We start from the raw sequence: 144,179 nt of genomic DNA, 5'->3' as shown, positions 1-144,179 counted from the left end.
ATATAGTAGAAGTGCAAAGACCACATTATTATATGGAAACACAGAACGACACCAGCGCTACTTGTGGCCTGGCTGTGAACTTCAATACGAAAAAATATGGCGCGAAAATCTCTTATGTTTATTTCTAAATACGCAAATTAGAGGACAATATTTTTCATTTAATCTTTGAATGTGGGCCGCATAGTGCAGTAATAAAGGTTTTTGAGATCTTGCAAAGTAATATATAAAAGAAATCTCAATCAAAAATAAACATTAACTACTCGTAGCTGCAGTTTACATTGTGAAAATTTTCGTAAATTACGACGTCACCTTTTGACTGTGAAATTTTTTTGTAAAACTCAATATTGCGATTTTGGCCGTGTGGCCATTATCATGTGGAAATAAACGAGCTTTAGCACATGGCAGACAAAAATCATCTGACATTGCATGCATATATATATGATTTTTACGTTTCCACATATCCTAAAGCACATTATGTCCACTCGCATGATCGAAAGTGGAATAGTAGGTTACACAAATAAATAACTACACAGCTAATGGATAACCAAGAGGTCATTTACAAAAAAATCTGTGCTACAAACCAAGGATGTACTGTAAAGTCTAAAAAATCCGATTTATTATTTTTTCTGTTGATTGTTATTTATGGATATTCAGTCATCTGAAATTGAACTTCTGCACAGTTCAAATAAATTTAAAAAAAAACACACAAAATACTACTTTACAAAACTGAAAAACAAATTGGGAGCAGAGCAGGTAGACACTCCATGAATGTAGCCAAAATGTTTTTGCCAATGAGACATACAAAGAAAATGAACTGCAACACAACATTTTTTTTCTTTTTTCCCCAACTTGGCTGTTATTTTGGCAACACCCATCATGTTTAAACAATGAAAGAAGACACTGGTACAACATTTATTTTTAACATTTTTATTTATTTACTTCTTCTTAGAAAACACTGTTTGGTACACTACTGAAAATTAACACAAATTCCTTCGAGAGCAATTGTTACGTCCATTTCACATACAGTGTCCACAAGCGGGAACCAGTTGATTATCCACCCAGAGGGCAGTTTTCGCAGTGGTACCTGGAACAGTGTGAAATGCATCCTACATTTCCATCCTCTGTGTTGTTTACCGATGAAGCAACGTTCAGGCGTGATGGAGTCTTCAACATGCACAATTCTCATGTTTGGAGTGAGGATAACCCACATGCCACAGTTACTAGCGCTCATCAACTGCGGTTCTTCGTTAATGTGTGGGTCGGTGTTGTTGGGGACTGTTTAGTTGGGCGTATCTGCTACCTAGGCCATTAAATGGCAGGCAGTATTACAATTTTCTCTCCAGAGCATTGCCAGAATTGCTGGAAGACGTCCCGCTCCCTACAAGACAACGCATGTGGCTCCAACATGACGGGGCGCCGGCACATTTCAGACATCGTGTGCGTCGATTCCTGCACCGACGGTTCCCAGAAACGTGGACTGGCAGAGGTGGTTCTGTACCATGGCCTGCTCGATCCCCAGATATGTCTCCTCTGGACTTTTTTGTATGGGGAGAGATGCGCAACCTTGCTTACGCAACTCCTGTCGCATCAGAAGAGGATCTGGTTGCCCGGATAGTAGCAGCAGCAGGAACAATTCAGGATACTCCTGGGGTTTTTGTCCGTGTCAGACAGAACATGGTCCGACGGTGTAACCTTTGTTTACGTGTTACTGGAGGCATTTTTGAAAATCTACTGTAACTGAAATTGGATTGTGTTAATATGTTGCCTCTTGGTCATAAAAAATGGAAAAGTGTTTGTTGGTTTAATTAATTTGCCACCAGAGAAATCTTTCTCTACTGGTTTAAATACTACTCATAGGAAAAAATGACAGGGAAAAATATTTGTTTTGATGTCCCCTACAACCTCCCAGAGTTTGTCGGTTTAAATACTTTTCACCCTGTATAAGTAAATTTCATCAATGTTACATATGTCGTTCTTTTCGAATAGGTAGTGTCAGTGTGAAGGTCAAATGAAGGACGGGATACAAATTTTAGTTGTGTCGGACGTTTCGCCTTTAATATTGCAAGTACAGATTCGAAAAAAAATCGTACTGATAGTAGTGCAGGGAAACGAAAGAAGAACGACAGCTGCGAAATTTGTGTTACATACTGGAGTACCACGAAAACATACATAATGAACATTTAAACGAGCAATATGTTTGGGGAATACTACGCCTCCATGAATATTCGTCTAAGTGACTTTGAAGTGTGGAAACCCAGCGTTTCCTCTTCCCTACAAGAGATTTCACACCTGACCAATAACCCTCTATGCTATTTGTGCAAGCCCCTGTGGCTAATGATCTGAACTCAGTATTGTGATTAACTACAAGATGTTGATAACCCCTTTCCCCTAAATCCCTATATGAAGAAAACCATCTGAAATTACAATGAAACCCTCTGCAACGTGATCTTCAATTAAGCTGACCAAAACTTCCTTCCTTCCTTCGATTGAGTGCTACTTTAAACATTACATCGTCACACTCTTGTCATGAAACTACAGCCCCTCCCCCCCCCCCCCCCCCCCAAAATCCATAAACCCATCGGAGGTTCCCCCCTGTTGTACTTCCTTTTGCCAAAATGCGACTCGTCAATTTCGACCATTACACCCGCCCCCCCCCCCCCCCCCCCGGCCCCAACGGACCCCTATGTCTCATGTATTCCCCTACAAAAGGGGTACCAATCCACAACTGTACGCTTACTCACACGATATTCATGGACACACAGCCACACAGGATATCTCAAACACCAACAGTACGTGATTTTCATAATGTCTCTCAAGGCGAGCTTAGATTTTTCAAACCACGTCCCTCGTTTAAGGATTGCCACAACCGATCTTTGCTGCTGCGCCATATGAATAAGTAGTGAGTACGGCGACGAGATACACTTGTGAGGCGCATATGTTCGCCGCACTCGCGACATCGAACATACTCGGCAATGAGACCACACATTTGTAAAAAACAAATCTTGGGCGACATGTCTATGCCCATAGCCTCTCTCAAATCATCCAGGTTCATCGGAACAGATAAATCCATAAAACTAATAGTCCAAATTACCTCAATATCACTAAGAATGAAATTAAGTACCGAATGAATTGCAAACAACCAATTATTTAAATAAATGCACACAAAGAATATTTTGAACAATATGTAGCGATCTCTTTTAAAATCAGACTCAATCATTTTAATGTACAATGACAGCGCTTATCCGGAACACAGAACTGTTTTATTATCTATGGCTGAAAGTGAAGATATTATTATCTATGAGTAATGTATGACGTCATTGGTCAAAGCTGACAGGTTGTATCCCCTGCTTCACTAGACCCAATGGAGGTTTCATGGAAATCCGTTTACCAACAAAAAAGAGGGAGCAGCTCGAAATGAAGAACATAAGCTCTCAGCTTCAGCATCGAAAGTTTGGACAGAAGAATTGTACAGGTGGGTGAATGATGTTGATATGGATTCCACTGGATTCAGACTTATTGATTTATAGCTTCTCTGCCAGGCTGTAAAGTTTTCATGTTCATGTGTCAGCTGTAAAAATACGGAATGCATGATTGTTGTTGAAGAAAGAAGAGTGTGAATAGCTTGTGATTTTGAATTAATTTTTAATTCGTGTGGCAATGATTTTTCATTTTCCTCCTCTAAAAAAATTGACACTGGCACCAATGAAAGCAATTTTAGATTAGCATATGCTCTGAGATGCCTTGGACAGGGCAGGAAAGGAGGTAATTTACTGTGTGCTTTTCTGAACGTGCCTTCACCTTGAGCAATATTTGAAAAAATAAATAAAGAAATGTCTGATGCTGTATGTAATACTGCCAAAGATTCTATGAAGAAAGCAGAGGAGAAATTGGTGAAAACAAACCACAAAGAAATAGATCCTGGGGTAGACATTCGTGACAGTGAATCTCCTACAAATGTTACTGAACTGTGTGTGTCTGTAGATGGGACCTGGATGAAAAGGGATCACACATCTCTGTATATAGTTGCATCTGTTATTGGTATTGACTCAAGTAAAGTTTTAGAAGTAGAAATTATGTCTAAAACTGCCACCAGCGTGCAACAAGGAAAACGTCCAACAATGAAGACAGTGAGAAACTGTGGCAAGAAAAGCATGCTCTAAAAATTGTAGTGGCTGAAGTGGGGGCATGGAGGCTGCTACAGTTATGAGGATGTTCTCCACATCTGAGGACCAGTATGGTTTTAGGTACACTAAATACCTTGATGATGCGGAATCCTCTTCGTACAAAGCTGTAACAGATAAAAATCTATACAATACAACAATAGAAAAGTTGTAATGTGTTGGCCACATCCAAAAGAGGCTTCGCGGTAGGTTTTGTCGCTTGCTGAAAGAGAAGAAAGATGAAGTTCTTGAGGATGGAAAACCACTAGGAGGAAAAGACAGGCATACTCTGAAAGAAACTGATTCAGTGGACTTGAAGTACTCAAAATAGGTGTCTATGATGCACCTTCATGTTACAATAACGGAAATAATGGTAGAATTGAAGTGCTGGAGAGAGTTGGTATAAATCCTGGTGTGTTTACAACAAAAGCATTTTACTCCATCAACGAGAACAGGGTCAAGAATGCTAAGAGATCAGTGTCTTGTCTACAAATACAGGCCAGGCAGATTCGAAGAGGAGAATCCTGGAGGATGAAGGGTATCAGTATGGAGGATTTTAAAATTGAGGTAAGCTTATTACATATAGAAGTATGAGAAGAAAATCTTGGAACCTCATTTTCTCTTTTTACATTTTATACGTTATTAGAAGTCTTTTATCAATAAGTAAATGCGCTAACGCTATGAAAGTTTCAGCAACTGGAACTAAAAAATACGAGATGCTGCAATTACACTCGAGATTTTAGATGTTTGTTTGTAGTAAAAAAGTTAATTTTGGCTGTGCAAAATTAAAAACACTGTTAATGATACAATTTGTGCCATAAATTAATAACTGTAGTTCAGTGGTCTTCTAACCTTCTCAGAATACTACAATAAAATTATCAGATTAATTGCATGATTAGAATTTGAGCTATGGCTTTTTATAAAAAAGAAGAGAATAACCAAAACTAAAAATTCAAATTTCTGGCAAAATATTAATCTTGCATATTTTAGTGTATTTTTCCGTTAAAACATAGATTTTTTGCTTTACACATCCAAAATTTTAGATTTGTGCATTAATAAATATGGCTGTAATGATTTTTTTTAAAAAAACTTTACATTTTCTGTTACTTCCCCCCTTAATGAAGTAGTCAATTAATTTAATATCAAAAGTGCGCTTATATTTGTATGGGGGAGGAGTGAGGGTTGAAATTTCCCAGAGGTATGGCTGGAGGAGAGGAATGGGGAAGGGTGAAAGGTTTCTCAGAAGGATGGATTGTCACCAGGGGGCTATAAATCAACCCTCAGGGGATCGTAAATCAATTAACGGAATAAAGGGTTGCCCTGAATGCTTGCTTGCCCCTTACGTATGCAGAAAATAGAAACAAACCTTCCTAGAATCCACATTGCCGTACTAATAACGTTTTTGTGAATGCTTGCGTGAGACTGTGGTCTTTCTACAGGGAAAGGCACACATCACAAAATCCAAATTTTCAGCTTCTTGGACACAAAATTCATTTCTGAACGTCTACGAGGAGGCAGAACCTACTACTTGCCATCGTCAGTTAGCACCAGAAGACACCAAAAAGACTGTATCACCAAGAAGACAAACCAGTAGTGAATGATAAAAAGAAAAAACGAAACAATAATTGGACGAAGAGCTGCAGTCCTGAAACTCCACAAAACAGGGAAGAGGACATCTTCCTTGTTTCATTAGCAATGGCGCGTGTAGAGAACGATTGTCGGTAAGCTTTAATTTCTCGAATTTTCTCATTGTGGTCATTTCTTGAGACGTGTGTGGGGGAATTAATACTTTGTCACTCTCTTCCTGGAAAGTACTCCCTCTAAATCTCAATAGTAAACTTCTAAACAACGCCTCTTCTACCGTCTACCACTTGAGTTTGTTGAGCATCTCTGTAATGCTCTCACGTGGATTAAACAGTTCGGTGATGAAAACACTCTTTTCTTCGTTCGATCTTCTCTATCTCTTCTATCAGTCCTACGTGGTAAGGGTCCCAGATTGATGAGAAATGGTCAAGAATCATGTGAACATGCGCCTTGTAAACCACTGCTTTCGTGGAGGAGTTAGATTCCTTAAGGTTCTTCCTATGAATCTTAGTCTGGCATCTGCTTTTCCTACTATTTGTATTATGTGGTCATTCAGTGGTCTTGCGGTAACGTTCTCGCTTCCCGCGCACGGGGTCCCGGGTTCGATTCCCTGCGGGGTCGGGGATTTTCTCTGTCTCGTGATGACTGGGTGTTGTGTGTCTTTCATCATCATTGACACGCAAGTCGCCTAAGTGGCGTCAACTAAAAAGGACTTGCAATACGGCGGCCGAACTTCCCCGCATGGGGCCTCCCGGCCAACAATGCCATACGATCATTTCACATTCCAATGAAAGATAGACGCTCCTAGGTGTTTTACGATGGTTACTATTTCTAGCAATTTCTTACTAAGAGTGTTGTCGTTCAGAAGTGGATTTCTTTTCCTGTCTATGCGCAACTTGTTACATTTATTTACATTTAGAATGAATTGCCAAGACTGCACCACTCATCAGTCCTGTAGGCCCTCCTGCAAATTGTTAGTGTCTTCTGTCGTTGCTACTTTTCTAAGGGCAAGCACATCTTCTGAGACCAATACTGAAGAGCTTCTGACACATTCTACTAGATCACTTATACACATTGTAAACAATTACAGTCCTATTACACTTCCTTGGGATACGCCCACAATTGCCTTTACATCTGTATAATCTGTCGTCATCATCTGTAAGCCAGTTGCTGCTGACCTATGAAAGTGATAGTCATGTATCTAAGATTAATGGTATACTGGCCCTGCTTTACCATGGACTTTTCTGGAAGAGTGATTCAGAGATATGTGTTTATAGCTCATGATGACTTTTGGTGTTCAAATGGCTTTCATTTCACAATGGAGCACACTTCCTGAACATCGTCACTCATGAATTCAGTGTTGCATATCACTGCAGATGGGCTGCATCGACCACATAAACAAACATTAGAATTTGGGTATCAGGGCATGACACTAAACAGTACCATTTGTTAGATAAAAAGTTCTCAGTGAACTTACCACGTCGAATTCAGAAAATATCCTGAGCTGTCAGTGATTTCTTCCATCATTGTTGTCAGGGACTAAGTCTGACTATCTTGAAAATGGCGAGGCCTCCTCTTTTATGCCCAGAGGATGGCGTCTGATAGGCTAAATCAATGTCCCAGAGATGATGCATGCTGAAGTGGAGCCCTCCACATTCACAAATTACGTTTGCGCTCGCTGTCCAAATTGTCTCTTGCAGCCCCACTGCCATGAGAAGTCTTCCTTTGTCCTCTTTCGTATTTAAACGCACGCTTCCACGTGTTGTTAAGAGCCTAGCCGATATGTCTATTGAAGTTTTTATCAGAGAGTCTAATTTGCACTGCTTTTCTTGTCACAGACTCCCAATAGTTCGATGTGTAGTCCAGATTTCTTGTATACTGTACCATAATTATTTAATAAGTTGTGTTCAAGTCATCGCATACATAACATTTTCCGGGGGTTGGAACCCCTCTTCCCCTCTGGAATAACAACTGTCTGGAGTGCTTTCAGAGTTGGAATTTCTATAGGGAAAAGCTTTCAGCAGTCGCTGCCTGTGCAATCACTATTTCTGCCAGGCTTCACTGCCTGTCATCCTGATCGATTCCAATGCCAGTCGTCGCCTTTACTACCACTACTCGCTGCCATTCATTGTCATTGCTGCCAGTCATCGCCTTTGCTAGGACTCCTTGCTGCCAGTGATCACATTCGCCACCAGTCCTTTCCTCGTCGCCGGACATCACCAGTGATCACCAGTCCACGTCTTCACTGCCAGATTTTGTCTCTATCAGTTAGTCAACACCATTCCATAGCCTGTTTGTCACCACTATCGCTGCCATTATTCAGTGCTGCATCAACCTGCCATTACAACACACTCTCACCGGTACTCCACTCCAAGCTCCATTTACTCCTTTACCCCCTATTCATTGTCCCCTCTTGCTCTTCCCTCCTCTCCCGCCTTCCCCATTACTCAGGTGACTCTATCTCTCTTACCACTCTCACACACTGCAGCCTACGAGTAAGTCTTAATTAACTCTCCATTTACAGATATTCAACTCTGTTGCCAATGCTGCTGCTGCCGCCACCACTGCCATCCCTGCCACCACTATCAGAACTGCACCAGCCAACAGTGCTTTCAGTCCCTACCAATGCTCCACTGGCACTGCCATCATCACTACATTTGGGTCCAGATGCAAAAGCACCAGCCACACGTACACCACCAAGTACCAAACCCACACCAACAACATATGCCGCAGCTGTGACTGCATCATTCACATCTGCATCAGCTTCAAGCCTCCCAGCTCCAAGTAATAAAAATAAGAAAAGCCCACAGTCAATATCCTCCAGCATCCTATCCTCAAACAGTCTTTGCAGTCCACCTAGTACAAATACCCCTAGTATCTCTGATATCCAACTGCTGTCCCACCAGTCCCACATATCAGAAACTATGGAATACGCTCCCAGCCCATCCCACACATCTCCTCCAACACATTCCTTCCTCCTATCACATCCCGATGTGAGATTCCTCAATCCTGAAACATTTTCCCTCGAAATAAAACAGTACCTTCTAAACCTTAACATATCACTACCCTTGTCCTGCAAAGACTCTGTAGTCATCAATCCTCTGATCCTAATTTTCAAACACATCTACTGCAACAAGTACCTCCCATTGCCTTTGGTCCACAAGCCGTCCTGGTCCCACTTAGATTAGATTAGATTAGATTAGATTAATACTAGTTCCATGGATCATGAATACGATATTTCGTAATGATGTGGAACGAGTCAAATTTTCCAATACATGACACAATTAGGTTAATTTAACAACATACTTAAGTTAATATAACAACTTTATTTTATTGTGTTTTTTGTTTTTCTTTATTTTTTATTTTTTAATTTTTTTAATATTTTTTTTGTTCTTAATTTATATCTAAAAATTCCTCTATGGAGTAGAAGGAGTTGTCATTCAGAAATTTCATAAGAGAGTATATATACTGAGAAGCTACTGTGAATATCCCTAGATCCTTAAATAAATGTCTGCAGGATGATCTTGGGTGGACTCCAGCTATTATTCTGATTACACGCTTTTGTGCAATAAATACTTTATTCCTCAGTGATGAATTACCCCAAAATATGATGCCATATGAAAGCAATGAGTGAAAATAGGCGTAGTAAGCTAATTTACTAAGATGTTTATCACCAAAATTTGCAATGACCCTTATTGCATAAGTAGCTGAACTCAAACGTTTCAGCAGATCATCAATGTGTTTCTTCCAATTTAATCTCTCATCAATGGACACGCCTAAAAATTTGCAATATTCTACCTTAGCTATATGCTTCTGATTAAGATCTATATTTATTAATGGCGTCATACCATTCACTGTACGGAACTGTATGTACTGTGTCTTATCAAAATTCAGTGAGAGTCCGTTTACAAGGAACCACTTAGTAATTTTCTGAAAGACAGTATTGACAATTTCATCAGTTAATTCTTGTTTGTCAGGTGTGATTACTATACTTGTATCATCAGCAAAGAGAACTAACTTTGCCTCTTCATGAACATAGAATGGCAAGTCATTAATATATAATAAGAACAACAAAGGACCCAAGACTGACCCTTGTGGAACCCCATTCTTGATAGTTCCCCAGTTTGAGGAATGTGCTGATCTTTGCATGTTACGAGAACTACTTATTTCTACTTTCTGCACTCTTCCAGTTAGGTACGAATTAAACCATTTGTGCACTGCCCCACTCATGCCACAATACTTGAGCTTGTCTAGCAGAATTTCATGATTTACACAATCAAAAGCCTTTGAGAGATCACAAAAAATTCCAATGGGTGGTATTCGGTTATTCAGATCATTCAAAATTTGACTGGTGAAAGCATATATGGCATTTACTGTTGAAAAACCTTTCTGGAAACCAAACTGACATTTTGTTAGTACTTCATTTTTACAGATATGTGAAGCTACTCTTGAATACATTACTTTCTCAAAAATTTTGGATAAAGCTGTTAGAAGGGAGATTGGACGGTAATTGTTGACATCAGATCTATCCCCCTTTTTATGCAAAGGTATAACAATAGCATATTTCAGCCTATCAGGGAAAATGCCCTGTTCCAGAGAGCTATTACACAGGTGGCTGAGAATCTTACTTATCTGTTGAGAACAAGCTTTTAGTATTTTGCTGGAAATGCCATCAATTCCATGTGAGCTTTTACTTTTAAGCAAGTTTATTATTTTCCTAATTTCAGAGGGAGAAGTGGGTGAGATTTCAATTGTATCAAATTGCATAGGTATGGCCTCTTCCATTAACAGCCTAGCATCTTCTAATGAACACCTGGATCCTACTATATCCACAACATTTAGAAAATGATTATTAAAAATATTTTCCACTTCTGACTTTTTGTTCGTAAAGTTTTCATTCAATTTGATGGTAATACTGTCTTCCTCTGCTCTTGGTTGACCTGTTTCTCTTTTAATAATATTCCAAATTGTTTTAATTTTATTATCAGAGTTGCTGATTTCAGACATGATACACATACTCCTGGATTTTTTAATAACTTTTCTTAATATAACACAGTAGTTTTTATAATTTTTGATAGTTTCTGGGTCACTACTCTTTCTTGCTGTCAGATACATTTCCCTTTTCCGGTTACAAGATATTTTTATACCCTTAGTAAGCCATGGCTTGTTACAAGGTTTCTTACGAGTATATTTAACTATTTTCTTGGGGAAGCAGTTTTCAAATGCATTTACAAAAATGTAATGAAATAAATTATATTTTAAATTGGCATCAGGTTCACGGTACACCTCATCCCAGTCTAACTGCTGCAGGCTTTCCCTGAAATTTGCAATTGTTAAATCGTTGACTGGACGTACTACTTTGGAGGACTGTTTAGTATTGCTGAATGGAGCTATGTCATATATTGTAACTAGCTGTGCACCATGATCAGAAAGACCATTCTCAACAGGCTGAGCATTTATCTGGTTAAACTTATCTTGGTCTATAAAGAAGTTATCTATCAGTGAGCTGCTATCCTTTACCACCTGAGTAGGAAAATCAATAACGGGTGTCAAATTGAAAGAACCGAGTAATACTTCAAGGTCATTTTTCCTATTACCCTCTTTCAGAGAATCTACATTGAAGTCCCCACAAATAATAATTTGCTTCCCCCTGTCTGACAGATATCACAACAAGGAGTCAAATTTTTCAGAAATAGATGAAAATTTCCTGATGGGGACCTATATACAGTTACAATTATAAATGTGCCTTTATTTAATTTAAGCTCACAGGCACATGCTTCTATATGTTTCTCTACACAAAACTTTTTTGTTTCTATACTTTTTGCACAATGATAACTTTTGACATATATGGCAACTCCTCCTTTCTCCATATTTTCTCTCATTACATGTGCAGAGAGCTTATATCCACTTACATTTACCTTATCCATATCAGTAACAATGTGATGCTCAGACAGGCATAGTATATCTATTTCATTCTCAGCTTCTAAATCTTCTAAACAAACTAGAAGCTCATCTACTTTATTCTTTAAACTCCCAATATTTTGATGAAATATACTTACATTATTTTTAATTATACTTTTATGAGAACCTTTCCTTATTCTAACATTTGCAGTACTCTCCTGTCTGAGTTTCTCATTATGCTTAGGCCTAGTTCCTATACCAGTGGTCACACGGTGTTCAGAGAGGCAGATTATGTCAACTGGGTTGGGTGACTTTAATTCATCAATGCAATTACCTAGGACTGAGATACAACTTGGTGGAGATAAAATTTCTGGTGATTGGTGAAAATTTATAATTGATAGCTGTGATTGGTGATCCAATGTGCTAGAATTGTGCTGTTTAATTTCTTTCCTAAACTGAAGATTTGTTTCAATCCTGACCTCTCGTAGAACTTGACATCTTTCTGTCTTACCTATCCTAAAAAAGGTGCTGCTCCAACACCTGTAACCACTGGTATTTTACCATTCATGGCAGTGCCTCCCCCCTTAAATTTCCTGCTATTACCCCAGCCAGTTTCCCCTTCCCTTTCCTGTTGAGATGTAGGCCGTGCCTGGTATAGTCCCACCTACTGAGATAATCAACAGGAACCACACCAATATGAGCCCCCGCACCCGACCCAAGCAGCCGTTCCAACTCCAAATTAACTCTCCCAACAGAAGAGTTCAAATGAGGCTGGTCATGGCGTCTCAGGACAGATACAAATTCAACATTGGTGTGTCTCGATGCCGACGCAATCTTTACCAGGTCACACTCTATACTGTACCCAGGATCTCTGTCAATGCTGTTCCCTGGCCCTCCCACAATAACCACGGTGTCTTCCCTGGTAAATCCTTTACAGAGTGAACCTAAATCCTCTGTCACCTGATCCAGACTAGCACTTGGTTTGAAAAAATTTGTGACCTGGTATTCTGGTCCTAATTCCTCCTGCAGAAGTTGGCCTACACCTCTGGCATGAGAACTGCCTAACAACAAAACTTTCTTCCTTTTCGATGACTTTCCTACATTCTTTTTCAATTTCCTATTGAAAGTTTGTTGTGTCCTGTCTACACCTACCTCTGCTTGAGGCTCATCAGTTTCTAACTGAAGCAACAGGTCAAACTGATTTTTGACATTCACCACAAAACTGTCAGACTTAGTTCTAGGCCTGTTCCTTCTGATACCTGTTGCCACTTCCCACCTCTCTTTGCCCTTCTCGCTCCTTAACCTGTCCAGATCTTCCCTAGCCTGATCTAGCTCAGCCTGAAGGGCAGCAATTTTCCCCTCCTGTTCCACTATCTTCCTATCTCTGCTGCAAATCCTACATAACCACTGATGAGCCTGATCCACTTTCCCAACACCCACGCCACTGCAATCCCCCCAGTGAAAAAAACTACTACATCCATCACACCAAACCCCGGAACTAACAATTCTACGGCAAGTCAGGCACTTCTCACTCATGGCAAAAATAATACTTTAGCTAGAATAAATCAATTAAATTACCGAAAATCAAAAAAGACGTTACAAGAATTAAGCCTATTCACAAATGTATATAAGCAAGTTTCTGATTTAAAATTCCGCTGTTTTTCTGAGATCTGTATTAAAACAATGAAGGTATACGCTATTTATTATATATTTCACTCGACTGAATGAAAAAAAGGACAATTAAACGAGGTACTTTAACTTTGATTCTCCAAAAACGTTACGAGAATTAGGCCTATAAACAAATGTATATAGGCAAGTTTCTGATATAAAGTTACGCTGTTTTTCTGAAATCTGTATTAAAACAATGAAGTTACACGCTATTTACGGTAGTTTACTTATTTGTTATCGAGAAACTAGTTAAATTACCGTGAAACAATAAACAAACACGTTTACAAAATTTAAGCCTAAGCGCGACTTCGCGAAGTTACGATCTTTTCGCGTTTTCTGAAAAAATACGCAAAGAAAAGTCAAACCTTTAATGGCAAGACTAAACGATACACTAATTCACGTATTTAATTTGTTGTCGGCGTTAAACTAAATTATATTCCTGTCTAAATCACTTAACTTTCTGGAAATGGTTTCTGGCGTCACTTACTCGGCGGCCCACCATAACCCAGAAAACCACAACCCGCCCCCACCACACACTGACCCTTACTGCTGTGATCAAAGGGATGGACCCAGACATCATAGTGGGGACAGTTGAGTGGAAGCTAAATTTCGGTCCTGACTCCCAAATCTGAAAAGCCCTTCGTATTCACCACCATTCCGGTCATATACATCCCTCATTCACATCTTTCAGAAGATCTCTCAACCATAAATCACTTCTTTCAGAATGGAGCCTTCATCTATTACAATAAACATGAAGTTGAGCCTTCCCATTCCCAAGCCCAAGTCTACTGTTCCCACAAATGTCTCATTTACAATGATCATTTATCTCCTGACTGCAAAAACCCTCCTACCCGTCTCTACTGCAACGCCAACCGCCTGTACTAACACTGCCCCAACATCAAGTCACCACCCACCTGTAACACTTGCAACCAGTCCCATCCCAGTTATTCCTACAAGTATACTCTCAAACCCCCTCCTATCATACCTTAACTGACTGTCCCAATTCGCCCAACTGACATACCACTCTAGCCAAATAATTCCCTACATTTTACTCCTACCACTGAGGACAACATTAACTTCATAACAACGTCCCTTCAAAACATCCACCCATTTGAGCATTCACGCCGGCCGGGGTGGTCTAGCGGTTCTAGGCGCTCAGTCCGGAACCGCGCGACTGCTACGGTCGCAGGTTGGAATCCTGCCTCGGGCATGGATGTGTGTGATGTCCTTAGGTTAGTTAGGTTTAAGTAGTTCTAAGTTCTAGGGGACTGATGACCATAGATGTTAAGTCCCATAGTGCTCAGAGCCATTTGAACCATTTTTTTGAGCATTCACATATCCTTCAAGCCACCCTGGCAGCCCGTCCTGTACTTCATTTAATTGTCACTGTTGCATATTCCAAAAACCACTCCCACTTCCTCTTTTCCCCAATAGACACCCTCATCTAATACATTAACCCAACCTTGGGCAGCCCCTTCAACTCCACAGCACCCTAGGTGCCTTTCATCACCATCCTTCTCACACCCACGTCAACAATCTTTTCTCCTCCTTCACAACTTCAGTGTCAGCTCTCTATCCTCATCTTTTGTTTCGCACTCCACCATGCTACCCATGATCTCTTCCATTTACCCCTTACCTGAAGCTGGTCATGAAGCAGACGCCGCATCAGCATCATCTTCTGCAACTTGTCGTCTCTGACAGCTCGCTACAAAATGCCAATCTCAACACATCAGCAGCGCCTGGACACTTTCAGTACTCCTATTTTGTTCATTTTTCTACGTTTTAATGCAGCTATTATAATAAAAAATGTAGGCTGAAGAGCGGCAACATCACTGCTGGCATTCCGCCTCCACATGGGGAATTAAATGACAGTAAAGGAAAAAACCCCATCGCTGATTTTTTGGATATGCATGTATTTAAGGTGGTGATGATACTTAACACAGCGATCAGCATACTCCTGAGAATTAATGGTGGAGGGAGTGAGAGGAAAGGAAAGGAAAGGGAAGGATATCATCTGCATCAGAACATTATCCAGGATCAGTGGCGACAAGTGAAAACGTGCGACGGACCGGGACTTGAACCCGGGATCTCCTGCGTACTAGACAGTTGCGTTAGCCACAGTGACATCCGGATGCCTTGTTTGTCGCAAATGCACGAGCTATCTTGGCACCCTCCCCAGCTGACCTGCACTCCCACCTACCGACACGTATCTGCAGTCTCGTCCACGTCACACATGGTCACTAATTTTAGATTACCATTGGCGTTTACACACTGATGTGCAACCGGACTGAAGGTTGGGGATTCATTGCCCATCGAGGCGAGTCACTTCGTGTATAATCAGCACTAGCACTAGTCTGTACAGCTGCTATGTGTAATTGTTGTCACTCTCGCACGGTATATTACACTCTAAGGAGGGAAAAAAAAACGACGATCCACGACGTAGTTATGCAAATTGGTCACAAATTGATGCCATACAGGTATGGACGAAAATTGCAAAACTGTAAACTTTGGCGGCTGAGGGAGAAATGTGTGACACTGCAGTGAAATTTCGCTGCGCAGCTGGTAAGGATAGTAAACAAAGAACTCGTCGATACCAGGGTAAAGTCTTTGCAAATTTCATTCTAACTACTCTGTCAGACAATAACTACGCCTTGCAGACAGACGCATTAACTATATATACAGATGTCACCATTTGAGAGAGGGCGTGCAGTTGGGCTGAAAGAAGCTGCTTAGAAAGGAGCAATGCCACTATTCAACGATGTTGGCAGAAATGGGTGAACCGTAACTGAACACAGCGTAAGAAGGAAGAGGTCGACCTACAGAGACAACAGAACTTGGAGGACTGAGCAATTTTCAGAAAGGCACTCAGGGTCATGGAGTCGTCATTATCATCGATCCAACGTGCAACTGGTGCTTCAGATGACCACAAGGGCCATTAATACGTATCTCACAGAAATGGGGCTGAGCTCACTGCACCTCATGCGCCAATTACCATTGACCTCCGCACACGAACAAGCCTGTTTGCAGTGGTATGAGATACCAACTTGACTGTCGCCCACCGTATGGCCTGACAAGCAGGAGTGATGGTATGGGGTGCCATTTAATTTCATAGCAGGATCCCTTTGGTTGTCATCTGCAGCAGTCTTACCGCAGAACGGTATGTCAACGATATTCCGCAACCCATTTTGTTGCTCTTCATGGCAAGCCAGATGGGCTTACATATCAATAAGATAATGCCCACCCGTACATGGTGGAAGTTTGTACTGCTGCTCTTCATGCTTGCCAAACTCTACCTTGGCGAGCAAGGTCACGGGATCTCTCCCCAATTTAGAACGTTTGGGGAGTTATGGGCAGGACCGCCCAGCCAGCTCTGGGATTTTTACGTCTAACACACCAGTTGGACAGAATTTGACACGATATCCCTCAGGAGGGCATCCAACAACTCTATCAATCAATGCTAAGCCGAATGACTGCTTGTATAAAAGCCAGATGTGCACCAACGCGTTATTAAACTGCTCAATTTGTGGACCTCTTTCTCTGGAATAAATTACCCAATTTTTCTGAAATTGTAGTCATTTGTTTTTCCGTACATGTGCATTGCATTTACCGATTTCCGTAATATTGTGGTAATTCGTTCGTGGTGGTCGGTATTTTGTCTTAGAGTATATAAATCCCTGGCACTCTCAGTCAAGGTTACCGTATCTTTAATGGTTGTAACGTTTCTTCAGTTTTCCAGAGTGACTGGAAGGCGAAACTGATTCCTCGTCTGTTTAGGACTCTGCCTATCTTACTACTTCTTGTACCGCAGAAGGACGGAAAAGTCTGAACAATAGGAAACATGATTCAAGGCCATTAAGTACTGCATTAATGGGCGGCAGAAAGAGATTGCAACTTTAAAGTCAAGAGTGATGGACAACTGTAATGCATTAAGTAAGTGAAGAAGTAAGGAACATAAAATGAAAACTAAATTAGTGATTTACAATGCTAAAGATTTTGCACATTATGGTTCAGACTCGAACAACTTTAAGTAAAGGAAAACAAAACAAGATAGAGTTCTATAACATAGACGTGACTAGGGAAAAGATTCCAAACTTTGGGTACTCAGCTTTAGTGATGTTCTGTGATTTTTTACTTATGTTAAATGATGTTTTGATTTGTGTACTTATAAATAAGACATTCAGTGGATGACCTGTTTCCAGATGATCAGAAAAACTTGTTAGCAGTCATTTAATGTTGCGTGCAGGTATAATATTCCGCCAAAATTGTGACTGTATGGGAAAGACGAGTTTTGTTATTCTTCATATCTGTGTATATCGAATTAGATAATAAAGGGACCTAATATTTACATACACCAAGTGTATTTATTTCGATGTGCGGAAATGGAGAAGACACTCAAACATATTCCAATGTTTTAAAAATATGACTAGGACAGTAAGACCAGTGCTACGAAGTGTCAAAGTAAAAGTCTTGACACCATACATTACATAAAAATTATGCTCAAAAATATTCAAAGGATTATGGGACCTCTAATAAAAGGCGAGATCTCATATTCCAAGACTTTATCATTGAAGGACCCTATTACTGAAATCATTAGAGAACAAAAATATGGACAAAAACATGGAAAAACCAAAAACACAACATATTATTATGCCTAATATGGTGTCGGAAAACTGTTGGCATTCCAAACAGCTTCTACTTGTCTCTGAATGGATACATACAGGTACTGCACAGTTTTCAAGGGAATTGTATACCATTCTTCCTGCAAAATAGTGTCAAGTTCAAGTAATGGTGATGGAGATGGATAGTGATCACGATCCCTTCTCTACGAAGTAGACCACAAATATTCAATACCATTGAGATCTGGTGATTGTGGTGGATAGGGGAGATGCAACAATTTATCTTCGTGCGCACAAAACCTGCTTTGGACGATGCGAGCTGTGGTAGCAGGATCATGCTATCTTGGAGCACAGCATCATCGTTGGGAAACAAACATTGCGCCATGGGATGGACATGATCAGCCGAAGTAGTCACATAAACCTTAGCAGTAATGCTACCTTGTAGATTATCCATGCAGCTCATGGAGTACCACGATATGACTGCTCAAATCATCACCGAATCCGCGCCGTGTTTCTCTCTTGGGACGTAAACTCGGTCAGAAGTTGTAAACAGTGTGACCAAGACCCATCAGACCAAATAATATTTTTCTATCGCTTCATCGTTCAGGCTTTATGGCTTCGCCACCATGTTTTCCCATTACAGGCATTTGCGTCAATGAGTGGTTTCGGGATACCAGCTCATCCTGCAATTCCCTGCTTTATGGAGCTCCCTTTGAGCTGTTTTGGTACTGACAGAATTTCCATGTGACATTTGCAGCTGTCGTCCTCTTATTTTTCGTCACAATCTTCTTCAGTGATCGTCTGTCACGAGAACTCAACTTACACTTTCGTCTGCGTAGTGACCTCGTGGATGATGTTTTTCCGCTTTCCCTGTATGCTGTTTAAATCTTCGACATGGTGCTTCTTGAGATACCAAACACTTTGACTGCCCTGGTTACAGAAACACCCACCATACGATAGCACGTTCGAATTCACTTAATTCCTGCATAATGCACTCACAACTTCACAGAACACTCTTCTGGCCATGACTGACACTTCCAACATGTTGAAGGTATTGCACAGGTGCCGCTCGTGGTCAAATACAACAGCGCAACCTACAAGCTTGGCGAGCATCTATGTTTATGTTCAAGCATGCATTTCTCGCTGTGTTTCAATATTTTTGTCCAATCCCTGCATACAGGGTGTCCCAGAAATGTTGCGACAAATTGCGAGGGATTGTAGAGGGTGTCGTGAGGAACAAATCGAGGATAGGAACCTGTGTCTGGAAACGTCATCCAACGACGCTACAGAGCGTCAAATTTATAGGCGCTGGCGCCTGCCACTAGGGCACTCCTTCTGCAGCAATCGTAACTCTCTAAAATCTCCAATATTTTTCGGTATATAGGAGAAAAATACATTGCAGATAGAAACCCATGTCGAAAACCGTCATCCACCGCAACAAGGCCTGTGTGCGCAGCATTTAGGTCGTTCACCACTGGCGATCATGGCAATCAGTCGCGATGACTGAATAACAGACAGACAGACAACATAGCGAGACGTTCCGTCTCCGGACGGCGAGCGTAAAAAGTCCGTTTCCAGCCGGCGCCTATAACTTCGACGCCCAGTAGCGTCGTTGGATGACGTTTCCGGATACATGCTATTATTCTCGACTTGTTGCTCAGGACACCCTCCACAATTTCCCGAAATTTGTCGCGACATTTCTGGGACACCCTGTATAGCGTTCAACATGTGGAACAGTTTTGTACGTAACCGAAATAAATATGTAGGAAATCCCTGCGATTGGTTTATCCAGAATAACACTCATGGATGAATGAACAAATCTGTAGTATTTTATTAACATAGCATCTAAATAACTGCATATAGCATCTAAATAGCTGTCTACAATTTGATGTCACTATCTGAACGTTAATTTAGATTAAATACCTATGTGCACTTCAGATATGAACCACAATCAGAGGTAACTGCATATAGCATCTAAATAGCTGTCTACAATTTGATGTCACTATCTGAACGTTAATTTAGATTAAATACCTATGTGCACTTCAGATATGAACCACAATCAGAGGTAACACGGTCACTAGGAATAGGTATCTTGTGTATTATAACATCACCTCGATATTTGTTATGGTAGCCTTGAAAGATAACATCAAAAATAGAACGGTCACAATTCGGCCTGATAATAAGTCAATTCAGACCGCTCGTCGTTACTTACATACACTGAATACATAACTTTCGTAAGATAGTTCTTTGGTCCCTATCAATTCACTATTAATGATAGACACATGATTTCTTGTGACGTTCTGTACCTGATTTTATATTGACATGCTATTTAATTAATGAAATCTTCCCACTATTAACCGTCAGAGTTATTACTTTCACTCCCAATCAATCGTAAGGCGTGATTAGATTTATTGTCGTTGAACTTCCGTTTAGCTCCTTTCAAACTTTATATGGGCTGTGAGAAGTGCCATTAAAGTTGCTTACAGAATCTTTCCGGAACTACAAGCACTCAAAATTAAATATCCTCGCATTTCGCATCAGCAACAGACACATACCTGGCAATAAGTAACAAACGCATACCTGGTGATGCATAACTTTTTAATATTGACAGTTATACATCAGACACAACAATGATTACAATTTTATCGTTTCATGTACTCAGCAAGACATTTTAATGTTCAAATTGAGTCTTCACAATGCCTTCCAGGTCGCCTGTCACCCGCTAGCCGTCGGCTGGTATTCAATAGCGCCCTGTATACCCGTTGCCGCGTCGTCGAAACAATGGAGCACCTTGCCTGGTGTCGACCGTAGAACATGAAATACAGACCAAACGTAGCATTTTTCTACAAAAATTCATATAATATCTACAGCAGAAAATTATCATACCTGTTTACACCTGCCCAGCGTCGCTCAGCGGAACATATCAGTGTTTACCACTATTTATCGTAAACACTACAATCAGCGAGGGACACAACTAAGACATGTTAGCGGAGGCTGGATACAAAGAACAGACAAACACTTCATTATGTATCAAAGATGAAACAAAACACGACAGAAACTCGTGAGGTTGCTGTATGTGTAATCGATATTTTTTTGGTACAAAATCCCTACAGAGCCCCCCCCCCCGCTCCTCCTCCCCCCCCCCCCCTCGCCACTCCTCCTCCAGTGCAGGCTTGGCTCTAACAGTGGCGTTCCCCAATGAGCGGTTGCGTCACGACCAACTGTGCTGTTGCAGGTCTCCAAGTAGAGCATGGTTGGACCGTTTCTGCAGTGTCCACTTCCTACCAGTTGTTGCAGTGGTATGCGTTCCTGTAGCACAACAATAGGACCGTTTCTCGCATAGTAAACTCTTTGGTGGTACCCTTACTCCCACAGGCACTCATTCAGATAGGGCAGTGACCTAAGGACACAGCTGTAGCTACAGCTGTCACGGTCGGCGTCACCGTGTTGTGAGAGTGGCGTAGGTATGTCAACGATCTCTGTGGGAGGGGAATGGTGTTGAAACTCAACTAGAGGCGGGTCTGCTTGGGAAACTTGATCTTATAGTGGAGCGGTGTGTCCATTATCCACTTCTTAGTTCTGTAGCGCCCAGGTTGGTTTCAGACGCTGGACAGAAACAGTGGAAGGTTTTCCATTTAGTAGTATCTTGAAAATTTGCTCTTCGTGCTCTAGGATCTACATCTACATACATACTCCGCAATCCACCATACGGTACGTGGCGGAGGGTACCCCATACCACAACTAGCATCTTCTCTCCCTGTTCCACTCCCAAACAGAACGAGGGAAAAATGACTGCCTATATGCCTCTCTGTACGAGCCCTAATCTCTCATATCTTATCTTTGTGGTCTTTCCGCGAAATGTAAGTTGGCGGCAGTAAAATTGTACTGCAGTCAGCCTCAAATGATGGTTCTCTAAATTTCCTCAGTAGCGATTCACGAAAAGAACGCCTCCTTTCCTCTAGAGACTCCCACCCGAGTTCCTGAAGCATTTCCGTAACACTCGTATGATGATCAAACCTACCAGTAACAAATCTAGCAGCTCGCCTCTGAATTGCTTCTATGTCCTCCCTCAATCCGACCTGATAGGGATCCCAAACGCTCGAGCAGTACTCAAGAATAGGTCGTATTAGTGTTTTATAAGCGGTTTCCTTTACAGATGAACCACATCTTCCCAAAATTCTACCAATGAACCGAAGACGACTATCCGCCTTCCCCACAACTGCCATTACATGATTGTCCCACTTCATATCGCTCAGCAATGTTATGCCCAAATATTTAGTCGATGTGACTGTGTCAAGCACTATACTACTAATGGAGTATTCAAACATTACAGGATTCTTTTTCCTATTCATCTGCATTAATTTACATTTATCTATATTTAGAGTTAGCTGCCATTCTTTACACCAATCACAAATCCTGTCCAAGTCATCTTGTATCCTCCTACAGTCACTCAATGACGACACCTTCCCGTACACCACAGCACCATCAGCAAACAGTCGCACATTGCTTTCCACCCTATCCAAAAGATCATTTATGTAGATATAAAACAACAGCGGACCTGGGGCACTTCAGATGATACCCTCACATCCGATGAACACTCACCACCGAGGACAATGTACTGGGTTCTATTACTTAAGAAGTCTTCGAACCACTCACATACTTGGGAACCAATCCCATATGCTCGTACCTTAGTTAGGTGGGGCACCGAGTCAAACGCTTTCCGGAAGTCAAGGAATATGGCATCCATCTGATACCCTTCATCCATGGTTCGCAAGATATCATGTGAAATAAGGGTTAGTTGCGTTTCGCAGGAGCGATGCTTTCTAAAGCCGTGCTGATGCATGGACAGCAACTTCTCTGTCTCAAGGAAATTCATTATATTCGAACTGAGAATATGTTCGAGAATCCTGCAACAAACCGATGTTAAGGATCCAGAATGAGATTTTCACTCTGCAGCGGAGTGTGCGCTGATATGAAACTTCCTGGCAGATTAAAACTGTGTGCCGGACCGAGACTCGAACTTGGGACCTTTGCCTTTTGCGGGCAAGTGCTCTACCAACTGAGCTACCCAAGCACGACTCACGCCCCGTTAAGGATATTGGTCTGTGTGGTCCAGTATAAGGCTGTTGTAGTCCTTTATAGACAGTGTCGCTTCGAGTCATTACATGTCCACAATTGGTCAACACCTTGTGAACGAACATGTACTGCTCACTGTGAGGTGGTGGAGGTGGTGTATGGACACTGGCAACATGCTGTTTTACCTGTTTGCCCAAATCCGTTAATTCAGACTCGGCAAGTGGTGGAGCTAGGGCCATGACGTCTGTTGCCAGAATGAGACATTCACCATATAAAATTTCCTCCAAGGATGCTTGTAAATCGTCCTTGTAGGCCTATTGCACCCTAAGGAGCACCCAAAGCGTCACTTCTGTCTTGTTTGAAAGCATTCGATACTACACAGTTCAGAGAAGAAGTGTTACTCGAACTGGCATCCTTAGCTTGTAATAATGTGCATTGGGCAACCGACCTCCACTATTCACATCTGTATGAATGCCAGAGCCGTGCTTTCAGCTGTCATATCCACCAAATGCATTGTCTCCAGCGTGTTACTCTGTCTGTTGTTGACAGGATGTAACGATAGCCACTGGCTTCTAGTAGAGATGGAACAACTTCGGGATGTGTGTGTTGTAAACGTCCTTTCAGTATTGTTTACCTGCCGTGTATTGGAAATATGTGACATCTGGCAGAAGATGCATGTTCATATCCATTCCATGCACTCAGATTTCACGTTAGGCCACACGAAATATTCTGTGAGAATTATGGTGGTTGGGTGTACACTGGAGTATGACATATTAAGCATATTATTAAAATTATCTTGCGGAATTTTTGTGGAACAAGTGGGCATAATGTATGTTGCGATGATCATACCATTATTCCTTGTCAGTGCATGTGGTGATGTGAGAAACTGCAAGGTTTCTCCACTCTAGTGACAGCCACTAATGACTCCAACTGACAGATACAATTGCATCTAACAACAAATCTGCATGCAACAACCAGACAGTTCAATGATTCGTGAGTGGCTATATGATCATATAAAATGAATCAGTAGCGACATCCATTGATAGGGGTGGTATGTTGTTACCACCATCAGTAGAGGATTGGGTGTATGATGTCATAATAAATGGTGCTGCTGCTGCTACTGCCAAACTTCATGCCAGTTTTACACTAACTGTGCAAGGAGCAAACTGACATAACATCAGTGCCAGCCTGTTTTTTATAGCTGAGGAGAGGTGGTAATGCTGGTGGTGGCGGTGGGGGGAGAGGGGATAAGAAATAACCGATCACAAGTGAGCTTTTGCTCTGTGGACTGATGTATCAACCAATGCCAAGCAAGTTTTCACTGTGGTGTATGTTCCTAATGCACACCTCACATATCAGTGAAAGTTCACTTGTGATTAGTTATTTCTCACATCCTCCACCCTCTGCACACATCTCTTCTCGGCTCTACAAAGTAAGCTGGCACTCCAGTTTTATATCAGTTTCCTCTGCATTAGCATCAACATCATCATGAAGTGTAACATTAACATCATCAGCATCCATAGTGACACCAGACACCGAAGTCTCGACGATGGTAATAATACACCATCCCTACTGATGGATGCGGCTATTGATTAATTTTTAATGGATCAATCAGCTGATCTTGAAGTGGTGAGCTGTAATCTGGCAGGCACCACAAATTTCCCCCGATTTTTAGCTCGGCATGGTTTGCGGGACAGTCAAGTGCCTTCGAGAAACGTCGGAACTATTTGGTGCAGTGCCTCATCAGTGTCCATTGTCTGCCTCACTAAGCGATTTTATTGTCGCCATCATACGCCAGTTGCATTGCTACCTTTGCACTAGTATCAACGATTCTTTGTTCACTAGGCTCAAACTTACAGCACTTACAATTTTGCATCAGTACCGTGTCGTTTTATTTAACAGTTATTTAATGAAGTCATTGTACAGTATCAGTATTCAGCTACTGATACTTGGTCACCCCCTACTTCTGAAACATAAATTATTTTGCTGCACTCCCCCCCCCCCCCAATTTTTCTCATTTTTCTTTTCTGCTTCAGCACTTCTCATAGCTGGCACAACATGGCTCAAGATATCTATTCTCTTTGATCTAATTATTGCAACTGTGATGTACAACAATAATAATAACTATTCAAGCACATGGGAGTTAAACCTTTTTCAAAAAATAATGTGCATTGGTGTTATTCAAAGGTGGTGAAAGTTAACAAACAAAGCTACTTTACAAATAACCACATGTACAGTTATTGAAGTATGAAGAGCAAAAAAATGGTTCAAATGGCTCTGAGCACTATGGGACTTAACATCTGTGGTCATCAGTCCCCTAGAACTTAGAACTACTTAAACCTAACTAACCTAAGGACATCACACACATCCATGCATGAGGCAGGATTCGAACCTGCGACCGTAGCGGTCACGCGGTTCCAGACTGAAGCACCTAGAACTGCACGGCAACACTGGCCGGCTATGAAGAGCAAGTATGTGTATTTCACTATGTACATATTTCTTTAAAAATAGTTCACAGGATAGTTAGTTGTTTAAAGCTTAACTGTTTCCATTTACAGGGTGTTTCACAATTGATGTTACACACTTCTACAGTTTGTAGAGGGAACTTAAGTAGATCATGTTTTACACAGGAACCCATGTCTGGAAACGGTTTATTTCCATATTTTAAGGAAAACAAGAGCTACTTAATTGCACGCTAGATGTTTCTTATGCAGTTCGCCTGTTATCGTAAGCTGCCCAAATTCATTAATGGTACAATGACAGGATGTCCTCTCTTTATGGTAACTAGTACTGCAGTAACGGAGTGCCTGAGTACACGTTCGCAGCATACATCGATATGTTGTTAATTTACGGTGAAGCTCGCTGTAGTGGAAGAGAACCTGAAATTCTGTGCCCTGAGTACATTTCAAATTGTGTGACTCCATCTCATCCAATGTCTCCCAGAGTAGAACGACGACTGCACGAAAGTGGGAAATTCACAGGCAACAGAGCAAATTGTGGTGCTCCAAGAAGGTGGTGCACTGTCCTATTGGAAGAAGAAGTTGGAGGAGAACCTGTCGACCAATAATCAAGCCATTGCACGTGACTTGCATGTGTCTCACGTATGTCAGACGTGTTCTGCATGAACAGCAACTACACTGATATCACCCACGTAAGATACACACAATGCTCCTGGCGGATTTTGTTCCACATTGGTTATTAGATTAGATTAGATTAGATTAATACTAGTTCCATGGATCATGAATACGATATTTCGTAATGATGTGGAACGAGTCTAATTTTCCAATACATGACATAATTAGGTTAATTTAACAACATACTTAAGTTAATATAACAACTTTATTTTATTGTGTTTTTTTGTTTTTCTTATTTTTTTTTTCTTAATTTATATCTAAAAATTCCTCTATGGAGTAGAAGGAGTTGTCATTCAGAAATTCTTTTAATTTCTTCTTAAATACTTGTTGGTTATCTGTCAGACTTTTGATACTATTTGGTAAGTGACCAAAGACTTTAGTGCCAGTATAATTCACCCCTTTCTGTGCCAAAGTTAGATTTAATCTTGAATAGTGAAGATCATCCTTTCTCCTAGTATTGTAGTTATGCACACTGCTATTACTTTTGAATTGGGTTTGGTTGTTAATAACAAATTTCATAAGAGAGTATATATACTGAGAAGCTACTGTGAATATCCCTAGATCCTTAAATAAATGTCTGCAGGATGATCTTGGGTGGACTCCAGCTATTATTCTGACTACACGCTTTTGTGCAATAAATACTTTATTCCTCAGTGATGAATTACCCCAAAATATGATGCCATATGAAAGCAATGAGTGAAAATAGGCGTAGTAAGCTAATTTACTAAGATGTTTATCACCAAAATTTGCAATGACCCTTATTGCATAAGTAGCTGAACTCAAACGTTTCAGCAGATCATCAATGTGTTTCTTCCAATTTAATCTCTCATCAATGGACACACCTAAAAATTTGCAATATTCTACCTTAGCTATTTGCTTCTGATTAAGGTCTATATTTATTAATGGCGTCATACCATTCACTGTACGGAACTGTATGTACTGTGTCTTATCAAAATTCAGTGAGAGTCCGTTTACAAGGAACCACTTAGTAATTTTCTGAAAGACAGTATTGACAATTTCATCAGTTAATTCTTGTTTGTCAGGTGTGATTACTATACTTGTATCATCAGCAAAGAGAACTAACTTTGCCTCTTCATGAATATAGAATGGCAAGTCGTTAATATGTAATAAGAACAACAAAGGACCCAAGACTGACCCTTGTGGAACCCCATTCTTGATAGTTCCCCAGTTTGAGGAATGTGCTGATCTTTGCATGTTACGAGAACTACTTATTTCTACTTTCTGCACTCTTCCAGTTAGGTACGAATTAAACCATTTGTGCACTTTCCCACTCATGCCACAATACTTGAGCTTGTCTAGCAGAATTTCATGATTTACACAATCAAAAGCCTTTGAGAGATCACAAAAAATCCCAATGGGTGATGTTCTGTTATTCAGATCATTCAAAATTTGACTGGTGAAAGCATATATGGCATTTTCTGTTGAAAAACCTTTCTGGAAACCAAACTGACATCTTGTTAGTACTTCATTTTTACAGATATGTGAAGCTACTCTTGAATACATTACTTTCTCAAAAATTTTGGATAAAGCTGTTAGAAGGGAGATTGGATAGTAATTGTTGACATCAGATCTATCCCCCTTTTTATGCAAAGGTATAACAATAGCATATTTCAGTCTATCAGGGAAAATGCCCTGTTCCAGAGAGCTATTACACAGGTGGCTGAGAATCTTACTTATCTGTTGAGAACAAGCTTTTAGTATTTTGCTGGAAATGCCATCAATTCCATGTGAGCTTTTACTTTTAAGCAAGTTTATTATTTTCCTAATTTCAGAGGGAGAAGTGGGTGAGATTTCAATTGTATCAAATTGCATAGGCATGGCCTCTTCCATTAACAGCCTAGCATCTTCTAATGAACACCTGGATCCTACTATATCCACAACATTTAGAAAATGATTATTAAAAATATTTTCCACTTCTGACTTTTTGTTCGTAAAGTTTTCATTCAATTTGATGGTAATACTGTCTTCCTCTGCTCTTGGTTGACCTGTTTCTCTTTTAATAATATTCCAAATTGTTTTAATTTTATTATCAGAGTTGCTGATTTCAGACATGATACACATACTCCTGGATTTTTTAATAACTTTTCTTAATATAACACAGTAGTTTTTATAATTTTTGATAGTTTCTGGGTCACTACTCTTTCTTGCTGTCAGATACATTTCCCTTTTCCGGTTACAAGATATTTTTATACCCTTAGTAAGCCATGTTTTGTTACAAGGTTTCTTACGAGTATATTTAACTATTTTCTTGGGGAAGCAGTTTTCAAATGCATTTACAAAAATGTAATGAAATAAATTATATTTTAAATTGGCATCAAGTTCACGGTACACCTCATCCCAGTCTAACTGCTGTAGGCTTTCCCTGAAATTTGCAATTGTTAAATCGTTGACTGGACATACTACTTTGGAGGACTGTTTAGTATTGCTGAATGGAGCTATGTCATATATTGTAACTAGCTGTGCACCATGATCAGAAAGACCATTCTCAACAGGCTGAGCATTTATCTGGTTAAACTTATCTTGGTCTATAAAGAAGTTATCTATCAGTGAGCTGCTATCCTTTACCACCCGAGTAGGAAAATCAATAACGGGTGTCAAATTGAAAGAACCGAGTAATACTTCAAGGTCATTTTTCCTATTACCCTCTTTCAGAGAATCTACATTGAAGTCCCCACAAATAATAATTTGCTTCCCCCTGTCTGACAGATAGCACAACAAGGAGTCCAAATTTTTCAGAAATAGATGAAAATTTCCTGATGGGGACCTATATACAGTTACAATTATAAATGTGCCTTTATTTAATTTAAGCTCACAGGCACATGCTTCTATATGTTTCTCTACACAAAACTTTTTTGTTTCTATACTTTTTGCACAATGATAACTTTTGACATATATGGCAACTCCTCCTTTCTCCATATTTTCTCTCATTACATGTGCAGAGAGCTTATATCCACTTACATTTACCTTATCCATATCAGTAACAATGTGATGCTCAGACAGGCATAGTATATCTATTTCATTCTCAGCTTCTAAATCTTCTAAACAAACTAGAAGCTCATCTACTTTATTCTTTAAACTCCCAATATTTTGATGAAATATACTTACATTATTTTTAATTATACTTTTATGAGAACCTTTCCTTATTCTAACATTTGCAGTACTCTCCTGTCTGAGTTTCTCATTATGCTTAGGCCTAGTTCCTATACCAGTGGTCACACGGTGTTCAGAGAGGCAGATTATGTCAACTGGGTTGGGTGACTTTAATTCATCAATGCAATTACCTAGGACTGAGATACAACTTGGTGGAGATAAAATTTCTGGTGATTGGTGAAAATTTATAATTGATAGCTGTGATTGGTGATCCAATGTGCTAGAATTGTGCTGTTTAATTTCTTTCCTAAACTGAAGATTTGTTTCAATCCTGACCTCTCGTAGAACTTGACATCTTTCTGTCTTACCTATCCTAAAAAAGGTGCTGCTCCAACACCTGTAACCACTGGTATTTTACCATTCATGGCAGTGCCTCCCCCCTTAAATTTCCTGCTATTACCCCAGCCAGTTTCCCCTTCCCTTTCCTGTTGAGATGTAGGCCGTGCCTGGTATAGTCCCACCTACTGAGATAATCAACAGGAACCACACCAATATGAGCCCCCGCACCCGACCCAAGCAGCCGTTCCAACTCCAAATTAACTCTCCCAACAGAAGAGTTCAAATGAGGCCGGTCATGGCGTCTCAGGACAGATACAAATTCAACATTGGTGTGTCTCGATGCCGACGCAATCTTTACCAGGTCACACTCTATACTGTACCCAGGATCTCTGTCAATGCTGTTCCCTGGCCCTCCCACAATAACCACGGTGTCTTCCCAGGTAAATCCTTTACAGAGGGAACCTAAATCCTCTGTCACCTGATCCAGACTAGCACTTGGTTTGAAAAAAATTGTGACCTGGTATTCTGGTCCTAATTCCTCCTGCAGAAGTTGGCCTACACCTCTGGCATGAGAACTGCCTAACAACAAAACTTTCTTCCTTTTCGATGACTTTCCTACATTCTTTTTCAATTTCCTATTGAAAGTTTGTTGTGTCCTCTCTACACCTACCTCTGCTTGAGGCTCATCAGTTTCTAACTGAAGCAACAGGTCAAACTTATTTTTGACATTCACCACAAAACTGTCAGACTTTGTTCTAGGCCTGTTCCTTCTGCTACCTGTTGCCACTTCCCACCTCTCTTTGCCCTTCTCCCTCCTTAACCTGTCCAGATCTTCCCTAGCCTGATCTAGCTCAGCCTGAAGGGCAGCAATTTTCCCCTCCTGTTCCACTATCTTCCTATCTCTGCTGCAAATCCTACATAACCACTGATGAGCCTGATCCACTTTCCCAACACCCACGCCACTGCAATCCCCCCCAGTGAAAAAAATTACTACATCCATCACACCAAACCCCGGAACTAACAATTCTAGGGCAAGTCAGGCACTTCTCAGTCATGGCAAAAATAATACTTTAGCTAGAATAAATCAATTAAATTACCGAAAATCAAAAAAGACGTTACAAGAATTAAGCCTATTCACAAATGTATATAAGCAAGTTTCTGATTTAAAATTCCGCTGTTTTTCTGAGATCTGTATTAAAACAATGAAGGTATACGCTATTTATTATATATTTCACTCGACTGAATGAAAAAAAGGACAATTAAACGAGGTACTTTAACTTTGATTCTCCAAAAACGTTACGAGAATTAGGCCTATAAACAAATGTATATAGGCAAATTTCTGATATAAAGTTACGCTGTTTTTCTGAAATCTGTATTAAAACAATGAAGTTATTTACGGTAGTTTACTTATTTGTTACCGAGAAACTAGTTAAATTACCGTGAAACAATAAACAAACACGTTTACAAAATTTAAGCCTAAGCGCGACTTCGCGAAGTTACGATCTTTTCGTGTTTTCTGAAAAAATACGCAAAGAAAAGTCAAACCTTTAATGGCAAGACTAAACGATACACTAATGCACGTATTTAATTTGTTGTCGGCGTTAAACTAAATTATATTCCTGTCTAAATCACTTAACTTTCTGGAAATGGTTTCTGGCGTCACTTACTCGGCGGCCATTGCGTTGATTTTCCTCAGTTGCCAAGGCAAATTTTGTTGAACACTTGAAATAGCCACATTTGGGACCAAGAAAACACCACTGCCACATGAGTAAAGGTATGTTGGGGTTTCTGGTTCACTTTTTTATATCAAATTAACATCAAATTAATTATGCAAAATAATTAATTGATCAATAAATCATGCCCACCCCATGATGATGTCATGGGTTTTCCCCAACCGGCATGTGGGCCCCCTCAGGGAACTCCCAGTCCTCTACCCTCCCTTTCCCCTCCCATTATGTAATCCAAGATGGCGGACTGGAGAAAATGACAGGATATTCAAATTTATTGAAGGGAACATCCAATTTCATTTGTTCACCTTGAGGTCCGGAGACCAACTGATCTAGTTTACAACACCACCACCAGATGGTGCTATTGGTCCTCCCCCCACCCTACCCCCTGTAACGATTTGAACTATATACGGGATTCCTGTAGCAACATCAATTGGGAATGAAACACACTTACACCTATCTATAAGTCACAAGTTGCATCCTAGTCAACAGAAACACGGGAAATATATCATACAACATTTTTTTTTTTACAAATGCAGTGCTCATTATCTTATCTGAACACAGTGTCTCAAGATGAAAAAGAAAACTGACTAGTCACCTCTAATCACTTCCAGTCTAGTCCAGCACAGTCTACCAAATGTATTATGTACCTAAAGAGCACAGCCACCAACCATCACAGGCCAAGCTAATCCTCTACTGCCTGCCGCCCGAAGACTCCCGACACCAGCTGCAGCATATTGTGGCTTGACTCAGACTAAATGCAGTCCCATTCCTGACACAGAGCCCCCAGTTTAAAAAATCCAAAACGGAGATGTTCTTTTGTCAATACACCTGGAATTTACCCTGTGAAATGTAGATTTCTCCCTTTTATACAAGTTATTTTGGAAGATAGAAGAAATAGGATGATACACGCGTTTACACATAGCTAAAGTATCGTTCCTTATTGTGAAAACACTGTACAGTACTATGGCACAGATCAACTGTAAGGTTAAGTACTTACCAAACATTTAACAACCACTAATGACAATAAGCCATTTGACAATGGACTGCCACTTCCTTCAAAAACTGCCTATAATACTAGATTGTTAATCACAGCCAATGTGACTATCTTCCCGATTTCAGCCAGCCTTCCAGAGTCAGTTCAAGGGTAATGAGTGTCTCGCAAACAAGACTCTTCATGTGGCCCCACAAGAAAAAGCCTAAAGGGGTAAATCTGGCCATCTTGGTGGCCAAGCATGTGGTCCACCTCGACCAATCCACATGTCCCAGTATATTACATGTAGATGGTTTTGACATGAACTGCAAAAATTACTGCTGTACCATCATGCTGCAACCCCAATTTGTACCGATTTGCTGATGGCACATCTTCCATGAACTCAGCTAGTACTTGTTCCAGGAATACCAAGTACCAGGCGCTGTTATGTAGCTAGGAAGGACGTCTGGCCCAGTCACACGACCATTGCAGACACCTGCCCAGACACTTATGCTGAAGGCGTGGTGAAATCTTCATATACATGTAGGTAGTCAGGTGATGGGGATTTCTGGCACTTTTGACGTCAAATTCATTATGCAAAATAATTAGTTCATCAATTAATTACCCCCACTCCCCTGATGATGTCCTTGGTTTTCTCCAGCCAGCACATGGGTTCCCCTCAGGGAACCCCCAGCCACCTCCCTTCCAATGATGTAATCCAAGATGGCATCCCAGAAAGAAATGGCAGGAATATCATATTTTGTGTGTTCATCTTGAGGTCCAGAGTCCAACTTACCTAGTTTGTAAGATGAAAAAGAAAACTGACCAATCACATCTAGTCTAGACCAGCGCATCTACTGACTTTATTGTGAACCTGAAGAGCTGGCCATCTTGGCAGCTGCTGTCTATTACAGGCCAAGCTAATCCTCGACTCCCTGCTTCCCAACCATTCTATCCATCAGCTGTGGCTCAATATGGCCCAGCTTGAACTAACTGCAGCCCCAACCTTGACATAGGCCTGCCAGTTTAAAAAATCCAAAATGGAGATGTTCTTTTGTCAATACTCCTAGAATTTACCCTGTGAATTGTAGATTTCTCCCTTTTATATGAGTTATTTTGAAAGATAAAAGACGTCTCATCATACATGATTTTTCACATCACCAAAATATCATTACTTGTTGTGAAAATCTTGTACAACACTATGGCATAAGCAATATTTCCTCTAAGTATTCTCTCATCAGATAGAAAAATATCTTTTCTTATCTGCCACGTCCTGTAACACATGACTAGAATATTATTCTCATTTTTGGCTTATGATGGAGTGCTAAGAGCATGTACTGCTTCTGACACAGCATGCCTTCTCGTTTTCAAACTCTCTCTATAAGTAAACAAATGTCTCCTCACATACCAAGTCCCTTCAAGTAACAGCACAGAGAAGTTTTAAATATCAGGTTTATACTACAAATCACTTCATAATATTTGGTAATAGAGCTGATTTAAATATGTTGGTAATCTACCCTATGTAGGTGGCAGATTGAAATTCTGGTAAAAGATCTCGCTGCAACAAAAAAGTGTCTGATTACCGCTACAACTCTTGAATAATATCTCTGGTACCCTAGCCATCACTTCCACCCACCCGGCGGCATGTCATTGATACAAAATTGATAGGTTAATTAATTAATTTGATCACGAGCGTCCCTTTGCATGGTGAGTAATTTTTTTTTTTCCTGCAGGTGGATTACACTAGCTTCGTAACCATTGCAGACACTTCCGTGACGTCTTTGGAGGCTTCCAACAGGCTAGGTATCACTTCCTCTGATATCAAAATGGGTGGTAACCATTGTCAAATAACTAAAGATATTCATCGCTAATTGTGTTCTATCTCTCCGTTGTCTTGCTATGCTGTTGGAAGTAAATCACGTAGAATTCAGGTATACTGCTCCTGAACTAATCCTGCTGAGACCTGTCAGTCTATGGGGGCAGTAGGATGTTTCACTCTCTTCTCGACCCTTGCAAACACCTCCCCTACCAAATTCCATGTGGATAGCTGTCACCAGGTTGTGAACCCCTGCCCACGCATCAGGGATGTACCCCTCCCATCCGAAAAACCCACCTTTCGCTGTGCCAGACAGATGTTAATGATTCCAGACTCGCAACAGTTGTTCTGCCCTTCTCAGAAGGACTGGGTGCTTAAATGTCACTGGGGTGAATACCAGGATGTTGAACAACATGCTTCCCCTTATCCCTCATACAAACCAAAACATTCTGAGATGAGTTTTCGAAATATCCTGGAAAGGCTGACACAGTGAGCAATAACAGAATACTGGTCTACTGATGACCACATCCCAGACATGTACGAGTCACAGACCTAGGCTTCCCTCAGAATACAGCCTGTTAGATGCATTCCTATTGGATCCCCCCAAATTAGTGCGCAAATGATTCGAGTACTCGTGCAGGACAATGTTATTTTTGCGGAATACTATTGAGAACTAACATTTGAAGCTAACTGCCACCAACATACATTTCGCATAAGGACCACTAACATAAGATATGAGCAATTAATGCTCTAGGGGGCATATATAGGTAGTCATTTTCCCTCGCTGTATCTGCGATTGAAATAGGAGAGGGAATGACTGGTAGTAGTACAGGATACCCTTCGCCAGACACCATATGATGGCTTGCAAAGTAAGCATATAGACGTAAATTCAATGTACCTATTAAGATGTCAGCCCACCCATTTATAGCTCATGGTAGAATGTTGTTTCTTATTTGTCGAGAAAACAACAGACAGATCTTCAGCTGCTGATTGTCTCTCTGTAGACACCTTTGTATTAGCCCCTAATTTTCTCATTGGAGTCACTTTGTGAGACATATGTGAGAGGTTGTAATATGTTTGCCTACAATACTTAGAAGAAACAGTATAGAGCTCACATCACAACTCCCCCATCGAAACAGTATCACTTACCTGCCATATTCTCAAGAATCTTCCAGTCTTCGATATATAGCATTTGAATCCACCTGATTTCAATGAGAAAGATATGCCCCCAGCCATGTTACAAACCCCTGCTAATTCTCCCTAAATCCCATCATGCTCTGACAGCACTGTTCCGTTAGTTAGACGAGCATCTAGTCCACTGCCCATCACTGACTAGGTATAGAGTTATTACAATGAAAAAAATAGCACACTGACGTACAGGAGGAAATTCATAGCCATGCAGAGTACATGTGGACTGCACAAAGAAATTCAGAAACATAATATCTACAATTCATCAATATCGAATGACTGGTTATAAACATACCTCCTGTATCTCCTTTATCGTACTCCTGTGATTACCACACTAGAAATATGATGTGTAATGGTCTCCAAGTTTTCGTTGGCAGCCTCTCACTCTCTCCTCATTATTTTTATAACACACAACTGAATAAAACTACAAACTATAAAAACTTTGGTGCTACAAACTATAAAAACTTCTCTAACTTCAGGTGGTACAGAACTCAATAAGATTTTACTGAGTGTCTCTCTTCCGATATATCGAGAAACAAATATCATCTGTGTGTTGATATCAGCCATATGTGGTAATCCCATTACATATACATGTATTGGTCCACTGGAGGAGGTGGCCAGCGATCGAAGTCGGTTCAATGGACCCGCGTAAAGTTTTGTTGCCTGTGCTGGAGGAAGACCATATTGACTATAAAATATATTAAATCCTATGACCAATACACTGGCTTTTCAGATCTATAGTGTTACACTGTCTGGTAGAAATGCTGCCTGCAATTTGGATTCAAGTCTCTCCATTCAACCACATACTTGTGTTGGATCCTATGGAGATCACTTTTAATGGTTACAGCCACTGGTGAATCATATTTGTGGCACTCTCACATCTTGAAACAAGTCAGCTTTTTTGAACGTATCTGCTAAGAACACCTAACAGCAAAACTTCAATGTGATTTTAGACAGTCCCTCTGATTCTTGTAACTGTTCCTCAGTCTGTGCCCTACAGTTCCTGCAGTTTTGTCCATGTGATTGTTCCAGTTTAAGTCAGAGCTGAGCAGAAGTCGGAGAGTGCTATATCTGTCACCTCCTACAATCAGTGAAGAAACATGGTGAGCTGAGTTAATGTGACAGGTGTGTTGTTGAAGCTCTGCCAACAATATACAATGTGTAAGGCCAGCACCAAACAAAGCCTTCTCCTGCAATTCTTATCAGGAAAATTAGGAACAACACATCATATGGGAACTGGAAGAGGTGTGATGATTTTGCTACTAATTGTAGTCCGTTTCCAGACTACATACAGATACTACAGACCAAAGAAGATATGTGTCCCTCAGGATGCATTCATCTCTGTCACCCAAACCTTCTCTCTATCCTCATTATTTTGTACCATCTATCAGAGAAAAACTGTGAACTATAAAAACTTGGCTAAAGTCACCCGGTATAGAACTCGATAAGCTGTTACCGTGTTCCTCTCTTCTGATACATCAAAAACAAATACCATCTGTATGATGCCACTGAGCATATGTGGCGAGCCTATTAAATATACAGGTATTGATACAATGGAGCAGGTGGCCAGTGATCAAAGTTACATGCAAAGACCAATGAAAAGTTTCATAGCCCGTGCACTATCAGTCAGAAGAGAGGGTCCCTGTGTTGTTCTTTCATAAGCAATTTGACACCTTGTTTTTCTGCTGTAACACATACAAGCAGTGTATGACTGCAGCTTTGTACACCGCCATACATCTTGTTTTTCCATCACGTCTTCACGGTCTGTGTCAGATGCTAAGGTGATGTCAACAGTTTCAATCCATTGGCTCTCACAGAATGCTGGACATCGCATGGTGTAAACTGTTCTTTTCCCACAACATGCAGGATGGTTGAAATAAAAGACAGAAATGGTGTTTCTTATTGCAACAAAATGCAGACAACATCACAAAGTATGTAAACTGGAAGAGTTTGTGGCATTGTGGAGTGTTTCCAAACAGCTGCCTGAAGGTGATGATATCTACATTTAATCTCATCTTTCACAGTGATGAGGTAGCAGATATCTAGGTGTTCCATTTCAAAGAGACCAAGAGCACCGATTCCTTATTGCATCCATGTACGCAATCACTGTTTCGGTGCTACCCATACCTGGAAGGCGTTGCTCCCACCAAGTCTATCTCCATCTCAAACAAGTGGAATCAGTGAATCATTATGTGGTAATCAACAGCATACCAGTGGACAGATGGGGTGGAAGAGATACTGATGGTATGGGACATATTACTTTAATAAACACCACAGTTAATAGTGTTATCAATTTTATTAATTTGATCAGTTTTCCTGTGATTTCAATGCCAACCAATGACACGGCAGCATGCTTCCCAGTTTCTCAATCATCACTAAACCACCCCTCCACTACTTTGCATATACCATATACTAGATGGTGAATGTAGATAGATGGCTGTGCAGTACATCCATTCATGGTTAATTCTGGAACATATACACCAAAGTATACCAGATAGCATCCTATACCAATGCAGTTAGGTTATGTACATATATTCACCACTTTGAAGGTAGTGTGTAATTTAAAATTACGACTACCCTTCATTCCCCCTGCGGATGGGAGTCACAGAACATTCTCACATTCTTAGGATAAAGCTGGAGGTTGAAAGACCTCCTTCCATCGTCTTTGATCAACCCTCCCTACAACATTGTCACCGATTTAACTTGCAGCTGACCAGAAGTGGGAGGGTACCATACCCGCTACATTACACTTCTCATGAAGGAAAACAGAGTGAGGCAGGTCCGCAACAGCTGTTCAGCGAAGACTGTTTCACACCAGTCTTACTCACGGCACCTATCCAAGTGCACAAGATCTCTCCAGATGTGTGCATGTCGAGGGGGTTAGCACCTCTTATTGGTATATTGTAGATATGAGAGTGTTGTGATCATGTAACAGACAGTTACGAAGAAATGTGTGGGTTTTTCATGATGGAGTTCCAAAGGGACAGAGTCTGAAGCATTTTATGTAAATCAACTGCACTATCAATTCTGAAGTATTGTTCTAGTGTCTGGGGTCAGTACCAATAATGTATTGGTAAGAGAGGAATGATCATAGAACATAAACACATACTCCTAAGGCTACACTGTTCTGCACTTAAACATACTATAATGTTAAAACTGCTTGGTGTCCAAAATATTAGTCAAGTGAAATGTAATGCTCTTAATACTCTAATGTAGGACATATATGCCCAACACCTGACAGACACCCATCCTGCAAGTTTGCTATCCCATTCATTACAATGACAAACTTTAAAATGATATAACTACCTTCTTCTACACCAAAGGGGAATAGAGTCTTTGTGATACATGCACAATATAGCTTTCCAGAGATGTATAGTGCTCACTGTTAATATCCGAACATGACTCAGAAATTATATTGTGCTTGCTTCAGTCCTATAAAACGATAATCATTAATGGAAAATGCCTCTTTAAAAAAACCACAAATGTGTTGCAGTGGTGTTTGACATGTGAAATTACTTTGCCATGCTGCACTAACTCTGTAAACTGGACAACTGTCAAGCAAATGTATACATAGGGTTTGCAGTACCTCACAAAAACTTGCCACTAACAGAGCCATTGCATTTATGAAACTGAAGACTCGATTTGTGTCCAAGACGTGGCAGAGAAATTGAGTACTTCGCATACATCTCCGTTCATCTAGAGGAGGGTGCTGAAATTGGTTTTCCATCAATGGACGTGTTTCATCACACATGCATTGTAAGTCCTCTGCTGTCTGTGCTATGGAGACATTTCCTGCTGACAACAGCAAGCAGATAGCACTCTAAGTGACACACAGATTGTGGAGTTGTATACAAGTCGATCGCAAGTTATATCACACAACTGATGCATCCCAAGAGACCAAAGGAAAAAATGGTTTAATATGTGATAAAATGACCTGCAACATTTCCCTCTCTCTATAATGCATCATCAGTCTACCATTAAATCATATCTCATTACAACCCCATCTCAGCCAATCACTCCATCCACTTTCTATCATCCTTTAATGCAGATCCAAGTCACTTTGGAGGAAGGTGGTTCTGTTTTCCAGGAGAGCATCAAAGACAGCAGTCAACCTGCATGTATCACTATTACCTCAATAGATATAGAGTAGAATGTTGTTAAAAACCATACAGCAACTGTTCTGTACGGTATTTGGTAGCTGACACCACACGACTTTGATTGGTGGAGAACAGAGAAGCACACTGTAAATACTGTTTGTTAGGATTTAAAATGCCTAAAGAGTCCTACACAGGGTCAAATAGCTTCCATAAACCTGACCCAGACCTCTAGCTGATGGATCCACCTTTGAACCCTATCCCAGCCATATCGCATTGTGGATCATCCTCTAGACACTGTTCCGCATACAATGTGTTGTGTATCCAACTTCACGCCCCGTCCCGGATGTAACACATTTTGGTTTCACCTCTAGATACCGTTCTGGATATAATGCAGGGGACTGATGACCATAGATGTTAAGTCCCATAGTGCTCAGAGCCATATAATGCAGAGTGGATCGACATTTGAACACTAACTCAGGTCTACCCTGGGTCCTAGGAGACATCTACAACACATGTGTACAGAAAATACGGCAAATGCATTACATCTGCAGAACATATGGCTGTAAGTGGCTGGTTGCATTCGAGTACAATGCTATACTGTGCCTTCTGACTAATGTGCTGTTCTATCTTGTACATAAGAGTAATGCACACAAAGGACTTCCTGCCTTCACCCAATGGACGTCTAACAAACAAAATAACGGAAGTGCAATGATCATGTGCCGTCACTGTGGATTTTTAAGAGTATAAAAGGAGGTGTGATAGGTGTAGCAGGATGCCTTGGTTTGTTGCTATTACTGGAGAATCTAGACAATCATTTTACAAAATACTGCATCGACTGTGTTATGCTCTTTATCAGGAGGAATTTAAATGTGCTTACATGCCCTACAGAACTGTTCTGTGAAGACTTTTTCGCTATTTGCAGGGGTGTAGCACTGTCAAAAATGATGTACACGTGGTTTTTCACAATTGGTAATATGCATGCAGAATCTCTATGTGTATGTGAGTAGAGAATTGTCAGCGGTGGACGATTGTGGTACAAATGCATCTCTTGTTAACTGTTCGTCTATAAATTATACTGCCAGGGAGACACTCTCTGTAGGCAGGGAGAAGGGAAACTCTTGCAGTCCGGGAATGCTAAGTGCAGTCGACACACTGTCAACTAAAGAATAACTTATTGCTAGGGTAAAAAAACCGAAATCTACAGTTTGTAGGAGTCCAGACAGGGTTGTGGGAATGTATCAGAGTTTGAAGGTATAAAAAAAAAGGAGCAAAGCTCATCTGCTAAGAAATAAGTGCATGTAATTATGGGGTAAATACCACAGCAGCAACAGAAATCAACTCCCTGTTGCAGATCCCTACATCATAGAGTGAAAGTCAAATGAACTTATAGAACTGTTTCCAGACTTTCAGTTTCCATCAATTGCATCACTACTTGAATCTGCAGACAAGCTCTCTGGCATATCACAGCAGTACAGGGAATTGTTTCCATACTTCAACTGTCCAATGTATCCATAATCTGCAGCCCTCGTTGAGCCTAATCTGGGTACAAAGTGAGTGTTGTTATACTTTTCATCATCGTCCTATCCAAAATACATGCATGTAGATCTTTGGGATGAGGGGAATTCTTAGGATGTTTTAGTATAAGGCATGTCAATATCCTCATATAAAATAAAACAATGCATGGTTATGTCAGCAATATAACCATATATGTAAGGAAAACTATCGGAAAAATACGATGAATGACATAAAATCAGTGAAAATCGAGGAAAACTTGGTATAATTATGAGAAATTGATGGGAAATACGTAAAATTGAGGAAAATATGACGAAATATGTAAAATCGCGAAAACCAAAATTATGTAAATTGACTGAGAATACCTAAAATTAGATAAAAAAATACTATGAAATGAGGGGGGGATTGGGGGTGGGATGGGGTACCTGGACACTCAAGACCAAGAAAAACTTAAAAATTATCTCTGTCTGCATTCAGATTTAATCCCTCCCCTTCCCCTGTGAACTACATGGGTTTTTGTAACTCATACTTCATCAAAGGCCATATTAGAATTACACAAAATCGCTATATTAAATCAGGCAAAACATATGTATCCCAATCCAGGACAGTGTTCTCACTCATGTGATCAAATATAGATATTACCGAACTACGGTTAGTTCTCACAAGCATTGTTATTCCGTAAGTATTAATCAGTGTATTTAACTGACTTAAGGCATTCCCTAGTGTGTTCTGTAGGAGAAGGGATTGATGCCACATATGGATGTGCTCTAGAAATGTTGTGTTAAGACAAAATTGCTATATTATCCTACACATGAGCAAAACTACCTAACATCAGACCGTGACTTCCATGTACAAGAAGAAGGCTGCCAGAGTCAGAGGGATGTTACTGTAAACATCAATAACATTGTTACAACTCTTTTGACTACTGATTGTGGTGTTTACTCCTCCATAAGACGCCACTGTTTCTTCGTGTGCATTTTCATGCAGCAGAGTGTGGGTGGTACCTCAATGTATCAACTATCGAGAATATTCATGTCAGTTTTCATTGCTCTATTTCCTAGTCAGGTATGGTCACATCCATCAAAACCGCTACTACTAGTAATAAACATGACTGACGCCAGAAATGTGATTGAGGGTATGTACATTTCCAAATCAAAAAGTCATATAAAATCCATCAGTTCCCTAAGAGACAAAACTGTACTCTCCTGACTTCGTTCTAGTTGGTTTATAAGTAGTTCGAGAGGTGGATATACACTAATGACACCTGTGTAGTGAGGAACAGCTCAGTCACTTCCTAGGACCCCAGACTAGTGTAGAAGGAAGTAGTTTTATCATCTTAAAGATTGTCGCTGTATTGATTGGGGTAGAAGACTTACACAGTGGTTGTATGTCAGATGTTGGACATATATATCCTGCATTAAAGTATTAAGAGCATAGCATTCCACATGACTAATACTTCGGGAATCATATAGCTTTAACAATATAGCGTTTTTAAGTGTAGAACAATATAGCCTTAGGAGTGCATGTGTTTATTCTACACGATCACTTCTCTCTTGCTGGTACCTTCTTGGTACTGACTCCAGACACTGGAATAATACTCCAGGATTGATTGTACAGTTGATTTACGTAAAATGTTTCAAACTCTAACCCTCTAGAACTCTACATTTCTTCTCAACCGTCTGTTGCATCCTCACAACAGTCTAATGTCTACTGTACACTGATAAGCGGTGCTAACTTCCTCAATATGCATGCTTCTGTAGAGACGTTCTGCACTTGGGTTGGTGCTGCAACTAAGACTGGTTGGGAACAGCCTTTGCTGAACAGCAGTTATAGTCTCAGCTCTCTCTGGACGTGGAATGTTGTGGGTATAGTACCCTCCTACTTCTGGTTAGTTGCAGGGCGATAAGTTTTGCATGGAGGGTTGATCAAGGGGGAACCATTCAATCTCCGACTTTATCCTATGAATGCGAGAAGACTCTGTGACTCCTGTCCACATAGGGAAAGATGGTCAGTTAGAAACATGAATTCTACACTGCGATCGATAAGTTAGAAATCTGTAGATAATGTAAACATCGGTATAGGACGCTGTCTGGTGTACTGTGGTGTATATGGTCGAATGACAGTACTGCACAGTCATCTATCTGCATTCACAGTCTAATATATGGTACTCACAAAGTAGTTGAGGAGTGGTTCAGCGATGGTACAGAAATTGGGTTGCATTCTGCTGTGTTATTGGCTGGTGTGGAAATTATGGAAAAAGGTAAAATTACCGAAACTGATCAAGTTGTCAAGTGTCATGCTTATATGCAATTTGACAAGAAGAAGGGACCGGTTGGTAGGACATATTCTGGGGCATCAAGGGATCACTAGTTTAGCATTGGAGGGCAGTGTGGAGGGTAAAAATTGTAGAGGGAGACCAAGAGATGAATACACTAAGCAGATTCGGAAGGATGTAGGTTGCAGTAAGTACTGGGAGATGAAGAAGCTTGCACAGGATAGAGTAGCGTGGAGAGCTGCAGCAAACCAGTCCCAGGACTGAAGGCCACAACAGCAACAATCTTTTTGTCTTAAATTGTGAACATGTTCGTTTTTGCATGTCACTTCCTCACATGTGCCCTATGTGCCTGTACACGTTTCAAATGAGTGAGCAATTAACAGAGCATTTGTTGGGCTGCTCTACACATGACCCAGTATGTGACACACTCACTGAGATGAATAAAACAGTGAAGTTTATGAATTTTCTTTATAAGAAATGAGTACTCTTTGCTGTATATGAGGACTGAGTCTCTCATTACCCCTGTGGTGGACTGTAAGGGTGACTCCACTGCCTCATACACTACTCTCACAGAGCAGCATGTAACTTTTGTCGCAGCGTATCAAATTGTATGTGGACATGAATCAAATCAATCATGATGATTTGTACACTGGGCAAGACCCAGTGAGATGGTTGCTCACTGAGCTTGAAGACCTTAGAAGGAAAGCTCATGTGATTTATCACACCAATGTTCCTATGGCTGTCATTCAATAAAACAGACGGTTGCACAAGAATACAGTTATTGTTATATTTATGAGTAGCCACTAGCTTTTAAAGCTGAAAAACCACAGAGGGATCATTTCCATCTAACTTACAAATTATGTGGTGCTGCACACAGTTCATACAAATTGAATTACCAACGCCCATAACACATACCCATTTTCACTCACAGTTTAAGTGGGTATGATGCTCATTTCCCTGTTGAGTCCTTGACTGATTTTGGTCTGAGTAATGATCAGTTTAGTGTCTTGTCTGATGGCACAGAGAAACATATTTTGTTTTCAAGGAGAATCACCAAAAAAATTAAACTGTACTTCCTGGACTTTCTAAGGTTCGTGCAGCCACCACTACAAAAGCTTGCTGAACTCATGCATCAAGAGAGTTTGCATCTCACTCAAGCTGCACATCCCAAAGATGCTAAGTTGCAGCTCATACAAATATCTGGACTCTGTGGGGAAACTCAATGTAAACACACTGCCTGACTTAACCACATTATCCAGCAAACTTAGAGGCACTGCTGTATAGGATATGGTGTATGGGCAGGTGGTGGGCGTTTGGTATGAATATCTAACTTATGAAAATATACAACTTTCTTTTATGGACACAGATGTATGCTTACTTGCAGGCATTCTCAAATGATTCTGAAGTGCTTGCCTGGAAGCAATCTCTGAATGGAAGCAATCTCTGAATGGAAGCAATCTCTGAATGGAAGCAATCTCTGAATGGAAGCAATCTCTGAATGGAAGCAATCTCTGAATGGAAGCAATCTCTGAATGGAAGCAATCTCTGAATGGAAGCAATCTCTGAATGGAAGCAATCTCTGAATGGAAGCAATCTCTGAATGGAAGCAATCTCTGAATGGAAGCAATCTCTGAATGGAAGCAATCTCTGAATGGAAGCAATCTCTGAATGGAAGCAATCTCTGAATGGAAGCAATCTCTGAATGGAAGCAATCTCTGAATGGAAGCAATCTCTGAATGGAAGCAATCTCTGCATCCTGCATTCTACAACACCACATTAGGGTTTTCATAGGGTACTCTTCTCAAACTCATCGTTTCAATACTAAACTCTTAACAGATGCTGACATGCTGTTATTTTTAGAGCAAAGGATTTGCAAGAGACTTTGTCAATATGTCCATACATATGAAAAGCTAAATAACCAGCAAAAGCATGGACATTTCAATGACATGCACGATGATTAAAGTAACATCGTGTACTTGAATGTCAACAACTCATACGGAAATGCCTTGCAACAGTCTGTACCAATTGGAGGATTTTGACAGCTATCTGATAATGAAAGCATTAGATTGGGTAATTTCTCAGCTGTAGCAGCAGATTCTGAAACAGAATGTGTTTTAGAGGTGGATTTGACATATTCTAATAGTCTGCACGACATACACAGTGATTTGCCATTATGTTCAGAGTGCTGATATCTGTGAAATGGTTTCCAGGCAAAACTTTCAACAATGCTGGAGGGAGAAGGAAGGTACATTACACATTATCAAAATCTCCAACATTTACTCAAGTTGGGGCTGAAACTGGACAGAGTCACTACCGCTATTTCTTCCACTCAGGATCTCGACTGAAGGAACACGTTGTTGTAAACACTGATAAGGGACTTCTGTAACATAGCATATGAATAATGCAATTTTAATTAAAAGTGTGAAAAATATTAGAGACCAGGAGGAGAACGTCTCACAGGGAAACTGTTGTTGGTCATATTTTCACATTGTATGAACCATGGACCATGGACCTTGTCGTTGGTGGGGAGGCTTGAATGCCTCAGTGATACAGATGGCCGTACCGTAGGTGCAACCACAATGGAGGGGTATCTGTTAAGAGGCCAGACAAACATGTGGGTCCTGAAGGGGAAACAGTCTGGATGATTGACTGATCTGGCCTTGTAACATTAACCAAAACGGCCTTGCTGTGCTGGTACTGCGAACGGCTGAAAGCAAGGGGAAACTGCAGCTGTAATTTTTCCCGAGGGCATGCAGCTTTACTGTATGGTTAAATGATGATGGCGTCCTCTTGAGTAAAATATTCCGGAGGTAAAATAGTCCCCCATTCGGATCTCTGGGCGGGAACTACTCAAGAAGATGTCATTATCAGGAGAAACAAAACTGGCGTTCTACGGATTGGAGCGTGGAATGTCAGATCCCTTAATCGGGCAGGTAGGTTAGAAAATTTAAAAAGGGAAATGGATAGGTTAAGGTTAGATATAGTGGTAATTAGTGAAGTTCGGTGGCAGGAGGAACAAGACTTTTGGTCAGGTGAATACAGGGTTATAAATACAAAATCAAATAGAGGTAATGCAGGAGTAGGTTTAATAATGAATAGGAAAATAGAATGCGAGTAAGCTACTACCAACAGCATAGTGAACGCATTATTGTGGCAAAGATAGATACGAAGCCCACGCCTACTAGAGTAGTACAAGTTTATATGCCAACTAGCTCTGCAGGTGACGAAGAAATTGAAGAAATGTATGATGAAATAAAAGAAATTATTCAGATAGTGAAGGGTGACAAAAATTTAATAGTCGTGGGTGACTGGAATTCGAGAGTAGGAAAAGGGAGAGAGGGAAACATAGTGGGTGAATATGGATTGGGGGAGAGAAATGAAAGAGGAAGCCGTCTGGTAGAATTTCGCACAGAGCATAACTTAATCATAGCTAACACTTGGTTCAAGAATCATAAAAGTAGGTTGTATACATGGAAGAATACTGGAGATACGAGAAGGTATCAGATAGATTATATAATGGTAAGGCAGAGATTTAGGAACCAGGTTTTAAGTTGTAAGACATTTCCAGGGGCAGATGTGGACTCTGACCACAATCTGTTGGTTATGAACTGTAGATTAAAACTGAAGAAACTGCAAAAAGGTGGGAATTTAAGGAGATGGGACCTGGATAAACTGACTAAACCAGAGGTTGTACAGAGTTTCAGGGAGAGAATAAGGGAACGATTGACAGGAATGGGGGAAAGAAATACAGTAGAAGAAGAATGGGTAGCTTTGAGGGATGAAGTAGTGAAGGCAGCAGAGGATCAAGTAGGTAAAAAGACGAGGGCTAGTAGAAATCCTTGGGTGACAGAAGAAATAACTGAATTTAATTGATGAAAGGAGAAAATATATAAAAACGCAGTAAATGAAGCAGGCAAAAAGGAATACAAACGTCTCAAAAACGGGATCGACAGGAAGTGCAAAATGGCTAAGCAGGGATGGCAAGAGGACAAATGTAAGGATGTAGAGGCTTATCTCACTAGGGGCAAGATAGATACTGCCTACAGGAAAATTAAAGATACCTTTGGAGAAAAGAGAGCCACTTGTATGAATATCAAGAGCTCAGATTGAAACTCAGTTCTAAGCAAAGAAGGGAAAGCAGAAAGGTGGAAAGAGTATATAGAGGGTCTATACAAGGGCGATGTACTTGAGGGCAATATTATGGAAATGGAAGAGGATGTAGATGAAGATGAAATGGGAGATATGGTATTGCGTGAAGATTTTGACAGAGCACTGAAAGATCTGAGTCGAAACAAGGCCCCTGGAGTAGACAACATTCCATTGGAACTATTGATGGCCTTGGGAGAGCCAGTTTTGACAAAACTCTACCATCTGGTGAGCAAGATGTATGAGACAGGCGAAATACCCTCAGACTTCAAGAAGAATATAATAATTCCAGTCCCAAAGAAAGCAGGTGTTGACAGATGTGAAAATTACCGAACTATCAGTTTAATAAGTCACAGCTGCAAAATACTAACGCGAATTCTTTACAGACGAATGGAAAAACCGGTAGAAGCCGACCTCGGGGAGGATCAGTTTGGAATCCGTAGAAATGTTGGAACACGTGAGGCAATACTGACCCTACGACTTATCTTAGAAAATAGATTAAGGAAAGGCAAACTTACGTTTCTAGTATTTGTAGACTTAGAGAAAGCTTTTGACAATTTTGACAGGAATACTCTCTTTCAAATTTTGAAGGTGGCAGGGGTAAAATACAGGGAGCAAAAGGCTATTTACAATTTGTACAGAAAGCAGATGGCAGTTATAAGAGTCGAGGGGCATGAAAGGGAAGCAGCAGTTGGGAAGGGAGTGAGACAGGGTTGTAGCCTGTCCCCGATGTTGTTCAATCTGTATATTGGGCAAGAAGTAAAGGAAACAAAAGAAAAGTTCGGAGTAGGTATTAAAATCCATGGAGAAGAAATAAAAACCTTGAGGTTCACCGATGACATTGCAATTCTGTCAGAGACAGCAAAGGACTTGAAAGAGCAGTTGAATGGAATGGACAGTGTCTTGAAAGGAGGGTATAAGATGAACATCAACAAAAGCAAAACGAGGATAATGGAATGTAGTCGAATTAAGTCAGGTGATGCTGAGGGAATTAAATTAGGAAATGAGACACTTAATGTAGTAAAGGAGTTTTGCTATTTGGGGAGCAAAATAACTGATGATGGTCGAAGTAGAGAGGATATAAAATGCAGACTGGCAATGGCAAGGAAAGCGTTTCTGAAGAAGAGAAATTTGTTAACATCAAGTATAGATTTAAGTGTCAGGAAGTCATTTGTGAAAGTATTTGTATGGAGTGTAGCCATGTACGGAAGTGAAACATGGACGATAAATAGTTTGGACAAGAAGAGAATAGAAGCTTTCGAAATGTGGTGCTACAGAAGAATGCTGAAGATGAGATGGGTAGATCACATAACTAATGAGGAGGTATTGAATAGGATTGGGGAGAAGAGGAGTTTGTGGCACAACTTGACAAGAAGATGGGACCGGTTGGTAGGACATGTTCTGAGGCATCAAGGGATCACAAATTTAGTATTGGAGGGCAGCGTGGAGGGTAAAAATCGTAGAGGGCGACCAAGAGATGAATACACTAAGCAGATTCAGAAGGATGTAGGTTGCAGTAAGTACTGGGAGATGAAGAAGCTTGCACGGGATAGAGTAGCATGGAGAGCTGCATCAAACCAGTCTCAGGACTGAAGACCACAACAACAACATACTGCAATTAAAGTGTATTCCAAGCCATGATGTAATGTGAGATATATTTTGTATAATATTGTCTGTACACTGTAAAACAATTTTGTGAATAATGTTCAGTTTTGTACTTTGTTTTCTGTACAATATATTAATAACCTAAATGTAAAGTGGTGACATTTACACTTCGTCAACACTGTTCAATTTTTACTGCAACATCCTGACCTAGTCATGTGGAAATAGCTTGGGATAGCTGTGATGTTGCTTAAAAATGATGATTACATTGTATCTAAATAGTACTGTGCATCTCCCAACATAACACCTCAGCTAGAACAACGTGTTGTAACTGACAGGAATTTGGGGTATGCAGGACTTCTGGTCTGAAAGCCAACAGCAGGGTATTGTGCGATTGTTGGATGGACATCTGGCTGGCACAGGTCATCACTAGCCACGAGTAATGCTGTCGGCTGCCAATGGTCAACTGGTCAGTACTCTGTATCTGACTCATATGGCTGATGGCTGGCCATAGCACAGCACAGTCTCTCGTTGTGCGAGATGACGTTTCAGTTACAGTTAGCTAGCGGTGTGTGAATACCTAGACAACTGTGTTCAACCTCTGTCCAACCAGCAGCACTCTGGTCTTGCCCATAGTCTTGATAGTTCTTGGCTCTGAAATGCCATGTACATGAAGGTTACTGATCACTACTGTCATAAAATATTGCTCGTTTCTCCCTATGTAAGTCAGCATCAACAAAATATTTTCACATTCGGAGGAGAAAGTTGGTCATTGGAATTTCGTGAGAAGATTCCTCCATAACGAAAAACGCCTTTGTTTTAATTATGTCCATCCAAAATCCTGTATTGCTCCCCTATTTCGCGATAACACAAAACGTACTGCCCTTCTTTGAACTTTTTTGATGTGCCCCGTCAATCGTATCTGGGAAGGATCCCACACAGCACAACAGTATTCTAAAAGAAGATGGACAAGCTAAGTGTAGGCAGTCTCCTTTGTAGATCTGTTATATTTCCTAAGGGTCCTGCCAATAAAACACAGTCTTTGGTTAGCCTTACCCACAATGTTTTCTGTGTGTTCCTTCCAATTTAAGTTGTTTGTAACTGTAATTCCTAGGTATTTAGTTGAATTTATGGCCTTTAGATTTGACTGATTTGTTTTGATCTTCTGATAACTTTACTAGCTGGTAAACGACAGTGTCATCTGCAAACAAACTGAGACTACTACTCAGATTGTCTGCCAAATCGTTTATGTAGATAAGGAACAGCAAAGGGCCTATAACACTACCTCGGGAAACGCCAGAAGTCACTTCTGTTTTACTCGACGACTTTCCACATGAACTGTGACCTCTCTGACATGAAATCACAAATCCAGTCACATAACTGAGACGATATTCCATAGGCACGCAATTTCACTAGAAGCTGCTTGTGTGGTACAGTGTCAAAAGCCATCAGGAAATCCAGAAATACGGAATCATTTTGAAATCCCTTGTCGATAGCACTCAACACACTGTGCGAGTAAGGAGCTAGTTGTGTTTCACAAGAACGATGTTTCCTAAACTCGTGCTGACTGTGTCAATAGACCATTCTCTTCAAGGTATTTCATAATGTTCGGACGCAATATATGTTCGAATGCAATATAAGTTCCAAACTTCTGCTGCATATCGACGTTAATGATATGGGTCCGTAATTTAGTGGATTACTCCTACTACTTTCCTTGGATGTGGGTGTGACCTTTGCAACTTTCCGGTCTTTGGGTACAGACGAATCTTTCGTTGAGCAAATGGTTGTATATGATAGTTAAATACGGAGCTATTGCACCAGCAAACTCTGAAAGGAACCTAATTCGTATACAATCTGGACCAGAAAACTTGCTTTTTATTAAGTGATTTAAGTTGCTTCACTACTCCGAGGATATCTGCTTCTACATTACTCATGTTGGCAGCTGTTCTTGATTCAGATTATGGAATATTTACTACTTTTTTTTTGTGAAGGCGTTTTGGAAGGCTGTGTTTAGTAACTCTGCTTCAGCAGCACTGTCTTTAATAGTATCTCCATTGTTATCAAGCAGAGAAGGTGTTGATTGTGTCTAGCCCCTGGCATACTTCACATATGACCAAAATCTCTGTGGATTTTCTGCCAGGTTTCGAAACAAAGTTTCAAAAACTATTATAAGCATCTTGCATTGAAGTCCGTGCTAAATGTCGAGCTTCTATGAAAGATCGCCAATCTTGGAGATTTTGCGTGTTTAAATTTGGCATATTTTTTCGTTGTTTCTGCAACAGTGTTCTGACCCGTTTAGCGTACCAAGGAGGATCAGCTCCATTGTTTGTTAATTTATTTGGTATAAATCTTTCAACTGCTGCTGATACTAGGTATTTCTTTGAGTATTTCTCTGAATTCAAGCCACATCTTGTCTACATTTACATTGTTAATTTGAAAGGAGTGGAGGTTGCCTTTCAGGAAGGCGTCAAGTGAATTTTTACAAGGTTATTTTTCGTTTATTTTTGGAGGATTTGGGGGTCTTGCTACAACAACCCTGTGATCACTAATCCCTGTATCCATTTTAATGCTCGTTATTAACTCAGGATTATTTGTTGCTAAGAGGTCAAGTAGTGTTTTCGCAGCTGTTTACTATTCACATGGGCTCATGAACTAACTGCTCGAAATAATTTTCAAAGAATGCATTTAGCACAATTTCGAATGATATTTTATGCATACTTCTGAAATTAAACATGTATTTTCACCAACATATCGAGAGTAAATTAAATTTATCACCAACTATAATTGTATGGGTAAGCTACTTGTCTGAAATCAAACTCAAGTTTTCTTTGAACTTTTCAGCAATTGTATCATCTGAATTGGGAGTCAGTAAAGGGATACAATTATTTTATTCTGGTTGCTAACAATGACCTCTGCCTATACTAACTCACAGGAACTATCTACTTCAATTTCATGACAAGATAAACTACTACTAACAGCAACACTGCCAACTGTGTTTAGCCTAGCCTTTTGGAACAGCATTGGATTCTTCACAAAAATTTCGGCTGAACTTACCTCCGGCTTTAGCCAGCTTTCAGTGCCTACGATGATATGAGCATCAGGGCTTTCTATTAGCGCTTGGAGCTCTGGTACTTTCCCAACACAGCTACAATAATTTACAATTGTTATACCGATGGTTCCTGGATCTACGTTCTTCTTGTGTTCGGTCTGCACCCCTTTGTGACTGAAGCTCTTTTTGTGTTTTCACAAGACCCCTCCATGCCACAGAGCCCCTGCTACCCATGTAGCCACCTCCTGCATATAGTGTCTCCTGACTTATTCAGTGCAACCCGGAACCCAACCACCCTTTGGTGCAAGTCGAGGAATCTGCAGCCTACACGGTCGCAGAACCGTCTGAACCTCTGAGACCCTACACTCAGCTCTTTTTTTGGTTATAGTTTTAGGGCGCAAAACTGCTATAGCACCTGTTCTGTGGCTTAGGGAAGGGTAAAAAAATAACAAATTGGGAATCAGCTACAATGGGAGCGAAACTCAAAAAGTGGGGAAACTAAAAAACAGACAGAAAGCTTAGAAAACCACTACAGAAGGGGGTGTGGTTTTCCCCAAAAAAGAGCTTCAGATGACCAATGTCATCTCACTGACACTGATAAATTCGAGGGCACGATTGGTTGAGCTCGAGTCATCTGCTAAAATGGAAGATATATCGGGTGACAGCTGTAAACGGGTGCATAGCGGAGTAAAATAGGAGCACTGAAGTAAAAGGTGTCTCACTGTCCACAGTTAAGAGCAGTGGGGACAAAGTGGGAGAGGATCGCCACTTAAAAGATGTCAATGACTAAACAGACAGTGCCCTATCCGGAGTCTAGTTAAAATTACCTCCTCCTGACAACGTGTTTGGAAGGAATAGGCCCAAGCACAGGGAAGAGCTTTCACGTCCCACAATTTATTACTGGGAAGTGTAGACCATGTTCGTGCCATAAAAGAGCAACACGATGACATAAAATACTCTGTATATCAGCAAAAGGAACCGTGCGAACAGCAGGCTGAGGAAGAGAGACTGCAGCCTTGGCGCTATATCGGCCTCCTCATTTCCATGGATACCAACGTGTCCTGGGATCCAGAGGAATGCCACAGAGATGCCCCCTAGGTGGAGCAAGTGGAGGCAGTCCTGAATCTGGTGGACCAGAGGGTGGACAGGGTAAAGAGCTTGGAGACTGAGGAGAGAGCTGAGCGAATCTGAGCATATAATATACTGTATCCGCTGATGGTGACAACGGATGTATTGGACAGCCTGGAGAACAGCATAAAGCTCCGCAGTAAAAACCGAACACTGGTCAGGAAGCCGAAATCTATTAAGGGTGTCGCCAACAATATAGGCGCTCCCAACACCAAATGATGTTTTTGAGCCGTTAGTGTAAATAAATGTGGTATCCTCCATTTGTGTGTATAGAGCAGCAAATGCCCGATGATAAATGAGAGAAGGGGAACCATCCTTGGGAAACTGACAAAGGTCCTGGAGCAGGCAGGTCCGGGGTCAGAGCCAGCGCAGTGCTGTACCCCCAGTTATCAAGAAAGTTTTAGGAAAGTGGGAGGAAAGAGAACGTAGCAGTTGACAGACGTGGACTCCCGGTGGTAGTAGAGAGGAAGGGCAGCCTACATACCCTAAATCCAAGGAGGTGTCAAATGGTCATGGGCCGGATTAGCAGGCATGGAAGACAGATGGCTAGCATAACGACACGGAAGGACGGCTCGCCGATTTGACAGCGGAGGTTCAGCAGTCTCAGCATAAAGGCTTTCCACGGGGCTGGTGTAAACAGCTCCAGATGCTAAACGTAATCCATTGTGGTGGACAGTCAAGACGCCAAAGAATAGACGGCCAAGCAGAGGACTAAACTATGCTTCCATAGTACAGTTTCGAGCGCACTATGGCACAATATAGGTGGAGAAGGACCACTCTGTCCGTTCCCCAGATGGTACCATTCAGAACACGGAGGGTGTAGATGGATCGCAGATAGCGAACCGAAAGATAGGAAACGTGGGAAGAACAGCACAGTTTCTGTCAAACATGTCCCGAGAATTTAGCGACATCTGCGAACGGAAGGTCAACAGAGGCTAGATGTAGGAAAGGCGGAAGAAACGCTGTACGACACCAAAAATTGACACAAATGGTCTTACTGGGAGAAGAGCAGAAGCTGGTTTTGATGCTCCAAGAGTGGAGTCGATCGAGACATCCTTGAACATGTCGTTCAAGAAGACTGGTGCGATGAGAGCTGTATGTTGTGGTCTTCAGTCCTGAGACTGGTTTGATGCAGCTCTCCATGGTACTCCATCCTGTGCAAGTTTCTTCATCTCCCAGTACCTACTGCAACCTACATCCTTCTGAATTTGCTTAGTGTATTCATCTCTTGGTCTCCCTCTACGATTTTTACCCTCCACACTGCCCTCCAATACTAAATTGGTGATCCCTTGATGCATCAACATATCTCCTACCAACCGATCCCTTCTTCTAGTCAAAATGTGCCACAAACTTCTCTTCTCCCAAATCCTATTCAATACCTCCTCATTAGTTATATGATCTACCCATCTCATCTTCAGCATTCTTCTGTAGCACCACATTTCAAAAGCTTATATTCTCTTCTTGTCCAAACAATTTATCGTCCATGTTTCACTTCCATACATGGCTACACTCCATACAAATACTTTCACAAATGACTTCCTGACACTTAAATCTATACTCGATGTAATCAAATTTCTCTTCTTCAGAAACGCTTTCCTTGCCATTGCCAGTCTACATTTTATATCCTCTCTACTTCGACCATCATCAGTTATTTTGCTCCCCAAATAGCAAAACTCCTTTACTACATTAAGTGTCTCATTTCCTAATCTAATTCCCTCAGCATCACCTGACTTAATTCGACTACATTCCATTATCCTCGTTTTGCGTTTGTTGATGTTCATCTTATGCCCTCCTTTCAAGACACTGTCCATTCCATTCAAACTGCTCTTCCAAGTCCTTTGCTGTCTCTGACAGAATTACAATGTCATCGGCGAACCTCGAAGTTTTTATTTCTTCTCCAAGGATTTTAATACCTACTCCGAACTTTTCTTTTGTTTCCTTCACTGCTTGCTCAATATACAGGTTGAATAACATTGGGGAGAGACTACAACCCTGACTCACTCCCTTCCCAACCACTGCTTCCCTTTCATGCCCCATAACTCTTATAACTGCCATCTGCTTTCTGTACAAATTGTAAATAGCCTTTCGCTTCCTGTATTTTACCCCTGCCACCTTCAGAATTCATTGTCAAAAGCTTTCTCTAAGTCTACAAATACTAGAAATGTAAGTTTGCCTTTCCTTAATCTATTTTCTAAGATAAGTCGTAGGGTCAGTATTGCCTCACGTGTTCCAACATTTCTACGGAATCCAAACTGATCCTCCCCGAGGTCGGCTTCTACCGGTTTTTCCGTTCGTCTGTAAAGAATTCGCGTTAGTATTTTGCAGCTGTGACTTATTAAACTGATAGTTCAGTAATTTTCACATCTGTCAACACCTGCTTTCTTTGGGACTGGAATTATTATGTTCTTCTTGAAGTCTGAGGGTATTTCCTCTGTCTCATACATCTTGCTCACCAGATGGTAGAGTTTTGTCAAAACTGGCTCTCCCAAGGCCATCAATAGTTCTAATGGAATGTTGTCTACTCCTGGGGCCTTGTTTCGACTCAGGTCTGTCAGTGCTCTGTCAAACTCTTCACGCAGTATTATATCTCCCATTTCATCTTCATCTACATCTACATCTTCTTCCATTTCCATAATATTGTCCTCAAGTACATCACCCTTGTATAGACCCTCTATATACTCCTTCCACCTTTCTGCTTTCCCTTCTTTGCTTAGAACTGAGTTTCAATCTGAGCTCTTGATATTCATACAAGTGGCTCTCTTTTCTCCAAAGGTCTCTTTTAATTTTCCTGTAGGCTGTATCTATCTTACCCCTAGTGAGATAAGGCTCTACATCCTTACATTTGTCCTCTAGCGTTGCCTGCTTAGCCATTTTGCACTTCCTGTCGATCTCATTTTTGAGACGTTTGTATTCCTTTTTGCCTGCTTCATTTACTGCATTTTTATATTTTCTCCTTTCATCAATTAAATTCAATATTTCTTCTGTTACACAAGGATTTCTACTAGACCTCGTCTTTTTACCTACTTGATCCTCTGCTGCCTTCACTACTTCATCCCTCAAAGCTACCCATTCTTCTTCTACTGTATTTCTTTCCCCCATTCCTGTCAATTGTTCCCTTATGCTCTCCCTGAAACTCTGTACAACCTCTGGTTCTTTCAGTTTATTCAGGTCCCATCTCCTTAAATTCCCACCTTTTTGCAGTTTCTTCAGTTTTAATCTACAGGTCATAACCAATAGATTGTGGTCAGAGTCCACATCTGCACCTGGAAATGTCTTACAATTTAAAACCTGGTTCCTAAATCTCTGTCTTACCATTATATAATCTATCTGAAACCTGTCAGTATCACCACGCTTCTTCCATGTATACAACCTTCTTTCATGATTCTTGAACCAAGTGTTAGCTATGATTAAGTTGGGCTCTGCAAAACTCTACCAGGCGGCTTCCTCTTTCATTTCTTACCCCCAATCCATATTCACCTACTACGTTTCCTTCTCTCCCTTTTCCTACTGCCTAATTCCAGTCACCCATGACTATTAAATTTTCATCTCCCTTCACAATCTGAATAATTTCTTTTATTTCATCATACATTTCTTCAGTTTCTTTGTCATCTGTAGGGCTAGTTGGCATATAAACTTTTACTACTGTAGTAGGCGTGGACTTCGTATGTATCTTGGCCACAATATTGCGTTCGCTATGCTGTTTGTACTAGCTTACCCGAATTCCTTTTTTCCTATTCATTATTAAACCTACTCCTGCATTACCCCTATTTGATTTTGTATTTATAACCCTGTAATCACCTGACCAAAAGTCTTGTTCCTCCTGCCACCGAACTTCACTAATTCCCACTATATCTAACTTTAACCTATCCATTTCCCTTTTTAAATTTTCTAACCTACCTGCCCGATTAAGGGATCTGACATTCCACGCTCCGATCCGTAAAACGCCAGTTTTCTTTCTCCTGATAACGACATCCTCTTGAGTAGTCCCCGCCCGGAGATCCGAATGGAGGACTATTTTACCTCCGGAATATTTTACCCAAGAGGACGCCATCATCATTTAACCATACAGTAAAGCTGCATGCCCTCGGGAAAAATTACGGCCGTAGGTTTCCCTTGCTTTCAGCCGTTCGCAGTACCAGCACAGCAAGGCCGTTTTGGTTAGTGTTACAAGGCCAGATCAGTCAACCATCCAGACTGTTGCCCTCGCAACTACTGAAAAGGCTGCTGCCCCTCTTCAGGAACCACATGTTTGTCTGGCCTCTCAACAGATACCCCTCCATTGTGGTTGCACCTACGGCACGGTCATCTGTATGGGGGTGGGAGCTGTAATAGATCGCAAAATCATCCACAAAGAGGGAGCCCGAGACATCGGGAAGAAGTCAATCCATAATTGGATTTATGACGATGGCAAACAGTACAACACTTAGCACCGAGCCCTGGGGCACACCGTTTTCTTTGGAGAAAGTATGGGAGAGAGTAGTGTTCACCTGCACTTGAAATGTGCACTCTGTCATGAATTCACAGATAAAAAGGGGTAGCCGACCTCAAAAGCCCCAAGAACAGTGTGCGGAGGATGCCTATCCTCCAACAGGTATCGTATGCTCTCTCCAGATCAAAAAATATTGCTACCGTTTGGCGTTTCGTGATTTAAGTGGAGAGAGCAACAAGATGGTCAACTGCAGAACGATGCTTTCAGAAACAGCATTGGGCAGGTGTTAAAAGGCTTCGGGACTCCAGCGACCAGGCTAAACGGCAATTCACCATATGCTCCAAAACCTTACATACACTAGTCATGAGAGAAATGGCGCGATAGCTAGAGGGGAGATGTTTGTCCTTTCCAGGTTTCGGGTCAGGAATGACAATAGCTTCCCGCCATCTTCTGGGAAAAGTACTGTCAGTCCAAATTCGATTATAAAGGCAAAGGAAGTAACCCAGACTATGGTATGATAAACGCAGCAACATTTGGACATGGACACCATCTGGTCCTGGGGCAGAAGAGCAAGAAGAAGAGAGTGTGTGTCGGAGTTCCCGCACGGAGAAAACAGTATTATAGCTTTCGCTATTTTGAGAGGAGAAAGCAAGAGGTCGTACTTCTTGCTGCACGTTTCTTCAGGAGAAAGGCTGGCGGGTAATTTGAGGAGCTCGAATCTCAGCAAAGTGTTGACCCAATGAGTTAGAAATTGTAACAGGGTCCACTAAGCTATCATGTGAGACAGTAAGCCCAGAGATCAGGGAGAAACTCGGCGTGCAAGATAACCGTCGAATTCAATTTCAAACTTCTGAGGAGGGAGCGAAGGTGTTAAAAAAGCTAGTAAAGAAGTCCCAGCTTGCCTTCTTGCTATTGTGGATGACGCGATGGCATTGTGCACGTAACTGCTTATAGTGGATACAGTTGACAAAAGTAGGATGGTGGTGGAAAACGTGAAGAGCAGGTCTCCGCTCGCGTATTGCGTCACAGCACGCCTTGTTCCACAAAGGAACTGTAGGCGCCATGGCAAATCGGAGGTGCGAGGTATTGAATGATCTGTGGCTGTAAGAATAACTTCTATAACAAGAGTGTCCTGATCATCGACGCTAGGAAAGTGACGGTCATTGAATGTCGCTAGACGAAAATGTGTCCAATCAGCTTGGGCAAACTTCCAGCGTCTCGAGCACATAGATGGCAGTTGTGGCTGCAGTCTAAAGACACATGAAAATGGTCACTCGAGTGTGTATCAGCAAGAGCGAACCATTCAAAGTGCTGAGTTAGCTGAACAGTACCAACCGAAAGGTCCAAACGAGAGAAATTTGTCATTGAGGCAGACAAAAATGTAGGTTCCCTAGTGTTGAGGCAAACAAGATCCGCTTGGTGGAAGAGATCAATCAATAGAGAGCCTCACGGACAAGGACTTGGAGATCCCCAAAGCAGGTGGTGGGCATTGAAGTCCCCAACCAGCAAATAGGGGGGCGGGAGCTGACCAAGGAGATCAGCCCTTGCCATCTGTGTGGACAATGGAATGTATACGGTACAAAGAGAGAAGGTGTATCCAGAAAGGGAAAGACGGACAGCAACAGCTTGGAAGGAATTGTTTAAGGGGATTGGGTGATAATGGACAGTATCATGGAGAAGAATCTTAAGTCCCCCATGTGTTGGAGTGCCATCAACAGAGGGGAGATCAAACTGGACTGACTGGAAATGAGGGAAAACAAAGCAATCGTGGGGACGCAGATTTGTTTCCTGAAGACAGAAGATGACCGGCGAGTAGGATCGTAAGAGGACAATTCATCCCGATTGGCTCTAATGCCACAGATATTCGAATGGATAATGGACACAGGGTGTACAGAAAAGGGAAGAACCTTACCACGGTTGCTCTCAACGACTGCTGAGAGCCAGTGGACAGTGTGGAATGGCATTCACCCAAAGGCAGAAGATCCTGATCCATAGGTTGTTCAGGGGCAGCTCCTGCCACCAGCAATCAGCTGGTTGATTGGCCACCAGCAGTGCACCTTGGCGACACAGAAGACGGCCAAGGGTGGTTACCACCAAGTGGCGCTGTAAATGAGACACGCTGTGATGGAGGAGAGGAACTTTGTTTCTTATGAACCTTCTTGGAAACAGGATATTGAGATGAGGGAGGAATCGGTGGTTGTGAAGTCATGATATGTAAAAAAATCTTCGTGAGTAGGCTCTTTTTTGGAAGTCCAGGTGTCTGATTTTGGGGCTCATGATGTAGCAGGAGCCGATGAAGGATGAGCCGTAGAGTGAGCAGGTGACGGTGGGGAGGTTGAATGGCCGATCTGATGACTGTGGCACTAAAGATGAGATCACAAGTCTGTGTTGCTGCCTCCTTAGTAGGCCGAGGAGATGCAACGACAGTGATATATTCACCTGCTGGAGGCACAGTGGGCTTTAGACTTGTGAATAACTTACGAGTAGCAAATGTAGATACCTTTTCCTTCACTCTGATTTACTGAATGAGCTGTTCATCTTTGAAAATGTGGCAGTCTCTAGAGGAAGCAGCGTGGTCGCCCATACAGTTGATGCAACGAGGGGATGGAGGTGTACAAGCACCCTCATCGGCATCCTTGCCACACGTAACGCACTACTGTGTAACAGGAGTAAAACAAAGCACAGGGCTATAGACAGGGAGCTGCTGAATGACGCTTTCAATGACTACTATAGCAAAATAATATCAAAGGATTTCTCACAAAACCCCAAGAAATTCTTGTAATATGTAAATGCTGTTAGTGACTCGATGCTAACTTTGGTACTACTAAGTACAAGACAGGGTCTGAAACTGAGGGTAGCAAAGAAAAAGCAAAAACGCATAACTCAGTTTTCAAATCAAAATCCTGGGTTATTGCCTCAATTTAATTCTTGCACCACTGCAAAGATATGTGATATAAATATATCTAGATGCTACTGTATGTTCCTGATTTCTCCCATCTTCATGGCCCTTATGAGAAACATATGTTGGTGGCAGCGCAATCCTCCTGCAGTCAGCTTCAAATGTCTGTTCTCTAAATTTTCTGAAAGGTGTGCATCAAAAAGAACATTGCCTTCCCTTCAGAGATTCTCATAGAGTTCTCTTAGTATCTCCGTAATAATAAACCTGTTGTTTGAACCTACTTGTAACACATATCTAGCAGCCCGCCTCTGAATTCCTTCCTTTACTTTGACCTAGTGCCGACTCCAAACACACTAGCTGTGCTCAAGAATGGGTTGCACTAGTGTACTATATGTAGTCTTTATAGATCACGCTTTTCTAAAACTCTCACAATGAACTGAAGTCAACAGTTTGCCTTCCCTATGACAATCCTTACATGCCCCTTCCTTTTCAAATTGCTGTGCAACATTATGCATGGATTTTTAATCGAAGTGACTGTCAAGCAGCACACTACTAATGCTGTACTCTACCATTATGGGTTTGTTTTGATTCTCATCTGCATTAATTTACAATTTTCTACATTAGAGTTAGTTGCTGCTCCCACCAGGCTGTAATTTAACAAACAACCTTTGGCAAAAGTATATGCTACATATTTTGATGTTGCTACTAAACTATTGCCATTGCTAGTTCCTTGAATCTGTTACTATATTTTGAAGTTCTGTAAGAAACAACCACACTTGCCCCGTTTTGGTGCCAAACTGCACAGCGGATATCTCTAACACCAACCACAATCTTGGCACCAATATTTAAATAAAAATAACACCTTGTGACAGGAGAGTTGCCACAGAAAGTCGAATGAGACAAAGTCACTCATGTAGGAGTTCCACCCGCAGGCACTAATGTGTACCCACCACCAGTAGTTGATTAGGGAGGAAGTGAGGGGTTTGGTGTTAGTAGCACACTAGGAAAGGCAAGGTCTTGCATGTAGAATTGTATACTGATAGCAAGGAATTTATTGGTGAAGGGGTAACAGCTGTGGAAAGATGGTCAGGGAGATAAATTGTGGACAATGGAGAGTTGTAACAAGCAATTATGGGGCCATTACTAAAGAGCTGGAGTTGGATTTGTAAATCTCTGGAAAAGGTCAAAGGAGGTTGTCAGGGGATTGCTAGAGGTTGATTTTCACTTTTTGCAGCATTCTCAAATTGAGAAAGAATGTTTCTTTACAATTCAAATTTTCCATAGTGAAGTCAAACTACAAACATCCTCAAAGGGACATTAGGTGGCATACGACCAGTTAGGAAAAACAGTTAATATGAACAGTAGCCCTTTTTTTTTTAATTAAAAATATTTTGAGTCTGAACATGACCAAGTCCATGATGTTTATAGAGTAAGATATATTCATGTCAGAAGACATCAAAAACACACTCATAACTATTACATATTCTAAAAACGAAATACAATATCCATATGACTTACTAATTCTGCATGGGAATTCTTCAATCAGTATTGGCAGAAGAGTTTAAATTCGTCTTTAAACATTAGTGGTAAAGGTTACTACAGAATGTCCTGAGAGTCTACATGATTGTCATGATAATGACTGATGATGATACTGATACACATACAATTATCCCAAAGCTACTCAATTATCAATTGCCATTTTAACATTACACTACTATCAGTTCTCTCTCTCCCTTTTTAAGTGAAAGCATACAGATGTGAAGAGGGGGAAGAAAGGTGGAAAAGGTAGAAAAGGGGGGCAGATCAACTTTCTTGAGAAATGTTATCAACAAAGGTCATCTGCAAACTACATACACATATATATTACAAAAAAGTTGTCAAAGACATTCCCTCCTAAACATAGACGTTGCAAATTTAATTGTGTCTTATAACGCTGCATAACCTAATGTATCCTCTGTTTTATTATGTTGGTTACTAGTAATTATTCCAACACACTCTTTTACAAACGGCACCAGTTATGATGCTTTCAACTGGTAATGATAGTTTAATTAAAGGAAAAGGTCACAAAACATTAAGAAAACTCATTTTTCTTACAAAAGTTTATCAGTATACAAGGTTACACAATGAAACTTCACAAAAACATTTTTTCCCAATGTCATATTAGTCTGTAATTGTGGGATGAACAAAATAATTTGTTTCTTTCAGATGTTTTATTACAGGCAAGTCATTTTGTACCTCTATCTCCCATTTGCATAGGTATAAAAAAAAAAAGAAACATTCAGTTCTGCACTAGCAGGTATTTCATCTATCAACATTACAGAGTGAGAATTTGTAATTTGAGGAAAGATGTAACTGATCAGACTACTAAATCTGAAAAGTTACAAAAGTTGTACAAGAAATAAAGATGTATCATTTACAGGCGGAAGAGAGAGATGAATGCATTTAGTAGCAAGATTTAGGTCGAATTTATACTTTTGCATTCCATCATAGTTGTTTGATAGTGGTGTCCTGATTAGAATGACAGTATATTTAGAATGACTGACTAAAAATATAAATAAAAAGGCAATGTAACAAGTCACTACATTTTAAGTTTTTTTATTTATTTGTGACATTTCGAAGGCTACACGGGTTCGTATGGCAGGTGTTACTAATGAGCTGCTTACAAACTTTTAATGGCCAGAGACGGAGGAACTGCTTATACAGACAAGATCTCTTACCCAGTAACATTCACCTATTTACACTGCCTACAGAACAGTCTTGCAGGACAACATTTTTGCAACAATAATAAGAAAAATGTGGTTCTGGCAGAAGTTTATAAAAATTTGTTAACAGGTTTGACAAATGCTTAGACAACAGTAGCAACTTTATAGAAAAATAAAGCATGAATTAGACAATGTGATACAAAATTATAATAAAAAACTCTAGTTTCTATGAGTATAAACTAGTGATCTTTGCTTCTCAGGCAACCAGCATACCCATATACACCTGCCAGGTGGTAACACCATGACTGTGGTGTCAGATTCAGCAGTAACTTACACGTAAAATTCATTTTTTCTTGGTCAAAAGACATCAAATTATTTCAGTCAAAGCTATAAAGCCATATTATCAAACAATTCTATTTGGAAACAGGCTGATATGAATGTTTAGAGATTATTCAGAGAAACGCCACAAAAGAACCTGAATTATACACTTCAGAAGCTTTATATATGAGTTCCTTAGCTGGGTGTCATAATAACATAGAATAACAAACATTGAGACTTGAATGATTACTAGAGAACTTCAAGAAGTCAAAGCTCAATTTAATTGGCACTTCTACAGAAGATAACACTTATCAAGCAATTGCAAGTCCTATTACAGGCCAGTACAACAAATTAATAACTGTAATGAATTATGGCAGTGGTACAGCATCAGTGACAGAAGCTTTGCAGGCAACACATTGTACACCTGACAATATTCAGTCTTAATTACTTTTTTTCTTTTTCATATTTCCACAGCCATGTAATACAATAAACTACTTAAACCACACTAACTTCAACATTATCATTATTCTACATTACCCTGCAGTGTTACAGAAAATCCATAATCCACTAAGGTAATTGGTATATTAGGATCATCCATCACCAGATATCACATGTGTAAGTTTTACCAGCAGTAAGTTATAACAAAATATGCTAAAGTGCACGTTCAGTTGAGGATACTATAACTGTAATTTTAAAACAAATCACAAAAGCAGCACTTAGATTTTTTTAATAAAATAACAAAATACTTTCTGACATTGAAATATATTTCACATGTCAAAATTGAAATTAGGGATCGGTGTTAGGAAAAAATATACAATACTTCAAAGGAGCTATCTTCTTCCTGATAAAAAGCTCTGTTGTCCAAACAGTAGCAGTGTTAAGATACCTCAGTGTTTCAACTAGTGTCATGTTAATCATCTGGTGAAAAGGTTGAGTATGATGAGACTTGTCAAAATGTTCTGGTATCTCAATACTGCCACCTACCTGAAAACTCATTAGTGTTTCATCAGTAGTATACACTGATATATTTACGTTCTTTTTATCAGATAGTAGCAGAACATGAAAAAATGAAAACAAAATATATATTAAAGACATAGACTGTTAAAAACACAGTAAGGAAGCACAGTTAACAAAAATAACAATAATAAAATTTATAAAGCATTTCTGTTTCACAGTTGAGTAATATAACAATGTATCTTCTCATAATATTGGATTACAATCTATATATGACAAGAATATTGCAAACTGATATTTCTTTTTTCTTTAAAAAAGAAATTTCCATATATAAAAGTTCAGAACAAAAGCCTTCTATTACATTAAGAACAAATTCATCATTTGACAAACACTCACAAATTAACAACATCTCAAAAATTAACAACTCGTAAGTCCAAAGGAAGCAATCAGCAAGCAATCTCCCCCCCCCCCCTCCCTCCCAGAGAGAGAGAGAGAGAGAGAGAGAGAGAGAGAGAGAGAGAGAGAATCATAACTTAATAACAGCAGTATGCTCTCCAGCATAGAGAATCAGACATACGCAACATCATTAGAAAGATCTGGTATCAGTCCAGCAAAGGATCAGAATCAGATTTATTTACATGCAACACCAATAGAAAAAATGGTATCAATCCGACATGGGACTGGTGTCAGTTTTATTTATTAAATATTTACTTCTTCAATATGACAACAAAATTATTAGCTCTGAAAATGATTTTCCACAACCAAAAGTCTGATATAAAAAAGTTAAATTGCACAGACATAGAAATAACCACACTGATCAGATTGTAATTACATTCTCTGAAGTAATATCTACATAAAACAGAATTACAACAAACCAGTCCATACCTATTACAAAACGTATTTCTTGTTAACATAATGTGTCACAGGAATCATCACAAAATCAAAATTAGAATTTTGTATTACTAAGCAAGGCGAAGCAGTTACTCGGGTGTAGCAGGAATTACCTTATATCACATGGCTACATACAGCCCTATTCAAATTTGTAGTAGTGTGTGTGTGTGTGTGTGTGTGTGTGTGTGTGTGTGTGACCATGCAAACTGATCCCAAAAAGTTTTAATGGGAAGTACCTTTATGAAACAAGAAAGAGTGACAGAAGATGCAAACAAATGTTGATTTAAGCAAAATTAAAGTAAGTCAATGGTGTAAATTAGATGACACAATGGTGTGTAAATTAGATGACAATGCCGAGTAGAGCCAGATCAAGTACCTGCCCCAACACAATGTAAGTAGAAGTAAGTAGAAAGCACATGAATATTTCACTAATAATATACATAGATGTGTTATTAGACAGCAGTGCCTGCAATATTACAAACTCTACAAAAAAAAAAAAAACACCTCTTTACAAAGCTTCACACCTTTTGTTACACAGCACTGGGCTTTCACGCTATATATGTTGTGAATAAATGTTGCACTGAGACATTACAGAAGAGTATTGTAAAACAGCCAGGAAATGTTTTACTGTTGTGAATGCAAAGCTTTGTTTCGTACTCCCTTCTCCTCTATTACTATGTGGCAAAACTTCATACTATCTTGTCGAAACGGATAGAAATAAAGTAGAGACAAGAAAAGCCGAAATTTTGGACCCCTTTATTCTGCTGACAATATTCTGTAAGAAAATGGTTCCCTACCTACTGTCGTGCCATCTAAACCTAGATCCTGCAAAGAACTGGTTTGGAATCTCAAAGTATTAGATTCTTATATGTAATACATCAAGCATCATAATCTATAACCTGAAAAAATAACAGCTGCTGCTTTACTGCTAATAAATAAATGTTTGTCATCTAGTCTGGTGCAAGTTGTTTGACAGAAATCTACGTTGTCAACTTGAATATCCAGTTCACTGTTTTTGTATGCAAACAGCTTTTCATTTGGCCTCACAGGGCTGATTGGACCTCCTTCCAACCTCAACACCAGAGAAAAAGTTGAAGTGATCACTAGGAATCAACTTTAGGACCTTGGCTTTACTGGCTAAAAATGCTTACTACTAGACCATTGGGTAAATTTGCTGTTGCACCTATGACAATAGCTTTTAGGTGTTGTGACTAAGAACAGAAAGGCTGTTCATCACACTAAAAAGTGTTATGAACACCGTAGGAGAGAGGCTTTGATGATGAAGACCCTGAAGATATAATAGAATCAGCTGGCATATATTCAGAAAACAGTAAGCAACATCACCCATGACAAACAGCGAACAATGGGTCGACAGACACAGCTGAGGAAAACAATATCACTGGGAAGGACACTGCCAGCAAAGCATTGCGGGCAGTCGAGGTGAGATGTATTGTAAGTCTTGTTTCTGTTCTAGTACTAAATGGACACTTCATTCAGTGGCACATACAGAAGTGTAGCGAGTAGCAGCACCCCACTTTTAAGAGTACTGGAGAGTATGCTTTAACTACCTCTCCTCTCCTGCTTATCAAGATATAAAAAGTAACAACACTGCCACCCTGGCCATGTAGCCAGTTCGCTGCACTGGGTAATATACTGATTTGATATCAAGCACCACAAGGCACAGTTATGCAAACTTGCAAAAGAAATACTTGTATATAAAAATGATATATGTGATGAAGGACGGGAATTTTACACAAATACTGGTACCTGATGTGAGAACTTAATATAGCTACCTTGAGTAACTTTAATAAATTAATTATAGCTACAATTCTACAGAAAAGGTGACATTCTAATGCTTTATTTCATTTCAAGGCCACAAGAATGATGGCAATAACAAATCAGACCGACTATAAATTATGTACCTGGGCAGAATACTTTTCATTCAAATAAACAGCACAAATCACAGTGGAACACGAGTTAGTCTGTAACATGGTCCACTGTTGAAGAAACAATTTTAACAAAATAATGGAAAGAAATGAGCACACAGAAACTGTAAATTAACAAAAGTCAAAGGGAACTGTATCCAAACTTACGAGCAGTCTTTTAACAGATAAATAAAAAATTGCACAGCAATTGTTGCTAGGAAAAAATAATACACTGCTTAGTTATTTACATGTCAATTATTCTTAGAGAATTTTCATCCAGTCTTGATTGTGCGTCAGCTTTACAAAATCAAGCCATTTTACATGTTTTTGAACAGAAACTTTGTCCTATGTAGAAGTACAACTGTAAGTCTTCTCATACAATAGCACTTCACTAAAATTAATTGTAGTACGATGCAGTGTGTTCCATTTCATCGAGTACTATAGCTTTCCATTGTATATATCATTTAAAAAGAATTACAAACTAAATAATAATTCATTTGTTTGCATGGCCACTTCTAAAGATAAACACATATGTACAATACTGAAAATACATGGTGTCCCACTCAAACCTCCCTGATTTCAAGGAGCCAGGAGAGAAAAGCCATAGTAGATACAACAATGAGAAATGCATCACATTGTAGAGCATCTAAAAGAATTTATATTCACACATCAGAAGGGCCAAGTATCATCGCCAGAGTGCAGCATGGTCGCATGAAGTGAAAATGAGAACTCCACAGCAGTGCGCACAAGCAGTAGTGTGGTTTGCAGAAACAAACTCACCGATTACTGTGCAAAGAAATTATCGTCGTGTGTGTGAATGTGATCCACATGATGTGAAAACAATTCAGGAATGGTATAGCAAGTTTCTGGCAACAGGAAGTGTTCACAAGTTCCTGGATAGAAAATTTCCCAATCATTAGATTGGATGCGGAGGGCCCATTGTCTGGCTGCCACGTTCACCTGACATTACGCCACTTAATTTCTTCATGTGGGGATTCGTGAAGGACCGAGAGTATGTGACCAAAGTGGATGATATTCCTATGGTGCGACATCATCATATCACTGTATTGATGATCAATAAATAAATTATTTGAAATGCTCTACAATGTCATGCATTTTTCATTGTCGTATCTACTGTGCTTTTTTCCTGGGTCTTTGAAGTCAGGGAGGTTTGAGTGGGACACCCTGTACTTATTTACAAGATGTGTGAGAGACGTGAAGCTAAACTGATGTATGAATATTACAAATTTTTAAGCTCATCTATGATCACTGTACTTTTTTAATATTCATTGTAAATTGCAGTTTGCAAGAAATGGGGTGTACAAAAAAAGAACTTTCTCCCAACTTGACAATGTCATTTTCACAAAAGTAACTTGGCTCAATAAATCACTCCCACAACATAACATCTCTCAGCATGACAAATATGCTCCACCAAGAAGGATGATTATGGTTTAATATCTTATCTACAATGAGGACTTTGCAGATGAGTGTACAAACATTGAATGAGGAAGAAAATTTGCCACATTCTTTTCAAACAAATTATTCTGTCACTGACCTTGACTGAGTTGGAAAAACAATGACAAACCTTTCATCACTTCAACTTTCAACCCTTTCATCACTTTGCTTTGCCCAAGAAGACAGTGGATACCCAAACACGAAAGATCAACTTGCTGATCTCATAATGCAAAACCCTTTCATCACTTTGCTTTGCCCAAGAAGACAGTGGATACCCAAACAAGAAAGATCAACTTGCTGATCTCGTAATGCAAAATCATTAAGTAGAAATGAGACATACTGGACCAATGCAGACTCCTTGGAAAATGCAATGCTTTCACACTAATGATGGAAATAAACCATGCAAAAATGTGCTACTAAAGAAAACGACATAGCAATAAAGTAAATTAGAGACAAACCTATAATATTTCTGACACTTCATGCAGAAGCAACTGTTCAGTCTTCACAAGAAAGAACAAAAACGACTGCCTCACCGTGTGTTTAGTCCAACCTGTCTTGCAACATTACTTGCTCTACAGAAACAATTATACGAAAGCATAAATCTTTTATAAATGCTTGTAACAGCTCCTTCAATGCCCTTGGATCACATGTAGACAGACCTTCTGTACTGTACTGTAGTAGTTAACTGAAAGAAATATGCAGCAAGATGTAGAGAAATTATACTTTTATCAAAGACAATAACTACACTGAAGTCACCGCAATTTACAATGGTCCCTTGGACATTACAAAAAGCAGCACATGCTTCTTAATAGGGTGTGGATCACCACGGATGGCAATACACGCTCTGCGATGTGCTGCCAAGGTGACCACAAGGTCGGTAAACAGTTTTTGTGGTACGGCATTCTATTCCTCTCTCTCTCTCTCTCTCTCTCTCTCTCTCTCTCTCTCTCACACACACACACACACACACACACACACACACACACACACACACACACACAAACCCTATTCCACCAAAATGAACATGTTCAACAGTGCTAGACATACCCTATTATACGGTGAGAGGTGGGAAAGCGTAATGCATCCGGCAACTCTGTTGAACATGATTGTTTTTACGGTCCAGGTGGTATGACACGAGGAGGCACAATGGACATACTGACTGATCTTCACATTTTTTAACACTCTACACTCATTCACCTGTCAATGTTATTGTGGCCCTGAGGTCCTTTCTCATGTGTGTCTTGTCAAGGGTGCATTCTGCAAACTATTTTTATGGACGAATTGCACTACCACATTGAACTGCACAGATGAAGTACTCTCAGAACAAAAAGATATTTGGCAAATGTACTGGCCTACCTGTTCAGCCACTTTAAATCTCATGAAGCTCATGTGGGATGCACTAGGGATATATACTGCAGCACATCCAGATGCAACAATGACCATCCAGCAACTGTCAACTGCAAAGGAGAAAGAATGGAAAACCCTACAACTCCTTACCAAAATTGTGGCCAGATTGGGAGCACTTTGCACACTGTGCACTGCTGTCTGTTGATCCCACACCCTATTGAAAACCATGTCCTGCTGTTTGTAATGTCTATGGAACAAGTGTTATTTCTGTTTGTCTTATTGTGCAATTCTTTCAGTTACTTTCTGTACTATACTGTAGCAGTTCTTTCTATGTACGGTCCACGTTTCATCAATACATCACGCAAATTTTATTTTCATCCTTATGTTTTGCGTAGGGGTGTAAGCCATGAAGGGATTTAACTGTGAATAACTTTCTTATTTATTCTTCTCTCCATTCCATTGTTTCAAATTCTGACAGGAAAGATCAATGAGAAATACCATTAAATAAAGTAGTTTAATAAATTGGATTAGATATGACAAACATATGTCTATAGTAAATCATCACAAATGCACTAAAAATCAAAAATATCTGTAATGAACTGCCCTGCAACTAACAAATATTAAACAACAGGTTCCTCCACCAGTCTCTGCTATATTAAACACACATTTATAAAAGAGGAAATCAGAAGCCATATCACGTGAACCAACATGAGTAAATATCTTTAACTAGGGTTGAATTACAGATCTCTCTCTAGTTGGATTTGGTTTCTTTTTCACGTGGTGGTAGTTACAAAAGAAACATTTCCTCAGTTTTGAAAATTGTTGGAAGGATACTAATCCTAATCTTGTTTAAGAAAAGTGCAGCATTTCTTTTTATAGTGACAAGGAACTAAACAATAACTATGAAAGGTATCAAAGTTTTAATTATCACCCAGAAATTATTATGCTACACTGTATCATTGTTGCTTCTTCTGTGCTTTGTGATGAAAATTTCAGTTAATTATATCCTTTACTTTTATTTTAATTTTATTTTATTTTTATAAGGAGTGACAGAAGTGACTGAGGTGGAAGATGGAGAAAACTGTGGCTTATGGTGTGATACAGTTCCTACATCTGAAGAGTAACAGTGTCCAGGAAATGCACAATGAGATGTTGATGTTTATGGAAATGACTGCCTTTCTTATGACACTATTATGAATTGGGAAAGGAATTTCTTTACCAGTCACATGTCCCTGACAGATGAGCCAAGAGCAAAAGTCAGCTGGGAAGGTCATGCTAGAGTTTTTGGGGTCTGTTGAGGAATCATCACAGATTACCTTGTCAAAGGTCAAATCAACACTGGCAGATACTACAGTAATCTACTGGACAAGATATGAGAAAGAACAGGGTATGCTCTTCAGAGGTGTTCGTCTTCTGGCTAACAATGCACCGGTCACAGATATTACAACACAGCTGACATCATGAAAAAATTTCAAAAGTGGTTTAAGACAAAATCTGCAGACTTCTACAATAAAGGCATTTGGATGGTTAAGAAACACTGGAAAAATGCATAAATAGGGATGGTGACTACACAGAGAAGAATTAACAATAAATCAACACAAATCCCGTATCACATTTTTAAGGACGACAATACGAACTTTACGATGGACCCTCGTACTTATTGCTATTAATATATTACCAAAATAATTAGTGGTAGTGGTGCTGGAGGTAATAACTCACCTCCCCCGCATGCACCTACATGTTTCACCCTGCCTCGACCATTCTTAACGCCCCCCCCCAACCCCTCCTCCTCCCTTTCCCTCCAGCACACACCCCTACCCTTACCCCCACCATCCAGTGAACATCACTTTTCACTTTAGTCAGATCTCAGTGCTGGGAGATAGCAGTAGCAACATGTACCTTTTCCACCTGCCCGTCAGCTTCTTAATTTAACTTGGCCACTAATACTCTGAAAGAAATCACTCATTAGAACACATGGTTACTTAGAAAATGCTGTGGAGAAGAAGAGAACTTGCGTACAAGCGGTGAATTGCAATATTGTGAAGTAAAAGATGTTGAAAGTGTGAGTGGGGGAAAAAAGTAGCCAAAGAGAACAGACAAAACAAAATTGTTTTCAAAAACAGACACAGTTGATAGCACCAAAATTGTTACAAATTGCCATACCACTGAATTTGATGTTGCTGCAGATTTTAAATATTTCTAACAAGATCATTGCAGGGATAACATAAAGGAATTTTTAACTTCCAATGTTTGCAATATGTTGGAATGAACAATGGTGCACCTAAAATCATCATGCATTACTGACACAGATTGTAGCATTCTGAACAAGTGGTGATGGACAAATGTACAGTAATCTTACAGAAATGAAACAAATCCATTACAATGTTTTTTTGATTACTGAGATAGCACCGACTTTGTCAGGACAGGACAGGACAGGACAGGACAGGACAGGAAGACTAGACAGGGAAAGACTATACAGAAAGGAAAAGGAAAGGTACAAAAATCTTAGAAAATGTTTAGTTGTAAGAACAGAATTTCCTGAATTCTGGTAGTCAGTGTACAACACAATGCTGAATTAACCAAGCATTTAAAACACTTTGAGGTTTAGTTAAATCACATGGTTTTTCATGTTTTTTCACTCAATTCCATGAGCAAAAATCATAACAAGTCCAGGGTCAACCATCATGTCATCACTCATATGGGTATTGTCACACAGCAAAACTACTACAGCTTGCTTTCCTGGCACCCTCTTACACACGTACTGTTCATATTGGCGACGATTATTTTGCCTAGTTTCCAGAGAACACAGTCCAGGTGGCCAGCGCCGTTCATGTGCATTTTCCATTAAATCATCCACAATATGGGGTGGACAGCCTGACTCTGACAACGTTCGTTTTATCATTGCCTGCACACAAAGCACAAGTGTGTTACACGTTAAATTTATGCAAAACTATTTTTACATTTTTGAAGTAATATTTCTGTACAACTTTAGCTTAATTTGTTTATCATAAGTAGAGGGGCAAGGAAAAACCAGAATCCTACATTGTAACTGCCTAATCCTTTAATTGTATGTCCCTGATAAGAATTTACTACACAAAACAATCAATTGCTGCCACAGCTCCATAAATCAGCCTTTTTCATCTTCCCTTTAACTTCCAAACATGCTTTGATTTGTCACAAAACCAAACACTGTGTTAGCTACACCAAATTTTATTATTATTCTCAATATTAAGACATTAAGTCTTTATTAGGAAGGAGAGGCACACAGTAGTCAGTCGCAATCCGTTAGCTTTTATTATTCTTGCAAATATAAATTTCGGCTATAAACAGCCATCCTCAGTGCATTTTCATTGTATTTCAACAGACTCGTGGCATTTCATGTCACCATATGTTCTTACAGGTGTATACGCTGAAGGACACTGAGGCGGCTGTTGTGTGGCTCTCCTTCCTTATAGTATACGGTCACTGCACACAACAGTTCCTGAGGAATCAAAGTTGCTCAAGTGTTTATTGTAACTGAATGAATTAACTTCAAAAAATTGAATTACAGGTAAGAGAAAAGCTATTCAGTCACTTAAAATATATTACAATATCTTTAGTTGCTAAGAAATATAGTGTATGTTAAAGAAACAAAACACCTTTCTTTCAATGTATCAGTTTCCCTATAAATTACATCAGGCATCAGAAAGAGGCATGTTACTTTTTATATCCATAACAACAACATATTGTCAAACTTACTTTTTATGTAAGTATTCAACCAAAAAAAAAAAAAAAAAAGAAAAAAAAAATCACCGATAAGCTTTATGACCATACCCTTCTTCAGAGCTAACTAAAGCACGTGTGCGCGTGCAGACACATGCACACTTACTCTGTACCCAGAATAAATCAAGTTCATGTTGTATATTTAATGACCTTGCAGACAATATTAACAGGAACCTCAGACATTTTGCAGACAATGCAGTTATCTATAATGAAGTACTGTCTGAAAGAAGCTACATAAATATCCAGTTAGATCTTGGTAAGTTTTCAAAGTTGTCAAAGATTGGCAACTTGCTTTAAATGTTCAGAAATAAATTATGCACTTCACAAAATGAAAAAATGTAGTATCGTATGACTATAATATCAATTAGTACCTATTTGAATCTGCCAACTCATACAAATATCTGGGTATAGCACTTTGTAGGGATACAAAATGGAATCATCACATAGGTTCAGTTGTGGGTAAAGCAGGTGGATGACTTCAGTTTACTCCTAGGACATTGGGGAAGTGAAATCAGTCTACAAAGGAGACTGCTTACAAATCACTCACTCACTCACTCATGCCACCAGTTCGAGAATATTGCTCAAGTGTGTGGGACCCATACAAGGTAGGTCTAACGGAGGATATTGAATTTATACAGAGGACAGAATGAATGGTCACAAGTTTGTTTAATCTGAGGGAGAGTGTCACAGAGATATTGAAGGAACTGAACTGAACTGAACTGAAAGGCTCTTTAAGATAGATTAAACTATCCCAAGAAAGACTATTAACAAAGTTTGTAAACTAGCTTTCCATGACGACCCTAGGAACACACTACAAACTGCTTTGTATCACTCACATAGAGACTGCGAGGATAAGATTAGAATAATTAATGCACACACAGAGGCATTCAATCATTCTTTCCACACTGCATATGTGAATGGAATGGGAAGAAACCTAATAACTGGTGCAATGGGATGTGCCCTCTGCCATGCACTTCACAGTGGTTTGCAAAGTATTAATGTAGATGCAGAAGCCCTCAACTACAGCTACACTGCACACTGTTTTTGAAACTTAAAACAGTGTGATAGGTATTCAAATCCAGAACCCGGCCTTGTATGGCAAAGTTATGGGTTGGAATCTTTGTCTGGCACACAGCTTCTTATGTGCCAAGAAGTTACTACACATTGCATCATTTAGATGAAACACTTCCCTCACGACACATATCTGGAAATATTACTACTCCAGCAATGTTACAAGATATTCACGAAATCTTTGAACTTTTTGTTCTATATGTCTATCCTAGGAAATGAAATCTATTAAAAGTACAAAACAAACATACCTAGCAATTACTGTAATACTTTCTTAAAAATCCAAAGACTTTTGTTGTATCAATTACATATTACATTTTCTTTCTGCTACAGCATCTATTGCTATTCAGTCAGGTCTAATTTTTACCCTTTGAGACAATTTGTCTCGCAGAGATTAGAGCGCTGATGTACTTACTTTCTTGTTGTGCACCATGGGAAAGGGGAGACCATTTTTCCATATTGCCCCAAAGTTGTTCCTTGTTTAGTCCACTTTTAATGTTTCGATGCATAAATTTTCTTTCAATAAGGTCTTTTCCTGATAAACTGTCCAAACCATACCATTAGTTCAGGATATGCAATTTGTGTGCTTGTTATTTCATCAACAGTCAATATTTCTGAGCCTCACATTGTAGGTTTAGCTGTCACTCTGTGTGTTCTCTTCCCTCTTGAGTACCTTCCCATCACCACTTCAAGAGCCCGTTAAATCTCCTGTTAAGTGCTCATAAAATCTGTTACGCCTGTATCAATTTTTACAGTTCTTCATAATCATGATATGTGACTTTCTCTCCCTAATGGCAGATTCTTTAATAATACAATTTGACAGTTTCCACCCTGAGGGTCATATGAAAGCTTAACTTCTGTTTTGCTTTGGTTAGTAGGTATGCTGCAGATTCCTAAGAAAGTGTGTCAGCTCTGGGGCAGTGAGAAGCAATCACTTGCAACATTATTTAAAATTAGTGAAAACTTCTGTATAGAACTACTGTATGTTCAATAGCAATTTTTTAATTTCTTTAATTGTTTATTTTATAAACACTGGGACTGCAAATCAGATATTAGTAGTGCACAGGAATTCAGCTAGTTTTAGCCAGTTATTTAGTCTCAGTTCTGCAGACTTCCATAAGTTCGATAGCTTTAATGTCTTCAATTCTTACACCTTGTTACCTAAATCTGTCTACTAGTTACAGGTGTATAGAGACTGTGCTTGTTGTGTGTGGATGTAGAGGAAACTGGCCAAAGCCAGCAAATCATTAGAACCTGCAATTGCGGTGGTTGTCAGGCTTGAAGACTACTGTCCATTGCTGTGGCACCAATGTGGCAGTCTTGGCATCTCTTGTGTTAATATCACCCAGCTGGTGTGCTTTCCGATGCAGCTAGATTGGCTGAGGGCAAAAGGAAGACACTGGCTGATTGCTAATATCGAGGAAGACAGCAAATGCTGGCTATACTGCTATCCCTGTGCATCTTAACAATAGATATCAGGTGTTGCCAAGTGCTATCTCACCAATCTGGATTGGACCTTATCTTCCTATGAGGTTCCCGGAGGGAAGGATGCCTGTTATTGGCAGCTCACAAGACTGACAATGGGAGCCTCTCAGAAATTACAGCTTGACCAGGAAGGGTGTGCAGTATGGACTTCATGTGCTTCCTCGAAGTCTTGTCTGAGATGTGTAAGCAGCTCTGGATGGATGGATGGTTGGGTGGTTGACCGATTGGGGAAAGGGAGGATGGGAGGGTACAGAGCTTAAGCAGTGAGGGCATCCATTCCTCATGCATGGGACAGTCCCTTTGGAGTTAAGTGATATCAGTCAAAAAACGGAATTGTGACAGAATGTAGAGTGGTAAAACTAAAGCATTGAAAGCAATATTCATGCCAGAGATGAGAAGTAATTGTGTGAGAGAAAAGTCTCTGGATTATGCTGAACTGCAGGTCAGATAGCAGACGAGCCCATTCCCTGAAACCATCTGAAGCAAGAGGCACCTTCCCAATATCTGACCACCAACAGCCTGTTGCTGGTATAAGACAGTAACTGAATGCATAATTCCTTCCAGTTGGGTGAAAATAAGATCATAAAGTATAAGTAAAAAGGCTAAAAATGTGATTAACACTACTAGAACTGACAATAGTAAAATATGGTGAGAGAAATAATCAGGTCACTAGGTAGGTGCAAGCAGCTGAGTGTCTTCTAGGACAATCACCCACCTATCCATGATGCATTATAGTCACACAGTTAAAGATGGGAACAGAGCCCATTTTCTTGGCAGAAGCATAAAATCCTCTTTAACTATTCTTTCTCATCATTAACTAGTATTAAGGATAAGGAATTATTAATGTCTTGCCTTCACTGGAGTACTATATTACGAAGAGGTGGTACTGCAGAAGAAAGAAAAAAAAATAAAAAAAAAGAAAAGAAAAGAAATGATGAGGGGTGAGTTAGGAAATAAAGGATAGCTGCATCTGAAAGCAACTAGAAATAATAAAGAGCGTGTGACCAGAGTGGCTGGCAGAGGAGGTCGGGTCTAGACACCCCACCTCCGCTTTCACCATCAGACCCAGTATGCAGCAAGAGGTACACCAACCCCAACCATCTCACTCCTGCCATGAAATCAATTTAAAACATTATGTTCTGATGGGGAGATAGTGATTGGTAGTATTACATGGTGACAAGGACAATACTGATCAGACATAGTGACAAGGACAATACTGATCAATAGGGTTGAGTTACTAGAAATTAAAGCTCAGTCGAGGGGATTCTGCTAAATAAAATTATGCCTCTGTTAATTGCTATCAGCTCCACCAAAAAATCACTACACGTTCCCAGAAAATAATGTTGCTCCTCAATGTGTGGAGATGTGAAAGCAAATTCTCTTCTGTCCATAGTTTTAGAGTTGTCTGTGTGAATGATGGTTATCAGTCTGAAATTCCTAAACAACAGAGAGAAATAGACATGGAAAGTGCAGGGGTGGGGGGGGTGGGGGGGGATGGGGGGGATGGGGCAACCAAGTTTAGTGTCCTTGAATGAGACAGATCCTAATCGATGGTCTGGGAACTAACGAGTGTCTGGGAACCAACCAATGAGACTAGGAACTAACAAGGAGTGCCTGGGAATACACAAGAAGTACATTCTAAAAGGGGGCTAAGTGGACATCTCAGCAGAGGGTCTCTAGACACATTCCATCTGGGAAAGAAACCCAGTGGTGATTATCATGGCACCAACATGTCTTGAATGGAAAAGGAATTCAGTAAGTCACATGACTATGAAATTATTGTATGCTGATTGAATAAGTGATCAAGAATTGGTACTGTTAGAAATGAAGAAATAATATAACTGCTTCTACAAAGAGACTGTCTACGAGACAGAACGGAAGCTGCCAGTGAATAGTCTTCATCAAAGATGATGTACTAGACCCAATATCTGCAAAGTAAGTGCTGCTAAGCCATAAACCTGGAAATCATAGTCCAGCCAAGATGAGACTACAGCCCAGTAAACATGGAACAGTAGTGCAACCTGCATCCCAAGAAAGATGGGTGAGGAAACAGATAATGCCAAGGTTCCATACACAGTCTTTTGTTGACAAATATGGGGCAGCAATGCCAGCTTTCTATCAAAATGAAGTCTTAAACATCTGTACTCACACAGAGTTCTGATTCCAGATGAATCGGGGTACAATGACAGGAAGGCATGACCCCTGTTTTCTTGGGAGAAAGCTGGTAGCCTTTGGATAGGGTTTAAGTGAAGACTCCTCAGATGTCTCCTTGAAGCAGACATTCAGCAAAGGCTACAGATTGGGAGTTAATACAAAAAACGTTGACGTACAGCATGTGGGTAAAAAAATGAGAGACTATATGGAAGCCTGAGGGAAGCTGTCCTTCTGAATCTGTGGGGAGCTGAATGACATACCAACATTAACCTGCCATGATAGGAGGGATAGAAACTAACAAAAATCAGTAGCACAAACTGGCACTGTCTTTGGAGGAAAAAGATTGATAGGGAGACATGAAAGCCAATCACGGAGGGGAAGAGAAATGTGATGGCACTAAGAGGTATTGTACACCTTATGTATGTCGAAAGAGACTGTAATTAGATGTGTGTGTTTAGAAAAATGCATTTGGCTTGTTTTCTTGAATCTAACTAGATAATTGATTATGGATCATCCTGTCCAGAAAACACACTGACAGGGATATAAAATGACTTAGGTGGGTTCGTGTACCATCATTAGAAAGATACAGATTGAGACCCCAAAAAATTGGTCAATCAGAAGACCCTTGGCATTGAAATATTGAGCAGGAGGAAAAAGGTGGCAGGGGAAGAACTGTCAGATTTAGGTATGGAAGTGACCTGCCCAGAGATAAATAGACATTGCAAATGGTGATTGCTGGAGCCATTTGCACACCCACTGCTTTTGCTTCCCATGTTATACCGAGCATGACACTCCTTGACAACATTTGACAATTCGTACCGAACCCTCCAGATGCTCTCTTGGGGCCCGAACAACACTGACAGAAGGCAGAGTAGTCTCATAGGTTTGGAAAATGGTCATTGTTGAACAACAAAGATTGCAGAACAGGAGGAAATTATTATTATTATTATTATTATTTCTTTACTTTCTCAGACGTTAAGTCTGGTTAAAAATGGAAAGTGACGCGGACCTTGATCAAGCGTCACTTTCTTTTTAACTGTATGGTATATGTTATATTGCATTTAGGAACTTTCGGGTAATTGAACATGTATCAATAATTACAGATTTCTGTAGTTGTATGTATATGTTTGGATGTAGCTGTATTGCATTGATGTACTGGTGGATATTGTGTGGTATGACTCCTGTAGTTGATAGTATTATTGGTATAATGTCAACTTTATCCTGATGCCACATGTCCTTGACTTCCTCAGCCAGTTGGATGTATTTTTCAATTTTTTCTCCTGTTTTCTTTTGTATATTTGTTGTATTGGGTATGGATATTTCGATTAGTTGTGTTAATTTCTTCTTTTTATTGGTGAGTATGATGTCAGGTTTGTTATGTGGTGGTGTTTTATCTGTTATAATGGTTCTGTTCCAGTATAATTTGTATTCATCATTCTCCAGTACACTTTGTGGTGCATACTTGTATGTGGGAACATGTTGTTTTATAAGTTTATGTTGTAAGGCAAGCTGCTGATGTATTATTTTTGCTACATTGTCATGTCTTCTGGGGTATTCTGTATTTGCTAGTATTGTACATCCGCTTGTGATGTGATCTACTGTTTCTATTTGTTGTTTGCAAAGTCTGCATTTATCTGTTGTGATATTGGGATCTTTAATAATATGCTTGCTGTAATATCTGGTGTTTATTGTTTGATCCTGTATTGCAATCATGAATCCTTCCGTCTCACTGTATGTATTGCCTTTTCTTAGCCATGTGTTGGATGCATCTTGATCGATGTGTGGCTGTGTTAGATGATACGGGTGCTTGCCATGTAGTGCCTTCCCTTTCCAATTTACTTTCTTCGTATCTGTTGATGTTATGTGGTCTAAAGGGTTGTAGAAGTGGTTATGAAATTGCAGTGGTGTAGCCGATGTATTTATATGAGTGATTGCTTTGTGTATTTTGCTAGTTTCTGCGCGTTCTATAAAGAATTTTCTTAAATTGTCTACCTGTCCATAATGTAGGTTTTTTATGTCGATGAATCCCCTTCCTCCTTCCTTTCTGCTTAATGTGAATCTTTCAGTTGCTGAATGTATGTGATGTATTCTATATTTGTGGCATTGTGATCGTGTAAGTGTATTTAGTGCTTCTAGGTCTGTGTTACTCCATTTCACTACTCCAAATGAGTAGGCCAATATTGGTATAGCATAAGTATTTATAGCTTTTGTCTTGTTTCTTGCTGTCAATTCTATTTTCAGTATTTTTGTTAGTCTTTGTCTATATTTTTCTTTTAGTTCTTCTTTAATATTTGTATTATCTATTCCTATTTTTTGTCTGTATCCTAGGTATTTATAGGCATCTGTTTTTTCCATCGCTTCTATGGAGTCACTGTGGTTATTCAATATGTAATCTTCTTGTTTAGTGTGTTTTCCCTTTGAGTATGCTATTTTTCTTACATTTGTCAGTTCCAAAAGCCATATTTATATCATTGCTGAATACTTCTGTTATCTTTAGTAATTGGTTGAGTTGTTGATTGGTTGCTGCCAGTAGTTTTAGATCATCCATGTATAGCAAATGTGTGATTTTGTGTGGGTATGTTCCAGTAATATTATATCCATAATTTGTATTATTTAGCATGTTGGATAGTGGGTTCAGAGCAAGACAGAACCAGAAAGGACTTAATGAGTCTCCTTGGTATATTCCACGCTTAATCTGTATTGGCTGTGATGTGATATTATTTGAATTTGTTTGTATATCAAGTGTGGTTTTCCAGTTTTTCATTACTATGTTTAGAAACTGTATCAATTTAGGATCTACTTTGTATATTTCCAATTATTATTATTATTATTATTATTATTATTGCTGTTCTGGCAAGTGACAATAATATCCATTGCAGTTCCACTGAATTATTACATTTAGGGTGTCCTGGTTCCACATGAAGAGGTCAAGAGGACATGTAATGGTCCAGGATCACTGTTACCAGTAGGGATGGAAGAACATTGACAAACATAGGTTGAGAATTCAATGATGTGGGGAGAGATCTGGTGCCTCCAAGATCACCTTAGTAGCCTTCTTCTCTCCAGGTTTTTTTTTTTTTTTCTTTTTCTCCCTAACTACTTTAGCCTTTGATTACTTGCAAGGGTTCTGCTATGTGGGTAGGAACTGAAGAGTGAGCATCCCTGGGGCATGCAGTCTGGGGATCCTTCAGCCACAGTATGGTGTCTGGTCAGTGGTCTGTAGATTTCTGGGGAGTAGGTTCCTTAAAGGTAGCACTGTCACAGATAGATGGCAGAGGAAGATGGTGTTTCTCTAGCCAAGTGCAAGAAGACAATGTTTCCGAAGTTGGTGCTGCAGGAACCACAGGTAGGTAGAGCCTACCTCCTCTCTCTCACTCTCACTCTAACTCCCCCCCCCCCCCCCCAAGCAATCACAGGCCCTGTAGACCACACACTGCATCAGCAATCTGCTTCCACCCTACTATCTCTTGCAGTCTCTCTCCACCCTGCAGAAATTCCTAATGCTGCAATGTCCTCCTCTATATCATCTTTCCACCTTGTACGAGGTCGATCCAATGGTCTTGTTGCCTGGAGAGTTCCTTCAAATGCTTTCTTGGTGATTCTGTTGTTTTCCATTCTAGCCATATGTCCAGCCCATTGCAGTCTCCTACTTTACAATTTCTGGATGGTAGTGGGTTGCTTCATTAACTGATAAATTTCATTGTTCTTTCGAATTTTCCATACGTCATTCTCCAACACAGGTCTCCAGATTTTTCTCATTACTTTTCCTCTTTAATTCTTTGTAAGCATCCAGCTTTCTGAGCCGTACAGTATTATAGTATTTGAGAGTTGTAGCATTGCACTTTAGTACCTGAATAGTGTAAATTCGTGTAGTCTCCTTCCGCCGCCAAGCAGTGTCAGCAGTGCGTAAGTAGCAGCATTACTGCATTTACTAGGCAATCTTGTATTTTAATAACAGTTTAAATTTTGTGTCGATTTGTTTGTGCTCTCTGTAGATTAGTTCAGACGTTCTTTGCACAACAGTTTTTAGCATGGATAGGGACTGCAACTGCTGTGTTCGGATGCAAGCTGAGTTGGCATCCCTTCGCTCCCAGCTTCAGGCAGTGTTGGCTTCGGTCACACAGCTTGAGGCTGTTGCCAATGGGCATCACTGTGGGGGGTCCGGATGGGGGTTTGTCGGGGACGGCCAGCTCGTCCCACGCATCCCCCGATCGGACTACGACTGTGATTGCCCGGGATACTGCCCACATTGAGGCTGATCCCTCACCTGTGGTAGAGTGGGAGGTTATCTCGAGGTGTGGCAGGGGACGAAAGACATTCCGGAGGGCTGAACTGAAGGCCTCTCCAGTTTGTCTGACGAACCGGTTTCAGGCTCTGTCTCCGGCTGATACTGATGCTCGGCCGGAGATGGCTGCTTGTCCTGTTCCAGAGGTTGCCCCTCAGTCTGCAAGATCCGGGCAGTCGCAGAGGGTGGGCTTACTGGTAGTTGGGAGCTCCAACGTCAGGCGTGTAATGGGGCCCCTTAGGGATATGGCAGCAAGAGAGGGGAAGAAAACCAATGTGCACTCCGTGTGCATACCGGGGGGAGTCATTCCAGATGTGGAAAGGGTCCTTCCGGATGCCATGAAGGGTACAGGGTGTACCCATCTACAGGTGGTCGCTCAAGTCGGCACCAATGATGTGTGTCGCTATGGATTGGAGGAAATCCTCTCTGGCTTCCGGCGGCTATCTGATTTGGTGAAGACTGCCAGTCTCGCTAGCGGGATGAAAGCAGAGCTCACCATGTGCAGCATCGTCGACAGGACTGACTGCGGACCTTTGGTACAGAGCCGAGTGGAGGGTCTGAATCAGAGGCTGAGACGGTTCTGCGACCGTGTGGGCTGCAGATTCCTCGACTTGCGCCATAGGGTGGTGGGGTTTCGGGTTCCGCTGGATAGGTCAGGAGTCCACTACACGCAGCAAGCGGCTACACAGGTAGCAGGGGTTGTGTGGCGTGGACTGGGCGTTTTTTTAGGTTAGATGGCCTCGGGCAAGTACAGAAAGGGCAACAGCCTCAAAAGGTGCAGGGAAAAGTCAGGACATGCGGGGACCAAGCAGCAATCGGTATCGTAATTGTAATTGTAAACTGTCGAAGCTGCATTGGTAAAGTACCGGAACTTCAAGCGCTGATAGAAAGCTCCAAAGCTGAAATCGTTATAGGTACAGAAAGCTGGCTGAAGCCAGAGATAAATTCAGCCGAAATTTTTAAAAAGGCACAGACGGTGTTTAGAAAGGATAGATTGCATGCAACCAGTGGTGGCGTGTTTGTCGCTGTTAGTAGTAGTTTATCCTGTAGTGTAGTAGAGTGGATAGTACCTTTGAAATATTATGGGTGGAGGTTACACTCAACAACCGAGCTAGGTTAATAATTGGCTCCTTTTACCGACCTCCCGACTCAGCAGCATTAGTTGCAGAACAACTGAGAGAAAATTTGGAATACATTGCACATAAATTTTCTCAGCATATTATAGTCTTAGGTGGAGATTTCAATTTACCAGATATAGACTGGGACACTCAGATGTTTAGGACGGGTGGTAGGGACAGAGCATCGAGTGACTTTATACTGAGTGCACTATCCGAAAATTACCTCGAGCAATTAAACAGAGAACCAACTCGTGTAGATAACATCTTAGACCTACTGATAACAAACAGACCCGAACTTTTGGACTTTGTAAGTGCAGAACAGGGAATCAGTGATCATAAGGCCGTTGCAGCATCCCTGAATATGGAAGTTAATAGGAATATAAAAAAAGGGAGGTAGGTTTATCTGTTTAGCAAGAGTAATAGAAGGCAGATTTCAGACAACCTAACTGATCAAAACGAAAATTTCTGTTCCGACACTGACAATGTTGAGTGTTTATGGAAAAAGTTTAAGGCAATTGTAGAATGTGTTTTAGACAGGTACGTGCCAAGTAAAACTGTGAGGGACAGGAAAAACCCACTGTGGTTCAACAACAAAGTTAGGAAACTACGGCGAAAGCAAAGAGAGCTTCACTGCAAGTTTAAACGCAGCCAAAACCTCTCAGACAAACAGAACCTAAAAGATGTCAAAGTTAGCGTAAGGAGGGCTATGCGTGAAGCGTTCAGTGAATTCGAAAGTAAAATTCTATGTACTGACTTAACAGAAAATCCTAGGAAGTTCTGGTCTTACGTTAAATCAATAAGTGGCTCGAAACAGCATATCCAGACACTCCGGGATGATTATGGCATTGAAACAGAGGATGACACGCGTAAAGCTGAAATACTAAACACCTTTTTCCAAAGCTGTTTCACAGAGGAAGACCGCACTGCAGTTCCTTCTCTAAATCCTCGCACAAACGAAAAAATGGCTGACATCAAAATAAGTGTCCAAGAAATAGAAAAGCAACTGGAATCACTCAACAGAGGCAAGTCCACTGGACCTGACGGGATATCAATTCGTTTCTACACAGAGTACGCGAAAGAACTTGCCCCCTTCTGACAGCCGTGTACCACAAGTCTCTAGAGGAATGGAAGGTTCCAAATGATTGGAGAAGAGCACAGGTAGCTTCAAGAAGGGTCGTCGAGCAGATGCGCAAAACTAGAGACCTATATCTCTGACGTCGATCTGTTGTAGAATTTTAGAACATGTTTTTTGCTTGAGTATCATGTCGTTTTTGGAAACCCAGAATCTACTCCGTAGGAATCAACATGGATTCCGGAAACAGCGATCATGTGAAACCCAACTCACTTTATTTGTTCATGAGACCCAGAAAATATTAGATACAGGCTCCCAGGTAGATGCCATTTTCCTTGACTTCCAGAAGGCGTTCGATACAGTTCCGCACTGTCGCCTGATAAAGTAAGAGCCTACGGAATATCAGACCAGCTGTGTGGCTGGATGGAAGAGTTTTTAGCAAACAGAACACAGCATGTTGTTATCAATGGAGAGACGTCTACAGACGTTAACGTAACGTCTGGCATGCCACAGGGGAGTGTTATGGGACCATTGCTTTTCACAATATATATATAAATGACCTAGTAGATAATGTCTGAAGTTCCATGCGGCTTTTCGCGGATGATGCTGTAGTATACAGAGAAGTTGCAGCATTAGAAAATTGTAGCAAAATGCAGGAAGATCTGCAGCGGATAAGCACTTGGTGCAGGGAGTGGCAACTGACCCTTAACATAGACAAATGTAATGTATTGCGAATACATAGAAAGAAGGATCTATTATTGTATGATTATATGATAGTGGAACAAACACTGGTAGCAGTTACTTCTGTAAAATATCTGGGAGTATGCGTGCGGAACGATTTGAAGTGGAATGATCATATAAAATTAATTGTTGGTAAGGCGGGTACCAGGTTGAGATTCATTGGGAGAGTGCTTAGAAAATGTAGTCCATCAACAAAGGAGGTGGCTTACAAAACACTCGTTCGACCTATACTTGAGTATTGCTCATCAGTGTGGGATCCGTACCAGATCGGGTTGACAGAGGAGATAGAGAAGATCCAAAGAACAGCGGCGCGTTTCATCACAGGGTTATTTGGTAAGCGTGATAGCGTTACGGAGATGTTTAGCGAACTCGAGTGGCAGACTCTGCAAGAGAGGCGCTCTGCATCGCGGTGTAGCTTGCTCGCCAGGTTTTGAGAGGGTGTGTTTCTGGATGAGGTATCGAATGTATTGCTTCCCCCTGCTTATACCTCCTGAGGAGATCACGAATGTAAAATTAGGGAGATTCGAGCGCGCACGGAGGCTTTCAGACAGTCGTTCTTCCCGCGAACCATACGCGACTGGAACAGAAAAGGGAGGTAATGACAGTGGCACATAAAGTGCCCTCCGCCACACACCGTTGGGTGGCTTGCGGAGTATAAATGTAGATGTAGATGGGGCAGATAATAGTGTTGTATATCTTCATCTCTGTGATGATTTGACAAACCTTCGTTTTTGAGTGGGTTGCTTAGTGAGCAGACGTCTTGACCCTGAGGCTGTTGTTTCGTTTATATCCATTGTTGTGATATTTTTACTGTTGAAACATGATCCAAGGTATTTAAATTGAAGAACTTTTCTGAATTAAGAATGTTGGTCAATTTCAAGATAGGGATTTGGGTTTATGACTGCCTATTGCCATATATTCTGTTCTCTCTTGGTTAATCAAAAGCTCCATTTTGCTGGCACTGCGCCCGAGACAGAGATCTGTACATGTCTTTCAGTTCTCCTTCAGTTCAACTCAGCAATACTGTATCATCTGCATAAGCCAGGAGTTTTACTTCACTGTATTCGAATCGGAGACCATTGTATAGATGTAAATTACTCTACTGAACCACTTTCTCTAATGCAAGGTTGACGAGGACACTTGAAAGAGCTTCTCCTTGTCGTAAGCGAGCCTACTTCCACTTTGTATAAATTTACTTGCAAGACTACCAGATGTTGACATCAAGGGAATAAGAGAGTAAATACTAGAGGTACTGGCAAAATTCAATAACACTGGGACAGGATGCAAGCGATTGTAATTTCTCCAAAATTCAAAATATGAGAGCTGATAGAATTTCCTGGAAGTCATGTTCTTTAATTAAAGCAGCACACTTCAGGGCTCAGGGAGGGTGATCGTCTTCAGAACTGACTCAATAGTGGCTATTCACTTGATGGGATTTCACTAAGCAGTTAGCCAGTCTCTACACGTGGGTTGTTTGTACAGAGGGAAGACAAGACATATGCATTGGCATTTAAACCACCACATTGGTGGAGGGAAATACAGTAGACCATGATTTTAAGTTTCTCAGAAAGTGTGTCCACCTAAAAAGTGAGGATGTCTGACAAGCCTCAACATACATAGCGTATGAAATGGATCCCACAAATCTCCTAATTTTCATGTCATTCCTCATCTGTCTGCCGCAGAAGGTCCCAGTGAAAATTAAACCCTGTACCCACGAACGTATGAAGTTTTATGATGGCAGGCATGTCATCACATTTCTTGCAAGAGTATAATGCTCAAGACTGGCCAGTTTGTTGTTTTAATTAAGGTCAAACCAGGGGAATAGGTTTTCCCAATGATTTTTTAAAATATTATGTACAAAGAACAGACTTAGTTGGTAAAAAGGACCCTCCATCAGCCTGAGCAAAAACTACGAACTGAAGGGAATAAGTTTCTGCAGTCCACTTTATTTTGCTTTACTCCCATGGCACGACCACCGACGGAAAGTTTTTGGGGTTGTAATGATCTGCACTGAAGCATTCAGTTCTATGTGAAGAGACTGCTGGAACCTCATGGCTGCCTCAAGATAACTTGGGTCTTTTAACGAGGGCTCTCCCCACAGGCACCACCCAGCTGGAGAAATGGTCACCTGGCTCAATGGCCATTAATGGGAGCCCATTATCCCAAATGGACAGGCACCTACTGCCTGGCATGCATGGACAATTAACAGCTTGGGGATCAGTAGGGTATTGGACAACTTTCTTCGCACAGCCTACACTTTTGTAAGAAACTTTTTAAATGTGGAAGACAAATCTGGATGTGGGGCCTAAACATACATAACCAGAATAAGTGGTGTAAAATAAACAAGGAAAATCCATAATCAATTTCTTACACACAAACTAGGTTCTCAACAGGGAATTTGCCCAACAGACTAAGTCTGAGAAGCAGCAGCAGCAGCAGCTGCAAAGGAAAGGAAAAAGTACTGCAACAGCTTGGGGTCCCATACTCTATATGTACATTCACAAGAGTGTGATGAGCCCACTGGGAGGGAACGGGGAAGGAGTGTCTGGAGGCAGCTACTTAATGCAAATGATCAGCTGGCAGCAGAACATGGCTCATACTGATACCTATGATTCTATTGGCTGGGTTTAGAGGCAGTTGGTTAAAGTAATAGTAACTGCTAACCACATTCACAGGGTTAAAACAAAACTTACAATTTGTAACAGCTGCTTCAAGAGCAACTGTGGCCATATATTTTGACGTTAGGTTTAACCCTTAAACCATAGGTATGATCAGTTCTGCAACAATCATGGTTGCATATTATTTGACCTGTGGCATTTGTTAACAGAATTGCAGGGGCTCCATAATACACCAGACATGCACGAGCAGCAGAGAATGGGTGGGGATACACACTGATAGATTTTTAGGTAGGAGCAAAGTCTATGGATAAGCAGCACACCACTGAGCCACAAGCAGAGTACCTATAGCTATAGCCCGCCTGGTTAGCCGTGCGGTCTAATGCACTACTTTCCAGGTGGGAAGACGTGCCAGTCCCTGGCACGAATGTGCCTGGCGGATTAGTGTCACGGTCCGGTGTGCCGGACAGTCTGTGGATGGTTTTGAGGCAGTTTTCCATCTGCCTCAGCGAATGTGGGCTGGTTCCCCTTATTTCGCCTCAATTACACTATGTCGGCGATTGCTGCGCAAACACTACCTCCACGTATGCGTACACCGTAATTACTCTACAATGCAAACATAGGGGTTACACTCATCTGGTGTGAGACATTCCCGGAGGATGGGGGGTGAACTGCTGTAGGCTGTTGTGGGGTTGTGAACCACTGAGGGCTATGGTGGGGACGAAGCCTCTCCGTTGTTTCTAGGTCCCTAGTTCCATGCAATACAATACCTATAGTTGTTATGCAACAGCAAACACCACTTCAGGCCATAAATAAAACTAAATATTAATTAGCTGCAGAAATGTTCAGGATTAGGTCTTGAGGCATATTCTCATTTATGAGTGGCAACAATACACACAGTGCTTTGAATACGAAGTTGGGTGAAACCAGAGTTATAAAGCACTCACATATTAAATGCTAAATAGAGTGTAACCATAATGAACAAACCATTAGTCATACCCAGGAAATTTCTCACAACAAGATGTCACACTGCCTCTAATCTTGATAATAGTCTCAATTCAGAGAGAGAGAGAGAGAGAGAGAGAGAGAGAGAGAGAGAGAGAGAGAGAGAGAGAGAGAGAGAGGGGGGGGGGGGGGGGGGAGGTCACGGTCACAAGCTTCTTCACGTAAGCCACATTCAGCTGCAACTTCTCACTGATTATTAATTCCTGCAGAGCTATCAAACTGAGAGGGTGCTGATTGCTATGCTTCATCCAAAGTTCTAGATATCCCCCAACATTTTCAATGTGATTAACACTGGGTGACTTAACAGGCAAATCAATGTTCAACAGAATGCCCGAGTGCTCATCGGACGAGGAATGTAAGTGTGCAGACCTGTTAACAGAGGTATTATCTTGAAGACAGGAGTGCCCACACTATACTCATCATGATGAAGGAGAAAGGGCAACCCTTAGCCACTGAGGAAGTTTAAAAGCATCCTGGTTCACATTCATAATAAGACTGAACGAATCAGTCGATATTACGTCTTTAGAAGACTGAATAAATCAGTTGATGCCATGTCTTGATACAAAAGAAACCCCCAAAACACCATGGACTCACCCTTGGCCCGAACCACATCCTCACACATTGTAGATTAAATTTATCACTAACCAAATGTTGAAAAACATCCATATTTATGTTTATGGTAGTCTGAATGAGTAGGTTCAAAACACTGTAAGAAAACCTGTGGGTTAAACAACTCTTTAGTTATTTAAATACTTGACATCTAGCGTAATTAGAAATTAGGCACAAAACATGTGCCCAGTCAGCTACTTTGTGTGTGGCCCACTTTTAACACTATTATCAATATTAGCTATATTTGTCTTATTTAACTTCTGTATCACCAAGTTCTTTGATGTAACACCTCCGTAAATGTTTTATTTATTAATCATGTCAATTTATGTCAATGTAACTAATCTACAGATATAACAATATTATGAGAAGGAAAGCTGCTACTTACTATATAGTGGAGATGCTGAGTCGCCGATAGGCACAACAAAAGTACACTCACAATGAAAGCTTTCGGCCATTAAGGCTTTTGCACGAGTGTGTGCGCGCACGTATGTGTGTGTATTGTTGACGAAGGCCTTAATGGCCTAAAGCTTTAATTGTGAGTATCATTTTGTTGTGCCTATCTGCGACTCAGCATGTCCGCCATATGGTAAATAGCGACTTTCCTTCTCATAATATTGTTACATTCCATCCTGGATTTTCCATTGTTTAATCTACAGATGTAACTTCAAAAATAATCTTCTGTAATAGAATGTAAGTATTAAAACTTTACCTATTGGTTCATGCACATGGAAAGTAGGTTTGTAATCATGAAAAACTGACGGAAGTCCATCTGTAACAAAACTGGCTTGGCCGTAATAGAAAAGGTGGATTTGGCAGTCAAATTGCAAGACTTATTTGAGGCAAGAATTAGCTGGTGGCTAGAAGGCAAAATGTTCACATCTTGTGAACTGAGCAATGCAAGAAGAAAAGCAAGATTATAATACAGCCTTGGATGTAGAAGTAATTTGGCTTATTATTCCTAGCACACTTCGGTTAGCTCTCTAGTACAAAAATATGATGCTCAGAAGAGAATTACAGTGTTTGTTACACAGCAAGAGCTGTGGACACTTTTCCTGCTGTTTCTGAACAGCCACAGATCAACACTGCCACTACCTTCATCTCAATGAATCAGTTGAGTACTGTATAATTACATGGACTAGTTTTGCAGTTTCCTTTTCAGTAATAAGCTGGTGTTCTTCAAACTTTGTGTTGAACACACCTGTATTTTACCATAATCATTTACCTATGCAGGTTCCTGTCCCAAGTGCTACAATATTGCCAAGTATCTTATTTTATTGAGCTGAAAAGTATGAGGTTCAGCCAAAGGAAATCTGGTCAGTACGTCCATGTTTGCCTTACATGTAAGGTGGCAGGTATGATGGCACCATCTACTGGTAGAGAGACTGATGCGTGCACACTGTTTGATGTTGCATAGTGCCAGTGTTGTTTCATGCTGAAGAGAAGGTGGTCACACAAGTTATTGTCCACTACCGAACATGCAGGTGAGTAAGCAGGAACGAAGAGTGATTCGATATTTGGCAGCAGAGGTAGTTGGAGGCTGTGAAATGTATTGATGGATGAAGGCTGTGTATGGTGAGTACAGTCTGAGTTGTTCACGTGTTGTGGAATGGCGCAAATGATTCCTTGAGGGGCCCAGAGTCACTGGAAGATGATGCTCGTCCTGCACAGGCTCATCATGTCATCACACCGGAAATGGTTGTGGAAGTGAATGCTTTAGTCTCTGACAACCGCAGAATCACCATGGATGAGATCCATCGGTGTTTGGACGTCTAAAACAAGCTATTCGCGGATATTGATTTGCAATGGATGACTGAGTGAGAGACTGGGTTCAGGCCTGGATCCGGCAGCAGCCTACTAACTTCTTCAAGGATGGAATCGACTGGCTAGTGTCGCAATGGGATAAATGTGCCAACAGTTTCGGTGACTATTTTTGAATATGTGTACTGTGTATAACTCCAATTTTGAGTTAAATCTTAACAGTTACTTTACACTAGTGACCAAGTTTCATTTGAATTCCCCTAATAATTTTAATAAATGTTGACTACAGTTAATAAACTTTGTTGAGTAGCAAATTTCATAACTATTTAGTGAGCCTAAATTTTGAAGTACTCCTCATATTTCATAAAATGTTTCACCAAAGTACAATTGCCAAGAAAAGATTTAAAGTATTCAGTTTAAAGATTGTTCTTATTGAAATCTCAGTACAGTATTACAGTTACCTGCAAAAACTATAATGATAGTTACTGGCCAGTAGACTTCGAAGGTCCGGCATAAGTATTAATTACTGTGCAAGTCTGGAAGAAACAGTGTTTATAATTTCATGTGTATATAATTAGTGTTTCTCATGTTGTGTTGTGACTAACATATTCAGCCTTGAGCTGTGTCTAATGATAAGATTTGTGTCCCAGCCCCTTGCTAATTGTTGAGCCAGATTTAAGTTTCATATTACAACTACAGCATTAATGAGTTGCACTTGCCAGTTCCTTAACTTTTGTGTGCTAAGATAACTGGCTACAACTATTCAAACTATACTAAATCCAGGTACCACACGTTCAGTCTGAGCTAAACGGTATAAGAAAGTGAATGCTCCTCGAGAATAAAAATAGTAATCAGACTAGAGTGTAATTACCTGAAAACCATATCAATGACAGTATTTTCCAATGACTAAGCTGATAAAAGAACTTCTTGTCAATGTTGCCTCACCATCAGTAATTATTTACCTACATTACTCATTAGGTTTCTGCTTTAATATTAAGTGTTGCTGAGAGCCAGCTGTTGTAAAAATAGTTACATATTCCTTCTGTTGTTCACACCAAACTACTGTTACATTGCCTGATAAATTACGCAACTGCTTATTTGCAATACATAATTTCAGAATCGAGTGCAGTCAATCCCAATAGTTAACCTTTATGAACAGTGCTAGTACTTGATACAACTTTGCCTAATTAGGCTGGCGACCATTTCCTTTATTACTAATAAAAGTTTGGTTCAACTCCCATTTGTTCTGCTATTGCTTCCTTTCAGTAGAAATAGTATCAAGAAATGAAATTCAGTCTGATACCTTACCTGTCAAGCAGTCATGACCTTTCCAAATCCTTTCACACAAGTAACATTATGGTTTACTGCATATTTAGTAAGAACCAGTAGTGTTATAAACTGAACACATGCAGCTTTATGTATTACTGTTTGCAATTGATTTTTGCAGATACCCAAATCAAAATGTCCATGCATGCAGTTCCCTTTATGACGAAGCAAGCTGCAATATTTTTACTTCCCGTCTTGTTTTGCCATCTGCTTCCTTAAAATTCATATTTTCATTTTTGACTAATTACCTTTAACATACATGAGTATAAACTGCATCTTCATAAACGAGAAAGATTGGCCCTCAGTTTTCCAGAATATAACACCAGATCTAATTTTGTGCATAGTTTTATGTATGTAATTAATCTTATAATTTATTTTGACTATTCCTAGTTAGTAACTTTTGATATAGGGTGAAATCAGTAATTGTTTCGTTACTTAAATTCTATAGTTAACATATAAACAAATATAAATTCTGTACTAATTATAAAAATTTGGAGGAACAACTAATAGTATTCTTAAAGGATCTATTTGGCTCTATTCAAAAACATGTTAGCAAAGCCAGTCCTTAATTCCAAAGTAATTAATAGTTTTGTCAAAAGTATTGTTGGTGTAGCAATGTGTGTTAATTTCAACATTTAAACAAATAATTTGGCCTAACTCTCGTGCTAGAAAAAGCTGTGAAAAACAAACTATCCACAAAGTACATTACGTTTTGGAATTAAAAATAAAGTATTGGAAATTTTTTTTATTATATACAGATGAAAGCCACACTTAAAATACTACTATTCTACATAGTTGCCATTTAAATTAAGGCACTTATCGTAGCGATGGACGAGCTTGGAAATTCCTTCGTCGTAAAATTCGGCCGCCTGTGCCTTCAACCACGTGGTTATCTCTTCTTGAAGCTGTGCGTCGTCATCAAAACGCTGCATAGCCAACCACTTCTTCATTGCTGGGAATAAGTGGAAGTCGCTCGGTGCCAGGTCGGGACTGTACGGCAGATGAGGAAACAACTCCCACTTAAAAGATTCGAGAACTTCACGAGTGGCATTTGCCGTGTGGGCCCAGGCGTTGTCGTGAATCAGCAAGATCTTTGAGCCCAACTCTCCCCTGCGCTTGTTTTGTATTGCTCTTCTGAGGTTGTGCAGAGTTTGGCAATACCTTTGAGAGTTTATTGTAGTGCCTCTTTCCATGAAATCCACAAAAATCACACCTTTTCTGTCCCAAAAGAAGAGGTAACCACGCGGTTGAAGGCGCATGCGGCTGAATTTTACGACGAAGGAATTTCCAAGTTCGTCCATTGCTACGATAAGTGCCTTAATTTAAATGGCAACTATGTAGAATAGTAGTATTTAAGTGTGGCTTTCATCTGTATACAATAAAAAAATTTCCAATACTTTATTTATTTTTAATTCCAAAACGTAATGTACTTTGTGGATAGCCCTCGTATGCAGTTAACTGAAGGAGTTAAGTTTCAATTGTAATTTCTGTACATTAAACATCCAACAATGTATACTTTCAGTGCCTATTATTGTGATGATATAATATACGGGCTCGCTTTTTGGTCCCGAGACAGTCAGTCCATGGCCGAGTTTCATACAAGAAACCTGTGTTGGTTAGAGAAACAATAATGCATCAACCTAACCATGAAATAAGTGTTACACCAATAGACCATGTATTAATGCAATGACAGTGTGTTCAATTTATCTGAAAGATTGAAATCTGTGGTTAGGTTTTTACTGCTCATAGATTTTAGACAGTAAACTATTGTAGCAGTATGTTGATTTTTGGCTGCAAACTATTAATGAGGCTTATCAAAAGTTAAACAATAGTGCACTGGTCATATAACTGTGTATTACTGGGGGGTTGTGAACAGTGAAAGTAAAGAACTGTTAAACGCAGATGTGCACGTGTAGGCTACATCATTTAAAATAGCGAATGTTTAAGTTCCACACCCCTCCCATTTTTCAGCCAGTGTAGCAACGCAGTACATTAACATCAAGGACAATCAATCAAGCAGGCAAACGTCACACCTTCACAATGCTTGCTTGGAAAGTGGTTGAGATGAATCTGCTTAGCAGTAATTTCAGTCATATTTGAAACCAATTACCACTGCAAGGCAAAGCACTAGCTTCCCAATCCTGTCACTCAGAATTCTCTTAGGACCAGTGCTCATATGCAGTGTTAGATAACTGCGACTTGAATACCATCCCCTGTAGACACACTAAGTCAATGCTGATACACCAACAAATCAAGCAATTTCACTCTCAATGTAGTCCTGCACATGTCTAAACATGGCAGCTGCTGCTCTGTCACATCTCCACATCAATCCATCTTATAGCAATTATTTATACAATCAACTGACTCCACTCCACTGTCCTCACATTAGAGGTGGAGCGGCACATGACACCTGGTACCAGTTCAACACCATTCACACAGCACTCCATATTGACCAGTCTGCTTTTTCAAGGTGTGATCAATATTTTGCCCTGGTAGTTTATTTTGGTAGGATAAGCTTGACACTAATGGTAGACATATTTCTACTTCACAAGTGTGATGGCAGAAAGGTAAGAAGCTATGTGGGCAGTCAGTGGCCAGAGACAGTGGTCATGTGGGTGAGAGTTGTGTTAGAGTGAACGAGTGCCTGTTTTCTACTGCACAAGAAGGTCTTTACAGGTGTAATTTTTGTTGTTGTTGTTGTCTGTAACTCATTGTGTCCTCTATATGATGAGTAGCATTCTACCCTTTTCATAACATTGTCATTTTTCATCCTGTGTTTTCCACTGTCTTATCCCTTCTTTTAGTCATGTTGTGCCAATGACGTATTTTTTAACCCTGCTTTATATTAGATGGGACTCTTGCAGAGAACCTTTACACCAAGAGTACAGAACTCCACTCTGAACACTAGCAAAGGAGGCAAAAACCTGCATGGTATGTATTTTTGTGTCTCGTATTGACATTATGTAGCTCATTGCTCAGCTGAAACTGACTTTTATTGACAGCAACAAATCCCATTAAGGAGCAGATGAATTGGGGTAGTGAGTAAGAATTCCAAGATCCTTAAAAAGGCTTCTGGAAGATGTGTGGTTATTTGTTTTACAGAGTATTCTTACTGCTCGGTTCTGATGAATGAACACTATTTACTTTTGATACACTGCCCCAGGAGGAAGTTCCATAAGACAATGGAGAGAAAATATGTAAAATAAGGCAACATATCTGTCATTAGAACCATCTCTCTGTGTATTGATCTAAGGCCAAAAAAATGGTAACCGAGTCTCCTGATAAGTTTATCTGTGTGTTAATCCCATGGAATTCTAAAGAAGTGTTTCATTTAGAGTATGATCATTAAAGTTACTTCTGGTTCTAACAAGCAATTTTTTTTTTTTAATTGCATAATACGTGTCTTTGTGAGATTAAGTCTTACACTATTAGCTATGAATCACTTGTAGGCATCTTCAGCCATCATATAAGCCATGGGTGGGCAACAGTATAGGCACATGGGTCACTTTGTGGAAGCAGAGGTCAGTGGATGCATTAGTTAACTCTCCACTTTAGAAAAGGTATAAATTGTTACATAAAAATTCTGAATGTCTTGGTAGGCTGCAGAAAAAACCATTAGCAGACCACAGGTGGCCTGTGGGCTGCTATTCACCCACATTTGGCTATGACTGTGTTTGGACCCTACATTTGTATAATCATCTCAGCAAACACTACAGTTTCTAACTGCCCTTTAACATCATAATATCATTTATGTAGGTTACGACCAAGAGTGGTTATATTACTGATCATTATGGGACACCTATTCTGAAGTTATTTTCATGGCTGCAATACAGTCTGTCAAACAGCCCTGCTGCTTTCTGTTATGAAGAACACCTTTGTCCCTGCAAGGGAGATTGCATTAATAGCATAAAATTTTGTGACCCACATAATCTAAGACTGACAAAGTTACAGAATATTCCAAATGGATAATTTTTCCTTGTGTAATTGTGTCAGAACTTCAGTTGCAAGTTTCTGTATGAAAGAGAAACAGAAGCAGTTCACAAGAGTCCCCCCCCCCCCCCCCCCCAACTAAATGAGTTAGTATTCTGTCAATTCTTGGTGCAGTAAACTTGATTACAACAGCAATTAATATATGATCAGAAAGTATAACTTTAGACCAAACACCCTTGTTTGTTTGGTCTGCAGCCATTACAGCCTTCTTCTTCTTCTTCTTCTTCTTCTTCTTCCACTTACTGTCTTAGCAGGAGCTTTCTCAAACAGTTTTGAAAAGACTGTAAAGAGTGGAATGGGTTTGACATTGAAGATGGCTCAATTATCTCTAGCTGCTTTGTTCATTTACAACTTCCAGAAGCCAGTAAACAAGTTTATCCACTTTCAGAATCATACAATACAGTTCTGCAGTGTCCTACAGTACACAAAATGTGTTCATATAAAAAATTTGAAAAGTTGTTTGAGTAAGCAGCACTCCGTACATAGCTGGGTGTTACCACAGCATATTTAAGTCTGTCAGACATGTGACATGAGTCACTGACTGATTAGAATGGTAACTTGAGGATAATCATTTCAAGTCAGTGTAAGTTTCTGCCAGAAACACCATCATAGTCAGCAGACGTACTCCTTTTTAGCGCTCTGGTTAATTTTTTAATCTTATTATGGGTTGTATTTTTCATACAATAATGTCTGCAGAAGTAAATCTAATGCCTGTGTGCTTCGTTGTGTATTAGTGGGTGGCACATTTTCTGCCACTGTGAGGAAGTAATCACTGAATTTGGTGGCTAATGATTTGAAAGCAATACCATTTCTGCCAAAGCTACTTTTGGTGGGTTCAGTTTCATTTGTTTTTTTTTTTAATTTTGTGATTTGTCTCAATCTTGCGGTGTTTTATTTTTGAGCATAGTGCACGAGTTTCACTTCTTAACAACAGACTGGAGGCTTTTACAAAACAATAATGGATTTTCAATTCATCATCACTGCAGCTCGTTCTCTTAATTAGGTAAAGCTCTCTCTTCCTAACACAAGGCACTTTAATCCCACAAGCTATCCATTACTGCTTCAGCTCCAATTTACCCTTATTTGCTTCAGGGGGACAGGAGATGAAAAAACACTATCTGAACATGTTGAAGAAAGAGTTAAATTTATGTCTACACTATCTGCTTTGTAAATTTCTCTCCAGTATTCTTTCAGTTGTTACTTTGTAATCACTGATAAAGATTTGACCAGCATGGTCAAATAAAACACTGGTTTCACAGCAAAATCACTAGAAGAGGTTGGTTGTATCTCACTGATCTCAATCTATTGTAGAATTATGAAACATTGTGTGTTCATGCATGATAACTTTTCTGGAGGCCAAATAACTCACGTATGAATCAACTTGGTTTCCACAAACACCAACTATGTAAAATCCAGTTTGCTTTGTTCATTTACAGCTTCCAGAAGCCAATAAACACAATACAGTTCTGCGCGGTCCTACAGTACACAAAATGTGTTCATATAAAAAAAAAAATTTGAAAAGTTGCTTGAGTAAGCAGCACTCCGTACATTGTTCTTTATCTGGAGGCATGATAATGTGAAGTAGCATTCACTGTACGTCGAGGTAGGACTGATATTATTCATGAAATTTATATATAATCTGGCAATAATGTCTGTAAATCTATGAGGTTATCAACAAAGGATATTTGTGTGACATTGTTAAAAAATTGTTATAAAATACAGGATCTGATGCAAGACTGGCAGCTTACACTCAACAAATTTAAATTAATGAGCTGAAATTTATGAAAAATCCCCAGTATTGTTCAATTCCACTTGGTAATTACTCACATAAATTCATAACGGGGAGTACATTCATACACAACTGGTTTACAGGTTTGAGCAATGCATATTTTTCAGTAAGCAATCTATGGAGAAATAAATATTTGTCTTCCTCTGGAACCTGCAAGGATTCCTTCTTATTTACTCCAACTAACACTTATGCATCTCCCTTTGTATAGATGTAGCATTAATCTTGACATCATTTCCTGACACATTTACATCAGGTATAACCAGTGGTACCATAATGTAGCAGACCAGCTTGCTCCCTTGTAGTTGTGATGGTATATCTGATTACCTTTTAAAACAATATCTGCCACCAAGTATCTTGTCCTCTGTCAGATATAAGAAACTGCTTTTTACTTCAGCAAACTTCCCAAAAATTTTCAAGGCAGCAAAAGTTGTTCCACTCTCTAAAAAAAGGTGAAATGAGTGACGTTAATAAGTAGAGACCCATTTTCATCTTATATCAAACATATGAACAGTTCTTGAAGAAAACATTATGTGGCCATATCTCAAAGTTCCAGGCAAGAAACTACTTATCAGGTCTTCAACAGCTGAGCTTTTGGAAAGTGATGCCAATAAATGAGCTCTTGTACCTATTGTTAAATGAATTATGCAGTGTAATTAATCCAACACAAAAAAGAATGTAATTCAAGGCCTGAAACAGAGCTCTGATCCGTCAATCATACGTCACTTTTGGGGAACTGCTACAGTGTGGAAATAATGGTAAATGCAATACAGGAATGGAGTATGTATCACTGAAAGCGTGCAAAGAATTGTGGTGATCACACAAAATAGTGAAAACCACACTGCCAAAGAAGTAGTTGGATGCGGTATTCCTCAAGATTTCGCACTTGGACAACTTGGGTTTATTATACTTGTTACTTATCTATCCCAAAGTGTTTATGGCAGTCGATCAATAGTGTCTGCTGTTGATACCAGTATACTGCTTTTAAACAACTATGCTCATTACTTCAATATGAACTGCATGTTTCCTTTTTACTGATGATATCATTAGCATCAGATAATGCCAGAATTGGAAAACCTCAATAAATTTAAACAATCCCAAAATTTGTTGGTGTGAGTATTGGGGAATACTACAGTGGACATGGTAGGAAAGTCAAGACAGACTAAGTATATTACACTATGCATTTAGTATTCTCTAGGAAGTTTGAAACAATAAAATTGGAATATTTTGTGCTTTTACACTCTCCAGTTCATATTACATTCTCTTTTGGGATATCTTGCATAAGCAGTCATTTACTATCTTTAGGGTAATGAAGTAAAAATCTATCTGTGCTACCGCTAAACTTCTCACCCAGGACCTACATTATTACCAATACAATAAACATACACCCACAAAACAACATGCTACATTCTCAAATTTCTGCATTTATTTAAAAATTGAAGCAGCCTAACATAGACTTACCATTCCAATGACATATTTTTAGTTAAGTAACAACTCTGAATAAGTCACAGCAGTGCAAGACATACAAACATAATTGTGTATCACACAAACAGGAATTCATACGTTAAACATAAAGGACTATCAATTAGCAGACCTATTTCCATAGAAAAAAATTGAAAAAAGAGGAGTTCTCATGAATGTTAAAAATAACACGAAGTTCAAGTCTATTATATCCAGTTGTTTCAGCTTAGATCGATAACTGGAAGCTAGTGTTTGTGAGTTGCTGATATCTGGGAGTCATTTATAAGTATAGATCCGAAAGCAAATTACAGTCTAGGGAGAATTTGATGTTGAATTTCTGAAATATCCTGATAAAAGAAATAATTTGCAAACTTTATTTAACATTTATAACCTGAATTCTGTTGTTAATTTTCCCACCAGAATCATATAGGGCAGCAATGCATTAATATATGACATATTGCACTGCTGAAGGCATCATGGGAAGGTTTCCATAATACCTTTTAATGTATCTTGTGGAATAGCACTTATTTCATGGCAAATGGCACCCTTAAGTTCATTGGTTGTCTGCATAAGATTGACAAAGGCCCTTTACATACCCCACAGGAGGAAATCCAGAGCTGTTGAATCTGGGAAACAGGATGGCCAACTCACCTTGCAAAAGTGGGATATCACACAGTTTGGAAACATTTGTTGGAGTATGCTGTGTGAGCCATCGCCTTATCCTCCTGAAAACTAATGTTATTCAGCAATCCTCTTGCCCAAAATTCCAGAATGAAGAAATTCTGGAACGTTTTGCACGAGCAATGGCATTCACTCTTGCTCCACATCCAGTGTCATCCCCAAGAAAATAGGGACAAATAATCACACACACACACACACACACACACACACACACACACACACACACACACACACACACACACACACACACGCGCGCGCGCGCGCGCACACACACACACACACACACGCCAACTATACCAGTATACTACAACTTTTGGACTCAACTGGGACTTTTCAAGCAAACATCATGAGTGTTCCTGAAATCAATGGGTTGTTAACATACCTAGTCATGAAAAAGTTTGTTTAATTGGACATTAGCAGTTGCTGTAGAAATAGTGGTTCTCTGTTAAACAACAGCAAGAATGTAAGTGTAGTTGGCAAGTGTTTTATCCATCATTGTCTCAACTCTTTAGCCAACTATAGTTAACGCAACTGAAACTTCAAGTCATCCAGTATACTATGAATGCTACTACTAAACTAGGTAACAGATGGACTGCTTCCTGAAAGTCATCTTCAGAGAGGCAAAGAGTAAGATAATAATTTTAATACCTGCTAAAGATATTGCTTTCCATTATTTACCATGATGTTCCAGAAGAGGCTGAATAGGACTGGGGACAGACAGACTAGTTATTGTAGGCTTTATGGACTTGTCATTGGAATTGCCTAAGAAAGTGGAGTTGTATTTGCAACAGCTGGTAACAATTATTACCAGTTTTTTTTGGTAAGCCATTACTTTCAAATATTTCCCACAGCCTACTTCATTTCACCCTTGCGATGCTTTAAAATAGCACATGAAAGGATTGCATTCCAAGATTAAATTTACATCTTTTCCTAGCAGTTGCTGTGTGGTTTTGTATTCACTACCTGGCTTAAACTTTTTTAGGCAATCAAGCCACAATCTACTATTGCAAATGAAGAGGGAGATGTACGGCAATACAGATGTTACAACATTTAAAGGTGTGAAGCTGATCTTAAATATAGATTTAATCCATAAGAAATTGAACATCTCTGTTTCCAACTTTTCTCAAGTTTATACATAGCAACTGCGTAAGGACTGTCCTATAAACATTTTCCACAGTGCACACACATGATTCTACTGACAGCTAAAAAAAGGTAGGTAGATAGAAAATACTAGAACTCTATGTATTCATGACACAGAACTTTGTTTTGAATTAATAGAATCATACATAGCAAGAAATTATTAGCTTGTCCTGTGAACTCAGCACAGTGAAAGTATCTTACAATCAGTTCTATTAAGCTGCCTTGAAGTTTTCAGCATTGGCTAGGGGTGGGGATACTACTTTGCCTTTCAAAGATTAATTGTGCCCTCTTTGAGGTTACGCCAACAAAAAGTGGTGAATGCATTTTTTCCTGTGATAATCTTTTTGAAAGCTGCTGAACCTCTCAAGCTGGTGTACTAGCTATTACAGATTCAAGGATAGAGAGGAAGGAATGTTAGCATTTAATGTTCCATTAACAACAACTTTATTAGAGACAGAGCACAAGTGCGGATTGGTGAAGGATGGGAAGGAAACTGGTCTTGCCATTTTCACAGGAGTTTTCTTGTTATTCATCTTAAAGAGCTTTACAAAAACTACAGACACCAAATTGTAGTTTGACCTGCTGTTGTTCCAAATGCTCAATAGATTGCAATAAGAGAAATAACATACTTACACACCTTGATGTGACTATAAGTTACTGTTCTCTCATTTCACATCTTTACAGGAAGCTTTTTAGGGTAGTGTTGACTTGCTGTATGCAAAGAATAACGTCATAACAAGATGCAGAAAGACAGAAAAGGGGGGGGGGGGCAAGATACAGCAGTTTACAAATTTGTTTGTGGTTTGGATCACCCATAAAATGGCCCCAAAAAGTATTGAACTTAGGCGTTTAAGATGGCTTGCAATGTATTTCTGCAAACCCTCCTCTTTAGTGTCTGTGGAGAGCTATTTACTGTGTCCTCGATTCCTTCAGAGCGAGAGGGGAGTAACCTATTACAGTAAACATGCACTCTACGTGCCAGTTGAAAAACATAGAAGATTTAACACTGTTGACAATGAATATGTTGATTGCATATGATATGATGCTAATTCACTGCCTCCCTACCTCACTGAGTATATATACGCAGACAAAGGGAGGGGGGGGGGGGGAATCCAGGATTTCCCAGTTAAGAGTAAACTGCCTCTGGTGAAATTACACTTTTCCTGGGTGAAAATACCCTACATCCCAGGTGAAATTACATTTTTTCTGTATTAAGTGACAATATACTTTTCCTCAGAGCTGTAAAACTTATCAATCCTTTGAATGGTGAATGTTTTATGCACGAGCATAAAACTTCCCGGCACTTTATTATGAAAATATAAATTCCACCAGACACAGCACCATAGCTTGCAAAGCATTGAAATCGAGATTGTGATGCTCTTCTGCCAGCCAATCACAGCTCATGTAATGTGATCTAGCCAGACAATGACAACAGATATTCAGAGCACAGGATCCATGATATAGCCAGCCAATAGGAACATCTTCATTAAGCAGTGCGAACACAAAAGTTGAAAAAGTTAATGGTTTAAATTATTATATATACAGTATAGTTACAAGAAAAGCTAAGCTTTTACATATAATATTGATTGTCAAAACTTTGATTTTTTTTTCCCTGAGGGTGTGGTTGGGCAGTATCCTACAGGCACAGCTTAAATTGCAGCAGCTGATTATTCCTGACAAGCACAATTATAGCTTTCATTGTTGTGCACTGAATATTTTGTGGGTTACCTGGCTGAGTACATGTTTTGCTGAGCACTTCAACTTTTCCTATAGAAAAGCATCTTACATGTGTAACTGCTCAGGAACTCAATTCACAATTTTTTGAAGGACAATTACACTTTTTGCCATTTTTAATGCATAATTTGTAATCTATGAAACTAATTTTGAAGCTTGGTCTTTTTCAGCATGTGTTGCCCTTTAAGACATATCAAACAAAAATATGGCAGTAAAATTTCAAATAATGGCATAAATGGTTGGTCTTCTGAGCCCAAACTTGTTCTAAGTGGCTGATCCTCAAAGTGTTAAATTTTGAATGAGAGTTTAACGCTCCACGATTTAAGAAATTCATCACACAACATAATTCACCTTGCATGAAAGGAAATTTATTTTGAAAGTAACACTTCTCAAAACACCATTCACAATATTTTCCCCACAACGTATTAGAAATGTAATCACTTGTGATGTCCCACTCACCTAAACAAGGACCACAAGTGTTTTTCATGGGCCCCGCATTGAAAGCAGTTTGTTGTTACCGAGTGTTGCATCATAGTCTTCGACATTTTTGCTGTCAGCAGACACCTGTTGTGCACTGTCTTTGTAGTAGCCACCAGAAAGATCGCGGGAGGCGCACATTGGCACGGCGCGTCACGGGCGGTAGTTGCCGCAAGTAGAGTCCCGTCCACCAGAGGGCACGCGAGAATTCGGACGCGACCTCTGCCGGCGGAACAACAAGAACAACAACAACAACAACTCCAGCAGCACGGGCCGTGCCCAGTCAGTCGACATTGGGCATGCCTAGGACACAGTCCCGGTCTACGCTAAGTGAAGTGCGACGTAAACGTGAACAGTGCTACTACACAATTGGCGACGAGTAGGGTCGTTCTTTCGCGTGTTGCGTCGCTGTTCCGGTTTCGCAGTTTCTCCACGGCATGGAGGATTTGGTGCGAGTTTTGGTTGCGCAGCAGACGGAACTCATGGCCACCATGAAACAAGTGCTTCCGGCGTTGCTCTCCACGCCGTCTGCACCGGCGCAGTTCCCTCCTCCCTTTCCCCCGTATGCCGAGACGGAGGAGGATTGGGACGCTTATGAACATCGCCTTCGGCAGCATTTCCAGGCGTTTCATGTTGCCGATGCGGAGGTATGTCGTGCTCTCTTCTTGTCTTGGATATCTCCCTCGCTGTATCAAGTTTTGCGGCAGCTAGCGCCGTTGCAGGAACCCTCGTCCTTGGCTTTTGACGCATTGTGTTCGTTGCTGTCTTCATATTATCGCCGCCGCACGCATGTTGTGGCGGCTAGGGTCGAGTTCTATCAATGCAAGAAACGGCCCCATCAGTCTTACCGGGCGAGGGCCGCTACCCTGCACGGTCTTAGTCGCAAGTGTCATTTTGTCACGGAGCAGTCGCGAGAGTCGTATGCCCACGTTATGGTACGCGACGTCATTGTTCGTTCGGCCCCTGATAGGGAGGTCCAGCAACGGGCCCTGCAGTTAGAAGACCTTTCCCTCGAGGAAGTTCTGTCCATTGCTCAATCGTATGAAGTCTCTCACGCGGCAGGTCAACAGCTGGAAGCGTGGTGCGACGTTGCGGAGGTTCAGGGTGGCGCGGCCGCGTCCACTGTGTCCGGGGTGGATGACGTGCGAGCGGTACAATCCGGCCGTTACGGCCGCTCCCGCACGGCGCGTAAGCAGAATTCCGGCCGCCGGCCCCTGTTGCCGTCCTGTGCGTCGTGCTATATACATCACGATCGGTCAGAGTGCCCCCAGCGTTGGGCCGTTTGTCGCAAATGTAATAAAAAAGGTCACATTGCTAAAGTTTGCCGCTCAGCCTCAAAGGCATCGAAGGAAGCAAGTACAGAGGACATGGACGTTGACATTCAGGAAGTTTCATCTGGCCAGGCTCCCGACGCATCGGCCCACAAACTCTTTATTGAGGTGTCGGTTCGGTCGCGCCGGTTACAACTGCAAGTAGATACGGGGGCGGCAGTTTCGTTGTTGAATGCACAAACTTATTCCGACCTTGGATCGCCCCCATTGGCGCCAGTTTACCGGCGTCTACGTGGTTATGGTAAACAGTTCATTCCCCTACTGGGTCAATTCACGGCCGACGTGACTTACAAATCAGTCACTCGGCCTATTACTTTTATTGTTGTCAGTGATGCGAGCTCCGCTAACCTTTTTGGCCTGGATGCCTTTCAGGCTTTCGGTTTTTCTATTGGTGACTCCATACAGTTGGTCTCCGAAGACGTTCCCTATCACTCATTGGAATCTTTGATCTCAGACTTTCCAGATATTTTTGAGGAGGGCCTGGGGCGTGTTTCCGATTTTGAAGCTCACTTAACGTTGAAGGCGTCGGCTCGCCCGCGTTTTCTACGCGCGAGACAGATCCCCTTGGCTCTCCGCCCTCAGGTAAAGGAAGAGCTAGACCGGCTGACAGCCCTAGGGGTCGTTCTTCCCGTTTCTTCCAGTGAGTGGGCTTCGCCCCTCGTTATTGTCAAGAAGCCCTCAGGGAACTTACGTCTTTGTGGCGATTTCAAGGCCACCATTAATTCCCAATTGGTGGTGGACACCTATCCTTTGCCTCGTGCTGATGAATTGTTCTCCGCCGTGGCGGGTGGCCAATATTTTTCGAAAATCGATCTGTCGGAGGCTTATCATCAGATACCTCTTGATGAGGACTCCAAACGGCTGGCGGTCGTCAACACCCCGTTTGGCCTTTACCAATACCAGCGGTTGGCTTTTGGAATATCCAGTGCCCCGGCGATATTCCAGCGTTATCTTGAGCATGTCACGTCGACAATCCCTCATTGTATTAATTACCTGGATGACATAATTGTCACAGGCCGCAGCAAGAAGGAACACTTGCACAACCTTCGCACCCTCTTTCTCAAATTCAGGTCTGTGGGCTTGCGTTGCAACCTGCGTAAGTCAACCTTCTTCCAACCGTCCATTGAGTATGTGGGCTACACCATATCTCGGCATGGCATACAGCCACTAGGAAGTTTGGTCCAAGGTATCGTCAACCTTCCTCGGCCCACTTCGCTGAAAGAGTTACAAGCCTTTTTAGGCAAGATAGCCTATTACCACCGGTTCATTCCCAGGGCTTCCACTATAGCCCACCCCCTGTACTGCCTTCTGCACAAGGGTGTTCCTTTTGCTTGGTCGCCTGCATGCGAGCGAGCGTTCACCTCGTTGAAGGGCCTCCTCACTTCAGCCCCTTGTTTGGCTACTTTTGATCCCCGTAAGCCGTTGGTCCTGGCTACAGATGCTTCGCAGTATGGGGTGGGGGCGGTCCTGGCCCGTCGCAACGCAGACGGTTCTGAGCAACCACTGGCGTTTGCGTCTAAAACGCTTAGTCCCGCGCAGGCCCATTACTCCCAGGTGGAAAAAGAGGCTTTGGCCATTGTCTACGCTGTTACCAAGTTTCACCCTTTCTTGTACGGCACGAAGTTTCAGTTAATCACTGACCATAAGCCGTTAATATCGTTATTTGGCCCCACCTCTCAGATTCCGGATAGGGCGGCCCACAGACTACAGCGCTGGGCCTTGTTCCTCTCTAAGTACCATTATGACATTCATTTTCGCCCTACAGGACAGCATGCCAACGCCGACGCTCTTTCCTGTCTTCCGGTGGGCCCGGATCCTACGTTCGATCGAGAGGAGATTATGTGTTTTCATTTGGATGTGGCATCCCGCCAAGCAGTTGATGGCTTTCCAATCACTAGTTCTCGAGTCGCCAGGGAAACGGCGGCTGACCCGGTTCTCCGGCAAGTAGTTCGCCTCATTCAGCAGGGGTGGTCCTCCCGCCCTCCAGGCCGGGCCTCGGACCCTCTTCGTAATTATTTTCTTCTACGAGACCGCCTCTCGGTCTTGGAAGGAGTTCTCCTTCTGGCTATCGATGGTACAGCTCCTCGCGTGGTTGTTCCCGCAGGTTTACGAAGGGAGGTCCTCACGTTATTACATGCGGGGCACTGGGGTGTTTCCCGTACTAAAACCTTGGCTCGCAGACATGTGTACTGGCCCGGTATTGACAGAGAAATTGAGCACTTGGTGGCCGCCTGTTCCCAGTGTGCGAGCCAACAAGCATCTCCCAGGGCAGCGTTCTCTTCATGGCCGCCGGCAACACAAGCATGGGAACGTGTTCACATCGATTTTGCGGGCCCGCTTCTCAATGGCTTTTGGCTCATTGTCATTGATGCTTATTCCCGATTCCCATATGTGGTTCGCTGCTCCTCAACCACTTCAGAAGTTGCAATCCAGGCACTAGCAAAAATCTTTTCTGTGGAAGGTCTGCCAATCACCCTGGTCTCAGACAATGGACCGCAGTTTATTTCGCAGACCTTCAAGGATTTTTGTAGGCGCTTCGGTATTCGGCACGTTTGCTCTCCCCCCTTCCATCCACAATCGAATGGGGAAGCCGAGCGCATGGTGCGCACTTTTAAGACGCAGATGAAAAAGTATGTGCACGAATTTCCTGCAGAGGAAGCCTTGACGTTTTTCTTGACGGCATACCGGACCACACCAATGGGCGATCGCAGCCCCGCAGAGCTCCTCCATGGGCGTCAACCTAGGACTCTGCTGCACCTCCTCCGACCTGGTCCTCGCCAGTCTTCACAAAACGAAGTACCTGGCTTTCCACTGGGTATGTCGGTCTGGGCCCGTGGGTTTGGTCGCAATCCACGTTGGATACCGGCGGTGGTCCTGCGCCGAAATGGCCGCCGGCTCTATACCCTGCAGGCAGGGGATCGGGTGGTACGTCGTCACCAAAATCAGCTACGTCCACGTTCGGGCACCCACCCTCCGACCTCTCGGACACCGGCTTCCCCATTGCCGGCACCTGTATTGGTTTCACAGGGGACGTTACCTCCTCTCCCCGCTGTGACTCTGCCGCACTGCGATGGTTCTCAGCCTTGGCAGCCTCCAGTAGCTCCAGCACCGGCATCGCCATCATTCGAGATGCCCCAGCGAGAGCCGGCCCCCCTAGCAGGTTCGGTTTCTCAGGGGGCTAGTTCACCTGTGGTTGTCCCTTCCCCTTTGTCCCCACCACTGGGTCTTGCCCCTCCCGAGGTGGAACGGGATCCGGAGTTCGACAGCTTGTCACCCGTTCTGTCCCGAGCTCCGGTTGGGGGACGACGGGGGCCTCTTCGTGTGGGTCACTTCCAGCCGTATTCGAAGGTTCCAGCTCGAGGGTTGGCAGATCCCCTCGACTCCGGCCATCCAATGGATGTGGAGGTCATCGCTCCTGCCCGACGCTCCACCTTCCGACGCAGTGGATCACAGTGGCTTCACCCCCCGAAGGAGGAGGAGTGTAGTAGCCACCAGAAAGATCGCGGGAGGCGCACATTGGCACGGCGCGTCACGGGCGGTAGTTGCCGCAAGTAGAGTCCCGTCCACCAGAGGGCACGCGAGAATTCGGACGCGACCTCTGCCGGCGGAACAACAAGAACAACAACAACAACTCCAGCAGGACGGGCCGTGCCCAGTCAGTCAACATCGGGCATGCCTAGGACACAGTCCCGGTCTACGCTAAGTGAAGTGCGGCGTAAACGTGAACAGTGCTACTACAGTCTTTTACTGTTGTAAATAGTGCATTTTCTTTGTGTTATTTTCTTATTTATGTTTTACAGTTGCAGTATTATTCTGCAGCAGCAGGGTGAAGATATTCTTTGTTATAGAGTACCAAGCCTTACCATACAAAATTACAAAAAATTTAACTGAAAATTAAAACAATGAAAAGTTCCTGGAATTCTAATAATTCAGAAGTTTTTTCTGGGTATTTCCTGGATGAGAAAATTCCCAGGTTTTTCCCAGATCTCCCGGGAAGTATACACACTGATCACCACACAAACTTTAAATATTAATGAACACGTAACGATAATTTTAAAATGTGCTAGAACAGAACTTTAACACGGATTTCTCGCTCATCATGAACAGCTCATGATCGATCAGCTTACCAGCATTAGAGTCCGTAACAAAAAGGCTCAGTTCAGGGGGCCAATAACAATTTACAGTTTTTTGAACACTAGTCCACTGTTCATACAGATATTAATGGAAAGCTGTACTTAAAAATTAAGCATGTCTTTGAGACAATGACCAATAACTAAACTGGCACCTCCCTCAGACTGAAATGGTCAATTAACAGCGTACAACAGTTTTCCTAAATAAAGGGAAAATTATTTTTAAAAAATCCCAAATTATTATGAATACAATAAAAACTTAGTCAAAATGTCCTCTGAATGAAGACATTAGACTTGATGGCATTTGGTGTGGACACTGGATTTCTTACCCTTCCCTTCTCTCTCAAAGAAGAAAAATACCAACAAAAGATAAAATGCTTCACTTCTCATACACACATCACAATCACCAATAGTTAAACATGTGACAAACCAGACATGCAAGTTGTTAAAAGGTGACCATTTGAAAGGCTTGTACAAGCGAACCACAGACATTTGTTCCGTACCATATGAAAAGTGTCCATATATGGCACACAGATAAAAATGGGTTCTCATTTAAGGAGAAAAGAATAATTTAGAAAATACTGGTAGCCTTCATGTGCAGTTATCCATATTTCTGTAATTAGCAAATAGCCAGATGAAGAGAGAAAACTAAATGTTTGAATCTACAATATATTTTAGAGGCTACTGACATCATTCTTATAAAGAGCTTACAAGATATAATACAAGCATACACAAGCTGCAGAGAGTATTAACTGCAGAACTTATGTGGTAGTATCAAATACTTGTATGTCTCATGTTTAGACATCTTATTACCTGCAAAACATCATCAGGGGTTGAAATCATTCCACCCCATCTAGTTACTCTTGCCCTTGTCAAGGAATTGGACCACCTCAACACTTCATCTCTTTCCATTTGGTCCGCTATAGCTCTCATCGCTGGATTGGATATACGCATTGCTCGCATAAAATCCTGAAAGAATGTCTCTAATCATTCTTTTTGAACTCACTGCTCGGGAGACAAGGACCATTCAATAAATAACCAGAAAAGTTGTATAAAAACTACAAAACTTCAACAAAGTTTGTGCTTCTTTGTTATTTTTATTTTTTGATGGTGTCCTAGAACTATTACCAGAAGGGGCTGGCACACCTGTCTAGCGAATGGGATATTGAGAATCAGTAAAACAAGATGGCACCACCCTTGCACGTTTGCACCAAAGTGGAGCAGTGGAGGTGTCATTAGATTTCTGTTAGCTGAAGGGTTGAAACCAATCAAAATTCACCATTGCGTGGAAGTGCAATATGTTGAAAGTTGTTTGAGTCAAACACAAGAGTATGACTGGGCAGATAAATTCAAACAGGTTGTAACAAGTGTTGAATATTTGCCGGGTCCAGGAAGTTCTTTCTGTGCAGTCACAGAGAACAACATTGGCAGAATTGATATGAGAAAACAGGCATATTACAGTGAGTGATATTGCAGCAACAATGAACATTACTGTCAGATCAGCCCACCACATTGTTTATGATGTACTGACTTTCAATACTGTGCATGTGAGATGGTTTCCAAAACATTTGATATCAAAACGAGCAGTACGTGGGTGTGTGCAGGGAGACGTGAAGTTCACCTGCTTACCTCACCCCTGCATTCATGAGATCTGGCACAGATTCACTGAAACAAGCTCTTAGTGGCTCAAGGTAAAATGACGATGAGGTCTAGGCAGTAATGCGTAACTGGTTACGCACACACTCCCCAAGAATTCTGTGCACGTAGAATTGAGAAGCTTGTCCAGCACTGGTATAAGTGCACAGAAGTTCAGGGGGATTGTGTTGAAAAAATTACAGTGTTGTATCCCATTCTCTTAAAATATTCTTTAAAAAATGGGTTTCTTATTGAATGACCTTATAATAAGACTAGCAAGACTGCAATATTATAATATACCTTATATTTACATGAAGTTGTGGAGTGGTGAAATGAATACTGTACCCTACCAGAACCACCAAATAGCCAGTTCTTAAATTAATAACACTTCCATCAAACATAAGGAAAACACATGTCTTACGAAATTATTTCCAAATACAAAATAATAAACAATATTATACATCTCCTACATAATATTATACATCTCATCTTTTCATGGTCAAACTCAGTTTCCTAGAACTGATAACTCGTCTGTTATCAAATTATTTTCATTTTCACATTCAGTGTCCTAGCATGTAAGCAAACTTTAGGTGATGTTTACATCCTTCATGTATTTTTATTTCTCTTTTTATTGTGTGAATTCTGTGACACTTTATTCACACTTTTATCCTAAACACAACATACTTCTATCAACTGAAAACGTTATTTTCCAATCTTAGCTGAGAATTTTATTCTTTTTACTACAGCTTTCCTGTCTCTAAATCTAAGTATAATATTATTAATCTCCTGTCTACAATGTGCCAGCCAAGACACATGGAAATACTGTGGGCACAAATATTTGAATTCCAACAATGAATTCTCTTTATGATGTGCTACATGATTCACAGTCAATGTTAAAATGGCAGCTCAACCACTTACTTACAGTGTAAAAAACTGTAGAATTTATACATTTTGAAGCTCAAGCCTTCATCACCAGAATAATCATACAAGACTCTTTAAAACTGACCAATATAAAACGTAAACAAGAACAATAAACGTAATAATAAAATAACATGGCTACTTTCCTTCCACCCTGTCCTCTTAAGATTTAAATTCACATTGCCATCAACTGGTAAAATAGATTAAAACAGAACATATGTTGTCCTGGGTACTGGCAACATCACAACAACAGCAATATGCATATATAGCTAGTGTATCTTCCTGAATGCCACATCCTGGAGGCAAACTCTTAACTAATACAAGTGAGCACTTCATGAATGTAAACATGAAATCCAAAGAAACAAAGATGTACAACTATGTTGGTAATCCAGAAATTTAAATCTCATCTGTGGAGTCAATAATTAATAGATATTAAACAAGATCTGAAAAGTTTCTGTTTGGATTTTATGTTTACAATCGCGAACTGCTCATGTGTGTTACTTCTATGTTTGCCCACGGGAGGTGGCCTTCAGGAAAAAAACACTGGCTGTGTATGAGTAGTGCTGTTACTGTGACTCAGCCAGTATCCAGGATAACACATGGAATTCCATTTCAATCTACTTTTATCGGCTGAAAGAGATCTAAATGTACATCTTGAGAGGACATGGCTGCAACGGAAGTAGCCACATTATTTTATTATTACTGTTATTGTTCTTGATGATTTTTTACACAGTACCATCACATTAATGCGACCACCGCCTATGTTTGAAGTCAATGTGTAATATCCACTCACAGACAGAAGATGGAGGGCATTAGCAGCACATGGTATATAAAGCATGTCCAAAGAATGCAAAAAACAGAGTCATTGTCGTAATGCGGAAATGGAGTGATTTATCTAACGTCCAAAAGATCATAATCATTAGCTTTGAGTCCTAGGGTGGATGCCTTTCCATTGTTTGTAAACCATTCTTGTTTTGCCATAGTTAAAGTATACTAAGTGTAGAGAAACAGCCCTATCCAAAACTGGAGCCAGGGAAACTGTGGTGCACCACAGGGCATAAATGACAGGGGTGATCAACAGCTGTCGAGATGTGTACGCACAAGTAGAGTTGAGATGTGTGCGCACAAGTAGATGTACAACTGTTAAACATTTGACCACCCAAATGAACGAAGGGGCTATACTAAAAGTGTCTCCTCAATGACCGTTCTGCGGGCTCTACTGCGTATGGGCCTCTAGAGTACATGCCCAATTGCTGTTCACTGGTGATGAAGGCTGGAATTTGCATGCCAATACCACAATTGGATATCCATTGAGTTACAATAGGTGGCCTTTTTGGATGACTTCCATTTTATGCTCCACTGGCATGAAATGTCTGAAAACGACCACCCTGCAATAATTGTCAGAAGCATCCACACCTGAGGATGGAGCATTATGTTCTGTGGAATGCTTTCATGCCATTCCATGGGTTATGACATCATTCCTGAAGGCACAAACGAAGAACAAGTATGCCTCCATCCTTGTGGGCCATGTCGAACACTACATGCACTTTGTTTTTCCTCAGCACAATGGCATCTACCAGCAAGACAATGCAATGTGTCAAACAGCACACAGTGAACATGCGTAGTTCAAAGAGCACCAGGATGAGTTTACCATACTCCCCTGGCCAGCAACTCCCCCAATTTAAACACTATCGAGAATCAGGGGGACACCTCAATCATGCCGTGGGTCCTCAATCAAGAAACCTAGTGCAGCTGGCCATGCCACTAGTCAGCACAACTTCACACCTCTGTTGGTATCTTCCAGAACCTCACTTACGCTCTTCCTGCATATGTCACAACAGTTTGCACTGAAAAGGCGGTTATTCAGCCTTTTGGCATGTGGTCACATTACTGTGATTGGACAGTTTATATTGGTCACTTTTAGAGATTGCTTTATGGTTATTATGATGGTGCAGGCTCGACTTTTGAAATATGTAAATTTTGGTGTTTCTTTTTTAACCCTGTAAACAGGCAGCTGGACCAAATTTTAACAGTGATTTTTATAACAATGACCTCATAAGCATTATGGATGAAATCAAAGGGTAACAGTCGATGCCAATTTAACAATTCCATTTTTAAATTCATATTTTATTTTTTCTGAGAGAAATATTTATTGAAGCCTACCTTAGAGGCAGTTCAGGAGTTACACTGTGAAAAATTTATCAGTATTCTATCATTCAACAATTTAAGCATTTTTCAAACAGCTGAAGTGCACCTATAATTAGAAGTTTGAAATTTTTATTTATTTATTTATTTATTTACACGTCTAGTTTGGTAGGACCAAACTGGGGAGCAAATCTCCAAGGTTATGGAACGTCTCAGTACATGAGCTCCCGGGATTGGAATGACTCCTTACCCTCTCCCTTAAAACCCACATCCTTTCATCTTTCCCTCTCCTTCCCTCTTTCCTAATGAAGCAACCGTTGGTTGCGAAAGCTAGAATTTTGTGGGTATGATTGTGTTTGTTTGTGTGTCTATCGACCTGCCAGCGCTTTCGTATAGTAAGTCACATCATCTTTGTTTTTAGATATATTTTTCCTGTGTGGAATGTTTCCCTCTATTATATTCAAATTACAACATAAAAGTTATAACACACAAAATGTTTATGAACCCAAAAAAAGTCAAGCCATAAGTTTAAGTAGATGCAATCAACATTTTATAAGATTAGAATCAGCTTAATTTTTCAAGGAACTCCTCAACAGAATAGAGGGAACGACCCATGAGGAAACTCTTCAGTTTTGATTTGAAAGTGTATGGGTTACTACTAAGATATTTGAACTCTTGTGGTAGCTTATTGAAAATTTTGCAGCAGTATACTGCAGACCTTTCTGCACAAGAGTTAAGGAAGTCTGATCCAAATGCGGGTTTGGTTTCTGCCAAGTATTAACTGAGTGAAAGCTGATAATTCTTGGGAATAAGCTAATATTGCTATGACATATGCAAATGAAGGTCAACAAAGTAGACTAATTTTAAAGGTAAATGATCACTTACTTCAGGCCCCATTCGAAAAGTAAAAATGGCAGCATTAAGTCTCTGAACAAGATCCTGAATGTGGGCTTTCCAATGACAGTTTACTATCTATCTGAACACCTAGAAATTTGAACTGTTCAGTTTCGCTAATCATATGCCCATTCTGTGAAATTAAAATGTTGGGTTTTGTTGAATCGTGTGTTAGAAACTGTAAAAACAGAATCTTACTGTGATTTAGCATTAGTTCATTTTCTACAAACCATAACTTGTGAACTGCACTGTTTGAAACAGAGCCCATGTTGCACACAACAAACTTGCTAGTGCCATCAGCAAACTGAAATATTTTAGAATTAGCCATAATACTAGAGGGCATATCGCTTATATGAATACGGAACAGGAATGGCCCCAACACTGATCCATGGGGCATCCCCCGCAATTTGACTGTACCCCACTCAGACCTCACATCACAGCCATTCTGAATAATGATCTTTTGCTGTCTGTTGTTATAGTAAGATGTGAACCAATTGTGAGCTACTCCCCATATTCTGTAATGGTCCAACTTCTGGAGCACCACTTTGTGAACACAAACACCTTAGTTAAATCAAAAAATGTGCCTAGTGTTCAAAACCTTTTGTTTAACCCATCCAGTACCTCACAGTGAAAAGAATATAGCATTTTCAGTTGTTAAATGACTTCTGAAGCTGAACTATACATTTGATAGCAAATTACGTGATATAAAATGATCAATTATCCTTACATACACAGCCTTTTCAATAACTTGAGCAAACACTGATGGCATAGAAATAGGTCTAAAATTGTCTATATTATCCCTTTCTTCCTTTTTATAATGCCACTTTACTACTGAGTTGTTTAATCATTCAGGAAACTGACCATTCCTAAAGCAAAAATTACAAAAATGGCCAAGTACAGGGCTAACATGTGCAGCACAGTACTTCAATATTCTGCTAGGCACTCCATTATATCCATGAGCATCCTTAGTCTTCAGCGATTTAGTTATTGACTCAATAACCCTCTTGTCAGTATCACAGAGGAGTATTTCAGCCATCAGCCTCAGAAAGGCATTTTCCAAGAGAATTATATGATTCCCTGTAGAAACTAAACTTTTATTTAATTCATCAGCAATGCTCAGAAAATGGTTGTTTAATACTGTACATATATCTGACCTATCAGTAACAGAAATGTTTTTACTGCGAACCGACTTTATATCATCGATCTTGTGCTGCCGACCAGACGCTTCCTTCACAACTGACCATATGGTTTTAATTTTATTCTGTGAATCAGCTACTCTATTTGCTTACAACATACTCTTTGCCTTCCTAATAACATTTTTAAGCACCTCACTATACTCTTTGCAAAGGGATACTGTAGCTTGATTGTGACTACTTCTAACATTTTGATATAATACCTGCTTTGTTCTACATGATATCATTATCCCACTAGTCAGCCACCCAGGCTGCTATTTACTGCTAGTACCCCATTTAGAGCATTCTAATGGAAATCAACTCACAAAGAGCATGAGAACTGTGTTACCGACACTATAAACATCCTGCCACTCTTGTTCCTTATCAAGGTTTAAAAAACTCTTGACTGCCATTGGATTAACTTTCCTACATATTTTGTAATAGTATGCAACATTTGAGTACAAAAGCCTTTTAGTGTTAAAATTTGTGCATCAAGGTCTGAAAGGCCATTCACCCTTTTACTAAGAGAATGCCCATCTAGTAACGAAGAATGAATAAAAATATTGTCTATGGCTGTGCTACTGTTCTCCTGCCTGCACCCTAGATGGAAGAAACACATCCTGCATCAGATCATATGAGTTTAGGAGATCTGCCAACATCCTTTTTATTGCACAATCACATACAAAATTAATATTGAAGACACCACATATAACTAATTTCTGTTACTTCCTATAAAGTGAACCAAGAACCCTCTATAGCTTGAGCAGAAATGCTCTGAAGTCAGAGTTAGGGGACCTATAAACAACAACAATTAGAAGTTTCGTTTCACTAAATTCGACTGTCCCTGCACAACATTCAAATATCTGTCTAGTGCAGTGCCAATGTCTCTGGATTCAAACGGAATACTGATTTTTTTAAGTAAATGGCCACTCCCCACTCCACAAGAAACTCCTTGAAAAACAGCCAGCTAATCTGTATTCTGGTAAAGGAAGCCTCTGAAGTGTCAATTTATTTAAGTGGTACTCTGATATACCAATAATGTCAGAGTCAACATCCATAAGCAGTTCACTACCTTTATTTGTAATACCTCATATTTTGATGAAATGTGTTAATTCCTTCTCTATGTGGATTCCTGACCACCTCTGAAGGTGATTCCTTAGTTAGAGGGACTTCCTTTAAGCAAGTATACCTAACAGCTGACTTGAACCTAAAAAATGTGCAGCTCTAACACGAATTACTACAGGAATTTTTCCGTGAGTGTTCACATCACCGCCCACCACATTGTCCTCTATAAGCTTTGCCAGCCTCCCCTTCCCATACCTACTGAGGTGCAGGCCATGCCTAGTGAAACCCGATCTACTGACACACTCAACTGGCACCAATGCAATGTGACCCATGTCCTCTGTCATCAATGCCTTCTCCAGCCCCATGTTAACATGCCTAACAGCCGATTAAGGTGATGCCAATCATGAAGCTGAAACAGTTGCATGAAATGCACATTATTGCCAACAGTTTGAGTAGCTATCTTTACCAGTGATTTTCTTATAGCCATTTTTTACATAGATGTTGCTACAGCTTATTAAAATTTGCTTCGAGTCACTGACTAATTACAGTAACTCAAGGGCAATAATCACAATACAATTTAAATACCAAGCTAAAAAACCTTCATAGCAAGAATACCTCCCACTTTTTAATAGTAAAATATTTTTTGTAATTTCCAGGTTCAGTCTGAGAAACTAACAATTTTTCATTTGAGAGTCACTGGATACTGTAGTAAAGGCAATTAATTTGCATTTGTTTATCAGTAGGTGCAATACCCACCTTTGTGGCAAAGAAGGCTACCACATTCCAGTGAACTGACATGATCTGGAAGTACCTTGTTCAAATCAAGTGGTGGGAAGGGAAGGTCCCTGTGATGCTAATGGAGAGAAGTAAGATATGTGGTAACATACGGTTTCATCAGACATCATATTATTCATCCGTTGTCATTTGTCAGGAACCACTATTTACTCCACAATTTTGTACGCTAAATTTTATTTTCATATAATCCACGGCAGGTTTTTGTTCTGTCATGGTCAGCAGAATGCCACATACTTTGTCCTTTGGGCATCCAAGATTAACTGTTTTCTAAAAGCAGTGACCCCACCACCACCACCACCACCACCCCACAAACATTTCTGCTATGGGTACACTCTGTGAAATCAATTTTGTCCACCTAAAAGACATTACTTACTTTGTTTTGGGCTTCTTTTATTGTGACTGTGTAATCTCTCTCTCTCTCTCTCTCTCTCTCTCTCTCTCTCTCTCTCTCTCTCTCGTGTAATACTGGTGACACTGTCCCACATTTTGGTTTTCATTAATAATAAACTGATTAATATAAGTTCTTTCAATCACAATCACTAAAGCTATCATCTGTCAGGGAGAAAGCAGTGTGATAAAGTTATTCTGAAGATGCATAATTTGACTGCAAAGTAGGGTCTATGTACCAGACTGTACAAATATTATGGATGCAAAAAATACTTTCATGTGACTCTTCTTTCCCCCACATCTTAATCCCCTTTTAGCGTATCTATTAGGCAATTGAAATATGTAATCTTTACACTCATTGATGATGACATCAAAATCAGCTATTATTCACCATACATCATTTTTATTAGTTGCACTTAGATTGTTCGTAAGAAGCAGATTAAAAATAAAAATAGTTTCTGACACTATTAATTAGTATACTTATTTTAAAGTGTGATACAAGAATGGTCGACAGAAAATAACATATGTTATATGGAAGTGATTGGTGCTTTGTACAGGTTATATATGCGAAAAGCTTGAAACAATGAACTGGGTTATGCAATTGTTTGAATTTAAAGTGTGACCAATATACAAAATGGAAATATTTATTCAGTTTAAATCTTTCCAAAACATAGTTTAAGCATGAAATATATGATAATTCATGACACATACCTTTAGTAACTGCAGTTCACGCTTTTGTTCATTTATCTGGAAACGTTGCTCAGCCATCTCTTGCTGGAAATCAGTCATTTTTTGCTGCTGTGAGTGGATCAATGCACGCAGTTCTCTCACACAGTTGTGCTCCTTTAATTCGTCCTTAGGAATTACCAGGCCACAGCCTTGTTCACATGTTACAGGTCGTTTTGGATTATGTTCACATTCTTCCAAATGTGATGATAAAGAGTCCAGTTTCATCACTGATGTGCAGCCATAACTTGCATTATCACATGTTATATATAACCTGAAATAAAATTGACCCATAATGGATTACTTGCAATGGAAGTAACATTACCCCCACTTAAATTTTATTTTTCTCACTTGTATCTTTATGGTTCAAATGGCTCTGAGCACTATGGGACTTAACTGCAGTGGTCATCAGTCCCCTTGCATCTTTATTCTTTAACCTATACTTCAGTCTCCACAGGTAAGTTTGTTACCATACTCTTCAACATGAAACACACATTTAAGCTGTGACAGCAAGTAAGGAAACCTTTCAACCATTCATGTCTCAATGTAATCACAAGTAATATGGAAAGAATATTTACTGGTTCATTTGTATTGCTTAAAAATTTCGTCTAATTGTTACTCACTAATTACCTAAACCTATCCTCCCACATACTGTATAAAATAAATAACTTCCCTACCCCTTGTAATGGTCGCCTAGTCGTAGATATTGCTATAATCGCACTATTTCACTCCCATTTACGGAGCTTGTTAGCACCTGATGTTAGATTGGCGCCATTAAAATACATTATGGTAATCGCTGCTGCTTGTATTTATAACCTTGTCAAAGAACTACTAAAAAGAGATATAGTTTATAAGTCACACGTACATCTGCTATCATAAATTGTGCAGAAAAGTTATTAATTTATATCAAGTGACATAATTTAACAGGTTATTAAAATGACAGACAGATTTTTTGACTTTACAGAATAATTCTTTGTTACAAAAAGGCAGTTTTTTAGAATTTTGTCAACTGACTTCTCTAATTTGCCTAAATAAGTAAATAACATGAATTATTAAGAATTACATTGGTTTTTGTCTAAAATAGGAGTGTTTACATGAATACTGAGTGAAAACGGTCCTAGTGAACAAATAGGTTTCACTGGGTGATTTTTATTTAAGGAGATCCAAAATACGTCAGTTGGTCACTATTTTTCGTACTTCATATTAATTATTTAAGATGAACTTAGTGTTTTTACATGATGACATTTGCTGTATCAGAGATCAAGTGATACTAACTTTTGTGTGGGTCAGTTATTCAGTATAATTTAATGGGTTGACTGTTTATGGAGATATGTTATGCAATCATTGTTAACATACACAATAACTTTTCTATAATCATAAATACTCGTTAAACTGGTTGAATTTGGAGGGTATCGCATACTTCGGTAAAGTAAAGCCTTTAATAGGTTCCGTTACAACCTGCACTGTTGAGAAAATGCAACCTGCTGGCACTACCATATTCTAGATTTTAGCTGTTTTGACCATTAACAGTGATTCTGCAGCTCTCCTACTCATAAAATTTACCATTGCACTGTAAATGAGTCAGCAGTTCATTACTGGCAACAGCAACTGTGTCAAAAATTCTACAGACTAAGTATGGTACCATCTAGCCATTCTACCTATGTCCACCACAAATAACCTCAGATATTATCTAACATTTGTTATAACAGTGTTTCTCTACCTGGAAAAATCTTTTTTCTGCAAACAAAGTGTTGGGTAATCAAAGTAGTTCTTACATCTAAAGAAGAAACCTCCCAGTAAAGAGGCTCCCAACTAATGCTAAATTTTATGCAGAAGACCCGGGTAGAGGAAAGAAGTGACAATGCATAACGTTTATGAGACATGTACACCACTGGGAAACAAATACATTTCCAGAAGTAAATAAACCAATCAGAAACAGGAAATCAGAATAATAATTGTAACTTAATACAGATTTCGCCTGACATACTGAATCAATAAGACATTTTATATGCAGATCATTAAACATGAGAGCTTCTTACTATGTGTGGTATTGTTAACCAAAGAGCTGCCATCAAAAGACTATACATGACACACAATGTAGGAGGGGACTGTAATTATAATATGATAGCTGATTTGGCAGATGTGTGACCTAGCATGTGAATGATCCACTAAGACATCAAATAATGCAGTTGAAGATGGCAAATGGTAACAGAGGAATTTTGCACAGTCTAAAAAGGTTGCTTGGAAGTTCTCACAAAACATACTATACCGATTATGTTTCACTTTGCAAGGTAACATCAAAAAGGAAACTCAGAATAAGGTGCAACAAACATGAAGACAAATCTCCACAACGTCAGTACCCAAACTACATAGAGAACTAATACTGATTGAGGCTAGCCACATCAATGGTTTCAGTGATGAAGAATGAGAGCACAGTCAGTAGCTCTAATAAATAAAAAGTGTACAACTTTGCTTCTGCCATTTACCAATAGGTGGAGACAACGGTAAGTAGCAGTTGAAAGAAACAGATCGCACACGTCAGGCAGTTAGCTTGGACCTCTGTCAACATAACCTCATTCAAACATTTGTCAATTTGTGTCTGCATTATAAAGTTGTTCTTGATTGAAAATGTCAGTTTACGAGCCTAATTCTCATAATCTGCAGGAGGTGTTAGTGTTTTGTTTCAATATGAAGAAAACAGTGGCCGAGTCTCATCGAGTACTCTCAAGTACGTATGGTAAGGACGCTATTAGTGAAAGAATGTTTCATGAGTGGTTTCAAAATTTCCAGAACTGTGATTTTAACATCTTATACCAGCATAATGGTGGAAGAGAGAATGTTTTCGAAGATGTAGAATTGGAGACATTGCTGAGGGAAGACTCACCTCAAACTCAAAAAGAATTGGCACGATTAGTGGGAGTGACTCAGCAAGCCATTTCAAAACATCTCAAAGTTATGGGCATGATTCAGAAAGAAGAAACTTCGGTCCCATGTGAGCTGAAACCAAGAGACGTTGATCAGCGTTTGTATGTTTGTGAACAGTTGCTTCAGAGGCAAAAACGGAAGGGATTTCTGCTCGCATTGTGACCAGGGACGAAAAATGGGCTCATTACGATAACCCTAAATGCAAAAAATCATGGGGATATGCCATGTTTCCACGTCGAAGGCCAAACTGAATGGTCACAGCTCCAAGATTATGCTCTGCATTTGGTGGAACCAGCTCGGCATCGTGTACTATGAGGCGTTAAAACCAAGCGGAACAATCACAGATGCTCGTTATCAAATGCAATTAATGCATTTGAGCAGGGCATTAAAAGACAAATGGCTGATAAAGTGATTTTGCAGCACGACAACGCTCGACCCCACATTGCAAAATAGGTCAAAATGTAATTGGAAACGTTAAAATGGGAAGTCCTACCCCACCTGCCGTATTCTCCCGACATTGCTCCCTCTGACTATCACCTGTTTAGATCAATGGTGCATGGCCTGGCTGACCAACACTTCTGATCTCATGAAGAAGTCACAAACTGGATCGATTCGTGGATTGCTTCAAAAGATAAACAATTTTTTTTATGCGGGATTCTTACACTGCCCGAAAGATGGGAAAAGTAGTGGCCAGCAATGGAAAATACTTTGAATGATACATGTGTACCCAATATGTTTCATTAAAGCCTCAAATGTTGGGAAAAAAAACAGTGGAAGCAAAGTTATACACCTTGTAGTTGGACAAGATCAGGCCTTGAGGACTTGCAATATCTCACACCTTGCACTGCTGAGACATAACCCAGTCCATTAAGTTTTGTGGTTTTATGAAGTTTTTGCTTTCTTATATTCTTTGCTCAGTTTCCTATATCAGTATCATAGTATTAGTCAGCTGCAGGTTTTGTAAGCCACATCCTTTGTGAGTCAACAACACTTCCAAAATAGCACTCAATTACCACTTTTGAATCACCGTCCCCATTTAATGTCACTAAAATTATTTCACACTTCAAATCTGACAAAGCTGGCCGGATATATTAATTACAGCTACAAACATGCTTGCAACACCTACGTTGAACATATCTTTATAATACATATTCCCATTAGCATTAACTGCTATTAACTTCTGGTTTCTGTGCCAAGTATTATGTGGGCATTATCACCATTTATAACAGACTAGTTCTGGGGGATTTTCAGTGACATTTCTCCAGTTAACTGATATTGCATTAACATTTTCTTTATCTGATCTGCCATGCTGTATGCTATTCTCTGTAATTAATGAGGTTTAATTATTAAACTCTCCAAAACCAGAATGTAATTCATAGGCCTGTTTCTCTGCCCTAAAATATCTACAATGTACATAAACTATATTCTGCTACCCTAGTATCCACTTTCTGTGTGTGTTGCTTTTTTGACCTGTTAAGGGTAGCCCTAAAATTTTCCTCCTGCCACAAATTTTCCTTCTGGTGGCAGAGATTGAGAAATCTGCATCAAAAAATGATCACAGAATTGTCTGGACATCTGGCTTAAAAGCCTTGCACTCTGTTCCAAACCAGCTGACAACAAGTGATTCTGGAAAACATCCTGCAAAATTTTAGATCAGTTTCCACAATATATATGACAGTAGTCTTCAGTTCAACTGGTCACTTGTAGGAACTAAACCCAAGCAGCAGGCATCATTCATTCATGTCAACATGAGCCACATTTAGCAACCAATTGCACCCAATGTGCCCAATGATAATGGCCTCTTTTTGATACACTCACTACTTTCTACAGGGCTTCCATCATTTGCCTAGTGTTGGAGCTCCCAAAGCAAGCACAACCTCTGCACTTGTCTGGGCCTTTCAGCATATCAACCCCAATCTCAACAGAAGAGATAACGACTGCTTACTCAGACTTACTCTCAGCAATGAGCTAAGCATAAGGGGACAGTCAGTATCAACTTTCTCTTTTTCCCCAGATATTCGTGACCTCACACTTGGGTGAATGTGAGCTGGCACAGCTGAGTATCTCTAAAGGTACTGTAATGTCAGGGACCTAGGAGTTCACGCAATTACACCAAAGATGAAAGACAAATAGAACAAATGTCCCACTTCCCCTATCAATGGCAGAAACTATTACATAAAAGATGTTAAGTTTCAATGCATCAGTTTTACTATACAGTAAAAAATAAAACCACAACAGATACACTGCTAAATTCATATGTGAGAATAGCAATGATTACAAAGGTATGTGGATGATGAGCAAGGTCCCCTCTTCAAAGGGAAAATCAAACATATAAGTAACTGATTGAAGTCCTTGTGGGAAAAGAAAAGTTGCAATCTACTAGAAAAAAGGATAAAAATTTATGCGACAAGAGGCACAGACGAGCAATATTGAGGAGGGGGGGGGGGGGGGGGGGGGAAGGATTACAATGTAAGGAAATGCGATGTGATGTATTGCATAAAGTAATTAATGCAATACCATCCAACAATGAAGAGAAATGCATAAATGCAATACCGCCCAATAATGAAGAGAAACGCATAAAATTAAGTTGAAGATTGACCAAAGTTTTAGGCCCGAAAAGACAGATTACTGGTAGGGGGAAAGAAAAGGAAAGTTTATGTTTCACATAAAACAGCACAAGAAAACAAAACTTTGTTATTAACTTGGTTCAATCATTGGTGAAACACTATATCAATGTTTCTCTGAGAATTAACAACTGAACAGCATAGAAATATGATTTACTGATAAGTCCTTAAAAAAATTATTTACCTGGAGAGCAAGTTTCTTAAAATACGTGGCACAGGCCTCAGCTGTGCTGAAGTGATATTCTGTCGGTCAACTGGGCATGTTGGTTGTCTTGATATCCATTCCTGAATACATTCACGACAAAATGCATGCTCACATATGGGGGCCTAATAAAAATACAGAAAGCCTCTTTAAATGTACAAAATATGAACAGTTCACTCTTCACAATTTAGTACAAAAACTCACCTGTAGAGGATCCTCAAGAACACCTGAGCATATTGGGCAAACTAATTCCTCATCGACTTCACCCTGAAATCTGTTTACCTCAAATCCCATTCCTCAACAATATTGATTTTTTGAAACAGCTGCTGCTGGTGTCAAGATGAATAACGGGAGGAAAACACTGTAACAATAATAAAATTTTATATAAATTCCTTAAACTGACAAGACTACAGCTACACTTCTATTATATACATTTTTCACATTGACACTAAACTGAGACTTTATCCAAGGAAAGAAGTAAAGGTTTTAGTGGAGATGCATAGTATGAAAGCTAAGACAGCTTTCAATGTTGCACAAGGCATTTATGTATTAATTCATGAAACATTATTTATTAGAAAATGCATTTATGCATGGCAGTGAATATTATATAGAAAATTAGCAAAAAATAGAAAAGGATACAAGATTATCATTGTTTATGCCACAAGTGGCAGTACACAGTAGATAAGTTCAATATGACATGATTATCAGATCTTGGCAGTACAACATATTAAGACAGAATTCAAAAGTACTCTTATCTGGATGAAATTTGGGACTACCAACCCAGATGCCTTACGTAATTCATACAACACACCATATACGGCAATAGGTGTAGTGAACAAAATGTTGTTGTTAAAGAGACACATTCCTGTATGCATTTATCACATTTTATATCTCCTAAAATAAGCCCAACACAACTGCAGTAATGAATCCCAAAATACAACATAGTAGCATGAACAAGAAGGTATAAGGTCTATGAAAGACTGACCACAATCAATAAATACTTTGTTCCCAATACTATGAGACATGATTAAAACACACACACACACACACACACACACACACACACACACACACACACACACACACACTTCTGAGCTTTTTTCTTTTCTTTTTCTTTTTCTTTTTTTTTGAAAAATATACAATGAAAACTTGTAACTTTTTTTGAATTTCAAAATTATGTTTTAAAAATACAAAGAGTCACAGGATGTTAACTGTCTTGAGAAATGATAAAGTGGAAGAAAAATGATTGAAATGGCTCTGAGCACTATGGGACTTAACATCTGAGGTCATCAGTCCCCTACAACTTGGAACTACTTAAACCTAACTACAGTCTGATTTAAAGTAGTTGTCACTTGACAGGCAACGGGCTGCAGGGCTCCCGCCACCAATAAACCAATGGCAGCAGACACTGCCGGCTGCCACTGCATTGCCACTTCGCTCTGCTGAGCTGACTAAGGCATTGTGCCAGCCAGTCAGTCCTCAGCGAGCCGTTGCAGGTGAGATATTTGAGTGACTTGTAGCTTCGCATGTTTACTATGTCTGATGAAAGCAGTCGCAAGAAGGGGAGGCCGAAGCTGCACACTCCTCGAAAACCTCCAAAAAGTGGCAGACATGGTGTCGTTATACGCAGTCAGGTGCGTGAATACGTGTGTTCCATAAGGAAGTATTTTGAGAGAGAGAGGGATGCAGGAGGACCTCTCGTTCCTTTCGATAAGGTGGTGGAGCGAACTGCAGCTGATCTGCAAGTTAGCGAATGATCAGTAATAAGAACCTACAAGGAGAAATTCACGAAAGAAGGCTCAAGTGAATCATCTAAATTGGATACACCTGGGAGAAAGAGGCGACTACAGAAGAGGGTCACAAAAAAAAGATGCCATTCGTCGTCAAATATACGCATTTTATTCGAGGAAGGAGTATCTAACACTAAAAAAACTACATGCTACCCTCACAGCGGCTGACCTGTTTCAGGGTAGTAAATCGTCTTTGTTACAAGTTGTGAAAATGTTAGGATTCTGCTATAAATCCACCTCTGGCAGAAAGTTACTAATGGAACGCCAAGATATTGCAGCCTGGCGATGCCGCTTTCTTAGAGAATTAATGGTGACAAATTTTGATGATATCGTTTGGCTTGATAAAACGTGGGTGAATGCAGGACACAACAGTTTTTAATAAAAGGCTGGACAGAGGGTACTCCAAATTGTCTGCTGCTATTCAGTTCAAATAAGACCACCGACTACCACAGTGAGATGAACCACAATACTTTTGTGAAATGGTTTGAAGACTGTGTGCTCCAGAACTTAACAAAAAACTCTATCATTGTAATGGATAATGCTCCTTATCACTCAGTAATACAAGATAAAGCACCCACAAAGGCAACGAGGAAAAACGACATTGTTAGCTGGTTACAGAAACATAAGGTACAGTTCGACAGTAATTTGACAAGGGCAGTATTATTAGAACTTGTATCGCAACACACGCCAAAGAACCCGATTTACATTGTGTATGAAGTAGCAAAAAAATATGGGCATAAAGTGCTCAGATCGCCTCCTTACCATTGCCATTTCAATGCAATAGAGCTGATTTGGGCTCAGGTTAAACGGCATATTGCTGCAGAAAATAAGAAATTCACATTAACCGAAGTGGAACGCCTTTTGAAAGAGGCAGTTGAAATTGTGACATCGGAAGACTGGCAGAAGGTAGTGCATCATGTGAAAGGAGTGATACAGGACGCATGGAACAAAGAAGGTATCTTACAACAAAGTGTCAAAGACTTTATTATATCTGTCAATACGAGCAGCGACACAGATAGTTCCACTGACTGACTCTGAATTAAGCAGTGTTTTCGCATTGTCTGATTAGTGTGTAGTGTACTTACTGTAATTAAATATTGTGTTTGTGAATTTATTTCGATTAATTCTTATTCTTGTTGTGAGACTAAGAAATACTGTTTGGCCAGCTCTCGTCATCTCCTTACGGTAAGCTAGACTGAATTTTAATTCTATTTAATTTTGTATTCACACCAAGATGTTATTCAATGTGTGTAGTAGTTTTTGAGATTTGCAATATAAGGAAGAAAACTTTTCCGGACACGAAAATTTCTCACACTTAAGTAGTTAATGTAACAACGGCCCTAATTAAAATTAAGAAAAGATATTTGATATGTTTATAGATACCACTGAGACCGATTCTGTATGTAAATTTCAAAATATTTACATAATATTTATAGGAGACAGAGATTTTAAACGTCATACTTGTTTTGAGTTCTGTACTGATAGGGTTGCTTAAAAACGCTGTTTTCAGAAATTTATATACAGGAAACGTAATGCACTACGAAAACTTTTAAGGATTCTTTGCCAAGTGCATTATTTTGGTAATGAATGGAAAAAAAATATTTTGCTGTGACACCAGTAGTTTTTCTGTAATGACGTGATAAGTTAGAAGCTGTTTGCAAAATCGAGAATTTAAATGTTTTCAAACAAATTAACGTAACTCTTGTCCTAATTAAAATTAAGAATAGATATTTGACAGACAGAGTCATTGTAGAGACATACATCATATGTGGTTTGAAATTTTTTACTTACTTTTTGTAGAAGATACAGGCTTTAAAACGTTTTTCTATCGCCGGAGGTAGCGATGGGCTGAGGTGGCTGCCTCCAGCCAGTGCTTGACGTGACAACGCCGCAACTTCGCAGCGCAAACATCAAGTGACAACTACTGTAAATCAGACTGTAACCTAAGGACATCACACACATCCATGCCCGAGGCAGGATTCGAACCTGCGACCGTAGCGGTCGCGCGGTTCCAGACTGAAGCGCCTAGAACCGGTCGGCCACTCCGGCTGGCAAAGTGGAAGAACTGCTAACTGTCAGTTATGACATTAATGCATGAAATACTTAAACTGTCAAAATATTTGTACATAAAGATGAAAGAATCTGAAATTTGTTGGTTATTTATAAATTATTTTCTCCCAAATCCCCACTATAAATGTTCTAAAAACGTCATGGTATGTCAGTTGGTCATTGTACTTAGGGAATGTACAATCAGAATGGGCAATATTTGTCTGTACAAAATGTGAGAAATTTTTTAGGCACACCTAGCTCTACTCTACTGTCGTGGACACTTAAATATTGAAAGTGAGTGCTGATTTCAAGTAAATGTTATGCGGAACTGGTATTTATGAATCAAAATAATTACTTTACAACATTATATGTGAGTGGGGAAATAATCACTAATTTTGTTCAAAAGCATTTTGCAGTAAAAATGAGATACAGAATATTTATACCCATTTTTCTTTTCATGATATTATATTATTGTCTTCTATTATGATTTCACTTCTTCATGACTTTCTGTGAATTAAAATTGCCCCCAATGTAACAATCGACACTGTACCATTGAAATAGAGTTTTTCCATCTGCTTTTCATTGACTTTTATAGCTGAGCTGAATTTGCACACGGACTAGAATGATCAAACAAGAGCAGTATTTGGGAAAATGGGAACTGCACACTGATCTTTTGATGATAATCATTTGAAATCATTAACAGGACCATCAGGTGCCATAAAGGACACAGTTATATCTTGCAGCTCTTGAGAGACACTATCTGTCCCACCCATCACTGATTGTCATACACGCAAGACATGAAGTGCCTCACTACAAAGTATTCTAATGTATACTGTGGTCTCTACAAATCACAGACTGTAACAGGCTGCATTTCGTGGAGAACCATTCTTGTAATGTACACGTCACTCCGGGATGCAACCCAGTAATGACCTAGTTGAATTCCTACCACAGGCTTCATAGCAACAGTAGCATCTTTTATAGCATCGACAGCTTCATGCTGGAGATTAAATCTTATTGCTGATATTTAGAGACCTCCTATTCCATCACATGCACTTTTCCCATGACCTGTTGCTGCAAATACCCTTTTTTGTCTTAATTCCTGTACTACAGTGTTGACCGAGCTCGTAAGCTGAAAGCAGTCTTTAAAATGAGATGCTGCAGTGTCAGTCACATACACTTGTTTAGAAATGCTTGGCCTCTAGATGCTATGTCATCAATTACCATGTTGACAGTGTAGCTTGCATGTGCACTGTCGTGAATAATATGATCACTGACAATAGCAAAACTGTGTGATGTTCCACAAAGTGAGCAACACATGGAATATTGATACCTGTGATGTGTGCCGGTGGTAACTTTGAATTTCTTTCTGCAAAGCAACAGACCAGTTCTCAGCAAAGTCAAAAAGAAGAACTAATGTTTCAGTATTCTGGGATGTGGCCGATTTTATTTCTGCTATGACCTGTCTCTGTATCCTCCGGATATGATGGTGACCAATTCATTTCATGACTCAATGCTTGACCTCTGTAACAAACTTCTCTGGTCCTACTGTCTTCACCAACTCTCCTCCCTCCCGTAACGCAAAGGTTATGTCATTATCAGTATCCTGACTGTGAAATGCTTCAACAATCATCACTTCAGCACCACAACACATTGCATACTCCAGCAAGCAACATTTATTTTGTGGCTCTACACACACACACACACACACACACACACACACACACACACAGTGTCAGGTCCATCTCTGTGTACTTATTTCCTGTGAAACTGCTTATTGCGAAAAACACAAGTTTCAAATTACTGCAGTAAATACATGTGCATACTTCCTTCACTTGCTGGCAACTTACCCATCTGGTCATAAGGACTACAATTTTTTGAAACCAGTTTTTAAATTCAGTTTCTCTGTTTTCATTATGAGATATGCTTCTCTTATTTATCTTGTCATCTATCTTTTACCTTTATAAGTTTTTCACGATTTTCACTAACAGAGACAACATCAGCCTGGTTAGGATATAGCCTGCGGCAATCTTTGTCATCACTTAGCTAACATTCCAGAGCAACAGTAATCTTATCATCTTGCAACAAATGCCCACAGTAAGAAATTGGGCATGCCCGAATACCTTTCTTATTCGTTATTTTACTAGCTTTTGAAATCAAATAATGTGAGGAAATACGTACGCATTTCAGTATCTACTGCTTAGAGTAGCTACCTGGTAGCTGTGTCAGTAACTGTACCTTCTGTGTAGGTGGCTGCTGAGATAGCAGTATTTAGGTTTTGAAACCATACATCACATTTCGTGCATAAAAATACTGTCTACTGCGCTTATACTCACTAGTAACATATTAACCAAGCAATACTTTGTGTAATTCTCAAAAGTTTTCGGATGGGGGTTATCAGGTAAATAATTTGTAAAAACTCATAAAAATGCAATTTTTTTTACATTTTTATAAATAGCTATTTACATAACTGCTGGAGCAGAGAAAACACTGTTTATAATTACATCAGTAGTATCTGGTTATGTGACAAAAGATAGATTCCACATTTAAAAACAAATTTTAGTGGAATAATTAACTTAAAATTTCATATTTTTGTCTTAAATTTGTAAGTTAGGGAAGCCCATTAGTGTGTGGGTGTCAACTAAATTTCAACACACTAAGAGCGAGCTTTAACACAAATGTCTCCAGTAATATTGGTTTATTAGTTATCTTTTTTGTTCTCTATTGTTGTAAGAGTTATTAACATAAAACAAAAGTACTTTATTTCTTAATATTTATAATAGAGGTCTATTTTTTTCCAGAGAAATTCATGGCTGTGAGTTGACATGACCTGTATGATTTGAGTTGAACTTAACTTTGTGGTCAGATGCCCTTCGTGATGCCTCAGTCATTAAGCTTAATATGAGGGAGGGAAGCTGCATATGCCATTTGTCTGAACTCATGCAAACTTTGTTCTGTGTGTTTTATTGTAACTACCTGTGTACCATATTCCCTGATGCGGCATTTGGGGACTAGCACAGCATTTATCTAAAAAAGTGGACAGCTGCCTAAAAACTGCACGCAAGCAGGCACGTATTCCAGAACACACTCAATAATCCACCACACAGTTTCCCCATGTTTGGCTCACCTCCCCATCTCCAAGTTAGAGTGCTGCATGTTACACTGTACGAACAGATTACTTCGTACGAAGCTAAAGAAATAGGAAAAATATAGGTGTCACTGCATTTACAGAAATATAAAAAATTCCATCAATCATTCTTTGTGAAGGGCAAATAAACTGAACAAGTTTTACAACTTGTAAAATTGTTATGATGAAAAACACAGGAATCTAGGATGTGCCTTTACTTAAAGGCCAAAGACAATAAATCAATATTTGCACATTATCAACTTTTGTCAACATTTACTATTTTCTGATCTGAAAACAGGCAGCATGTGAAGAAAAACAAGAGATTTGTCAACAAGGAAACTTACAACAGAAAATTTAAATCTGAACAATATGCTATGTGCTAAAGGAGTAATAATTTTATCCTCTGCTGGCTGTTCACATTTACATGTACATGTACATTTGTCAATGTTTACATTAGCATTTGGTTCTTCATTCCTCCTTGAGGTGAAAGATCCTAAGGGTGGTGGTGCCAAGTGAAAATACAGCATCATTATGTTGCAATGTTTACTGACACTGGTCACAAAAAATAGTGAATAAAGCACTTTTTTGATGCTCATATACAGTCTTACATGTGGTAAATCCTTTTGTGCGTGTGCATGCGCATGCGTATATATCGATGGGAAAAAAATTTGTGGCACCAAGACAGAGCTGTGTGACTAAAGTTGGTAGGTATGTTTCTACGTCTCAAAGATGATGTCTATTCAAATTTCAAGCCACATGCATAAGAATGACACTTGTAACACCACTATGAAGAAGCAAATCAGGTTTGCTTTAAATACACGCTGAAATGATTGTGAGCGTAATTACCTTTGAGAGTGGACGTTGTGAGTTGATGTTAATCAAGAAAGCCACAACACTGCGCGGCCACAACACTGCGCGGCCACAAGAGGCCGGGGCTCCACACTGCCATGTAGCACTACCGAGAGCTAAGACCATCATGTTTGGCATATTGTACTGCATCTGCAGCAGAAATTTGAGTAGTTGGCACCACATTGGCACATCATCCTCTGTAGCATGCATTCGACTGACCCCAAGCCACCGCCATTTGCGACTTCAGCGATGGCAAGTGAGAGCTCACTGGAGGGCAGGGTGGAGGTGTGTTTTGTTTTCTGATGCAAGTTGGTTTAGCCTCAATGCCAGTCGTAGCTGTGCGTTGGTTAGGAGGATGCCATTTGAGTGTCTGCAACGAGACAATCTACTTGCTACACACATAGGGCCTAAATGGAGTAATGGTCCAGGGTGTGACTTTTTATGACAGCAGAAGCAGTCTTTTTCTTCACTCAAATATCCTGAATGGAAATTTGTGTGTCCATCTGGTGATTCGATCTGTTGTGCAGCCATTCACGAACAACATTCCAGTGGTTACTTTCCAACATAACACTTGCCCACATACCACTTTGGTAGCACAAATTCTCTATTGTACATTGACATGTTGCCTTGGCACGTTCGATAACCAGATGAATCTCCAATCGAGCACATATGCGATCAAGCATGGAACTCCACCTCACACACTGACACTGGGCATCTGTATAACACAATGCATGAAGGTTTGCATGCTTGCATTCGACATGGTGGTAGATACACTGGTTATTAACTTTCCAGTATTTCACATTTGCAATAGCTTACCTCATGCTTACATTAACCTTTGATCTTGCAATGTTAATCACTTAAATATGTCACACAGACAAATGAATTCCTGAAGTTTCATTACTTTATGTTAATTATTTTTTGGTGTTGCAATTTTTGTTTTGTCAGTGTCACAAAAACTGATTAATATATTCTTCCCTATATGGAGAACACAGGTGCTAAACACTGCAACATAATGATACTGAATTTTCAATGGCATCAGCCACTCCAAGGGACTTTCTCCAGAAGAGTGAATAAAGAGCCAACAGCTAAGGTAAACATCAATAGATGTCCATCTAAATGTGAACAGCCATCCAAAGATGGACTTCTATTTGGCACTATTTGTGTGAGTAAATAGCTGGCTGCTGTTTTCTTCTTTGCCAGAATGAACCTATATTTTCTACACACAAGACTTAAGTGTTTCAAAGGCAGAAAATAAAATACAACTTTTAAACCACTGTAGTGTGAGGACTTGTGCAGCAACGATCAAATACTCTATCTTGTACGATAGTAAAGTTTTTTGCTATACCAGCAAACCATTTTGTGCTGGTCTTTCATAAAACAGTCAAATACTTGGTGGTTCTGCATTACATGATGGATGTCATATTCCACAAAGAGTGGGTTGGAACATAGAAATGAATCAAACCTGCATGCTTTACTCAAGTGCAACACAGTGAAATGAGTTTTATAATTCTAATTCTGATTACAAACTACCATCAAAAATTAAATTTAAGAGTTTCTGTGAACATGTTCTCCATAGCTGTAAACTCCACATTATCTAAAAGACATTTAATCATGCATACCACAAACATAGTTGAACAAAGGTGCATCATTAGTTTGGGCAGTGTGTCTTCCAATTGAGGTTGTGCTCTACCTGTAGTCCCAAAAGCTTCATCTGATAAACCTATTTTTAATGCCTATGGAGCTCTACGATTAGCACTGAGCTCCAAGTATTGGTCTTGTTAAAATTCAATGATAATTCATTTGTCTTGAACTCTCTAATGATTTTTAAAATACATTATTAGCATCTATTGAAACGGCAAGTGATAGACCATTTATGTACATCTGAAACAAAGAACCCAAAATTGAACCTTGTTATACACAACATGTCCGATTGCTTCAAATTCTGAGTACCTGTAACAATGTGTGTGACATGGAACTGATATAGATTTCTTTGGCATTTGGATAAGGCAAAAGCCATGAACCTGCCATTCCTATTATTCTGTAATATTTTAACTTTTGTTTTAGGACATAGTGGTTCTCACAATCAAAAGCCTTAGGTAAGACAAAAATAGTATTCCTAATTGTCACAATTTCTGACTTACTGGTTCTAATATATCATCTATCAAAGTAAATGCAGCCAGTTCAGTTGACAATCCTGTTTGAAATCCAAACTATTTGCTGTTGCGTGAGTTTCCCTGTACAAAGTGTGTATAAAGTCTATTGTACATGATGATCTCAGAAAAGTTTGGAAATTGTGGCAGTAGTGAGATGAGTTGGTAATTCTTTAATTATTTTCTCTGTTCCTTTTTGTGAATTGAGTTGACAGCAGCATGTTTAAGCCTTTCTGAGAAAATAACATTGAAAAGAGTCATTACATAAGTAAATGACTATGTTACTAAGTTCATTATTTTACAACTTATTTCATCATAGGCACTTTAACATTGATTAAGAGAGTTGATAACATTGCAAGCTTATTTTGGATATGCAAGATGACATTGAATTTCATTAACCTTGTGTCAGAGGGCTATCCTTAGGAACTGTAGGCTATATGCAAAGGAAGAATTCAAACCTAAATTATCTGCTACTGACAGAAAAAACTTTTGTACACTTTTTAGCTATCTTTAATCAGTTCATATCTACTTTTAAATGAATTTCTTTGCTTTATTAATTTGTTTTTCTTGTTTTATTTTTATTGTGTCCCAAACAGTTTTTAGCGTTTTGCTGGAGGAGCTTATTTTTTCTTATAAGTACATACATTTTGATGCTCTGATGCTTTGCTTACAGTACAGTTTGTAACTGTGATTTAACCACAACACCCGAGTCCCTTATGCCAAGTAGAGTCTTTTCTTAGTTTTGAATGTTACTCTGATCCTATTTGTAAACAAGGATTTAGATGCATTTAATCTGCTTCCACCAGTTTAATTTATTAGGAAAACAATTTTCAAAGTAGCCTGTCTATGACACGGAACACAATATTTCATTTACACCATGGGTATTGTACATATTGTTCCAGTCTGTATTTTGCAACTTATTCTCAAATTCGGTCAACCTTGGTTTCAGTTTTATTCAAGTAGCAGGAGGCAGAAACTTACTTTACAATGCCAGGAAAGGGAAAGAACTTTATTCTCATTCATTCATTCATTCATTCATTACGTCATTATAGGTTCTTGTTCCATGTTTTGACAAATTCTGCTAATATGCATCTGTCACTTAGCAGATGTCTTCCTAGTAGTTTTATTTACTTGTGATACAAGAATAATAGTTAGATTTTCAGGTAACCCATTGAATCCGTGTGTGTAAGGAAATTGTGAACTCACTGGTGTCAATGTTTTGCTTTGATTCATGACTATCAATACGATGGACATAAATCAGGGTCACCTTCATGAAATCCAATACAATGCCACAGTAAGCATGTAACAATCTATTGCTTTCCAGCTCACAACCGTACTGTCTTCTTTCAACTGTAAATAAATTTTAAGATATTCTGTTAACATTCACATATACATTTTGACTCGAGTTACCAGTGCTGTACGATCTTTTAGTCTTTCAAGTTCTCACTGTGATAGTTCTCCTCCTGCACCAAAATTTAATATATTTTTTTAAATTCGATGTGTCAACAAGGAAGACGGCGAAAAGTCTAAGAAACTTCTTGGTACATATGGGTTCATATTTCAGTTTGCTTATAAAAAGGTTTATTTTTAATTCTAAAGCTTTGCCCATATAAATCTAAACAGTCACTAAACGAGCAAAGACACTGATATGTCTCACAGCCTTTTATATTCACTTGCACTAAGTTTCTTAATATGTATAGAACATTGTTCAATGGTTTCAAAGCAACAATTTGTTCTACTTACAGTATAATTGTTGTGACACCACAAAGATTAATAAACATTCTCCAAGACCAAATTCAGCATAATGTATTGGTCTTCTGCAAGCTCTCTCTCAGAATGCAAGTTATTAAAGAATGGTTTGTCAGGAGTCACGACATAATGAGACCTGTGCACACAAGCCTCACTAGGGTTGGATCACGTATGTTTAACAATACATATCACAGAAATGCAGTGAAAGTGAAAATTTTAGCACAGATCATCAGCTTAAGAAATAAGTAACCACTTTTTGATGTTACACCTAATAACTTCTTTTGGTGCAACATATGACTATCAACAAGAGGATACCGCTATTGCCCCATGTAAGTTACTTACCAGAGTAGTATATGAGATTTGCAGCACTTGGTATGCTATTCACCCTTGATCTACAGTGCCCAAACTTGAAACACCTGGTCCCATAACCTGCCTTAACACTTGAACACCCTAAATTATAACACCATCTATTGCAAGCACAGTGATTTTACTGAATGTCAGTGAGGCAGCTGAATTTGTAACTCCAACAGAAAACAGTGTAGGGCTTGTGTAAACAATGAATGTGCATTCTACAAAGCCAACAATGCACACACAAATGCTTGATCACACACAGAATGTTGCTTTCTATTAACAAGAGAAGTTACAAGGTGAACAGCATTGAGCCATAGTGATGTAGTGCAGACACCTGGAATCATTTTTAAAACGTGTGCCCGTAACTTGCCCCATACTCGTCACCCTACGCCAATGAATGCAGTAGATGACCGGTATTTTTGATCTCTTGCATACAAGAACCTTAACTGGACTGCCACTATGACAAACAATTACTATGTGATGCTAACAGGATCAGATTAGATGTGTTTTTCCTTCCAATACAGGGTCATTCCATATCAAATCACCCAATAAAAAATAAATTTTACACCCACCTCCTGAGATTTTCATGAAATTTGGCTCAAATGGTTCTAATACCATCCTGACAACACCTGCAATTTTTTTTTGCTGTATCTCTTACAGTTTTTTTATAAATTTTTAAAGTTTTTATGTTTTGCGTTTTCTGAACCTTCGGAAATGGTCAATTTAATTTGTATTCAAAACTTTAAATTTGCTTATCTTAAAAACTCTTTTAGATAACATCATGAATTTTTGCAGCAAGTTTATTTATTATACATATTTGAAGATAAAAATGATGCTATTAAAATATATTAATATTTTCTATGAAAAAAAAATATATGTATTTTTTCTTTTTCTTTTTTTTTAACGGATGTTTTGTTTTATAAGAATTGCAATATCTAGAGTCTCAGACCTGATAGAATGCTCAAATTTGTTTTAATTTACTCTTAAACATATAGGCTATTTGATAAAACAAAAATAATGATGGCTTTTTAACATGTTTATTAATTATAGTAGATTACATTAGAATTATGTACAAAGATACTTATGACACTTATGTATAACCCAACTGATTGCTTGAAACATTGAATTTTTTGAGTAATTTTGTCTTTTTAATAAACATTAATGCTGATTCAAACTGTTTTTCCACTTCATCCAAGAGCTTTCAGTTCTTTTGATACAGTCTTTTTGGAAGTAATACATTCTCCCAGTGCCGCTTGATTGAAGTGCGTCTACTACACAGACTATGTGCTCCAAAGGCACTATGCAGGAATCTTCTCTTTCAGGCCAATAAAATGATGCAGCAGGTCCTGAAGGATGTAGAAATAGAATTTCTGCATCTTCTTCATCATTGAATATTGTTTTTACCAGTCCAAAGTACCAGTTACCCTCATAATTTGCAGCCACATAGCTATTTATGGATGGTTCAACGCGAACCCAATCAGAAGAAGAATGGAAAGAAAAGACTAAGGAGGGTTTTACACTATCTGTAGTCCTTCTAATTTCAAGGTTGTTTGTTGGAAGTGGTTTGAAGTTATGAAAACTTCTTGTTCCAGGAATGGTTCGGGTTGCTGAAAAACGTTTTTCTAGTTTTAACCGTAGCAAATTAGCTTCTTTTTTGTCAATAAAGTGAAAATGAATGTTTTCAATATTTTTTTCACAAAACTTATACACATCGATTGCTGTCATTATTTGTTCTTTGTCTGAAAGCTGTAGACTGGCTTTCCTTAAAATTCTTTTAATAGTTCCTCCTAGGCCATCACAAATTGACTTCCCATGACTTGTTGCAAAAAAAGAGTGTTGGGCCTTCAAATTAGTCTCTCAAGTGTTCAGTCAAATTTTTAAAACTGTTTCTATTTTTGTACTGCCCAGCACAACCATCTGTAAAGTAGTGAACTGAGTCAATGTCAGTATGATATAATGACAGCGACTTTGTAATTTCTTTTTGTACAAAGTTAACAAAACCAGTGTCATGTTCTTGGTCATCACTAATAAAACATTGTTTTCCTCATTTCTTAGAAAAACTCCAACTGGGTGTAGAGTACAACCACCTCTATTCCAGTGGTAACTTTGGATCTCATTTTGTATAACAAAGGAATAATTTTCACTGAAATCCATCACAATAATTGCTGTTTTGGGTGGTGGGTCTTCTTTCAATCTTTTAAAGGCTGCTGATTGGGATTTTGCTATAAACAAGTTCGGGGTGAGCTTTTCCAATGACCTAACCAATAAAGAAATGTAGTCTTCAACACTGATAGACTGTTTGATCATTTCTGCCCTGTCTGTGTTAACCCACTGACTGATTACAATTTCTTCTTCTAAATCATAATATTCACTTAGTTTTTCAGTTAAGTACTCAGTTAGTGCAGTATTTGCAGGACAGCTGTTGCAATGATGTAGCATGCAGTTTTGGTTTTCTGTGTTGCACACAAGCATCTTAATTAGGTCTTTATAAGATTCTTAAATTTTCACAGCATCCAGTAATAGTTTAACATTCTGGTGGATACTGCATACACATACAGTGTGTGTGCCTGCAGCACCAGCAAGGATACACCATTTAGGTCTCAAGAAACAAAATTTTGAAAATCCTACTTCTACCTCGGGATTCTCCTATTTGAAATAATAATAGAGTTCTCTCAAGTTACACAAAATGAGTCTTTTTTGCATGTACACATTTTCTTGAACACTTACTTTGTCTTTTGTTCCAGGTAGCACTCTGGAACTTTCATCCATTTCATAAAAATCTGTTAAAAGTCTTACTGTATTTTCAGAAAGAGTTTTACCTTTTTTTGGACCAGGAGTTTCCAAAATACCCTTTTCAGATTTTAGCTTTCTAGCTTGTCGCACCATGTACTCACTTACATTAAATTCTTTCATCACTTTATTTCGACTCCAAGAATCTGGAGCCAAGGTCAGAATCTGGATTTTTCTAGACCTCCCAACAGATGAAATCTTCTCTTTCATAAGAGAAATCATTACATCAAAATCCTTTGCTTTCTCAACCACACTTTTATCTTCTTCGTCATCATCAGAAATTGGTGCATCATATTTTAATGCTTTTGAAACCGCCTTTTTTGCAGTCTTTTCAATACTGCTAACCTTCCTTTTAAAATAAGACCCTTTACTTTGTTCTGACAAGCCATGAAGCTTTATCGGTGTTAAACCTAAATAATCAACAGCAATGTTTGTTTGTACGAGGGATTCATTTCTGGATTCCAATGATTCTAATTCAACCATGACTTCATCATCTGTTTCACTTTCATTGACTTCAACTCTTAATTTCTCCTCACAAAAGTTACGGCATGTTGAGCAAAGCTTTTGTCTGGGTTTTATGCTAATATTTTTTGTCAGTAATTGTTTAGAAAGATCCAAGCCTACACTTCTCAACGATTTTTTGATGGGCTTTTTGTGTTTTTTTAGTGGGTCTACACATGTTGTTTGATACTTTTCAAAAACATTTAAAAAGTAGTAGCTGTGGTGTGAACATATATTCTTAAATTCACACAGATTAATTCCAGATCGTAAGTGGATCAAATCTCTTTCTTCCTCACTCAATTTTGATACTGGTTGTAACTTCTTTGAAGGTGTGTAGGTTGTTTGGAAACAGTCAGATTTTTTAAATAACCCTACAATATAGGTTTGAATATCTGACATACTGATTTCACTTTTGGTCTGATTACTGTTCTGGTTACTTTTATAGGATATTGGAAAAGAATCTCTGTAAACTAAGTAACAGTACTTACTGAGAGTTCGAATAAACTTAATAAAATACTATCCAAGCACTATTTAACACTGTAATAATCTTTTACTTCAAAACACAGGAGTAACAAAACAAAATCCAAGTGTACATTGCTACTCCAAGAAGACAAAAACTTATTTCCGGTGTCTAAGTCACTTGGTATTTTTTGTTTTTAAAATATAATTAATATTATTTTAAAAATTAGATAACTATTAAACAGGTTAAAAAGCCAACATAATTTTTCTTTTATCTAATAGCCTATACTACAATTAAGAGTATTTTAAAACAAATTTGAGCTTTCATCGGGTCTGAGACTCTAGATATTGCAGTTTTTGTAAAACTAAACATCTGTTAGCTAAAAAATAAATAAAAGACTTAATTTTTTTTTTTTCATTTGGAAGATTTTAATATATCTTTATGGTAACTTTTTTTTTAACATTTAGATATAATACACAAACTTATTCTAAAATTTCATACTGATATCTTGAGTATTCTTTAATATACAATTTTTTTTAGTTGTGAGGACACGTTAAGTTACAATTTCCGACTGCTGAAACAACGCCAAATCTAAAAACTTTAAAAATTTATAAAAAAAAAAAAAAAACTATAAGAGATAGAGCAAAAAAATTTTACAAGTGCTTTCAGGATGATAAAAGAAGTAATTGTACCAAGTTTCATCAAAATCTGACATGGTTGGTGTCAAGGCCTGGGTGACTTGGCATGGAATGACCCTACATTGATAGTAAGAAGATCTTCCAGGATATAGAACATGACAAACAATAAGAATACACAGTAAATATCTGCAAAGAAAAACATATGCTAATGTACTTTCCACAGATCATAAGTGAAAAGGTCCTTATGGATGTGGAATAACTGAAAAAAATCTTAAACATATGGGAAGCATGTGTCCAAATTGTCCAGAAAAGAAATCACAGTGTAATGCTCTGTATGACAGACAATCATGAGGAGACCCCATCATTAATCTGACATGAAGCTAAACAGCAAGAAAATCTCCAAAAATGAACTATGGAAGTTTGATGCACTGCTCTAACAGTGGAATGTCACATATCTGACACCAGATGACTGTCATCAAATAATGAAGAGGGAATTTGATAATGCTGTATCACAGATACAGTCTGTGAACTGAGTGAAGCAAAGATGTTCAGGGAGTCAAATGTCATGGTTGTCAATGCAAGACAAACTCAACACACCACAATACTTAGATAACATCCTCCATCAAATCTAAACATTGCATCTGCATTTCAGAGAAGAATTAAAGTCTATGGATGACACTCTGGAGGCCATCGTGCAGATACAGCCAGTAATTTCATCAATCATGACAGTACTGACTAACTGGATTGGCCTGCATGTTCCTGTGATATGAATACCATGGAACATAGCTAAGACTGACTGGAAAGAGCTGTGCGCAACACATCCTAACCTACGACAAACTCTAAACTTGTGTGCAGCATACCACATAACTTTGCAGGCTTGCATTCATGCCAGTATAGATGTTTCTTCGTTTTGAATGAGGGTGCTGCACAATGTGGTTACCTCAAGAAAAGTGGTTAAGGTGTTTGCTGGGTTTTGGTCATCAAGAAATTGGAATGCATTATTTATGAATTACTAATTCATTTTTTTACAGATTGGGTCAACTAATGTTCAGCAGATTGAGTATAACTTTTTATTATGTGTGAAGAAATATTAATGCCTCATAAAAACAAAAGTTAATTCAAATCTACAATTGCAGCAGACATAAAATACTTACAAGGCCTTCATTTAAAAATCATTGCTAAAAAACTATGCCACTTAAGAATGTGTTGGGGATAATGCATTTGATATCTCTCCAGAAAGGGGGGGGGGGGGCGAAATTGAAGAAGACGAGACCAACGTCCCACTGTCTTCGAGGCCATTAGAGGCAGCGCAAAAGCTCGGTTTTCGAAAGAAATTCACGTTCTACTCAAAGGAACCATTCCGGCAATTTCAGTAAAGAAAAACATCTCTAAACGCGTGACAGGTATCAGGATTGCTGTATTAATAATTTCTATGTTTTCCTCTATGGTTTTCCTATTACAGATGTACGATACAAAGTGTCTTGTCATCCAACTACAGTCTTTTGTTCGAATTCTTTCTTAAATAAAATAGCCTTGCGGTTGCAGCCAACACTGGCTTTCCATTACAGAAAAGTTGAACACTTCCATTTTCCTTCATCTGATACAAAATTTTTCTGCATTTTACAAACCCATTTCTCGCCTCTCTACATATTACTTACGGGTAATAACGAAATTGAGAAAGCAAGTCCGTAAATCTAGAAATAGCGTAAAAATAAGTGAAGAAATTTTAAACAGTGTCTTCCGTTCCTGTAGATCCAAGTTTGATACTGGGTGAACAAAATACGCAACAGTAAACTATAGCAAGCTCTGAATGGGGCCTTGTTTTATAAATACAGTGGATTGAACTAGAGCGAGTGTGTATCAAAATTTCTGAAACGCGGATTGATCCATTACACACCGCATAATATTACAAAGGTTTCTCGGCCTTTCAGTTGGTTTCTTTCAAGAGATTAAATAAAAGATTCTTTTAACCTGAGAAGCGCATGTATCTAACGAAGCAATACATTAAATGTCATTCTGCATTAACGTAAGTCAAGAAATTACAAGACTCTACAAGGCAAGCAGACTATATTTTACACTGCGAAATTGCCAACTTCCTACCTATGCCTCCTATAAGTGTGGGTGAAAGAATCTGAGTTCCGTTTAATCTTGCAAACTGTGAAACTGAATACATCAACACATCAACTCCAAACCACGCAAGACCCACTGACACTAGCTACATGTTGTCACCAAACATCATTCAGTACAAAACTTCTACTACTGTTCGGTGCACGCAGGCTTACGATTAACCAAAGACTTTATATTATAGTTAGCGTACGATCAACTCCGAGGAAAGGCCCACTAACATGACTAATACATAAACAAAAGTTTGTAATTATAAGCAGATTTAATTTAGAGCAATCAGAATTTTCAAATATTTACGTCGGAAGTGAATTTGGAAACTCAACAGATCTTATAGGATTTTTTAGATTTCTAGCGTCATATTCATAT

General features: G+C 39.7%; 1 protein-coding gene across 3 annotated transcripts; it reads right to left on the bottom strand.

Annotated features, from left to right (window-relative positions):
* Positions 1-71,886: 71,886 nt before the first annotated feature.
* Positions 71,887-143,942, bottom strand: LOC126259492 (E3 ubiquitin-protein ligase NRDP1). 3 transcript variants are annotated; one of them, XM_049956332.1, is made up of 6 exons: positions 143,790-143,942; positions 125,443-125,599; positions 125,221-125,363; positions 119,473-119,761; positions 110,564-110,719; positions 71,887-72,927 (listed from the first exon to the last, which is right to left on the bottom strand). In XM_049956332.1, exons 2-6 carry the CDS (start codon positions 125,530-125,532, stop codon positions 72,658-72,660), a joined length of 948 nt encoding a protein of 315 aa, XP_049812289.1. In that variant the 5' UTR covers positions 125,533-125,599; positions 143,790-143,942; the 3' UTR covers positions 71,887-72,657. The 3 variants fall into 3 exon arrangements, with proteins under 3 accessions (XP_049812289.1, XP_049812291.1, XP_049812292.1); XM_049956334.1 differs by lacking the exon at positions 143,790-143,942 and adding an exon at positions 137,292-137,956; XM_049956335.1 differs by lacking the exon at positions 143,790-143,942 and adding an exon at positions 134,670-134,764.
* Between the last annotated feature and the right edge of the window lie 237 nt (positions 143,943-144,179).

Source organism: Schistocerca nitens, chromosome 5 (assembly GCF_023898315.1).
Source record: "Schistocerca nitens isolate TAMUIC-IGC-003100 chromosome 5, iqSchNite1.1, whole genome shotgun sequence".
In the NCBI taxonomy this organism is placed as follows: Eukaryota; Metazoa; Arthropoda; class Insecta; order Orthoptera; family Acrididae; genus Schistocerca; species Schistocerca nitens.
Note: the sequence above shows the minus strand (reverse complement) of the source record. Positions and strands in the feature narration are given on the sequence as shown.

Excerpts from the sequence above, each read along its gene's own strand:
- LOC126259492 (XM_049956332.1), bottom strand. The coding sequence starts at position 125,532 with ATGGGATTTGAGGTAAACAGATTTCAGGGTGAAGTCGATGAGGAATTA. Across the intron at positions 119,762-125,220 it reads TTAAGAAACTTGCTCTCCAG|GTTATATATAACATGTGATA; the intron begins GTAAATAATTTT and ends ATTTTATTTCAG. Across the intron at positions 110,720-119,472 it reads GTGAACTGCAGTTACTAAAG|GATTTTATGCGAGCAATGCG; the intron begins GTATGTGTCATG and ends ACATTCTTTCAG.